Source organism: Notamacropus eugenii, chromosome 6 (genome assembly GCF_028372415.1).
Source record: "Notamacropus eugenii isolate mMacEug1 chromosome 6, mMacEug1.pri_v2, whole genome shotgun sequence".
In the NCBI taxonomy this organism is placed as follows: domain Eukaryota; kingdom Metazoa; phylum Chordata; class Mammalia; order Diprotodontia; family Macropodidae; genus Notamacropus; species Notamacropus eugenii.
Window position 1 is genome coordinate 302,863,246 of NC_092877.1, and position 144,179 is coordinate 303,007,424.

Here is a 144,179-nt window from a genome sequence, read left to right on the forward strand (position 1 = left end):
AGACCTACAGCAGCGGTATATCCTTTCTTCCAGGTATTTCAAGAGATGAGGAGGCCACATCTGAGAAATGATCATTTTGTCATGTCACTGCTGCACCATCTGGTGGCCAAAAGTGAAATTATCTCATCTGCACCACATTTTAACAAAAATGAATAATACTCAAGGGCTGCCAAAAACTGTTCTAAGCACAGGTTTGACCAGAAGGAAAACTGAACCAAAGCAACTAAGCATCTCTTGTTCTAAACCTATCCAATAAAGACAGGATTAAAACTTATCATCTGCAGTCATTAGACCATAGGCTCACCTTCCAGCAACACAGAAAGGAAGGGGAAAAAAGGAGGAAGAACAGAAATAAACATTTATTAAGGAGTAACTATGTTCCAGGCACTGTGGTAAGCACTTTACAAATATTCTCTCTTTCTCAACTCTCAGAACAACCTTGAGAAGTATTATCCGTATTTTACAGCTGAGGAAACCAAAGCAAACAGAAGAGAAGAGACTTGAGTAGGTTCATCAAGTTAGTGAGTGAGGCTGGATTTGAACTTAGGTCTTCCTGATTCCAGGGCCAAACTCTCTATCCATTGTACCACCTATCTGCCTCAATGAAGAGCATAGTCCATCCATGCTGGTCCTTCTTCTGTGACTTTTGCCCATGCCCTCTAATAAATCCCCCCAAAGAAGTCTACCCACCATGTTGAGAACCTTCCTCTAGCTCTCCTGCATAATTCACCTGCTTGTGTCCACCATGGGCCTCTCCATTTCCCTTTGGGGGACTGTCAGATTCAATTTGACCGTGGTAGTCCATGACTCACAGCCACACAACATTATCAGGAGAATAGCAGCATTTGAAATGGTGGGCCTTTGTTTCAGAGAGAAGATTGAAGTCACTGAAAGAACTGCTCTTTCCCAAAGGAGTCTTGCTGCCTTCTTCCTGTTCAATTCTGGACACACACACTCCCCCTGACCTGGATTCTAAAGCATGTTGAGCCTAATAACCAATCAAGAGATAGAAAGAAAATAAACCTAAAATATGGACACACTTCAGTAATGTGTAAACTCTACAGGTGACTATGCTGTTGAGTTCTCTCCTGTTATCCAAAAGGTGATAGGAGTTTTCTTGGGATGGTAAAATTGGAAGAAGTAAAGAGTGGAGTGAGAGCAAGGCCTTTCATGAGACTCGGTAAGCAGATGCCAGAGAGAGGTGTATGTGCCTCTCGTGAGGCAGCATTTTCTAGTAGAAAGAGCATTATTGGATTTAGAATCATAAAATGAGGGTTATAGTCCTACCTCTGCCACTTACTATATTTTTTTACTTTAAGCAGGTCCCTTCATCTATCAGAGTTTCAATTTCCTCATCTGTATAAAGAGGGGATTGGACTACTTGGATTATAAAACACTTCCAGAACTAAATCTATGATCCTGTGCTCCTCTTCTGGAAATTGAGAATTAACTGAAAAAAGGATGGCAGTAGCAACAGGCAAACCTAACTGAGGAAAAATGGATAGAAGAAGGAATGCCACTTGAGTACAGGAGTAGCAGCAAAGGAGGCCACAGCAAACAGACCACCTTTCTAATGACTTCATACAAAAATAATCTAGATAATCTGGAGCTGATTTACTTGTGACAGAAACTGGCCCCCTGGATGGAAAGGTCCACCTGTAAGTGGGCCAAATGCCCCTGCTTTAACATACGCATTTTAGAGACATCCTAAAATACACCTTGTATGATATACTCCTTTTTTATTTTACATCCAATTTCCCACAGGAAATTGGAGGTGGTGAAAATGAAATCCATACTACAGAGAAAAGCAATCTACGGAGAAATATCTACAGCTAAAAACAATTCAGACAATATTAGTTTTCTTTCTAGTGTTCAAAAGAACATATGACATCCTACATGTTCAGGACACTAATGGAGCTTTTGTTTTTGTTATGAGAATAAATATTTTATAATTAATTATAATCTTACAGATGGGGTGATGGGACTTGCACCCCTAAAAGAAAAAGACCATGTCTTTGAAAGCAACCCAGTCCCCGAATTTCCCATACATTTCAACAGTCCTGATCACTGGCACCTCTGCCCAAAGACAACTGGCCCAGCCTGGCCCACCTAGATCACCTAATTAGTGTGACATGCCTGGCCCACCCCAGACCACTTACCACTCCTTAATCCCATCCAGATTCTTTCACTGTCCTTTTTGTATATAAGCATCAGTCTTAGCCCCATTAAGGCGCAGGTTCACTAGAAACCTTGCCCACTACTTTTGGTGTTACAATAAACCTTGCCATTTTTGACTGGAAGAAGGTTTGAGCACATGAATTCATTCCAGGCCCACTGCTGCCCTGAACCCTGACATTTCAGGGTTCTAAGCAACCCCAAACTACATCATTACCATAAACCTAAAGAAAGAGCTAAGAGATACTATCATAAAGTCTTTATCCTTCTTGACCTTTCTATAGGCACCTGACTTGTGGACCACGCCTTCCCTTTGGGGTAAGCTCTCTGCCCTTAAATTTTGCAACACTGCATTGTCATGGTTCTCCTACCTGTCTGCTAATTTCTTTGTTTTTATTCCTGGCTCCTCCCATCCCTTAAAAGTATGTGCTCTCCCAAGGTCCTCTCATTGACCTTCCTCCAAGCTCTCTGGCTTAGGAATCTCACTGTTCCCAAGGTTTTAATCATTACCTTCAACCAGATGATTTTCAAATCTGTTTCTACTCTGAACTTCTTAGTTCCAACTGTTTGCCAGATATGTCTTCATCTGAATATCCAACTAACCCTCAAGTTCAACATGTCTAAAATTGAACTGCTTTCCTTCAAGACCTGTCCCTCCTCCTAACTTTTCTATTGATGGTGCTAGCATCCTGATAGGATGTAAGCTCCTTGAGAACAAATAAGGAACTGAAGCAAACCTGCTCAGCTAGAAAGTGCCTGAGGCAAGATTTGAAGACTGGAAGATTTCCCTAAGAGCATAATTCCTCCCACCTTGGTGAGGCTGACCAGAGGTCAGTAAATCCAGAGGTCAGGCTAGAAGATAAAAAGGGTTAATTGGCATCAACTGATACGATTGCCAGGTGACTGACAGTTCCTCAAAACAAAAAGAGATACATATAATAGGGTTTTACACAGTCTTAGGGCAACATTAGAGGCTACAAAAGGAACCTATGAGGTGAGGCTGCTCAGCCACTTCCCTTATTTGGGAAGTTGAATAATAGGATCCGGATGTCATGTAATTTGTAAAGACAATGTCTTACTCTTGGGGTTGTGACTTGTTAACCTTGATGTCTCCAGAGTTGCCCAAGATCAGTTTTATTCTGGTGGTGATGTTTCTTTGTACCTTGGTTGGGTAGAAGGTCTGTAGTTGATTCCATCAGAATATTTAGGTGGAAGAGGTACTCTTTAAGATAGGAGAGTTTTCTTCAAGACAAAATCTATGGATGTATCCTGCTATTGAATAAAATACAGCCATGCGGCATTGCATTTTTTTTAACCACTAACGTTATTTTTAATGGGGTGAAGATGTTTCCTCCAAACTCACAGCACATATTTTATGTTTCCTCCATAGAATCACTCCCCCAATGGACAAGTGGTAAAAGGACATAAACAGTTTTCAATCACATAAGTTGTTTCATTAATAATGAAACAAATGGAAATCAGAACATCTCCAAAATTTCCCCTCACATCCAGGAAACTAGCAAAGGTGACAAAACATGGAAATAATCAGTGCAAGATAGGCTAAGGGAAGATAGGGCACTAACATGCTCTTGATGGAGCTATGAAATGGCCCAATTATTCCAGAAAGCAATTTGGATGCTAAAAATGTGACTAAAATGTCTACACCCTTCCAACAGCTAGATTAGTTCCATTGAAATCCAAATATTCATAACAGCATTTTCAACAGTCACAAAAAGCTAGAAACAAAGCAGATTCCCATCAAATGGGGAATGGGCTGGACAAACTGTGGTCCATGGACATAATGGAACATTACCATGCTATAAGAAACAATGAATATGATGAATACTAGGAAGACATATGAACTGATGCCAGATGAAATAAGTCAAACCAGAAAAGCAATATGTGTGATTACAACAGCCTAAATGGAAAGATGAGTAGCGGCAACAATCAACCCTGAATGCTGCAAAATTATAATTATAATGACTAAACTTGGCCCCAAAGAAGCCCAAGACACTTTTTTTTGGAAGACACATGAGATCATGATTGTAGAAAACAACATATAATGTCAGACTTCTCCATGTGATGGTTAGTTCTGAACTTTTTTTCTTTTCAAATTTTTTTTTTTATTATAAGGACTGACTCTCTTGGAAGAGGGGAAAGGAAAGGATATAATGAGAAGTATAGGTGATATAAAAACAAAAATATCAATAATAATTTTTTTAATTACTCTGAGGCACTCTATCAAATCCCTTGCTGAAGTCCTGATAAAGTATAGTCATACTATTCCCCACAGCAAACCTGTCAAAAAAGGGAATAACTGAGTCTAACACGATCTGTTCTTGATGGAACCAGACTGCCTCTTGAGAATTACCCTTCCTTTTCTAGACGTTCACTAGTCATCTGTTCTAGAATTTTCCTAGGAATTGAAATCAGTGTGCTGACCTGTAGTTTTGTGCTCTCCCTTTTATGAAAAATTGGGTAATTTGACCTTTGGAGGTGTCTCTTCAGGTCTCCATGGTCTTTCAAATACAACTAACTCAGTAATCCATTTCCCAGTTATTTCAGTACCTAAGAGTACAATTTATTTGGGCCAGGTCACTTGAGTTCATTAAAAGCAGTAAGATATTCTTGTGTGTTCTCCTGATTTATTCTGGGGATCAATCAATCAGTAGCTTGTTATTAGGTGCTACTATGTGCTAAACCCTATAGATAACACAGGCAAAAGACAGTCCCTTCTCTCAAGGAGCTCACAGTCTAACAGGGAGACAACATACATACAACTACATAAAAATAAGATATATACAGGATAAAGTAGAGTAGGGGTGGGGAACCTGTGGCATGTGCCTCTCTAGGTCCTCAAGTGCAGCCCATTGACAAATCCAAACTTCACAGAACAAATTCTCTTAATAAAAGGATTTGTTCTGTAAACCTTGGACTCAAAAGGCCCCACCCAAGGATCTAGAAGGCCACATGTGGTCTCAAGGCCCCAGGTTCCCCACCCCAGAAGAAAGGACAATCTCAGTGGGAATACACTACTTTCAAGGGGGATAGAAAAAGATCACTCCACCCAGAGGCAGCATGGGACAGAGCTCAGCTCTGTAACAAAATCAGTTGTCAAGAACAAGATTGAAGTGATGATAAGTGAAAGAAAACATTGACCTCTATAAAGAATTACTAGATGCCCAAAAATCTATCTTGGAAGAAATGAGTCCGGAAATAATAACTTCAAGCTGAGATGAAAAGGAAAAAATGGATTTCCCATAAGGATTACATTGTGCAAGCATATTTAAAAAACCTCCTTTTTGGGTTTCTTTAGTAATATGAAGAAATAGCATTTTCCTCTAACACCCTTTCCTGGGAAAAGGACCCAGAATAGGTGGGTGATTCTCAGGACAAACGAACAAAAAGACTTTTCTTAGGGTAATAGATTAAAGTGGTAACAAACCTTTCAACAAAGAATAACTCCAATCCACTTTACCCTTGAAATGCTTTGGTTATTGACCCAAGTAGGTGCAGTCTCCTAAAGTAATTGGCAGGCTACCCTTTTCCATCGAGAAAGGATTAAGGAAACCATGGAAGGGAGGTGTTCCCTTAGTTTAACTCCAGAAGTGGTCCAGGAAGAATGGGACAGTGATTTAGCTAACCAATTGGTTAATTAAATAATGATTAACTAATCAGTTCTAGATAGTTAACTCTGGTCATATTTTAAGGTATCTTTTCCTTATTCACGATTCCCATAAATGCTACCTGAAATCTTCTAGAGGTAGAATCATGTTATAGGGCATGGTGGGCATGATGGACTATGTCAGTTTGAACATCTTTCTCTCCAAACTATTAAGGTCTTGCAAATGGATTAGCATAAAATTAATGATGTTTCTGGCAGACTTGAGCCTAAATTGCAGAGTACAGTATCAGTATTAATATTTTGTTCTTTAACAACACAAATACTAGAATAAACAAAGCAAGAATTCAAAAAAAACTATTGAGGAAAGATATGGAAGAAGAATAAATAGCTAAGAAGAGAAAGTGACAAAACTCACCTGAGAAATAGAATCCCTGAAAACCAGAAGAGATCAAAAAGAAATTAGAGACTCCATGAAACAGCAAACAATATTAGAAACAAAAAATTCAAAAAATGGAAAGAGAGAAAGGAAAGAGGTTCTAAAACAGAACCTTAGCAAAAAAATAAAAGAAGGGTGGAGATGGAGACAGAAGAAAGAAAGAGGAAGGGGGAAGAGAGAGAGAGAAACCAGAGGCAGAACAGGAGCGTATACTGTCAAAGGGGGTAATGATATAAGAATAAAGTAGTATACTGTGTCATATCCCACAGACAAGTCAAGAAGGATAAGGACCTGCCAAAAAGATATAATAATAGCTAGCGTTTATGTAGTACCTTACATATGTTATATCATTTGATCGTTACAACAGCCTTGTAAGGCGCTACAGGAACACCACAGAGATACTGTGGGTTCGGTTTCAGACGAATATCACAATAAAGTGAGTTGCATGAATTTTTTTGTTTCCCAGTGGCATATAAAAGATTGTTTACACTACACCGCAAGTGTAAAATAGTATTAAGTCTAAAAAATTATGTGTGCAAAAGTATTATGTCTAAAAATTGTACATACCTTAATTTAAAAATCCTTTATTGCTAAAAAGAAAAGTAACCATCATCTGAGCCTTCAGCAAGTCAGGATCTTTTTGCTGATGGAGTGTCATGCCTCCATGGTGATGGCTGCTGACTAGTCAGGGTGGTGGTTGCTGAAGGATGGGGTGACTGTGGCAATTCTTAAAATAAGACAACAATGAGATTTGCCACATCGATTGACTCTTCCTTTCACTTGAATACTCAGAGGTCATTGTAGGGCTATTCACTGGCCTGATTTCAATGTTGTTATGTCTCAGAGAATAAGGAGGCCCAAAGAGAGGGAGAGAGACAAGGTCAGGTTGGTCACCTGAAATCTCAGCAGTCAGAGCACACACATTTATTAAGTTTGCTATTTTATATGAGCATGGTTTGAAGCATCCCAAAACAATTACAAAAGTAACATGAAAGATTACTCATCACAGATCACAAAGTCTGAAATATTGCAAGAATTGCAAGAATCATAGAAAAGAGAAGGGAAAAGAAAATGTATGACATGGAGACACAATGTGAGCATGTGCTCTTGGAAAAATGGCACCAATAGGCTTGGTCAACACAAGGTTACCACCAACCTCCAATTTGTAAAAACACAATATCTGTGAAATGCAATGCAGCAAAGTGCAATAAAATGAGGTGTTCCTGTATATATTTTTCCCATTTTACAGATGAGGGAACTGAAACAGATAATGGATAAGTGACTTGCCTAGGGTCACACAGCTAGTGAGTGTCTAAGGTGATATCTGAGCTCAGATCTTTCTAATTCCAAACCCAGCACTGTCCACCCAGATATCTAACTTCTTGAGTTTGGTGATAAAAAGCCCATTAATGGCCTTATAAAGAATTGTTACAGCAAACTGTTGAGAAGAGAAACCAGATTTGAAAGGATGAGGTGAGTGATGTGGTGATGGGACCTGGACCCCTAAAAGAAAAAGGTCATGTCTTTGAAAGCAGCCCAGTCCCTGAACTTTCCCACACAGCCCAGATTGAATGGCATGTCACCTGAAATGTCGAGTCCATCTCAGCCCACCTAGACACTCAATAGTCTGCTCTTTCACTGTGCCTCTCTGACCACTTAATTCCATTCATTGTCTGTGTCTGACCCACCCCAGGCTACTTACTGCTCCTTAATCCCATCCAGATCTTCTCACTGATCCTTTTCCCCTTTTTTACATATAAGTATCAGTTCCATCAAATTCTCAGATTCTCTAAGAATCTTGCCTGATCCTATTGGCATTTCAATAAACTGCTCCTAGACTGAAAGAAGGCTTGAGTGGCTGAACTCTTTCTAGGCAGACCCCTCCACCCTGTATTCTTATATTTGGGGGTTCCCAGCACTCCAAAGCCCATCCTGAGTAGGTGTAGATGAAGAGGGAAGAAGAAGGAAGCAGCAGCAGCAGCAGAAGAGTGCTTTACACTCTTCCAAAGGAAGAGTCCTTACATATGAAAGACATTACTTTTTTAAATTCCCACTACTCAAGAATTTGGCCATAATACCCCTGGGAAGATCGAGGAGACAGTTGTGGGACAATGAGCAAATGACTCCTTCCCTCCCCCCATTCCCTTCTTTATATGCCTAGATGAATTTTAAAATGTAGGATAAGAAAGGGTGAGAGAATGCCTGGTCACACTGGCTTTCTGGCCACTGAGAGACATCAGAATAACTGCTATCTATGGAAAGCAGAGAAAACAGCGGTGGTTGCACCTACTGCTCCCAGATGTTTGAGTCATTCTTCTTCCTCCAGGGTACACATGCTGAGTCAGCACTGTGAACTATCAAAGGTCCTAGGAAGTACTGCTCATAATGGATATTTGGTGGAGAGGAATCAAGTGATGGGAACTGAGGGACCAGAGAGAGAGTGATCCAGCATGGGGGGAGGGCCACTGAGATAGTGCAAGAAAGAAGTAAATAATATATGAGAATAACATTTAAGTATGAGGAGCACAGAAAAGAGAAGGGGAAAGAAAATGATGAGTGAATATTATGAAGACATGTTCTTAAAAGTTTCAGTGAAAAGAGAACTGAAAAACAAAGGAAACTTAAAATCCTTAACTCAAAAGGAGAATATGGAGAAAGGAGGACAAAAATTAAAAATTACAATAATCATTAGCAATATATTCTCAAGTTTCAGTATCAATAGAGATGGGAGAGAGGTGAACCTGAAAAAGCCCAGATTTGGTACCTGCTAGATCTCTGAACCTGGCAAGGCTGATTTCTCAGAACTTCATTAATTTCCTTAACTACAGCATAAGGATAATAGAAGCAGGTATGTGGTATAGTGGATAGAGTACTGGACTTGTAGTCAGGAAGACCTATTTTCAAATCCAACCTTAGACAATTACTGGCTGTGTGTTCCTAGGCAAATCACTTGACCTCTTTGTGCCTTAGCTTCTTCATCTATAAAATAGTGTTAATAATAGTAACTACTCCTCCCTGCCCTATGATGGTTGTGAGGATAAAAACTAAATTACATTTATAAAGCACTTTGTAAATCCTGAAGTGCTATATGAACACTAGCTGTTATCATTATTTTACAAGAATTGTTATAAGAAAGTGTTTGTTCTTAAAGCTCTATAGAAATGTGAGTTAATTTAATGATGTTGATGATATATAAGAATATAATAATAATAATACATAATTGGCACATCAGGAGAAAATAAGACCCCCCCTTTAGTGTACAAATTAAATCTGAAAAGAGAAAATAAAACGATCTACAATCCCAATGTTCTCTTCCATTCATAATATTTTACAATCTATAATTAAAGTAACAGCCTTATAAGGTGCTATTATTATACCCATTTTATAGATGAGGAAGTTGAATCTGAGAAAGGATAAGTTTGTATGTGGTCATTGGCATGCTTGCCTCCATCATTAGAAAGTGAGGTCCTTGAGGGCAGAGACTTCTTCGGCTTTCTTTGTAACCCTATCCCCACCACCACCACCACCCTGCTTAGCATGCTGGCTTGGCACTGGGAGGTTGATAAATGCTTGCTGATTTACAGACTAGCTGAACACTCCAGATTTCATCAAGGAGAACAAGGATAACTAATCTTTGCCCTGAAATGCACTGGGGATCATTTGCATATGTCCAAGACTTACTTCCCAGTCTATCCCAAGAGAATTTTGAGTCTATTAAGAGTTTCCTTGACCTGGGCTGCTAAAGTAGGAGTTAACAGATATAGATACGGATTTATTTGCATATATGTACATTGCACAGAGATAGATAGTAGATAGATATGCACAGAGATGTGAGCCCTGAGGTCACATACAGGTGTGAGCTCTAAGATTCTTACCAGCTCTAAATACAGAATCTTATCTATCTAGTTTAGGCAGTTAGACTGTCCGGTCACCAAGTAACATTAGAAAATTAGGCTACAATTCATAAAGCGTAGAGTCAGAAATACCTGAGTTCAAATCTAGCCTCAGACACTTAATAGTTGAGTGACACTGGAAAAGTTAATCTTGGTTTCAGTTTCCTCATCTGTAAAACAGTGATCTGTATCAGTAAGCACCCCAACATACACAGGTTCTTAGATCTGCATTCATAAAAGGAAAAGCAACTTTTGAGGTGTTAACAATCACTTTAATCAAGCACATGTATCATTTCTTTAACCAAGCACATATATCATTCATCTAATTCAGTGGAGTTAGCACCCTGAACTTCAAAGAAAATGCAGAGAAATCAAAAGATCAACAGATATGGTTTCCTCTGCCTGAATTCAACAATTGGACACCAACTGTCTGACCACTGTTACCAGACAGGGAAGCACAATATCTGGGTTTTCAAAGCCAGGGGGCTCCTTAACAGCTTTCCAGAGTCCTCATCTGGCCAAACAAACATTTCCAGTCAATAAGCCCCAAAGTAATCAACAGACAAGGCTTCGTCTGCCTGATTATAATTCAACAGACAGGTACAGCTGCCCGACCAGTTGCCAGAGAGGGAAGCACGACATCTGGATTCTCAAAGCTGGGGGTCTCTTAGCAGCTTCCCAGAGTTCTCATCTGGCACTCAAACGTTCTTACCAAAAACTAAGCCCTAAAGTAAAACCTCAACTCAGAATATTTATACCATTTTTAGAGTCACAGGGCATCACAACCCTTGAGAACCAGTGCCTCATTAACAAAAGGCTTGGTCCTTCCCACAAATCTTCCCTAATCAAACTCCCCTTAATGGTCAGGCCCATTAATGGGTGGAGAAGATCTTTAATCACATGAAATAATTAACAATACAAATATATATACTATTTCTAGTTAAGGAGAAACTCTTCTTTCTGTACTTTACTCCTTGTAAAGACCCTTGAGTGATAAAGGCAAGCTTCAATCAGAGGCACTTGATTATACTAAAACAAAAACAGCAAAAGATCCTGTTTTGATTGCCTTTACAGGATCATAATAGTATCCTACCTCCCAAGGTACTTTGCACTTTGCAAACACTGAACAGCCCCATATAAGTGCTATTATTATTTATGTATATTAAGTATGTATATTCTATGCATTCAATGCATTCAATATGTGATATATTTATATTACATGTTATTATATGTATATATATGTGTATGCATGTACATGTACATATTAGTTTATGTGTATTATATGTAACTGGGCCTGTGATTTCATCCAGTCAGGAGCTCCAGATGAGGAATTTCTTGCTCTAATAATGTAGGTCAACATTTTCTCTGCAACTTAACAGTCCTAGAGAGTTGCCTGGACTGGATTTGAATCCAGGTCTTGTTAGTTAATACAGAAGGCTTCAAAATACTAAAGCAGATGAAACCTTAATGAGAAGGTGAGGGCAAGGAATAAAGATAAAATATAAACTGGGAAGACAGAAAGAGAAGAATCTTTAGATTTAATGTTTCAATTACTTTAAGCTATTCCCCTCATCTACCTATGGAGTTTATGCAAATTTTCCTTGGGTTATACTTAGAGGAAATCTTTTGATTGAAAATTGGTATTCTTTTCATACATAAAGGAGGAAACCACCTACTTAGATGCAGGGTATAAAAATGTTAAGCTAGAATACACAGCAGGATATGCCTTATTGGGCATGAATGTGCCAATGAATGCTTTGTCCTTGTCAAATCTTTACTGTAATTATACATCTCCTTAGTGATTTCAATGGAAATGAAGCTCTGAGGGGTTCTTAAAGAAAAGATGTAGAAACCACAGAGCAAATCTCTTTGACTCAGACTGGTAAAAGCTAGGTAACTTGGGACTCCCCTCAGCTTGATTCCTGGAGGAAAAAAAAGAAAAGTAACTAAAATAAATCTCCTCCTTTCAGAGACCTAAAAACCTTTGAAAGCACAGAGGGATAAATTTACATCTTCTACCTTCTTTTCTTGTAACAACCTAGCTTTGAGGTTCAATAAAAATGAACCACTCTCCTGCCTGGGGAAAATGTGGCTTACAGCTATGAGCAAGAAGATAGTTTGACCTAGGTAACCTTCCACACCCTCTCCCCAAAAAAAGAACCATAACGTGCCATACAGTGCTGTAATGTGAAAGCCGCACTGTGAGTGCCCAGAACTCACAGGACATCCTATTACAGTATTTACAGTACAGTTACTGAGGAAACTGGTGGAGTAGTGTGAACGGAGGGCTGGGCTTAGAGTCAAGAACACCGGAGCTTCAGACACTTACTAGCTGTGTCACTTCACCTGTTTGTCTCAGTTTCCTTCACTGTAAAATGGGCATAATACCTGCAACTTACCCAAGCCTTTAGGAGCATTTGTCTCCCTCCCAATTTCTACAGAATGTTATGATCTATGGAAGAAAGTATAACATATTGGAAGAAGAGGAAGACCTGTGACTATCTATTTGTTACCATGGCAAATCATTTCATGCCTCAGTTTCCTAGAGTATAAAATGAAGGGCTTGATCTAGATGTGGGGTTCTTAACCTGCATTCAATGAACTTTAAAAAAATATTTATAAAACTCCATTTCAACATAATTTTTTTTTTTATTTCTTTCCTATGTCTTTTGTTTTATGCATTTAAAAACATTCTGAGACATGGTCCATTGGCTTCACCAGACTCTGTCGAAAGGGACTATGATACAAAGAGGTTAAGGACTCCAAAAAGACATGGTTGCTAAGCTTCTTTCCAGCTCTGTGAGTCAGTAAAACTCTGTGGCTTTATTCAGGTAGAGGTAAGCCCTATGTGGAAGAATCTGTTTTGCCTTTGTTTTTGCAACCCCATTTGCGTAGGACAATGCCTGGCACACACTAGGCATTTCATAAATGCTAGCTGATTGATTGATATGTACTTTCTTTTCCTTTAGGTCTAAAAAGTTGCATAGAGAATTCAACCAACTTGACTTTCTCAGCTGAAAAAAAATAAGATTAGAAAATGTAGCGGAAAAGAAGAAGGAAAGTACCTTATCTTCAACTAGGTTAATGGCAGAGCAACTACCCAAGCTCACCAATGCCATCGGAAGCTTAGAGATGAAAGATGCACAGTTTACCCACCATGTAATTGCCCAGTAAAGTCCAGTCTTCTCTGTTTGTTCCTTTTATCTAAGGGTACAAAAATACCCGTTGGAAAATTTCTGTCAAGAAATTATAGGAAAATGGAATAGGATTATGAGAAATGTCATTATCTCTGTTTTTAGCCAAGAAGGGAGGAAAAATACACACATACAAATGAAATGAGTATTCATAACTACCATCACACATGCATTTCCCAGTTGTGTTATCAAGGAATTTAGAATAAAAATGAAATAGCATTTTAATATTCCACATTTCTGTTTCAGTTGGAAAGGCCCATTTGGCATGTTGAAGCATGGGGACTTTGTTTATCCTCTGTATATATTTATCATTTTTCCATTTACATTTGTGCCTTTTATTTATTACGTGCATTTGTTTTCCTTATGAAAACCATAAAGTATATTTTCCCTCAAAAAGCAAGAATATCCTTACATGTAAGGATCTCTCCTGAGATTCTCAGCTCCCTTTTACATGTTAGGAAGAAATATAGTTTTCGAGAAAAGCTGATTATTAGATTTGTTTATTTGCTGAAAAAATAATCCACTTTCCAGCTTTAAAATGAATTAGAGTGTGAAGAAAGTTACTTGGAAAAATCTGACTGTCAAGTCTAGGTATAAGTAACATATCTCTGCTACAGTTTACTTCTACAAGAGATGTGATCTATGAGATGATGGTAGGTTAACTGAAAATTCTCAAAGAAAAAATTTTCCAGTCCTGAACCAATTTTTATATAACCATTTTCAAATATAAGAGGACTGATGAGAATACCATCAGTTTTTTGCCTCATGATAGTAAAAATAATATCAGTGGTACAGTGGATAGAATTGGCAAACCCTGCTTTGCCACAATTTCCCCATCTGTAAAATGGAGGAAATCTTCCTGATTTCCTTAATCATGGCCTTAGACACTTGCCAGCTGTGTGACCCTAGGAAAATCACTTAATCTGTTTGCCCCAGTTAACTCATCTGTAAAATGAGCTGGAGGAAATGGCAAACCACTCCATTTCTGCCAAGAAAACCCCAAATGGGGTCACAAAGAGTCAGACTTAATTCTATTTGCCTCAGTTTCTTCATCTGTAAAATGAGTTGTAGGAGGAAATGGCAAACCACTATAGTATCTTTGCCAGTGGGGTCACAGAGTTAGACACAACTAAAATGACTGAACAACAAAATAGACTGAAGAAGTGTAGGGCTGACCCCCATGCTAGCAGTTTATAGATTTACAAGAAGAATATAATCTACAACTTAGATAAATGGAGCTATATTTCACAATATGCCAGCTATTAGGAGGCACACTGTGGTATACTGGAAAAAACTCTGGCCCCTTGCTTAGTCAGGTAACCTAGATTCAGTCCTGTATCTGCTAGTAATTTTGTGTGCTTGGGCTAACTGATCCACTTTCTTGGTCTCTGTTTCACCATCTGTTTAAAAAAAAAAAATGCATTGACCTAGATGATCTCTCAGGTCCTTTCAACACCAAAAAGCATTTATCTGGCAAATAGTAGGTGCTCTGTGTAGTTTGGAGGTCAGATATGTGTTATCCAATCCAAAGACCTTAACAGACATGGAAAATGAAACCCAGCAAGATCCTCCAGAACCACCCAGAACAAAAGAAGTCCCTCTTTCCCAGCAAAGACTGGAAAACTCTTTCAGGAAATCATGTCTCACCATCCCCCTCTTCCACTACCATTAAAAAAAAAACAAAAACTTGCCTAGCCAAATTTACAGGAAGGGGCAAAGCATGTATCTAATTATTTGACAGTAAAAGTCAAAACAAGAGAGCCTCTCCCTCCCCCCACCCTCCACTCCTACCCCTGCACTGAAGGTTTTACTCTAAGGCCTCATCTGAGCATGAATATGCATGGCTATGGGTCCTCAAGGCTATGCAGTGGGACATGGGTTCTATCTACCTGGAAAGGTGTTGAGTATGGTTCTGTGGCAGACTGTGTACCTGTTTTCTGAGGGCCAAGTTAATTAAGCGCCAAGGCTTATCCCTGCAAAAGCATTCACTAGGTGATGAACTGTCTAGCCATAGTAACAAACAGTTAACATCTACTAAGGCCTGAAGAAGCTGTACTGAATATTCTGAGGTACCGAAATATGAAGTCGTCAAGAAGCACTGATTAAGCCCCTAAGTCCTGAAGATATTGTGAAAAATAACACTTGCTCTCAAGGAACTCACAGTTTAATGGGGAAGGGGCTGACTAGTCGCTAGTTCAAACTCTGTTCTTTGATTATAGAAGTCAAAATGTGGAAAACACTGAAGTGATTTGGCTGGGATCGACCCTGATGGAATCATCAATGTGAGTGAATGATAGAGAGTGTGGACTAGACCTTAGGTTTCCTAACAGCATTGAGTCAGTATTCTTGAGCGAAATGCTACTCTTATTATATGCAGTAACATACCTATGAAATTCAAGATCCTTCACTGACCACCATTCGTACTTTAAGAGGTAAGACTTTCAACAGTCAAAAGATTAGCATTAAATTGACAGATGTATATATAAAGACCACTAATGACATTGCTAATGAGGGCCACCCACCCACACCCACACACACACACACGCACACACAGAGTAATACACCAATGGATCAGTGATCCCATCTAATTGGGTTATTTCCTCCAACAATGCAGATCAATCCAATTATTCTCATCCATATCCTTCAACAAGTGTTCCATAGAGGGTCACTCAGTGTGGAAGGGGCCCTTCTGGTGTGCTTTAGACACCGCCTGGATACCACTGGAGTTTGATGGCGATTATCCCTCATTCACCCTATATGACTTGCCCAATTTTTTCCCTTCCCCTCATACATTTCTCTGATTGCATCCTTTATACAGCTCCTCCTGTGTAATTCCATATTGTAACATTACATAGCTTGAGCATACCCACTATGCCCTTTGTGTGACTCTCAATCTCATCATTATATAATCCATTTATTATTTTTATTGATAGGGAATGCTTGCCCATCCTCTTACTCATTCAGTTATAGCTAATGTGAGGGGATTTGATCCACAATACCTAAACTTATCATTGGAAATTTAACGTGGAAGTGTCTTCCCTACAGGGCTATCCTGTACACACTGTACAGGATAGCCCTGTACACACTGGCAGATAAGACAGAGAGTGGGAAGCAGCCTATCTAACAGACGTCAAGAACAACTGCAGGACACAAATCACTTCAAAGCTACTTCCCTCACAAAACCTTTTCCCAGACCTGCTGAGAAACTAAAAACAGAAAAGGAATAAAACTAAGTTGTATCTTCCTTTACTTCCTCAGATCATTCCCAGGTCAAGGTACCCAAGCAGAATGAAGTCTCTAGATAGAAGACAAGTAGCCAGAAAGAGAAGTAAATGATTTCAACAGTTTGGAGAATAAACAGATCCAGTCATTAGAACCAAGTAATTGATTAATCAGACTCCAATTTCTGTAAGCATTCTAACTGGTAATAAAATTAATTCACAGTTTTCCTCACCTATAACAAGTAAATAGGTATTCAGGTATATTTCAGTAAAATGAAACTTACTTTTCAGAAATGACTGTTTAAGAAATTGGGACATGATTAAATTGCAATACCTATGGATGAAAGAAGTGGCTGCCACAGGCAAGAGATTCCCTGTTAGATACTGTAAATGAGGGCTTCCCAACTTCTTCTGAATTTCAGATCATGCTTGTAAATTTTGAAATTTGATACAGAAAATTTGGAGGAGTGCACTATATCCAACAATGAAAAGTAGTATAATATTGAAAAGGTTATGTGAGAGGAAGGAGAATACCAGGATAGGCTGAGGAGTTTCAAATTAGGAACCAAAGATCAACCATGCACAGTTTAAGATAGTGGGAGAAGGAACATGGATAGGGGAGGGACAAAAGATACTATGGAATTCATCCAAATGGGAGAGATGGCCCAGGAAAACTAACTATGACACAGCTGTCATGTCTGAATTTTGATTTCTAAAGACTCTTACAATTCTAACAAATGAGACCTAGGACTCAAGCTAAGCATTGAAGGAAAGATCAGATTTGGAGAGATGGAAAGGATGAGAAAGAACATTTCAGACAGAGGATAACATGAACAAAGAGACAGGTATGGACATAGCATTTTTAGGGACAGCTTTGAGTTACTCAAGGTGGGAACAAAGTGAAGATTCAGCACTGCGCTGGGTACTATGGGGGATACAAAAATATGGTGAACCTAGCCCTGAAGCAGTTTTTTAAGTCTAGTTAAGGAGAATTAGAGTATTAAGAATCAAATACTAACACGTATTGTGCTGACAGTGTCATTATGGGACACATATATTATATCCCTAAGTATAATGGAGATGTTACCTTAAAGTTTTGTTTCAATTCAGTTTTGTTATTTGTAATTTTTAGGTCAGTAGTTGGTATGGTGGTAGCCCTTATTCATTAAACTTGACATAAGGAGGAGATATCAGGACTTTATTCTGTTAAATTCATATTAGTAGCGTATATTAGTAGTGGATTTTCCACCACAGTGCACAGTCATATGGTTACAATATTTTCCTCCACTAAATGGAGAGCTTGATCGTTTAGGTAAGTTATCCTTTGTGATATTTCCTCTTTTATTCCCTAAAAAAAATACAGACAAACGTCAAACTGCCCAGCGTACCATTCAGTTCCCTCATTCAGAATGCTGAGCTGCTGGGCCGCTTCTCATCCACATGGATTTTAAGTAACTACAGTAGAAAAGGATTGGAGAGAGAGGAATTTCCCAGTGAGTCAGCTCAAAGAAAGGAACAGATTAACATTACCTTAAGCTTCAGACCCACATATTCATGAAAGGTATAAATTAATGCAAATAGCGGGTTTCCAAATAATGCCGGCTGATGTTTTTAAAAGAATTGTGACTAAATGTCAATAAAGCAGAAAAAGAGGTCCAAAAGGTAGTGATATGTTCAAGAAGAGAAGTCAAAAGAAAATATATTCTTTTCTAAGTTCTAATTTCTGCTTCCACTTGCCAATCCATCCATAAGATTCCAATGCCACTCCTTCAAAAATGTCGGCTCAACATGGACAGTAAGCTAATGAACATGTCCCCTAAGGGTACGATTTTTTTTATTTTTAAAAATCTGGGCCAAGAACTAAACTAGTCTCTAAATGTCTGTACCTTGTTTTAGAAAAGCATAACATACAAAGGCAGGAAAAAAAACAGTTGGTCAAAAATTGAGAACTCCATCTCTGCATAGTAAAGTAAGACTGAGTTGATTATAAGATTATAAATTTAGAACTAAAAGGGACCTTACAGGCCTATCCCTCTCCTTTTGTAGATGAGAAATCTGAGGTTCAGAGAAGTGCCCACACAGAAAGGATCCGACTCCAAGTTTTCTCTAGTGCAAGTTCAGCGCTTGGTGATGCTGATTATGCCTCATCAACTTCAAGTACCCTCACCATATACCGTAAGTTTTAAAAGGAGAAAATTGGAATGTCTTCAACTCTAGCATCAATGGGCCATTGGTTTGGTTTGCTACAGCAATATATACATCTCTGGACTCATACATGTCGAACCTAGTATTTACTAGAAGTTATAGCAGAACTGTGATTTGCATCTTGAAGTCTATTAAAGACATAAGGACAACACCAAAAGGACAGAATGCTTGCTCGCTCCTACATATATACATGTACTCATGCATACACAAACACAAATGAGAGCTTATTATGATGATCTTACCACATGAGGATTGCTAATACTACTTTATAAATCTGGTTTTAGTCTATTTCCAGAGATGCATAATTTAATTAGTATGGGAATTTCCTTCATGGAAGCAAACAGAACCCATCTCTAAGTAGACAGCATTTGCCATTGTACACATACAAAATACTGTCATGTGTGACCAATCTTTTGGTAATGAGACTCTCCATACATAGGTGGTCCTTAGACCACAGACACACAGTTGTCATCCTTAGAGTCATATACCTGAAACCTTTCCAGTTGGATAGGAACTGCTGTCATGTCTTGAAAGAACAGCTTTCAGGGATCCAGGGTTACCTCTATGTCATGATGAAACTTATGAGAAGGACTTAGCTGACTTCAGATATTTCAAAGACAATCACTTGGAAGAGGGATTAGACATGATTCTACAAGGAACAGTGGGAGTGGCCATGGGAAGAAGAAAGTTTAGGCTGTATGTAAGGAAAACCTTGCCTGCATTGAGCACGTGAGCCTTCCCAAAATACACAGGGCTGCCTTGGGGAGGAGGAGGTTTCCTCTCCCTTGAGGTTTCTGAACACAGCTTGAATGTTCATTTGTTGGGAATGTCACCAAGAGGGCTCTTGTTCAAGTGCAGGATGGGCTGGGTGAGGTCTCTTCCAACTCTGACACTCTGGGACTTTTATCGAGGCTTAACCTTCATATGTTTTTTAAAGCTTCCCATACAAAGAAAAGGAAGAACAAAGAAATTTTCCAATCAATAAACACTTACAATTTTAAGCAGATGTAAGCCAAGCTCTTTGGCATCATTCCTGAATAAAGAGGTTGTATTTTGAGAGAAAAAATAATTTTTGTCTTTGGCCACGAAGCTTTTACAGTCAATCTTGTACTTGTGGAAATCCTGTGAAAATCCAGGAGGTGTGGTTTTCTGATGAAGTAAACTTTTGGGGATATTTATGTCAGGTAATGACATCTTAAAATAGTTTTGGGAAGGAACAGTAAATTATGTTAGGTTTCAAGGTTAGAAACAATAGAGAAAAGTGTGGCAGCATCATTAAGTTGGTCACCAACTATTCAATCTGTTATTTCAATCATGAAGGCATGAAAATAAAGACCAGACAAGCTTATTAAAAAATTAAGGTTATTCAAATAACAAAGAATAAAAATGCAGTAGGTAAATATTAACTTACATTAAATCCCCAGTAATGGAAATTACGCTAAAGTAAAACGAGACTATTTCACAGCAAGATTTATTAATACATCCAAAAGAAAGAAAGAAAAATCATTTTGTCACACTATATACAGATAATACATACAGTGTTTTATACACATATTACATCAGTTTTTACACAAGAAAAATATACATAAAAATGTAAACTTTTGTATACAAAAACCCTTAAACAAATTAAACAAGGACCAGATAACAAAAGGAGACCAATCCATTATTATTTCATCAAATTTTTTTTTTAAATGGTCATACAGTACATTCATTGAGATATATATGGAAAATGTGAGCCAAGTCTTCCTGTTTAAAGGGAAAATACAAACCAGAAGCCTACCTGCTCCTAAAATGTGGTCCTCCAGCACACCTGCTTTAAAAGCCATCGGTGTAAATTTTGATCAGAACTGGGGGCTCTGGCCAAAAACCATTTCTCTCCTCATCTTGCTCCCACACACTGTTTAAAAGCGGTCTCTGCAGAAACAAATGGCATCAGGCTTTTGTGCATACTAACTAAGCTTTCAGCCAATACTAAGACAGAGGAGATTTGAAGTTTGTATGTTCCCTTTAAGCAACTATTGTTTTTCTTTTTTGTGAGCATTTTCAACATATGGCATGTTCGCAAACTTTGTGTGCCAAGGTGAGAGGGGACAATGAAGAAAAAGAATTGGGGGAAAGGACTGCTAGTCCTTGCTACCGTGCAGCTACTTTGAAAAAGAAAAGAAAGAAAATGAAAGTGTGCAAGCTGTCGCCGTTCACTGTTCCGTATGTGCTGTCTCCTCCTGGCTTCCCCACTGCAACTGGTTCACATTCTACCACATTCTAGCAGCTACACAACTACCACATGGCTTTCTGTTGTAAGGCTGCTTCTTCTACCTGGCTGTGGCTAGGCTAACTTTCCAAATGACAGAAACACAAACCTCTCTAGGACAGTCTTAAGGTGTATTCTTAGTTCAAGTCCACTGTTTTCAGTAACATCTTGAAATGTACGATTGTCCATCTACCTTGTTTCTCTATTATGTCTCAAGGAGGTAATCTGTTCTGCCATTCAATCACAAAATCAAATGGCAATTAAGAGTTTTCTTAATGTACTTGCAATCAGCATGATAAATCACTGAAAAACACTTGAGGCTGTGGGTCTAACAAAGAGTTAGGCCTATGTCCAGTATGAACAGTCTCAAAATTCCTTTAACAGAATTCTTAGTGAAGGTATTTTTAATTAAATAAATGAAAGGCTAGCTTTAGACAGCTTCATGAGAAATCCACACTCTCTAAGGTGTATTTTGAGCAAGGCTAGGTAACAATGAGGTGATATTTTCTCCCTGCAGCAGGAGGAGAATATTTAACTCTCCTCAGTCAAATCAATTTTAGTTATCATTATATATTAATGAAATAAACAGGCAACCAATGGTGGACCACTATTGATCTAGGGGATAGTAGACAAAGGGTACTAAAGGAAAGGTTAGGGTGTCTTTGTAATTGAAATGACCAGACTGGTTGTAGCACATCTCTGTTTCAGAGACAGGAAAAACCACACAAGTTCTTCAAGTGCACCTCCAGCTCTCTCTCACTCCCTTTGAACAGATGACAACTTTTAGGACCACTTCCCTTGCAATTTAATTTAAAACAACAATAATAAGGAAACAAATAAAAATAATAAATAAATAATTTCCCAATGACTTTAGATGATTTAAAATTTTTAAATGTTTTTTTAAATAATTTTTAATAATGTTACATTTTTGACAATTTGTTACATACACCTGCCACTGCAGGGACAATATTCCAGTAGGGGCAGCATTTTGCTAAATGTAAAAGATTGCCATCCAAAACTCATACATATACATGTGTATATACAGTATATCCACACTACTTATATACATATATTAATATACATATGCATGAGTATATATCAGGAGAACAATTATTTATTGTCTCTGAATATCTATATATTCACTCACATAATATATACGAAAGACATACTGTGTGAGTATATATGCTAGTATATGTACACATGCTCCAACATGTATATATATACACTTTGTTTCGTGTGTGCATAAGAGTTTAGAAGGCACAATTATAAATGGATGTAAGTTTTCTATAAAACTGCAGCAAAGTTAAAACTCAATGTCACTATTGTGAGAATATCAAAGGCCATATTGCCAAGAATTTATTATAAAAGAATGAGATTTCACTAGAAGAGATGAGAATTTAAAGAACAGTTATAACATGAACTAAAGTATAGGTTGGCCACAGATTTTAGGAGGCTTCCATGTGGTTGAGTAGGCTTTTAACTGTCACTGAAAAAGAAAGTGAAAATGGCAAGCTAACTACAACGTAAACTAAAATTTTCAAATGCCAGATTAACAGGAGAACAAAGGAGGGAATAAACACGTTTTTTCTACAGACACTAGTGTAGCTTATAAAAAGCTTTAACTGTTATAATTTTTACTCTCTCAGCAACGACTTTATAAAATTTTCTAGATAAAATTCCTAAATTGGTGGGGCATTTTTTCAGACAGAACTTAAACCCACCTTTCCAAATCTGTGCAGTGTATAGTACTGAGATCAAAGTTTTCTAGGAAACCTCTAAAACAAAGGCCTTTTAAAGAACAAACAACAATGCTATCAAGTGAAAGACAGGGTGGTTAATCCAAACGCTCTGGGCTAGAATGGTAGGGATTAAAGTGAGAGGAGCATTGAAGTTTGGCTTTTAAATGAAGAAAGTGAACAACAGTTGGTGGTGATGGTAATGAGGATCAGGGGAAATGGACAACAGAAATAATTTTTATATGGCATCAATTGATTATAAACAGAAACAAGATTATAATCCAGGAGACTTCTTTTCTAGGGAGTTATAGTGATGTGCCCTAGATAGTCATTTTGTCTGGTTTGCAGTTTCATCTAGAACCCCACTGCTGACGTATGAATCTTGTTAACAAAGGCTATTAATCTATTATACACACACTTTGGGGGAAATATATGTATATAGCTCTATCTATATACACACATATACATACGTGTATATATAGATTTAGATTATACAAATGTATAAATAAACATAATACTTTTTAATCTTTCCACTGACAAGGGCAAGTTTACATTCAGCAAAGTGCTACCACATCTGATATACACATCTCTGTACAAATATACATTAAAAGGGTCTTTTTCCCTCCATTGATGAATGGCGAATTTATTTTGGTAAATCCCATTACAGACAACAGAAGGGAGAATGGCACCAGTACAAACTCTCCTCTTTCATTTGCATGCTTATGTACAAGAAATATGTAGGAAACAAATTTTTTAAAAATCCATGGAGAGAGTGAACTTGGGAGATGCTGGAAAAGTACAACTGTAAAAAGAACCACATACAGAGCTTTCCTAGGTTTTGACTGCATTTAAGTAAATGTGGCTTCAAAATCAAATAATAAATATCTGTGTATTATGAGAAGCTGTTTTAAAAGATTTTTAAAATACATGATTTCCATTATTAAAAATACGAATGAAAAATTCATTAACTTCTATGGTTTTAGTTACTTCAGACTGCTGGTTATTGCAGTGAAGTATAACAGAACAATGACTTTAAAAACCAAAATAAACAGGAATGTCTCTTCTGAAGTTAACTCTTGGTTAAAGGTCTAAGAGAAAGCATCATCATCCCCATGGACAAAATATGGGAAATAAAATTGTCCTAAATTCAAAATGGATATAGCCCAGTTGAGATAAAAATATGTTTAAAATAATTTAAACTCTCCCTAGCTTTGAAACATAGTGAAATGATCCCATCAACTCCTCAGTAAAACAAAGCAGTCACCTATGAAAATGGCATTCTTTAAAAAAAAATGCCTACCACGATATTTGTCAGATCAAAATAAGGATGATGGGCAACATTTTAAAGTCAGAGTATAAAGGAATTTACTATTAACTTAAAAATTTACAACGGATATCTGGTCCCACTACCCCACAATAAAATACAGATAACACCTCATTTTCTCTCTCATTTTAAAACCAAAGGGAAAAAAAAAGAGGGGACAGAAGAGTGTCTTAGAGCCTGGTGTTTCTCATGCCATTTTCAAAAAATGGAGCACAATGCAAGTCAATCAAAAGGTTTAAAATAAAACGTACATGATATCAGAGCTAGCCTTCAACACAACATAATAAAGAATTTGGTGTATTTGTACAATAGTGACATGAGAAAATAAGTCCAATCCCCTCAACTAAACAAATCATATTTCTACAATACATTCCATTACCTTGTGTTGCTACTTTTCTCTATTTTACCCTGCACACACATTCATCACTCACACACACACACACACACACACACACACACACACACACTCCCCCAATGCATATTTTTGCATGTGTGTAAAACACGAATACATACATGCACACAAGTAATTTAATTCTATTTTTAAGTCACAGTGGGAATTCCTTAGTGAGGAGGGGTAAAAAGTTCCTGAATAAGACACTGAGAACATCTAGATTTGACTTTTTCTCTCTTTTTGATTTCCCAACTTACAGAATGAACTGTAAATTAAAGAATAAATCCATAGGAAAAAAAAGAGGTCTTACAAACTTAGTTCACAATTCCAGCTACAGTAGTTGGAGTTTTTATTTGATCTATGTATTTCTATTTACCCTGTAACTAAGCTTCTAGCCGTCTTAAGTGTAAACCACGATCATTTACTAAAGAATGAAATACTCAAGAATTCTATGAGCAGTAATAAATGGGCTAAAAGATGTTCTACATTTTGAGGCTGCAGGATACCATTTTATTTTATATATCTGCAAGGTAGCAAAGAATAGCTATACACCTTGACACGGCAGAGATCCAGTGTAAAAAGGTGCTTCACTAGTTTGTTTTTCACCAAAAAAAAAGCTTGTATATAATTTTATAGCTATTAAAACACATAGGAAACATAATTCATTACACTCAATACAGCTTTAGTATAAAACTTATAATTTATGAGGTGATGTTAATAGCATAAATTAATATACCTTTTTCTCTTAAAATCTACAATAAGTATTCTGAAAGCTCATTGGGGAAGGGGACTTTTAAATAAAACTTTTAAAGCTGAGCGTGATGGAAAAATATTCTGTATGCTGAAATTGAGATGAGAGCCCCAAGGAGAAAGAAAGAGTCCCTAGGCAAGACACTGTGGACTACAAAACTCAATGTGTTTTCTCTTTCTTGCGCTCTCTTTGATGATATTCTACCTTTATTTTCTTTTAAAACTATTTAGTTTTTTTGTTTTTTATTAAATTGCCCTTATTTCCACAAGGAATCCCTGAGACATACTCAAACTGCACAGTGAAAATAATCATCACTGTTCAGAGGAACTGGTTCAACCCATCCACGCAGGTGAAGATACTACCAACAAGTATCCAACTTCCCATCATTGCAGCATTGATCCATTGGAACCAACTGTACCTTAATGCTGAAGACTGGAGTCATTTCAGGGCAAATCAGTCTACTCCCAAAGTAAAAGCAATGGTGTGGCATTTAGCTGCATTGAAGCCTTCTGCACTGCATGTTGAAAATTTTCCATGGGGAACTCTGGGTGCATATAGAGCTTACTTCAGTGGTCCCCAGCTTTAAAAAAAAGAAAGTGAAAGATGTTTCTATTACTCAGACCAGAATAAGGTATAACTCATACACTATGTGTATGTGTTTCATTATTGAGAAGTGGGCAGAGGCAAGTAGGCAGAAGAGAAAGAAAAGAACTGTGCTGTCTTAAATAGATTATATATAGATTTCTAAGTTTTTCTCATATAGATTTTTCTGTAGACTAAACTCTAGAAGATCAAAAAAATGTGTTAGACAAACTAGCCAAAATCCCCCAGTGATAGGAGATGACAGATAAAAAGGAAATGCATGTCATGTTATCCCTCCAAACTGCCATATAGAATACATTTCCTTCTACCAAATACAAGACACATCACACCTTATCATTAACACCAAGGTACTGAGAGATCCAAAGCAGGTGATACCACAAAAAGTAAAAGCAGTGAGGAAAGCCAACAACCAAAAACAGTGAAAATGTTTGCTGTTTAGAAAAAAGCTCCCTGAAGTTGATTCATATTCAGCATTTACTGACATAGCAACTGGCAATAAGGAGAGGAAGCCATGTTGCCATGTGTTTCTGGTCTTTTTTTCCTAAGTACATGTTTAGAGGAAAAACAACAGAGCTACATGAACAAACTCAACTCCTTTCTAATATGCCAGTAAAAATCATCCACTGAGAGCTATTCTTTCTAAAATAATTATTTTTAACATAGATTTTCTCTTGGCCATGTTTTAAATCATGGGTTTGAATTTTATAAAATGTTACCCTATTAAGAAGAAATGGTTAAATGGTTCTACTTCTATGTAGACTGACAGAGAGAAGGATAATTGCTTCCAAAATGAAATAAAATATCTATGCTATTTCTGAGCAGTCATTTATACACAGTGTGTGTGTGTGTATGTGTACATATGTGCATATGTACACATACACACACACACACATACACCTATACCTACATACATATGAATGAAAACATTTAATGTGATAACTTTTTCTTCCGGTCAGGAAAAAATTACTCCAAAAAGAATATCCTGTCAGTCAGACATTCATTATAAATGTTTGCTATAGGAAAGCCTTTCCACTTAATCACAACTACTTTTAAATTTTGAGGTGATTACGAAAGACTCTATCTGCATCATTCTGACTATCCTAAAACCCCAACCTTTGGTGTAGTCTGAGGGGTTATGGAGAAGAGGCAGACACACACGAAACTTGTTGAATGTGACTAGAATTTCTTTTAAGGTATCATTAGAAATGTTCCTCAAAACCCTAGGGTTCTGTAAGCCACATTTAGAAAAGGACTGCATTTAAGGCCTTAAAATATAACAGATTCCAAACTTTTGGCATACTTCATTCACAAAGGAACAGGCAAGAGCTAGAGAGGAACAGGAGGAAGAAAACAGATTACAGACATTAAAAGTTAAAAGAAAAAAACAATTTAAGGGGATTGCAAAATTATTGAACAATTAGTGTTGTAAATTTTCCTACCTGTCCTTTTTTGCAAGCATTTTACACACATTTTACTCAAAATTGGTAGAAACAGCTATTGTTTTATTCCTGCCATCACTAATACTCCCTCTTAAATGCTGTTCAAGATCTCAGAAAGGATGAGAGGGAAGTTTCTAATAATAAAATATCTATGATTCCAAAATTACTAGGACTATAACTTCTTATACACATATGCCCAAAGTTTACATAGTTCCAATTTATACAGTTGGTTGGTCCAAGTCATTAGTAAGAAAAATTCTTTGATATAAGCAATTATTCAAGAGGGAAACTGAACTGAAGGGACACCAATATGCAGCAAATATTTAATTTTCTTACCTTTTAATGAATAAAACTTCCCTCTATGGAATAATGTAATCACAGGCTGAAAATGAGCTCAAGTTTAGTGTCATTAAAGAAAACAATACTGATCATTCTGAATTTCTAGTTTGAAACTCACTGAGCTTTTAAGTATGTAGTCAACTACATAAACATTTCTTCAGAAGAAAAAAATTCCCTACAGAATTATTGGGTGAAGAAAAAAGCTGTCAGCTTTCTTTACACTTAAACTACAAGCTATACCATCACCAAAAACAAAACAAAATAAAACAAACAAAACGCACACACAATACTTCTTACTTGATCTCCATATCTACTACCTTTTTTTCCAATAAATTATCATTTTCTCATGGAGGGGCATTTTATACATATGCCACATTGCTTGCCAACATGAAATTGCTCAGAAAAGTTATTTACAAGCAATTTTCCCACATGTGGTAGGCTACTCAACAAAATAATCCTTCACTATATAACCTACAGAACAAATATCAGAAAATCCTTCCATTGCATAGTCTGTTACTTGGTGGGTTAAGTGTAACTGCCATTCATTATTGTGAACAACTGTATACTAGCTACATAACCTACCCAGATGTGCAAAATGCTAAGCCAGTTCCACAGAGGAAATGAAATAGTATTTTAACTCAAATAATAATAATAACTTGTGTAGGGGCAATAAAGGAGAGAAAATATAGCTTTTCTTCAGAAGCTAAATTAGATTTGTAATCTAATACACAAGCAGAAGACAGCATACATTGAAATGGTGATTCTGACTCCTACAGCATAGGATACATCCATTACCTGCAACAACTCTGTAAACGAAATCGGTATTAACTGTACCTAACTGGCCTTTACCAATGGTCCCAAACCACTGCAGAAACAAAGTGACTCTTCTTGTGTCATGGTATGACTTCACTATGCATTGTGCACCTCGGTCTAAAATACCAGCAATTTTCCACCCAAAGAGGGCCGTATTCCTAATCTAAGATTTGCTTTTGATGCCAGTATTACCTCTAAATAGAAGTGGCTAATTTTTAGATTTTCAGAATGAAATAAAAAACCTTTCTCCATTGTTTTCATATAAATAAATATATCTACCAAGAGATTAAAATTGCTACACTGACTCTTTGGCAAGAGAGTAATTGTTCTAACCTCTTGGTATTATAGAAATGTACTTCTCTTTTCAACCAAGGGAACGATCCAGGCAAACGGCAAGAGCAAATCAGATCAAAAGCTATGAACTCTTTCAGCTGGATGAGATGAGAGGAAAAGGAGTCCTTGCACTCTCTGCAGCCCTGCTCCAGTGCTTTCCAAAGGTGCTCCTCCCTCTGGCCTCAGCATGGGGACTACACGAATACTAATTTACTCAAAGTTTTTGGTGTGAAGCTGTAACTGGCAACATTCCTGATCACTGCATGCCCCCTTACTAGAAAGCAGAAAAGGATTTTTCAATGCACACAAAACAGAAAACTAAAAACAACACAATGTGCAACTTACTACCAGTGTTGTTAACTGAAGAGTTTTAAGCAGCCAATGACAGGACACAGAGTCAGGATAGATACAATTCCAATCTATAATTACAACGATTATGAACTTCCCTTTGCTCAAAAAGGAGAGGCGATGAGGAAGATATGTAATTTTGCAATAAGCTTTAATTAGCACACAATGGGAACTAAGTTAAATCTATGGGAATGGTTGACAATTATTCAATGATACTTAAATTTGTACTAAAAATTGGAAAAGAGTCTAAAAAAGTAAATGACACTTTCTGAGCCAAGTTTAACTACCCATAATCATCCCAATATATACATTAAGAAGAGCTCACTAACTTAAGATTTACTGATGAAAAGCTGTCAACTTATCTGTCTTCCTCACCATTGCAAAATAAATTTATGGTGAGAAATCTTGCTTCATAACATAATTTATAATTTAGAAATTCCTCAATCTGAAGAAAAGACAAAGCTATTCGAAAGATAAATCTCCCAACCAACTTTTCATGATTAAAAAAATTAGATACATTACAAACATTTTTTTTTGGCCCATAAAAGTAAAAGAGTTTAATAAATACTTGTTTTAAAAGTAGGGCATATAAGGATTAAAGACAGTCATGACATTTCCCCTCCATAAGCTCAGGCACATGGTTTCAGCACAGTACATGCTGATCACTGCCATTCCTTTAAAAAGCAAAGAAAAGAAGCCTTCAAAAGAAGGGAGTGGCTAAAACTAGCATGGCATAAAGAGATACATACATGAAGTAGGAAAATATATCCAAAACTTCACTCATTTGGAAGGAATTAAATTCAAATATTCCCTGACTCAAAGGAACCTATTGTCCCACCTCACTAAAAGTTATGTTCTACCTGGCTGGTTTTTTTTAAATATATAAATTAGACTAGATTCAGTAATAAACAGCCAATAGCCTATCTCATGGGATGGTGAAACCTCTCTGCAAAAAAGTAGGAGATTGCTTTTTAAATCTTTCATCACACATCTAAAAGACACAAAAGCAGGCAATAGGGAACCTTTTGCATGTAATTTTATAGTCACTAAATTACTAAATCACCCAGTAATTTAATCCTACTAATCATGAATAAATCTATAATTTTGAAAAATTTCCAAAAACCAATTTTGAACTTGTTTTGCAAAGAGAACACCATACAGGTCCAATTCTACTTACACTAACAAATCCAAATTTACTTGCACCTAAGTATTTAAATTATTTTAATAAAATTAGGAGGTAGGAGAATTTAAGAATAATTTCTAATTTCCAGGTTTGTTTTAACAAAAACTATCAGTGTACCCTTCAGGCATTACAATTATTTCATAATTGGAACATTGATTTCATAAGTGTCTCCAACATTTTACAACTCCTACTGAAAAGACCTACTAAGAAAATGGAAAAATTCTAAAGCAATAGATGGCTTAAGGAATTCATAGATTTCCAATTTTTGAAATCCATTCGACTTATCCTGCTTTACACACCAAAATAACTTGTTCAATTACTTCTGGCAAATAGATTTCATGAAAAGGATTTAAGAACAAATACTAGCCTGATAAATGCTGCCATGAGGCCATGGAAACCTTACAACAATTCTGGTCAGTTTTTCCTGAGACCGTTAAGTCTCTCATTCCATTTAGCAATCAAATTTTTCCTTTGCCTTTTTTTCCCCCTTGGGCTGCTAATCTTCAGAAGAAAAGGCTGCTGATTACAAAAGTGCAACTCATATGACCAGGTCACTTCCCTCACTAATCAATAAATTCAAGTTAACACACAGTAGGAAAGAATGATAGATTTCAGTAAGGTTGGGAATTGGGGAAAAGGAGGAAAGGAAGCAAAACAACCTTTTTTCCTTATTAGAAAAATATGGGACTCTTGCTTCCTGCCTATACATTCATACACACAAGCAAACATAGACAAACATACACAGAGGAGGTCAAAAGACATTTTCTTCTTCTTAAGCACTGTCCTACTTAAGAATGGAACGAACTCTAGCCTCAATGCATTATTTGAGCAGACTAGGGTTAATTCAGAGGCCTAATCCACCTCTCCACACCGTTAACTATTTTCTTAAATGGGGACTCAGTAAATTAGCAATCTATCCAGAAACGCCTCTTATAAAATCTGGCAATGGGATGGAAAGTATTGATCTGAACCCTAGGAAGTAGTAAAGGGCACTGGTTATCTGAGGTATCTTCTCATTTCTCAGTCTCACTGCTAAAAATCAATGGCATCCAGTCACTGTGCTGAACCGCTAAGGAAAACGTGAGGGTAACGTGAACCTGTCAAGAGGAAAGGAGCACCGGTGGACAGAGCACACGTCAACACTGAAGCAAGGTTCACTTCAGGGGAACCTGTCCAACTGTGAAGCCAGGCTTCCCACTGGCCCCGACCTTGTTTTTTAAAATGCTGAAGAGGAAGCAGGAAGGGATGCCTAAAGAGGAAACTAAAGACAGAAAACACACGGTCCCCACCTGCCTGCAAACACACAGACACGCCGCTCAGTTAGGGGCAGTGAAGGGAGAAGATGAATTATTGGTACTTGTAGCAGTGGCACCTGTTACTGTGAAGCCTGTTGGAGGGGCTATCGAGCTGTGGCTGGGCTGCAGGTCCTTTGGAATGCCACTGTGAGAACTCAGCTGGTGGCCAAAGGCCGCACTGAACTGAGGGAGCTGCTGCTTAGGAGAGGTGGAGGCCATCAAGTCAGCAGAAGAAGGCCCCATGCCACTGAAGCTGGTCTGTGGCAACCCCGGAAGCACACTAGAGCTGTTTGGGGTCACAGTGGCGAAGGCAGGCTGTGTGGTCTCTGAGTTCGAGGTGGTAGGCGGTGTGGACAGGGAAGTGGAAAGGAGATGTCCATCTGCGCCGAGAAGGTTGCTAAACGGAGAAGGATCACCAAGATTGACAGGGAGATTGCCCCAGTGAGTTCGGGGGTTCACCACTCCACCAAGGGGCACCTCAAGTTGGGTTGGGAGCAAGTGCTGTGCCATGATGGGCATTTCTGCTGAGAAGGTAGCTGCCATGTTATCACCAGAGAAGGTTGTGGCATGGGGAGAGGTGATATGATCACTGTAGGGAGACGGCACATGCTCGCTGTCATAATGGCTTCCGTGGGGCGAGGAGTGTGAATGATCACTGCTATATTGCTGTCGTGAGGTGATTAGGTCATCTGCCTTGCTCAGCAGCTGGGCAGGATGTGGCCTCTGGGAGGCATGGCTGCCATCATGAAGTCCATGAAACTGTCCTGGGAAGGCTCTCTCCCCAAGCGCACTCTGGCTTATCAGAGTAGCAGAAGTAAGGCCAACATTGGCTGGGGCAGAGAATTGCCCCTGGATCTGCCCTGCCAGGGGCGTAGGTGGGTTAGACAAGGTAGCAGAACGGAGCAAGTTCTCATCCAGCTCTAGACTAGAGAAATTATCGTGCACTATACGCCCATTCAACAGCTCCCCTAGGTCTGTGTTCACTTCTCGGCTCAAGGACTGCATTCCTGAAGCTTCAGTACCTGTGGAGAACACCCCTATGCCTCTCTCTGAAAGCTCCTGAACGGGCACACCGTCTGACTGGGTAAGTACTCCAATGGTACTCAGGCACTCAAGGGAAGTGACAGCCTGCAACGCCCGCTCGAGCTCCTCTGCCTCTTCTGTTGTAGGAAGGAGGTCTCCATTCTTACCTAAGGAAACAAAAGTCACGGAAAGGATCAACCTCGTCACCTGACATCAATGCAATACATTTAAAGAACTGAAACAAAATAGTTTGAAGAATTGGACTGGAAAGAGAAAAAAAAATATATATATATATATATATATGCGCTAGGTTGTGGAACACAACTCAAATTTCACACTGTCACAGCAACCGAATCACCAACATAATTTTATACATAAGAATCTATGTCTCCAACTCATAAAACTAAGCAAACAAATTACTCAATATCGGGTCAAAACTCTTAACTGTTTACTTATTCATTGGCTTTGCACAGACCTAGATTAATATTAACATAAAACACAGCAAATGTATCATATAAATTGAGCTTTGAGACAAAAAATTCAGAAGAGGAGGTCCATCTTAGCTCTTCTATGCTGAGGATCCTCTACCTTGGAGTGGTAGCTGTGGAAAAACTAGAACAAAGATTTATATTTCATGTAAAGACTTGAGTTTTTGGCTCATTTCATAGATTATCTTTTTTAATTCTTTTCTTTACTTTCCAATTCTCCCCACTACTCTTCCATGTACTCCCAAAGCTTTCATAAAATTGAAGTCCATGAAACTATTTTGCTCTGCTTTCTGATGACATTACAAGGAATCTGACTGATCACAAGAGGAAAAAAACTCCAACCCAGGCTGACAGAAACATTCAAAAGGGCATGAAAACAATAATCAAAAAGTTAAATTTTGAAATGTCCAGGAATGTTCCTAAAGTAAACCAAATTTTAGTGGGATTAGCAAATGTAATTTTTGAAATGTCTACTCAGCTGAGGTTGTAAAGTAAAGTAAGGACAGGTGTTCATTTCTTTGAAGATCTATAATAAAACTTTTTTTTTAACATTTAAAATGACTAATTTCAAGTGACTCAGGGGTAGCTAACAAGAAATGAATCTACCAAAACAACACTATAATCATGCAAACAACACATACCACAACTTTTAAAGAGGGAGAAAGCAGCTTTTTAGCATTTTGTAACCTCTACCTAAAATAAGACACTATTAGTAGACAGAAATGTCTCAATGACATCTCAAAAAGAAAAATCTGCTTTCTTCCTTTTCAACCCATTTTTTAAACTTGCTTCCTGAAAAATAAATGATCAAAACAAGGAATTAAGAATACCTTCAAAAAAATCAAAATCTTGTAAGTCATCAGGTAGCCGTGGCAGGACATCTGAAAAGTCCTCCTGATTTAATTCCAAGTCATGTGGAATGTCAGTGATCTCATTGGCAATGTCATCAGGCAGCTCGTCAGTACTCAGCTCCGGTGTGGAAGGGCTCCTGGGAGAAGAAAGGAAACTGCATCTTTAATTAGTTTCCCTCAACTTCTCATTCATTCTTAGAAAGTTTTCTATATTTACCACAGAATAATGTATGAACAAGTTTCATATTTCCCTATATGAACAGAAAACATACATGAAAGTAGATAATTCCTATAAGACTGGCTTGACAGAAACTCCCTAAAACTGTTCTAAAATAAGCAGTTCCACAAAATAAGATTCTACTCGATGCTTACGAGCACTTGGTATATAATACAGATAAAAGGTAACCTTTCCCAGGCATTAATAACATATATTAAAAATGACATTAAATATGTCCATTTGAAAACTTTTACTGGCTATCATTTCAATGATCATTATTAAGTATGCATAATACAAGGATAACAAAAAGTCAAAAAATTTGGCCAAGAGGACTTCTTAGGTATAGAATAGGTATTATAGAATTCTGACTCCCCCATTTAAATAGTATTTTGTAAAAGAATAGAAAAAAAGGAAAAATAAAAACTTCTCTTTCTCCTTTAGTCACTGAAAAAATGCATCTCAAAGAGCAGTTTGTGAATTCAGCAATCATGCTGACTCTGATATCTTTTTCATTTCTTCTACCCAAATTTATAATGTATAAGATTAAATAATTTACTTATTCAGTGCCACACCAATCAAAATACCAAAGAATTACTTAATAGAGCAAGAAAAAAATAACAAAATTCATCTGGAAGAACAAAAGGTTAATACTATCTAGTGAATCCACGGAAAAAAAAGTGAAGCAAGGAAGCCTAGCAGGATCAAATCAAATTGTAAAACAACTTGGCCCTGGATAAGAAACACTGTGATCAGTGAGATAGATTAGGTACTAAATGAACGCAGGAGCCCAGCGTTTGATCCCAGATACTAGGGTAAGAACATTTGATAAAAACTGCTGGGAAAACTTGAAAGCAGCCTAGCAGAAACTAGGTATAGAACAACATTCATAGCATATACCAAGATAAGGTCAAAATGGGTACACAATTTATACATAAAAGGTAATAATATAAGCAATTTAGGGGAGCATGGAAGAAATTACCTATCAGATCTACGGATAGGGGAAGAGTTCAAGACCAAACAAGGGATAGAGAGGTTCATGGAAGGTAAAAAGGATAATTTTGATTATACAAAATTAAAAAGTTTTTGCACAAATAAAACCAATGCAGCCAAAATTAAAAGAAAAACAGGGATGGGGGGGTGGAGGATTTGAAGCAAGTTTCTCTGATAAAGGTCCCAGTTCTCAAATACACAGAGAACTGAGCCCAACTTATAAAAAGAACTACTCCCCAATGTATAAATGGTCAAAGAATATGAAGAGGTAGTTTTCAAAGAAAGAAATCAAAAGCTATCAATATGAAAAAATGCTCTAAATTACTAATAATTAAAACAATTCTGACTGCCTAAGATGCCAGAAAAGAAAAATGACAAATACTGGAGGAAATGTGGGAAAACAGGTACACTAATGCACTGCTGGAGTTGTGAACTATTTTTACTATTATAAAAAGCCAAATTAACTACAAAAGACCTATGAATAAAGATGCTATCTGCATCCAGAGAAAGAACTGACAAACAGGTGTATAAAACAATTTGAAATTATGCCCAAAGGGCTATCAAACTACAAACCCTTTGATCCAGAGATGCTACTACTATATCTATACCCCAAGGAGACCAAAGGAAAAGGAAAAGGAACCACTTATAAAAAATATTTAGAGCAGCTGCATTTGTGGTGATAAAGAATTGGAAACTAAAGGGATGGCCATCAACTGTGGAATGGTTGAACAAGTTATGGTACATGAATGTGATGGAATATTACTGTACTGTAAGAAATGATGAAGGGGATGATTTCAGTAAAATCCGGGAAGACTTGTATGAACTGATGCAAAGTGAAGAGAGCAGAACCAGGAGAACCATCTATACAGTAACAGCAATATCACAAAGAAAATCAACTGTGAAAGAATTTAGCAACTCTGATTGATACAAGGATCCACCACAACTTTGTAACATGCTATCCACCTCCAGAAAGAGAATCAATGGACTCAGGGTACAGACTGAAGCATATTTTTTCCTTCTTTGTTTTTCTAACCCCACCCCCCCAATATGGTTAATGTGGAAGTATTTTGCATGACTACATATTATCCTGAATATCATATATTTCTTGCCTTTTTAATGGAGGGGGAAGAGGTTAGAGAGAATTTGGAACTAAAAAATTAAATTAAAAGAATGCGTATGATTCTTTATTTTATACTTAGTTTATGAAAATAACAGCTTATTCCCAAGTGCTTTTTATATATAATCTCATCTGCTCCTGACAACAACACCGTGAAATAAGCAGGAAAAGAACTGTACTTCTCATTTTACATGGAAGAACAGGTCCACTGAACTTTAATGACTTAGTCAGAGTCATATAATTAAGAAAAGGAAGAGCCAGGACTTAACTCCAAGGTTCCTGGGTTCAAAGGCAATGCTCTCTTCGTTGATCTGCCACATTGCTCCCCAAAACACAGCTGGGAAAACAGAAGAATTAGACACTGCTCCCCAATTTTCCATTTTTGTACCTGTTCTCTTTACCTGTTCTCCTATTCTTTTTCCTTAATTGAAAGTTTTGCTTTAGATGTAATATAACTAGCTGTTATATAGATATAATTAGGTATTATAACTAGATGTCAGTAATTGAGATTTTTCTCACGTTTAAAAAAAATTTATTCTTAACTTAGGAGATAAAGCAAGCATTTTTGTAACAGTAGAATAGAAAGAAAAAAGATGATTGCACATGAAACTATAAATCTATTATTTACAATCTGATTTTCCTTTTAAATATATGTTAAAGTTATCACATAACTTTCTTCTTTTCTTCATTCCATTCCCCCACCCCTGCCTTAGAGATGGCTTACCATTACACTTAAATATGTGTATATGAATATGTGTGTATGTGTACATATGTATATATGTGTGTGCAAAATTATTCTGTACATACTTCTATTTGTCAGTTTTTTCTCAAGATGCAGATAGCATCCTTATTCATATGTCCTTTGTAGTTAATTTGGGTATTTATAATAGTCAAAATGATGTAGCCATTCCAAGTTGTTCTTAAAACAATATTGCTGTTACTGTACACAACATTCTCTTGGCTCTGCTCATTTTGCTCTTCATTATTTCATGCAAATCTGCTCATTTTGCTCTTCATTATTTCATGCAAATCTGTCCTTTTGTTCTAAGATCATCAAGCTTATCACTTCTTATATCACAATAGTATTCCATCACAATCATACACCACAGTTCATTCAGTCATTCCCCAATTGACAGACATCCCTGCAATTTCCAGTTCTTTGCTGCTACAAAGAGAAGTACTATAATATTTTGGAACATATAGGTTCTTCTTTTTCCCTGATCATCTTTGGAAAGAGACCTAATAGCGGCACTGCAGGATCAAAGAGTACAGGAAGTTTAATAACTCTTTGGGCATAATTCCAGATTGTTCTCCACAATGGATTGGATCAGTTCACAATTACACCAATAATGAATTAGTGTCCAATTTTTCCACATCCCCTAGAACATTTGTTTCTTACCCCTTCAATTATTTTAACCAATTTGATAGGTGTGAGATATTTCAAAGTTGTTTAAATTTGTATTTCTCTAATTAATAATGATTAAAGCATTTTATGTTACTATAAATCATTTTTATTTCTTCATCAGAAAATTGTCTGTTCATATCCTTTGACCGTTTATCAATTGGGGAATGACTCATAATCTTACAGATTTGACAAAGCTCTTTATATAAGATATGAGACTTTTATCTTAGAAACTGTCTATAAAATTGTTTTCCCCAATTTTCTGCTTTTGGCTACATTTGTTTTATTTGTACAAAACCTTTTAATTTAATGTAATCAAAAAAAAGTTCTTGCAAGAACTTAAAAAGGACTTCAAAAATAAAAAAAAAAAGAGATTGAGGAAAATAAAAGCAATCCAAGAAAATCATGAAAATTATGAAAAGAAAGTAATTGAGATTTAAGTATCTGCAAAAGGAAAAAAGTAATCAGCTTTTCTCTGCCAGAATGGATTGCTCCAAAGGTACAGATATTAGAAAGATTTGGATGGCTATGTTCTAGACCTAACTTCCTCCATCTCATCTAACCATCCTCATCTCATTCTAAACACTCTAACAATGTAGGTAACTGACCGCATCTGAGAGATTTCCACTGGCAGTGAGACGCTGGTGGGCATGCTGAGGTTTCCTTGGGGCACTGCAGGAGGAATGGGCTTCTGCGGCCGACGTGGTCCACGCCTTCTTTTCTTCTTATGTTTTTTGGTAAGTGCAGGTGGCTTTGTTTTTTTCCTGGGTTTCCTCTGCTGCTGGTGCTGAACTTTACGGGAGCTATCTCCTCTCAAAAAATTATCCTTTTGTAAAGAGTACGATATGGAAACAATAAATACCATGGTTTCCGTTGGGCTGTTTACTTTTTTTTAATGTAATTCACTATAAAAAAACAAACCCCAAAACTTAAACATCCTCCCTAAGAAACACTTATCTGGTTATACTTGTTGATTTCAGTAATGATTTCAATAGAATTCATTATTAATAATTTATATAAAAGATAATGATATGAGGGGAACAAAGGAATCACAACATCTAAATTTTCTACCTCCAGGAGCACCAAGCCTAGGGCTCTAGAACGCAGAACTAAATTAGTCTACAAATGGATTTCTCCAAATCAATTAAAAACCTGAGTTCATTTATTCTAACCTTCATAAACACTTTGGAGCTCAAAAACCAAATTAGTTGTATCTACCTAATAAATACAAGGTCAGAATAAAAAATATATTAGTGTGGCTGTTCTAGAAAATCCTTTGAGCCACATGCCTAACACCTAAAGTCAAGTTCAAGAAATATGTCACTATGGAAGATGTTTATAGAGAGAGAAAAGAACTTTATTCAAGAAGTTCAAAAGTACAGGGCACATATTAGCACTCAAAGTGAAATCCCATAACCAATGTTATAGGAAAACAAACAAAGTTTATATTTTCATTTTAGCCTAAAAAGCCAGAAATTCATGTCACTATAGGTAGTCAGATGCATATGTACAAAAAACGTATGTGAGGCAAAGTAACTGCAACAAATTATGAAAATTCAACATCTAGAAGAAATAAAGAGATGAATGTTAACAGACTGACAGGTTTCTTGAGACCAGAAAGAGTGTCTCTCATCATCAACTTGATTTCTTTTGGATGTTTTATGTTAAATCGAACTATGTAGGGGTGAAGAAATACTTTTGGCAAGATGGATGCAGAAGTAGCTCTGAACCAGGAGGAGTTAGGAGTCTCATCTTTTCAATTATTCAACTATGCAACCTTGGGCACATCTCAATCTTTCTGGGTTTCTATTTCCTCATCTAGAAAAATGGTGGGGAATTGTAGAACAAAAAGATGCCAAGACCTCTTCTAGCAGTAAAATGTCAACCTCCTCCTCCTCCTCTTCAATTTTATCAATGATAAGCAGGGAGTACTAGCAAAATAAGCCCCCAGGTGACCTCCCTACTTCCAATTCTGAGCATTTCTAAAATACACTCTGCCAAGCCATACTTTCTTCTCCCTTACATAGGACTAACTGTGCTTTGGATCTCCCACTTTGACTTTCAATAAACTGGTGCTCTTTCAGACTATTTTTGTCAAAATGTATTGGCAGCTATTTCCCCAAAGTGAATATTGGAATTGTAAGGAAGAAGGAAGGACTGAAAAAAAGAGCTTATGGTGGAAGAGTTCAAACAGCACCCAGAAAACCACATATCACAAGCCTATCAGAACACGGCCTCCTCAGTCAATTACATTTTCTGTCACTTTTTTTCCTCCCCACAGGAAGATTTCATATCCTGATAGAGCTTTTTTGGTCCCTTTTTTTAGGGGTACATGAAACTTGAAGCTGATCCTCCTTGCTTGGCACATGCCTGAAGGCCCAAGAGTCAAAGAATTTTGCTCTCTGGAGAATCCCAGAAACAGTTGCCCATGCATGGAAAGGATAACCTGAGTAGTTTTACTATTGCATAAAAATTAACAGCAAGTTAAATTAACTTTTAAAGATTCTGTAGCTCCCTTTGGACAGAAACATAAAGGATGTTGTTTAATCTACTTAAGAGAACGGCCTTTAAACCCGTTTCAGAAGCACTCATTTCCACAGAAATTGTTTTGTACAAATTATCCTTATCAATACAAAGCAGGTTCTGAAATACTGCACTTTTATTTGGAAACATTTTGCTAGCCTAGTTGGTGTTAACTATATTTATTCAAAAACATTTAACAGGTATTTATGAAATGTTTACTATATGCAGACAATGTCAGTATCAAATCCCAGACTGTTAAAGCTGAAAGGAATATTAAAGAACCTCATCTAGCCTAAAGCCATTTAAATAACACATGATGAAAATGAGAGCTAAGACTGAGGCTGCTGGTGACACCTGACAGATACTGGGCCTGGATTCAGGAGGGTCTGAATTCAAATCCAGCATCAAACACTTACTGGCTGCGTGACCCTGGACAACTCATTTAATTTGTTTGGCTCAGTTTCCTCAATGGTAAAGTCAGGATAATAACAGCACCTGCCACACAGGGTTTTTGAGAGGATTCAATGAGATAATACTTGTAAAGTACTTGGCATAGTGCCTGGCACTGAATAGGCATTATGACATAAATGCTAGCTATTACTATGAGCCTGGTCTTCTCTTAGTTGAAGGAACTCTATATCTTTAAAACATTACAATGCTATTTCTTGAAATAATTTCTTAATTTGTATACTTCACTAAATCATATTGACTTCCTTTCTTCTACTCCTCCCTACCCTCAATTGCTCTCCAGCAGGGTTTACTGTATCGGTATGGGCCAACACAATAATTAAGTTCACTTTTCAGAATTCCACAAAAGTAAATGGGGAAGAAACTATAATACAAAAAATTCTGGCAGGTACTAGATTTGACACTGCAATGGTTCAAGTTAAGGAAACATGTATATATCTTTTAGGGATATTAGAGGAAAGGGGAGGGGCAGGGAGCAGAGTTATTGGTAAATAGGGAAGGGAATGCTCAGTTTTTTCATCTGTAAAATGAGGGAGTTGGACATGATAATCTCTAAGTTCTCTTTCAGCTATAAATTGGGTGATCCTATCACCCAAAAGGAACTTTATTTCTCCTGGGTTTTTTTTTTTTTTGAGGGGTCTGAATCTCATTCATTAGTGTGGTAAACTCTCTTTAGCAATGCAGATATGCAACTTTCTGGAACTTAGAGACCTGCCTAAGTAAGATAAGGCACTAAAGTGATTTGCCCTTGGTCATAGAGACAAGGTACGTCAGAAGCAACAGTGAAACCCAGGTTGAGCTGGTTTATATAAAAATAAAATCTGAACTTACCATTTTTTTGGCATGTTCTTCACAGAGAGGTGTCTGGTGTGTAATGTCAAAAACTGGCACACAACACTGCTGTCCATCTGCAAATTTAGCTGTGCAACTTGAAAAGAGCTGCTGAGAGCGGTTCAAGAGGATATCTATATTTTTCAACGTCAGGGACAACACACAACAAGCAATGATGGAAAATTCCATTTAATTTTTCTAACAATAATAATTGTGTACAATATATAAAATGCCTTTTAAATAAATATATAGTATATAAGTAAAATATAAAAGAAAATGCACCTCTTTTCATCAGAGTGGGGGAGGTTACTAGTCTGAAATGATGAATATATTACAGATGTGGCTAAAACATAATGTTTGGTTTTGATGTATTTTTTAAAATCCTGTTACAAAGAGAAGATATCTTGGTAAAGGAAAGGAATATATTCAGAAATGAATGTGAAATTTTAAAAGAGATCAATAAAATTTCTTTTTAAAAGGAAACATTTTTGAAGTACCTCACAATGCTTGTGAAATATAACTTTCTGAATTTTATCATTAAGACAAAAACTAAGACAGCAGCCCAACTACTAATGTGGGAGAAAATGGCAAAGCTTAATGGTCAACCATTTAGTAGGATATGTTTCTGGAGATAGTCCATTTTGCTCATTTTGTTCCAAGAAGAGCTTCCTTTCACAATACACTTTTTAATCAATTTTCTCATTTTAGAAAAACATGGCCATTATGTACATTTCCTTAGAAATTCACTAGTTCATAAAAAAGCCTATGACAATAAGAAAAAGCTTTATTCCTAAAAGGAAAATATTTTCACAAGCAATCTAACTCAGGGGTGAAATTTTATATACAAATAACAGATCCAAATCATTGAAGGCCAATCATAATAGAACTGAATTTTATATTTCACATTTCCAAAGAAAAACTCAAATTTAAAGATCTAAGATGGAATTTTTATGCCAAAATATTGCTTTAAATTCTAATTATTCAGCAATTGTCTCCCCAGAACTAAGTTAATATTCTACACCAAGACTTTAAGTACTTCCCAAAACAACATGGGCACAAAAGAAGTTGAAAAACAAAACTACCATAGTGAAACAGACAATACTAAATTTGGAAAGTCAGTATCCTTCTCAGGATGAAACTTATACCCAAAGTAGTATCTTTCCATTTTTCACATATGAACTACCAATTTTTTTTCTTACTTTAAGGTAAATGCCAAAGAAACTGTAAAAGAAAGGAGAACTCAAAATTACAAGTAAGAAAAAAAAGGAGGCAAGAAATCACGAATTTTTTTTTAATTTGTTTCCGCCACCAAAAGAAACAAAATAGAAAGCTTGTTAATAAAGAATACAAGACTCCTGTAACAGCCAGAAGTGGAAGTACCCAAATCTAAATGTCCTTCAGTTAACCCCCAATGGAAGATATCTTACTTCCCAGACAATGATATGAGACTTTTGCCTTTCATTCATTCCAGACTACCTCTATACTCACTAAGTCTAACAATTGCTTACACAATTTAATCTTACAGCAAAAGGCACATTATAGTATTATACAGCAGTTCAACAGGATGTGAAGCAGATGTTGAAATGCAATCTATAGATTTCCTTCTGTGAGTAGAATTATCATCTCTTTAAAGTTACTTATATCACTAATACTTATAGAAATGCAAATTAAAGTAGTTTTGAGATTCCATCTCACATCCATTAGAATGTCAAAAGTGAAAAAAAAGGAAAATGGCAAATGTTGAAGGGGCTATGGGAAAATAGGTATATAAATACACTATTAGTAGAGCTGCGAATTTGTATAGCAATTCTGGAAAGCATTTTGTAACTATGGCCCAAAAGTTATTAAACGATTTATATCCTTCTGACCCAGTGAAACTACTACTGGGTCTAAACTCCAAAGAGATCAAAGAAAGAGGAAAAGGGTATAGATATTTGATATCTATATAGGTATTCTCATCAATTGGCAAATGGCTGAAACAGTTACAGTACATGAACTCAATGGAATTCTACTGTGCCATAAAATGTGAGGAAAAGGATGGGTTCATAAAAACTGGAAAGACTTATATGAACTGATGCAGACGTCAACAACAAGACTGTAAAGACAAATAACCATGCAAGATTTAAGAACTTGAATCATTGAAATGACCAACTATGATTCCAGATGACTAGGATGAAGTATGGGAAGCATCACTTGACAGACAAAGTGATGGATTCAGGAAACAGAATGAGACACATTTATAGATGTGGACAATATGGAATTTTTTTTTTGCTTCACTATGCATAATCGTTAACAGGGTTTTTGTCTTTTCTTTTCAATTGTGGGGTTGGGGGAGTTTCATAGGAAGAGAAAACAAATGCTTCTTGTACTGCTACCAATGAATTTGTTTATTCTAAAATGACTATTTAATAGAGTACTGCAGTAATTTCCCAAAAAGTAGGAAAGATCATTCAATTCTTATGGCTATCACAAGAAAATAAGAAGAATGGATAATGTTTATGCTAATCCCATTGCAGTTTTACAAACTATAATTTCAAACATTAAATAAACCCGATCTCAAGTTCACTGTCACTGACTAAAGAGCAAAAAAATGCAGTACAAATAGGTTGCTGCTTTCAGCACACACTGAATTCTAGTAAGAGGATACGTTGAAAACAATGTCTGGTGAATGGAAGGGCTTTATTAGTGCATGGTTCCCCCTTCACCATTCCACTACATGGTGCTGGTTCCACCTCCCTCAATTGAGCCTGATTTGTGCTGGGGGAGGAAAAAGAGAAAAAGAGATTTCATGAAAAAATACATTAAGCATCTCCAGGTAGAGCATTTCAATATAATGTTACTGTAAGAGGTAAATTATACAACATAATTAATACAGATATTGCTATTACATGTAATTCACTAATGTTTGTTATATCAGGTTATCAGTTATAAGCTGCCATTTAGATTTTGTGCCAAAATATGTAAATGATTTCACCTGAATTATTTGTTAAAGGTATTTATCAATAAATAAGAATTAGATGAAGTAAGAATATCTTACCATCAATCAACTTATAATCACACACCTTATATAAATGGATTCATAAGCAGTAGTAAGACAGTGTACAGAGTGCTAGACAAAGTCAGGAAAACCTTCTTTCCAGTGCTGCCTCTGACATTTGCTAACCGTGTGGCTATGAACAAGCTACTTACCCTCAAGTTTTAGACAGCTCTACAAGACTAGATAGTCTGCAATACGAAATACAATCTTCTATTCTAGCTCTAATAATCTATGATTTGAAGACAGGGCTCAGTGTAAAGCAATATCTTTGCGTGCATATTTTCTTATTAACTTAAGGAAGCTGGTTGTCTATAATCACCACAAGATCAAGGCAATTTGTCACATGTATAAAGTGCCAGCAAAGTGATGACTTTTTAACAAAAATTACCTGGTAATAAAATAGCATTGGCAAAGTCAGCTGACCAAATGAAGTGAAGTGCTATACTGGGGTTTACCTTTTACCTGTTTATTATGAGCTAAGATTCCATGCATATTAAAACAACAACAACTATTACTGAAGTTAGCTTTGTCTAAACTTCCATATGGTAGAAGTGGCTTCTGCCTAATATATCTCCTAAATTTAATGTTTATGGGCAAAAGAACTTCCCACTGACACCAAACTGCTCCGACCTCACAGTATAAACTGCACTGGCAAAGTCCATAGAAACACAATATACTAGAACCTAAGTATGTAAATTGCCATAGATTTAGTTCATGCTGGAAGAGTGACAAATGCAGTCTTAACCCCATGGTTCTACCATGAGCAATGAGCATTTCCAACCTAGGCTGAGCTAACCATATTTTGGGTTTCACTGAATACAAATGTGATGTTGGTTTACCTAGGTCTGGATGGTGCATCCCCTCCACGGGCCTTCAGAGCTTGGAGAAGCAAAGAACACAGCTGTCTTTGTTCGGTCCTGGCCCATCACTGTCATGAGTACTGAACAATGATGCATGCCAAGAATGACAGTACTCTCAGAAGACATATTAAGTGAATGCACAATCAAAAATTAAGATACCTAGTTTGCATATAGTGAAAGAGCTGACAGGAAAACCAAAATAGATCCCTTAATGAATGTTTATAGAGCCAGAAGCACAAGCAAAAACTACATGATTGAGATTTTATTAAAAGAATAAAAATATAGGATTATCTACTTGTAGCCATAAACTACATTAAGGAAATAAGTGTTCTAGTTTTAGAACTCCAATTTCTGGCTCAAAAGGGGGAAAAGCTAAGCATTCAAATGAGTATATTAAAAGCATACAGTGGCCTACAAATAAGGAGGCAAGGGAAATACATGATCAAATAGCTCTTTCATAGGCATATATATACCACAAAACTCTACAAAACAAAGCAATTTATATAAAGTGGTTTCAAAGTTTTCTGTATTTGTTGTTATATTTAAATGAGCATTTTATTTATATTCTTTAAAATGATGTCCTTATAACTAGACTACAAAAGCTACTAAGTAGAATAATTTTATTATGAATCAAAAAAACCTGTGTTTTTGATGAATTTTCAAAGAATTTGCTTTTTATAAAAAATTTTACCTTAAGAGAGTTCTGTAGAGACTAAACAAAGTTACCTAGCTATAAGACAATAAATTTGCAACAGACATTAATATATCTGCATATCACCAAGGCTAAAAATGATTTTTTTAGTATTTTGGATTTTTTAATTGGATAACTAATCACAAATGATCAAACTGTTAATAAGCAGTAAATATGTAGCAAAATGACTGTGAAACTTCAAATTTTATGTGGTTTTTTTTTTTTTTGCTTGTTTAAGGGAAAAACTACCTTAAAATGTACATCTGATTAAAGAATTTATTCCAGGAAAAATAAAATTATGCATTAACTTACTGGCATAACTGATTACATAGAAATGTGATAAGGGTTATTTTGGTTCCTGTGTAGAACACTGTTTCAGCCACAAAGATAAAGGGCTGTGCACCACTCTTTTTATTAGGGTGCTCATCTTCCCCTGGGTCTCAGTCACAGTAACAAAAACACATAACTAAAACAAAGCTGAAGATTACAATACTCCTTTACGGCATCTTTGCTCTAACCTGGTTCGAGTGCATGCAGCTTTTCGGAGTTCTTGTATCAATTGCCCAGCACATTCTGGTTCTCTACTGGCCGCCTGCAGCAAGGCTTTCCGAAATGTATGCCGGCATTTCTTTTGACGAGATTCTGCCCGCTCCAGGCGGCAGAGGTGCTTATATTTCTGCTGAAAGTAAGTGCAAAGTTGGGTCACCCTGGAGCTCCTGCTATCTGTATCATCATCATCTGACCTAGAAAGATAAGAAAGTTGAAAGGAAAAAAGCAACTTTATTAAGCTTTCAACTCATTTTACAGGAATAAAATTAGGGAAATAGAGAAACAAATTTTATAACTTATACAATGTACATTAACACCCATCTGTCAAAGTAAGGCTTAAAAGAACTCCACTAAATAGGAACAAACCCAGTTTTTCATAAAAGAACCAGACAGTGAAGACACTTTAATATGCCTTCTGAATTTTAAGACGCTTAACCTTAGCACATCATAATTAGAGACTGAACCAATACATCATAGCATCTTCGACATATTTAATTGTCAAGGGACTTCTAGAAAAGGAAGAAATCCATATCTTTACCTTTACTTACTGTAAATGTCTCAGTAAAAGACATGCCTTTAAATCAAGCAACAGTTATAAGGAAGCACTCAGCATAATTTCATAAAAGGTCATGACAGAAACATTGCTTGAATTTTAGCAATAGAACATCAAAGAGTCGACATTTTCCAGATGTCTGACAATTTTTTTGGTGCTATGCCCAACTCCTCCTCTCCTCAATATAAAAGTAGCATCAATCAATGAGCTGGTTTTTATTGCTCTAATTCTGACAAACAGTCTTTAGGGATTATCAATTGACCTCTGCTCCAGTGAAAGAGATAGCAAGACTGTAGGAACAACTTCAGTTTCTAAGTCTTACTAGATTTATGGGAAGACATGGTCCATAGGCTAAGAAGGCATAGGAGGGTGGTTTGCTCTGCATCATTGAAGGGAACTGTCTAGACTGGTAAGATTACAGATTAGCCCCACTTTCCTCCATACTACAGAACTACTGATATCACTTTAGCTCCACAAAAAAAGATCCCAAGATCCCAGAATCTAGCACTGGAAAGATTTTCTTTGAGACATGTGATATTAACTACAGGGAGGATTCTGAAGACTCATATAGTCCTGTGTAGTTATAATTCAGTTTTCTCTTCCTATCTAGAACTAAAAGCAGCATATTTTCTTTCTTTTGTGATACCACAGTACCCAGAATTGTTCAACAAACAGTATAATAATAATTTTTTGATTCAAGTAGGATGGCAAAGCTTTCAAATGTTTCTCTTTCATAGTCATTTAGCATAGATAGGCAAATCAAAGAAGCCATTTCATTCTTTCATTCATTAAATATGTACTGAATACCTATTTTTCTATTTGTGATAGGTACCAATAAAGAAGTATAAAACAAGGTTCTTTCCCTCAAGTAACTTACAATTTAGTTGAGGAGAAGCCAGGCATTTTTGAATGTATGCATATATGTGTATACCTATATACATTTTTAAAACACATATTTATATATGTGTATGTATGTGCATACAGGCACATACATATACAAAAAACACATACCATAATGTTCAGGAGCAAGAGTGATGCAGCTAATAAGTGCAGTCTGAAGTGATCTTAATAGTTTCCTGAAGAATGGGTAATAAGGAATGAAGTGGAGGAGAAGGGCATTATTAGAGAAGGTACAGCACAGTACAGCAGAAGACTACAGGACAGGTGATCAGTGGTCAGTTCCACTTCTGCCACTGATTAAACTGGTGACCTGGATGAGTCACCAATTTTCTGGTCTTTAGCTTCTTCTCCTACAAAATGACACACCTGGACAAAGGTCCCTTCTAGCTCGAGATGCTATGAGCAGTACTGGTTCAAAGGACAGAAAGAAGAATAACCTGCTAGGAACAGAGTTGGTGCTGAGTGATAATAGAAAATGTGCCTAAGAAAAAGAAGACTAAAGGCAAACTGTGGTAGGTCTAAGTACGAGGGCTAAAAGTTGTCTTAAGGCAGTGGAAAGTCAGTGAAGTTTTTTCAACAAGAGAACAATAAGATTAAAGCGATCTATCAGGAAAATTAGTATGGCAGCACTAGAGAGGGAAGAGACCAGAGCAAGACACCAATTAGGAGGTTACTGTAGTAAATCTAGATATAACATTATGAGAGCTTGGATTTGGTGCCAACAGGGAGAATAGAGAGGAAGAAATACACGTGAGAAATAATAGAAAGGGGAAATGGTCAGAGTTTAATGGCTGACTAGATATGGAAGATGAAGAAGCAAAGAAGGTTATGGCCTTGAACCAGGACAAATCAGAGAATGGTGATACGAGCTCACGGCTAAGGAAGTTGGAAGGAAAAACTGGCTTTCCAAGAGGGAGATGAAGACATTGTTTTTAAGATGATGATGGAAAAATAAGAGGTTGGAATATGAGTAAAAGGTCAAGGCCAGAAATGGTCGTTTAGGAGACATCAGCAGAGATGACAAGATACAAGAATAGATATTTTTAAATGGCAGGCTAGAAAAATCAAGTACAGTAAAGGGATACAGTTTACTGAGCTGAGAGAGGATTACGAGCATAGCTCTGGAGGATTTATTAAGTAGGGAGGAGTAGGTTATCTGAAAAGCAAAGGGAAAAAAATTGGCTAGAGAGGGTGTTTACAGAGTTGACTAAAGAGTAGAGATACAGATGCTACACAAACTATGTAAGACACATATTAATGAAAATTATCCCTGTTGTGATTTAGAAACTCCAGGGTAAGAAACATTATGAAATGCAAAACATCACTACTTAATATTGATAAATTAGAAAAAATAAAAGTGATTAGTATTGCAAAGTGATGATGAACCAACCAAAGCAAAATGCTTTCCTTGTTTCTAAGTACATAACTCGCTGTTAGGTAAACCTCAGTTTACATTCGATCCCCTTGACAAATCACACCACACTGCTACACTGCCCCACCAACAAATAAACCTCACATATGTTATCCACTAGACTTAGCCATTTAATATCTCTGGGTTATCCCTAGAAGGTGGCAGACCAGAGAAAGCTCATGGAATGCTTTCCCTCCATATTTGCATACAGGTGAAATCAAGTTAAAGTTCACAACAAAAGCAAAACTAATGTTATCAGGAGGACTGCCTTGAGTTATATATGCTGGTAGTATAGGAGAGGGATGTGACAAACCAGAAATATTTGCCTAGGGACTGGGAAAAAGGGAAAAGACAGAGTTTTGAAGGGGTCCCAAAGTGATTAGCTACCTATAACTAAGAGCCCAGGGTTTTTCCAATTCTGCCACAAGTTTTTTCGGTGAAGGGGTAACCAAGTCACCAGTAATGTAAAACTGTAGAGAGTTGATTGGCGCATGGAAAGATTTGCAACTGACCTAGGATCCCTCAGATGGTGGTGGTTCCTAGTTGGACTCAGCTCAGATCCTTGGCATTTGGAGATCTTGCCATAGGAACCCAGAATCTAGCATTTGAAAGCTCTTCATAGCTCACTGGTCCAAATCCCCCATTTTACAGCTAAGGAAACAGGCCAGGAGGAAGCCTGGAGGTGATTTACTCAAGGATATCAGGTAGTGAATAGCTTGGGTATGACCCAAGTCTGCCACAGTACAGCAAAGAATAATGAAAAGAACCCAGATTTGGGGTTTGGAGGGACAATGCCAGTTCAGATCCCAGCTTCCACTTACTGATCTCGAGCAAGTTGCTTTCCCTCTCTGAATTTCAGTGCCCTTACCTGTGAAAATGAGGGGAAGCAACAGGGGGAGGGAAGGGAGACAAGAAGACGCCTTGAGGTCCCTTCCAGCTCTAGAGCTATTATCAGTATGTAAACCATAAGTACTACATAGAGATGTTTTCTCCACAAAAGTACTGACTCTTAGGCTTTCCAGTGGTGCTGAGGCAGCCTTGGGATCCGCAAGGCTCTGTCAGTGAAACACAAGCTGTGACAAGTTCTACTCAACTGGAAAAGCTCTGAGTAGGATCTCAGGGGCAGATCTTGTTAACTGATCATCCTCCATAAGTAAAAAGAGGTTCACAAGGAAAGCCAGGATATCTATCCTTAAGGAGGATTTATAGAAACAAAGACAGAATTTCATAAGAAAAGAAAGCACAAATGGGCTGTATTTTACATGAATTGAGGAAGTATCCACATGGATCCATCAAAGCAGCAAAATAAGTATGGATATATGCGACATCTTGCAATTCTACTTCAGAAGAAGCTTTTTATAACAGATTTCTTTTTACCTTTTCAATTCAAAATGAAATATGCTATCCCTACACAGTAAGGTTGCATACTCCCAAAACTGAGATTAAAAAAAAAGTTGATAAAATGCTAACTGCCCACTGTGTGCTTCTACATCCTGATACACCCTTCAAATGAATAAACAAATAACCAAAAAAATTGGCTTAGGAAAAATCCCTTAGAAAACATAATATCTGATGAAAACAGCAAGTATAAATTTCTATAGTGGCTGAAGATCTATTGTAATATTAAATTTCTTTAGGTAACACCATACAGACAAAAATAATGTTCCCATACAAAACACTACAAAGGAGAAAAAAAATAAGACTTCACCAAGTATAGATTTATCACAAGAAATCCCTTAGATTTTAGGACTACTTCATACTTTCCTATTCTCACCAAGACGGATCATACTGTAGGAAGATCACAAGCACATTCTCCTGAGAAATCTTTTACAAATCATATTTTTTCAGTGTTAACATCCCATATACTCAGAGAGTCAAATTTCACTTTTACATATTGACTAATTCAGCTAAGAAATTAACTATAAGGGAATCAGCTGTCTACCTCAAACTCAATGTATTCTTACTAACTGAACTGGGAATATAGTATTGTTTACATACAATACTACAGCCAGTTTTTTTAGGCCATTGACCCTATTTCAATTTAACCATCTAAAGAAAACAAGATGACTTTTAAAACTATTCATCTAAATCTTCACTCAGTTTCTCTTATCTCAAAAATGCCTTAAAGACAGGACTTATATTGCCTGAAACACAATAAAAGATATTAAGTATACTGATCTAAGTAAAAATATTCATGAGGAGGTGGGTATGTTTCATTAGAGCAGATGCCACTAAAATAATTACAGCATAGTGTGTGGAAACTATGGGATCAAGAAAGAATTTACGGAATGTACTTTTTATACTCCCAACCTAAAAATTCTAGTTATCAAGAAGAGCTTTGCTTTCATGTAAACACCTGTTTATATAAATTCTTTAACTAGGAATAGGACAAAGAAAGTAGAAAGACATGGAGGAGAAAGATGGAGATCTCTTTTATAACTCTAGCTAGGAGAGTTCTTAAGCAAAACGGGATAAGGAAAATCCAAAAATAAAGGACAATTTCAATTATAGAAACTTAAAATTTTTTACATGAACATAATCAATGCAAATAGGATAATATGGGAAACTGTCAAATTGGGGTGGGGAATCTTTGCATCAAATATTTCTGCTTAAGAGATGACATCTTAGATATATAGGGAATTAACACAAATACATATTAGGAAGAATCAGTTTCCAAGAGGGCACTCTAGTAGAATATTGGTGGGATGAAGAATTGGTCCAATCATTCTGGAAAATAATTTAGAATTATGTGAATTTTTTAAAAAAAACTAAAATGTTCATACTCTTTGACTCAGAGATCACATTGATAGTCAACTGTCAAAAAAAAAAAACCCAGAAAGAAAAGTTCCATACATACCTACTATTGAACTACCAGTTCACAAGAACAGCTTTTTGTTAATGTCCTAAAAAAATCCATGATAGCACTTTTGGGGGCAGCCAAGGACTAGAAACAAAGTAGGTGCTCATTGATTGAGAAATGGCCTAAGTATGGCATATGAATATAACATAATCCTACACAGGTGTAAGAAGTGATAAAGACAATGAAGAAAGAAAATTATGCAAAGATTTAAGTGAACTAATGAAAAGTGAAGTAAAACAGAACCAGAAAATATTATGATAGTATAAATGGAAAGAACTGGGGAGGGGAGGAAAGAAATTGCCAAAAAATTATAACGATTTCTGAAACTTAGAAGAGATATCAGAGGGCAGATACTCCCATTCCTGGCAGAGATGGGGGACACTGAAGATGTAGAGTACCACAGATAATTCCAGATTTCATTTCCTGGCTATCTCTACACCATGACATGATCTCCACATCCTCCACACCTGAACCTTGAAACCAAGGAACCACACAGTGCTCTGCTAAGCCACCTTTGACTCTATCTTGCTAGGATCCTGTGTTCCAACATACTTTCAGGACATCTCCATACCTGCCATTATTGTACACACAGAACTTACCCTCTTTTAGTACTATTGTCGTCCATTAAAATATAAGTTTTTTTAGGGCAATGATTATTTTGGTTGCTTGCTTGCCTTTACATACTCAGTTCCTAGGATAGAGACTAGCATATAAGCTTCTAATAAATGTTTTATCTATCTATCTAATATGTTAGTTACACTGAAATGTGTATACCTCTTTTTTATTCGGTTATAAGAAATGGTGAGGCGAGGTACAGTGCCTTGGGATGTGTAGGTGATATAAAAAATGTAGATAAAATATATTGTGAAAAAGCAACAATAAAAAAGGAAAAATTGTTTTTTGGTGGATCTGTAATCTAATCAACGTCAACATTTCTATTAGCACAGGTATAAAACACTAGCCTTGGAATCAGGAAGACTAAGTTTCAAAGTCTGCCTCAGATGTTTACTAGTTGTGTGACCCCAGAGAAAGTCATTTAAGCTCTCTTAGCCTCCGTTATCTAATTTACAAAATGGGAATAATAATAGCACCTACTTCACAAAGTAGTTGAGGTCAAATAAGGTGATATATATATATGTGGATATACATACACACACATTCAAAATATACAATATGTATATGTATGTGCATGTAAAATTATTTAAACAGATCACTTTACCCTTTTAAGTTAGCACCCTATGTAATTTTGTGGAAATAGTTATATAAAATGAAAATCTCCTGTCCTAATGGCATGGCACATTTGGGAGAGCAGATGCATATTTTACATATTCTTCTATCCTTCTAAGCTTGGTAAGCTCTAAGTAAGTGTCTCATCTACATCTCATCTTTGATTTTTAAACTTGATGTGATTTTACCGTGTCTCAGTTACCTGACCTGGTTACACTTATGCTCTAAATTTTTTTTCTAAGGTTACTCTTTATTAGTGACAGAGCCACTACAAAAACCTAGGTCACTTAACTCATACTTTTTTCACTACACCATGGTGACTTGTGGGGAAATTTATTAGCTAGTAGTATGAAATGCACAAGCCTAGAATCAAGCAAATATGACAATTTTTCATCATAAACAAAATTAGAAAAGATGCTGAGTGAGTGAGATTGAATGATTATAATGCAAAGGAATTTAAGTGTCATTTGAGAATTTATCACTTACAGGTTTGTAAAAAATGGTGATTAACTAAAGTGTACAAAGTTTCAAATGTATATATTGATGGCCATTTACATTTCTACTTTGGATCAAGATACAAAAAGAATGAGAAGTAAATGTAAAAATGAAATAAAAAATGTTGGCAAAGAATGCAAATTTTTTAGAAATAATCAATTTAGGTCAGAGAAAAACTATAAAAGACACATGATGGACAAATAACCTAACTTTAATTATTTTTAGCACTATTCACTCAGACCTATATTATTTCCATAAGCTGATTTCCTGAGGAACTCAATTATTGCATACCTTTGCCCAGTACCTACCACTACTTAATAATAAGTTCTTTTAATATAAAAAAAAGGCTTCAATATGCATAACATTTGTTTTTCCTACCTTCTCTGAAAGAAGCAAATGAAATATTTTTAGACATAAGAAAGATATAAAAGCAGATGAAGTTAAATTATTTTAACTACAAGAATAATTAATTTCTGCCATATTTTTTATTTGGTAATCTAAAACTTCTTTCTAAAATTTATACCATAAGTATTGGCTTTTATGCAATCAAATCCTTTATCATTCCATTTTCTCCTATGCCCTGTTCTTTGTTCTTAATAAGACTTCCATTCTCTTCATCTTTTAGTCCATGCCTGACTAGACTTTGATGTTTTCCCTATACTTATGAAAGAATTCAACTACACTATCTTCTACTCTAGAATCCCTTGCCCCCATATCTTATCACCAATCATACCTTTCCAAATCCCAACTCTGTAGTACTTTTTATCATCCACTTTCTTTGCTCCTATTCATACTTTCCTGGACAGAGCTAGAGGAAATAATGAAATCATGAAGATTGATTTCCACACTACAGACTTATGTTATCAAATCTGAATTGGGTCCTCACTGAAGCATGGCAACAACTCCACTCTTCCCTAACAGAATGGACAAATTGCACTTTCCACAACTTTGGTTCCAAACGTTCTTATAACTCCCAGTTTAGCTCTCTTGCAGTAGTACTCTATTTCATCACTAGCAGCCCCATCCAGGAAACTCTTGCCTTCTTCTCAAATCTTCCCTCTACCCCTCCCACCTCTCCTTTATATTTTGTCTTCCCCTATTAGAAAGTAAGCTCTTTGTTGTGAACAGATCCAACCATTCTGGAGAGCAATTCTGAACTAAGCCCTAAGGGCTATAAAAATGTGCATACCTGAAATAGCAAAACTATACTAGTGGGGGACTTCAACCTCCCCCTCTCTGAACTTGATAAACCTAACTTCAAAATAAATAAGAAGGAAGTTTAGGATGTGAATAAAATTCTAGAAAAGGTAGATATGATAGATTTCTGGAGAAAACTGAATGGGGATAGAAAGGAATATACCTTTTTCTCAGCAGTACATGGCACATACACAAAAACTGACCATGTTCTAGGGCATAAAAACCTCACAATTCAGTGCATAAAGGCAGAGATTGTCAATGCATCCTTTTCAGAACAAGATGAAATAAAAATTATATGTAATAAAGAGCCATGGAAAAGTAGACGAAAACTTATTTGGAAATTAAATAATCTAATCCTAAAGCATAAGTGGTTCAAACAGCAAATCACAGAAACAATCAATAATTTCACTCAAGAGAATGACAATGAGAAATGAAAGAGAATGAGATAAACTACCAAAACTTATGGGATGCAGTGAAAGCAGTTCTTAGGGGAAATTTTATATCTCTGAATGCTTACATGAATAAAATAGAGAAAGAAGAGATCAATGAATTGGGTATGAAACTGAAAAAGTTAGGAAAAAAACAAACTAAAAATCCCCAATTAATACCAAATTAGAAATACTGAAAACCAAAGGAGAGATGAATAAAATTGAAATAAAAATATCTATGAACTAATAAATAAAACTAAGAGCTGGTTTTATGAAAAAAACAATAAAATTGATAAATCTTTGGTCAATTTGATTTAAAAAAGAAGAAAATCAAATTACCAGTATCAAAAAAGGAAAAGGGTGAACTCACCTCTAATGAAGAGGAAATTAAAACATTAATTAAAAATTACTTTGCCCAACTGCATGCCCAATTTGACAATCTCAGTGAAATGGATGAATATTTACAAAAATATAAACTGCTTAGATAAGAGAAGAGGAAAAAGAAGTTGAACAAGCCATCAATGAATTCCCTAGGAAAAAATCTCCAGGGACAGATGGATTTACAAGTGAATTCTAACAAACATTTAAAGAACAGTTAATTCCAATACTACATAGACTATTTGGGAAAATTGGCAAAGAAGGGGCGGAGCCAAGATGGCGGAGTAGAAAGACGCACATACACATAGCTCTGAACCCACAACCCATAGAATGGCTACAGGGAAGTAACTCACGGCGAATTCCGCACCCAGAGGCCACGGAACATTGGAGCGAGGGAGATTTCTGTTCCAGAGAGACCTGCAAACCTCTCGCGGGGGGGTCCTTCGCGCTGCGGACTGGGCGCCAGGACTGGGCGCCGGGACTGGGAGCTGAGTGCAGCCCTGCCGCGGCCGCGGCACCAAGAGGAAAAGATCCGAGCAGGCTTCACAGACAGGATCTCCAGCGGCCACGCGGGTCCCTCCACCCACAGAGGGATCTGCAAACCTCTCGCAAAAGGTCTGTCGCGCTGCAGACACAAAGCCCAGCCCAGACCTGCTGCGGCCACGGCTGCGGCACCGAGAGAAACAGATCCGAGCAGGCTTCAGGGACGGGATCTCCAGCGGCCGCACAAGTCCCTCCACCCACAGGTGACAGGGGTGGGTGAGAGAGTCTCTTTGGCGGGTCGAGAGGGGAGTGGGGTGCCCCCATAATTCAGGCCCCCCCCCCCGGGAGGTAGAAGCTGAGAGGCGGCTGCAGACAGGGGCTCCCCAAGCGGGCGGGAGCCTGAATCCATTGCGGAAGGTCTGTGCATAAACCCCCTGAGGGAACTGAGCTTGAGAGGTGGCCCTGCCCCGACCTCAGCACCAGAACATAATCTCATACTGAATAGCAGCCCTGCCCCCGCCAAAAGCCCTGAGGCGGGAAGCAGCATTTGAATCTCAGACCACAAACACGGGCTGGGAGGATCAGGAGGTGAGGTGGGTGTGAGGAAAATATTCAGAGGTCAAGTCACTGGCTGGGAAAATGCCCAGAAAAGGGAAAAGAAATAAGACTATAGAAGGTTACTTTCTTGGCGAACAGGCATTTCCTCCCTTCCTTTCTGATGAGGAAGAACAATGCTTACCATCAGGCAAAGACACAGAAATCAAGGCTTCTGTGTCCCAGCCCACCCAATGGGCTCAGGCCATGGAAGAGCTCAAAAAGAATTTTGAAAATCAAGTTAGAGAGGTGGAGGAAAAGCTGGGAAGAGAAATGAGAGACATGAAGTCAAAGCATGAACAGCAGATCAGCTCCCTGCTAAGGGAGACCCAAAAAAATGTTGAAGAAATTAACACCTTGAAAACTAGCCTAACTCAATTGGCAAAAGAGGTTCAAAAAGCCAATGAGGAGAAGAATGCTTTCAAAAGCAGAATTAGCCAAATGGAAAAGGAGATTCAAAAGCTCACTGAAGAAAATAGTTCTTTCAAAACTAGAATGGCACAGATGGAGGCTAATGACTTTATGCAAAACCAAGAAATCACAGAACAAAGAGAGAAGAATGGAAAAATGGAAGATAATGTGAAATATCTCATTGGAAAAACAACAGACCTGGAAAATAGATCCAGGAGAGACAATTTAAAAATTATGGGACTACCTGAAAGCCATGATCAAAAGAAGAGCCTAGACATCATCTTTCATGAAATTATCAAGGAAAACTGCCCTGAGATTCTAGAACCAGAGGGCAAAATAAATATTCAAGGAATCCACAGAACACCGCCTGAAAGAGATCCAAAAAGAGAAACTCCTAGGAACATTGTGGCCAAATTCCAGAGTTCCCAGGTCAAGGAGAAAATACTGCAGGCAGCTAGAAAGAAACAATTCAAGTATTGTGGAAATACAATCAGGATAACCCAAGATCTAGCAGCCTCTACATTAAGGGATCGAAGGGCATGGAACAGTATATTCCAGAAGTCAAAGGAACTAGGACTAAAACCAAGAATCACCTACCCAGCAAAACTGACTATAATACTTCAGGGGAAAAAATGGTCTTTCAATGAAATAGAGGATTTTCAAGTATTCTTGATGAAAAGACCAGAGCTGAAAAGAAAATTTGACTTTCAAACACAAGAATGAAGAGAACCATGAAAAGGTGAACAGCAAAGTGAAGTCATAAGGGACTTACTAAAGCTGAACTGTTTACATTCCTACATGGAAAGACAATATTTGTAACTCTTGAAACATTTCAGTATCTGGGTACTGGGTGGGATTACACATGCACACACGCTCACATACATAGAGACAGAGTGCACAGAGTGAATTGAATAGGATGGGATCATATCTTTAAAACAAAATGAAATCAAGCAGTGAGAGAGAAATATATTGGGAAGAGAAAGGGAGAAATTGAATGGGGCAAATTATCTCTCATAAAAGAGGCAATCAAAAGACTCATTAGTGGAGGGATAAAGAGGGGAGGTGAGAGAAAAACATGAAGTCTACTCTCATCACATTCCACTAAAGAAAAGAATAAAGTGCACACTCATTTTGGTAGGAAAACCTATCTCACAATACAGGAAAGTGGGGGATAAGGGGACAAGCAGGGTGGGGGGGATGACAGAAGGGAGGGCATGAGGAGGAGAGTGCAATTCGAGGTCGACACTCATGGGGAGGGATAGGATCAAAAGAGAATAGAAGTAATGGGGGACAGGATAGGATGGAGGGAAATATAGTTAGTCCTATACAACACAACTATTATGAAAGTCATTTGCAAAACTACACAGATATGGCCTATATTGAATTGCTTGCCTCCCAAAGGGAAGGGGTGGGGAGGGAGGGAGGAAGAGAAGTTGGAACTCAAAGTGTTAGGATCAACTGTCGAGTAATGTTCTTGCCACTAGGAAATAAGAAAAACAGGTAAAGGGGTATAGAAAGCTATCTGGCCCTACAGGACAAAAGAGAAGATGGAGACAAGGGCAGTGAGGGATGATAGAAGAGAGAGCAAATTGGTCATAGGGGCAATTAGAATGCTTGGTGTTTGGGGGGGGAGGGGAGAAAAGGGGAGAAAATTTGTAACCCAAAATTTTGTGAAAATGAATGTTAAAAGTTAAATAAATAAATTTAATAATAAAAAAAAAAAAAGAAAATTGGCAAAGAAGGAATCCTACACCACATTCTTTTTATGATACAAATATGGTGCTGATATCTAAACCAGGAAAAGCCAACTCAGAGAAAGAAAATTGTAGACGAATTTCCCTAATGAACATAGATGCAAAAATTTTAAATAAGATATTAGCCAAAAGATTACAGCAACTTATCAACAGAATAATACATTTTGATCAGGTAGGATTGATACCAGGAATGCAGAGCTGGTTCAACATCAGTAAAACTATCAGCATTACTGATCATATCAACCAGAAAACTAACAGAAACCATATGATTATCTCAATAGATACAGAAAAAGTTTTTGACAAAATACAACACTCATTCCTATTGAAAACATTGAAGGGCATAGGAATAAACGGAGCCTTCCTCAAAATAATAAGCAGTATCTACCTAAAACCATCAGTAAACATTACATGTAATGGAGATAAGTTAGACTCATTTCAAATAAGATCAGAGGTGAAATAGGGATGTCCATTATCACCACTATTATTCAATATGGTACTAGAAATGTTAGCTGTAGCAATAAGAGAAGAAAAAGAAACTGAAGGAATTAGAATAGGCAAAGAAGAAACTAAGTTATCACTCTGTGCAGATGATATGATGATACTTAGAGAATCTCAGAGAATCATGTAAAAAACTACTTGAAATAATAAACAACTTTGGCAAAGTTGCAGGTTACAAAATAAACCCACACAAATCTTCTGCATTTCTGTATATTACTAACAAAGCCCAACAGCAAGAGACAGAAAAAGAAATTCCATTTAAAGCTAAGGTAGACACTATAAAATATTTGGGAGTCTACCTTCCAAAACAAACCCAGGAACTATATGAACACAATTACAAAACACTTGTTGCACAAATAAAGTCAGATCTAATTAAGTGGAAAAACATCAATTGTTCATGGGTAGACTGAGTCAATATAATAAAAATGACAATTCTTCCTAAATTAATTTACTTATTCACCACCATACCAATCAAACTATCAGATAATTATTTTCTAGAGCTAAAAAAAAAAATATCAAAATTCATCTGGAAGAACAAAATGTCCAGAATATCAAGGGAACTAATGGAAAGAAATGCTAGGAAAGGTGGCCTAGTCTGACCAGATCTCAAATTGTATTATAAAGCAGCAATTATCAAAATCATTTGGCACTGGCTAAGAAACAGAGGGGTAGACCAGTAGAATAGGTTAGGTACTCAAGACACAGTAGTCAATGAATATAGCAATCTACTGTTTGATAAACCCAAGGACCCCAGTTTCTGGAATAAGAATTCACTGTTAGACAAAAATTGCTAGGAAAACTGGATAACAGTGTGGCAGAAACTGGGCATAGACCAATGCCTGATACCATACACAAGAATAAAGTCCAAATGGGTACATGATCTACGTATAAAGATTGATACTATAAACAAACTAGTGGTGCAAGGAATGGTATATTTATCAGATTTATGGAGAATGGAGAAATTTTTGACTAAACAAGAGATAGAAAACATCATGAAGTGCAAAGTGCATAATTTTAATTACATTAAATTGGAAAGTTTTTGCACAAACAAACCCAATGCAACTAAGATTAAGAGGGAAGCAGAAAACTGGGAAAGAATTTTTGCAACTAGTATCTGTGATAAAGATCTCATTTCTAAAATACATAGAGAACTGAGTCAAATGTACAAGAATACAACTCATTCCCCAACTGATAAATGGTCAAAGGACATGAAGAGGGAGTTTTCAGAGGAAGAAATTAAAGGTATCTATAGTCTTATGAAAAAATGCTCTAAATCACTACTGACTGGAGAGATGCAAATCAAAACAACTCTGAGATGCCACATCACACCTATCAGATTGGCTAACATGACAAAACAGAAAGATGATAAATGCTGGAGATGTAGGAGATTTGGAATACTACTAATTCATTGTTGGTGAAGCTGTGAGCTGATCCAACCATTCTGCAGAGCAATTTGAACTATGTCCAAAGGGCTACAAAAAATGTGCATACCCTTTCACTGAGCAATACTGCTTCTAGGACTATATCCCCAAGAGATCATAAAAATGGGAAAGGTCCCACATGTACATAAATATTTATAGCAGCTCTCCTTGTGGTGGCCAAAAACTGGAAACCAAGGGGATGCCCATCAATTGGGGAATGGCTGAATAAATTGTGGTATATGAATGTAATGGAATACTATTGTGCTGTAAGAAATGATGAACAGGAAGACTTCAAAGAGGCCTGAAAAGATTTATATGAACTGATGCTGAGCGAAAGGAGCAGAACCAGGAGAACTTTGTACACAGCAACAACCACAGTGTGCAAGGAATTTTTCTGGTAGACTTAGCCCTTCGCAGCAATGCAAGGACCTAAAAAATTCCCAATGGACTCAAGACAAAATGCTGTCCACATCCAGAGAAAGACCTTGTAGTCTGAGTGCAGATAGGAGGACACTATTTGCTCTCTTTTTTTGTTGTTGTTCTTTTGTTTTGTTTCTTCTTTCTCCCGGTTCTTCCCATCGGTCCTAATTCTTCTTCACAACATGACTAAAGTGAAAATGTGTAATATGAATATATACGTACAGTCTTTATCAGACTGCATGCCCTCTTGGTGAGAGGTGTGGGGAAGGAGGGGCAGAAAATTTAAAACTCAAAAACTTATGGAAGTGAATGTTGAAAACTAAAAATTAATTAATATAAACAAATGAGAAAAAAAGAAAGAAAGCTCCTTGAGAGCTACAGTCCCTTTTTTAGAGTTTTTTAAATAATATTTTCCCAATTACATGTAAAGACAATTTTTAACATTCACTGTTTAAAAATTTTGAGCTCCAAATTTTCTCCCTCCCTTCCTCAATTCCCCCTTCCCTGAGACAGTAAACAATTTGATATGGGTTATACATGTGCAGTTAGGCAAAACACATTTCCATATTAGGCATGTGAAAGATACAGAACAAAAGAACATGAAACAAAGAAAATTTTAAAAATAATATGTTTTGATCTTATAATCTCATTTTCTTATATTTATATCCCCATTCCTCAAGAGTTTCCTCTTCCATCTGCAACTTATATCATGCAGGTATCTTTCCTCGTTATATTCTCCTTTACTCTAGACTTCATAAAAAGGTTCCTTTCCTTGCCAAGACCAAACCCTTTCACTTTACACTCATTTCCTCCTCTCATCTCCTCCCCAATTCTCTACCTGATAGCTCCCAGTACTATCACTACCCTTTTTCTTATGTTCAGGCTCTCCCTGTCTGCAGGCTCCTTTCCAGCTCAGAAACCTAGAAACACAGCCATGTCTTCTCATCTGCCATCTCTGTTCTTCTCAGCGAAAACACCAAAGAAAGTCACCTACACTTAGACGTCTCACCTCCCTCTCTTCACATTTTCTTCTAAGCCCTCATTATTCAAATTGTTCTCTCTAAAGTTGCCAATGAGTTCTTCGCTGTTTTTTTTTTACTAAATTATTTACTTTAGTTCTGAACTTAAACACTAATGAAAATGGGCATTTATTTCCACATACATAGTAGAAAGCAAGAAGAGATCGTATATCAAACTGTATATCAAATTGATTATTTTAAAATTCTATAATAAATTCAACCTGCAGTTTTCAAAGTTTTTCTATGTGGCTAATTCCTTCTGAACTTCTATCTCTTCTGTTCTTTGCATTAAAAAAAAGATGCCACAATGAGCCCCTTTTCTCATTCTCTAAATTTTTTTATTTTGCTACTCTATCCTTGATCCTCAACTTGCTTCCTTTCTCCACCAACGGAAAAAAGAAAACCTTTGTAACTAATATGTCTAGTTAGTAAAACAAATTCTCACATTAGCCATATTCAAAAAATAGGTGTCTTATTCTATATTTTGAGACTCTATCATCTGTTTATCAAGAGATGGGTAGCATACTTCATCACCGGTCCTCTGAACTTGTGCTATTTCAAGAAAGAACTTTTGTTACTTCTTTGGTTAGTGGTCTTAAATCTTAAAAGTTGCTTGTCTTTACAATGTTCTTACTATTGTATAAATTGTTCTGGTTTTGCTCATTTCACTATATCAGTTCATAAAAGTATGCAAAGGTTTCTCCGAACCTATCTATTTTAATAATCACTAAATTCATATGCCATTTATTTAGTCACTTGTTTGGCCATTTCCCAAATAAGGGGTACCTCTTAGTTTCCAGATCTTTGCCACTATAGATTTCCTATACATATTTTCATAAATACAGGTCCTTTTCCTCTTTCTTTGAATTATTTAGGTTATGGACCTAGTAGTAGCATTGCTGAATCAAAGGGCATGCAGTTTAGTGACTTTGGGTATGCTCCAAAGTGCTTTCCAGACAGACCAATTCACATCTCCAACAGTTTACTGGTGTGCTTTCTTTACTGCAGCCTCATCAACAACTGTCACTTTCTTTTTTTTGGTCAACTTTGACAATCTGATGGCAAGGTGAAATCTCAAAGTTGATACAATTTTCATTTCTCTAATTATTTGTCATTTGGAGCATTTTTTTTTACAGAGTTGTTGATACCTTGGATTTCTTCACTGGAAAATGGCTTGTACTTATCCTTTGATATACTGAGGAATGAATCTCATTCCTTCAAATCTGAATCAGTTTCTTACATATCCCTCTTGGATATGAGACCTGAATCAGAGAGAGTCGCAGCAAAAATTTTCCCCACAGTTACCTGTTTCCCTTCTAATTTTAACTGTACTGACTTTGCTTGCACAAAATACTTTACTCTCATGTCATCAAATTGTCCATTTTATCTCCTGTGATCCTCTCTTCCTTTATCCATATGAAAGGTAGCTTCTCTGTCATTCCTCTAATTTGTTCACAATTTCTTACTTTATGTATAAGTTATGCACTCATTTAGAATCTATCTTAATAGCTCGCATTTATTTACATAGCACTTTAAGTCCTGTATATTTATATGACACTCTAGGCACTTTATATAGCAAAGCACTTTACATGGCATCTCATTCAATACCCACAACAACTCTGTGAGGTAGGTATCCATTTTACAGAAGAGGAAACTAAGGCTGAGTGAGGCTAAGTGACTTGCCTTGGATCACAAAGCCAATAAGAATCTGAGGCAAGATTTTCCTGACTCAGGTCCATCACCCTATTTAATGCACCACCTAGCTGGTTGGTACCTTGTTCTATGGTGTGAGATGTTTGATCTATGACTAATTTCCAGTTTTCACAGCAGTTTTTGTTTGTTATTTTGTGAGTTCTTACTCCAATAGTTTGGTCTCTGGCTTTCCTATTATGCTTCTGTATTTTGTATGTTTACTCTTTTCTAATGACCAACCTCTTGATTTTTTAACCAGTACCAAGTTATTTTGATGATTATTGCTTCACAGGACAACTTGAGATTTGGTGCTATCAGACCCTCTTCCCAAGGTTCTTTTAATCTAATGACATTTTCTCAATCCTCTTCCTCTATGACCATCCTGTAGCATCTGTCACCGTAGATACACCTCTTCTCCTGGAGAGTCAAGTCAACGAGAATTTATTAAGCACCTACTATGTGCCAGGCCATGCACTAAGTACTGAGGCTATAAAATAGAAAGACAAAAGCAGTACCTGCCCCCAGAGAGTTCACAATCTAAAGAGGGAGACAACAGACAACACTTATGCATAAACAAGCTATATACAGGGTAACCTGGGGATAATCTCAGAAAAAAAAAACCCTAGCAATAAGGGAGATATCTCATGACTACTCCTTCCATTTTCCTCCTCTCTGTCTAATTGGTCCTTCTCTGTCTCCTCTGCTGGCTCCTCATCTATGTCATTAACCAGGGGTCATAGGATCAGAGATTTAGAACTGGAAGTGCCCTCAAGAGGCCATTTAGTCCAATACCCTCATTTTTCAGACAAGGAAACTAAGTCCTGGGGATGTTAAATGACTTGCGCTAAGTCACATGCCCAGTCCTCCAAACTTTCCAACCATCCCCCATCCCAACCCTGACCCCCACCCCCCAGTCTCTGGTATGGGTCCCCTTCTCTTCTCACTCTATACTAACTCCCTTAGTGGGATCACTAATTCCATTACCTTCAATTTTCATTTCTAGGCATATGATTCCCAGATGTCTAAATCTTGTCTTAGTTACTCTCCTGGAATACAGCCTCAAATCACCAACTGCCTTCTGTAGATCATGAACTCCATGTTGCATAGTCATCTCAAACTCAACATATCCAAAACAGAACTCACTCTTGTGTACCAGTGTCTCCTCTCTCTGAACTACTGTATTACTTGTCAAGAGTGCTACCACTCTCCCAGACACTGAGACTCATGACAACCTTGATATGTCATCTCCCCAGCTGCTACTGCCTAGGCCCGGAGATTATCTCCCATCTGCTCTGTATACATAGCTCATGTGTGACCTAGTTTTTCACATGTTTTCACCCCCTTTGGAATGTGAGCTTCTTGAGGGCAAAGAATTTTTTTTAAACCTTTCTTTGTATCCCGAGCACTTGGCCCAGTTCCTGACACATAATAAATTATTAGTAAGTGCTTTCTGGGGTTGGATCAATGTATGTGTTGTATTTAAAGCCCTTTTACAACCATAAATTACCATATAAAGGTGAGCTGCTTTTCTATTAAAACTTGGTAATATTTCTAAGGGAAGCCTGTCTTTACAGCCTGGCTGCCCATGCTTAGGGCCCCGTATCTCATCTCCTACACCAACAGCATGTCTGTTGTCCAACACAAAATTTTCCCATGAAAAAAACCATAAAAAGAGAAATCAAAGATAGAATCAGAGTTTATTGGAAAGAACACCAAACTAGAGGGCTAAAGACCTTTGTGTCTAGGTTGACACCACTACTTCTGTTTTCTCATTTGTAAAACAGGGATAAAACTATTTTCACAGCTGAGTGTGGTGAGGATCAAATGAACTAATGTCAATGAAATCACAAATTACTCTCAGAATGAAAGAGATACTGTTATTAAAAAGTCCATCTCTAGTTTACCTGCTAGAGATCTTACCTGAACTGCCCTGGGCTCTTGGCACTTTAGATTCAATGAATCCAAAAGTGAATTTGAAAGTCAAAGTGATACAGCAGCTAAAGTACTGTCAAGTCAGAAGACTTGTACTCAAATACCACCTGTAACAATTCAAAGATCTGTGGCTGTGGACAAGTCATTTAATCTCTCTGACCTCTGTTTCCTCACCTGTAAAAATGAGAGCACTGAATGAGATGATCTCTAAGGTCCCTTACAGTCCGAGATTTAGGATCCTACAGATTTAGATTTATGATCAATAGTGTCCATCCAAAACTTGCTCTTTCTTCCAACTTCCCCATTTATATCAGTGATACTATCACACTTATGGTTACTTTTACTACCTTCTCTCATCCACAACCCGCCTTGATACTTCAATCCAGTCAATCACCAAGACCTAGTGGACCAATTTCTACATTTATCTCTATTACTTTCTTTGCATTTTCTCTGTAACTACCTTAATGCAAGACCTCATTACTTCTCATCTTGACAGTTACAAAGTCCTACTAAAAATCTCTCTGCTTAACCATTCTAAGTATATATTTCATCCAGATTAATCAGGCAGCTAGGTGGTACAATGGATAGAGCACTGGGTGTAGAGTCAGGAAGACCAAGTCTCCAGTGCTTGCTAGTTGTTATGTCCTTAAGCAAGTCACTTAACTTCAGCCTCCCTCAGCTTTCTGCTCTGTAAAATGGAGATGACAATAGCACCTATCTCCCAGGGCTGTTATAAGGATCAAATGAGATAATATTCATAATGCATTTAGTATAGGGTCTGGCACCTAGTAAGCGCTATATAAATGCTAGCCAGGCCTAGAGTGAGGAAAACCTGAAATCAAAGCCAGCCTCAGACATTTAATAGCTGTGTTACTCTGGACAAGTCACTTAATCTCTGTTTGCCTCAGTTTTCTCATCTATAAAATGGGAATAATAACAGCACCTCCCTCCAGGGTTGTTGTGAGGATCAAATGAGATTATAATTGTAAAAGCCACTTCGCACAGCACCTGGCATACAGTAAGCACTCTATAAATGCTAACAATTGTTGTTATTGGTATTGACATCAGATTTACCATCTGTACGAACAGACAGCTAGAGGAACATAGAAAACTTCCCAGTTCATTTCTTTACCATCCTTTCACATCTAATCCCACAAGGAAGCAGTGAGAAAAGAGAATGCTCACCAGCCTACCTAAGGAATTGTTGGAATCTTCAGAGACTGATATTATTAGAACTCTTTTTTCCTTCTGAACATTCACTTGCTCTGTGTGGACAAGTTAGGTAAAACTTTTTAGAATTTCAATTAGAACTTAATCTCAGTAAAAATGAGTATCTCAGAGAGAACTCTTACAAAAATAAAGACTAATTCTTTTACCTTAGTTAAATGTCTTATAAACATGTGCTACTGTTCACAACAATGGCAGGGAAAGAAACCAATTATGGTCTATATCATTATTACTACTGGTAAAACATTTCAAAGCACATTCTCTGCTGATGGATCAATAAGCATCACCTCTGCACAAGGAGGGCAATATAACCCATAAAATGTGACCACTCAATAATTCTTGATTTTTAATGCACAATTCCTCTTGATCCATTAATTCTTTTTTCTTAAATTAAGTTTATGGACACCAAGCTAAGAATTATTGCAATAAAGATCCATTTTCCCCATCATAGAGGTATTCTCAGCTTTGCGGGGTAAATTATTCTTGTTTGTAAATCTCTATCTTTTGCCTTCTGGAATACTGTATTCCAATATCTCCTTTCATTTTAAGTAGAAGTTATCAGGATCTTATGTGATCCTGAAAGTTCCCTGAAACTTTAACTATTTATTACTGGATGCCTGAAGGATATTTTCTTTTATGTAGAAGCTCTGGATTTTGGCTTTAACATTCCTGGGAATTATCTTTTTGGAGTGCTTTTCAGGAGATGGATTCTTTCTATTTTTATTTTGCCCTCTGGTTCTAATAGATTCGAATAGTTTTCATTTACAATTACTTGACATGCGATGTCCAGGCTTTTAAAAGACGTAGTTTTCAGGGAGTCTCATCTTTCTAATTTGAACTAACGAGAACCTGACTGTAATATGAAATGTCTTTAAAAAAAAAATAGATTGGGTCAGGTTGTGAAGGTCCAAAGAAAGAATTTTATTATGATGGCAATTAGGAGTCAGTGAGCCAGGGGAGGGACATGATCTGACCTATGTTTCACTTTGATAGCTGTGTAGAAGAGGGAATGGAGAAAGGAAAAGAGATGAACTATTATTACAATAGTCCTGGTGAGAGGTAATGAAAAGTCTGAAATTAGGATAATGGTCAAATGAAAAGAAGTGGGATATGTTGCAGGAACAGACTTTCTGAAAAGACTTAGTAACTAAATGAATATAAGCACGTGGTTGGTTAGGAAGAGAGAAGAATTAAAGGTAACTCCCCAGATTTTCAACTTAGGAGAACTGAAAGATGGTGGGATTCTAAACAGAAATAGGAAAGATGAGAAGAGGAGTGGATTTAGGGGAAAAAATAATGACTTCTGCTTTGGACATAATGTACCAGAGATGCATATGAGTCATTCAGATGGAGATGTCTAGCTATTAAGAGAAGACTGGTAACCTTGAAGAGAAGCGTTTCAATTTGGTGGTGAGGGGAAGATGACTGCAAGGAGTTAGAAAGTGAGTAAGGAATTTGAGGCAAGAAGCCTAGATCGTATTTTCTAGGAGTTTAGTTATGAAAGAGAAGGAAAATATATAACTGTAATTTGAGGGATTGGCATGGTCAAGTGAGGTTGGTTAGAAGAATATTTTTTTTTTTATTATTTTTTTAATGTTTAACAATCACTGCCATACAATTGCGATTTTATCCCTCCCCACCCACCCCCCTTTACCTCCCTCCCTCCCCACAACTGCATACAATTCTGTATAGATTCTACATATACTTTCCTATTGAGTATATTTTCACTATAGTCATGCTATGTAGTCAGACTAAGATAAATGAAAGAATCCGTATAACAAATCAGAACATGACACACAAACAGGTACACATACACAAACATGATCTGCTACATTATGTGAGTGACTTCCATATTTCTCTCTCTGAGTGTGGAAGGCATTTTGCCTTGAGGTCCACCATTGGGGTTTTTTTTTTTTTTCAGAAGTTCTTGTGTTATTACAAAAATCTAAGTCTACCAGAAAAAACTCTCACACACTGTGGTTGTTGCTGTGCATAAAGTTCTCCTGGTTCTGCTCCTTTCACTCAGCATCAGGTCATATAAGTCCTTCCAGGCCTCTCTGAAGTCTTCTTGTTCATCATTTCTTATGGCACAATAGTACTCCATTACATTCATATACCATAATTTATTCAGCCATTCCCCAATTGATGGACATCCCCCTGATAGAAGAATATTTTTTAAAGTATGGAAAAGGTGTTGTTATGTTTGTACATAGTAGAGAAGGCAGTGAATAGAGACTGAAAAAGTTAAGAGAAATTGTATGATCAAAGGGAAATAGAAGAAGGGCACAAATACAGAGCATTTCAAAAGTCTTTGTGAACTTTTAACTTACTAAAACTTAAAAACTGCACAAAGCTTTTTGGGACATCATGAATGAAGGCTGAATTAGCAAGGAGAACCTCTTCCTCCACTAGAGCAAAGGAGAAGAAAATGTAGATGCTGAAGAGACTGAAAATGTGAAAATGTGAAAAGGGAGCTCATGAAGGAAAAATGAGTCAACAGCTTGCTAAAGAAAACCCAAAAAAAGGCTGAAGAAAATAACACCGTTAAAATTAGACTAACTCAAATGGCAAAAGAGGTCCAAAAAGCCAGTGAGGAGAAAAATGCCTTAAAAAGGAGAATGAGTCAAATGGAAAAAGAGGTCCAAAAGTTCATTGAAAAAAATAATTCTTTACAAATTAGAATGGAGCAAATGGAAGCTAATGATTTTATGAGAAAACAAGAAATTATAAATGAAAAGCAAAAGAATGAAAAATAGAAGACAATGTGAAGTATATCACTGGAAAAACAATTGACCTGGAAAATGGATCCAAGAGAGATAATTTAAAAATTATTGGACTACCTGAAAACCATGACCAAAAGAAAAAGAGCTTACACATCATCTTTCAAGAAATTATCAAGGAAAATTGCCCTGATAGTCTAGAATCAGAGGGTAAAATAGAAATGGAATCTACTGATCACCTCCTAAAAGAGATTCCAAAAGGAAAACTTCTAGGAATATTGTAGCCAAATTCCAGAGTTCTCAGGTCAAGGAGAAAATATTACAAGCAGCCAGAAAGAAACAATTAAAGTATTGTGGAAACACAATCAGGAAAACAAAGAACTTAGCAGCTTCTACACTAAGGGATCAAAGGGCTTAGAATATGATACTCCAGAGGTCAAAGGAGATAGGATTGAGACAAAGAGTCACCTGTCCAGAAAAACTGAATATAATACTTCAGGAGAAAAAATGGAATTTCAATGAAATAGAGGACTTCCAAGCATTCTTTCTGAAAAGACCAGAGCTGAATAGAAAATCTGACTTTGAAATACAAGAATCAAGAGAAGCATGAAAAGGTAAACAGGAAAGAGAAACCATAAGGGACTTATTAAAGTTGAACTGCTTACATTCCCATATGGAAAGATTATACTTGTAACTCATGAGATCTTTCTCAGTATTAGGATAGTTGGAGGGAATATGTATATATATATATATATATATATATATATGTGTGTGTGTGTGTGTGTGTGTGCGCGCATGTGTGTGTATACACAGAGGCAGAGAGAGAGTGAGAGAAGGTGCGCACAGAGTGAGCTGAATATGATAGAATAATATCTAAAAAAGAAAATTAAGGGTTGAGAGGAATGTACTAGGAGAAACACAAAGGGAGAAGTAGAATGCAGTAAATGCTCTCTCACAAAAGAGGCAAGAAAAAGCTTTTACAATGGAGGGGAAGAAAAGGAAGGTGAGAGGGAATAAGTGAATCTTCCTTTCATTGGATTTGGCTTCAGAAGGGAATAACATACACACTCAGTTGGGTATGGAAGTTTATCTTACCTTACAGGAAAGGAGGTGGGGAAGGGGATAAGAGAGGTGGGATAATAGAAGGGACAGCAGATTGGGGGAAGGGGTAATCAGAAGCAAACACTGCGGTAGAGGGACAGGTCAAAGGAGAGAACTGAATAAATAGAGGGCAAGACAAGATAGAAGAAAATATAGTTAGTCTTCCACAACATGACTGTTATGGAGGTGTTTTGCACTGACCACACATGTATAACCTTTATCGAATTGCTTGCCTTCTCAATAACGGTGGGTAGGGAGTGGGGAAGGGAGAAAATGTGAAACTCAAAGCTTTAAAAATGAACGTTAGAGGTTGTTTTTACCTGCAACTAAGAAATAAGACATATAAGCAATGGGGTATAGAAATCTATCTTACCTTACAGGAAAACAGAAGGGAAAGGGATAGGGAGGAAGATGTGATAGAAAGGAGGGATGTGAAAGAAGAGAGGGCAAATTGGAGGAAAGAGCAATCAGAATACATGCTGTCCTAGTGTGGGTGTAGGAGGGAGATGGGGAGAAAATATGGAATTCAAAATTTTGTGGAAGTGAATGTTGAAAACTGAAAATAAATTTGTATGAAAAAGAAAAAAGTTGAGATGCATAGGTAATCTCTTTCAAATGGTTTCTAACTAGCACAGACTGGTTACAATGGTAGGCAACTGCTATTTTTTTTCTAATAAGTTCTATTTCATGGGTTGGAATGTTAGCTACTTATGTGGATTGGTGGCATGCTGACATTGACACAATATCATATAGAATACTATACTGCCTCTAGCCATTTTAATTCATACCCACCGTGAGGTATTTTTTTTAATAACCTACTATAAAGTGATATGTATTTTCATTTTCATTTAATTGTCTAGTTCACAAACTAGATTTATAAGTTCCATCAGGGCAAAAACTACATTGTAATTTTTGCATTTTAGGATAATGTTTTGTATATGTTATGTATAATTTATGCAAATGTCATCTTCTTCAATATTATGTATACTCCTCAACTACTTTCATTTTAGTCTTTTTATCTCCAGTACCTAGCATAGTGAGTGCCTAGTGTATGTGAGTACCCAGCTTAGTGGTTGTCTGGATAAGGTAGGGTAAAGGTGCAAATCATAATGCTGAGTAGGCTGATGAACTGGGAGGCCAAAGTGAGTTAGAGGGAACCAAAGTCCCCAAGTATGATGGCAGAGGTTGAGGTAGAGAAGGAGACCATGAGCCAGTTATTGAACTCCATTAGAAAGGAGGGAGAGTGACCTAATGGCAGATAGATAGCAACCAGTATCTGCATAAGCAGATTTATCTGAGTAACATGAACCTAAAAGGAGAGGTTGCTAAAAAATGGTTGGGAGGGATGGGAGAGGTTGGTCTAGAAGTGTCTGTGAGGAATAAGAAATATGCCTACTTCTCACACCCGATGAGTCGGGGAGGATGAGAGAAGGTACATCCAGTACTAGAAAGAGAGGTCTGGGATGCACTATCTTCTCGCAAGGGGTCAGGCTTCCTTTTGTGCAAGAAGGAGCATGTTAGAAAAGGACGATGTTAAGGGAAGTTTGTTAACAATATAATGGGGTAGGGAACAATGGAAAGGGAAAGCAAAATAGGATAGTGACATGATAGCAAAGGAAGGGAGTTTTCATTTAGCTTCTGATGAATCGCAGAGATTCAGAGGATGAAATAAAGAGACAGGGATTCAAGATATTTTAAAGGAAACATTAATGATGGGACTTGTAGACAAAAAAACAAACCAACCCCAAACCAAAAATGATACTGAAGTTTTCAATATAGGTAACTAAAAGATGGTAGTACCAGTGAGAAAAACAAAAAAAGATCAGAAGGAGGTGATTTAGAAAGATAAGGTGATAAGCTAAGAAATGTTAAGTTTTAAGAAACAATAAGACTCCTAGGTGAGATGTGATAAAGCACTTAAAGACATGAGACTGATGCTCAGATCTGAAGAGCAGGTAGCAAAGTACAGTTATCCTTTCAATATCACAACTTTCCCCATCACAATTTTGATATATCATGGATCAACATAAGAAAGTAAATGGGAATTTTGAGGAGTTTTTTGGAAACCACAGACAACACAGAAAAAGTTTAGAAACTCAGAAATGCACAAAACATACATACAGTATTATATAACAACAACCTAAATTTTACCATAAAGTGCTGTAAACATCCCATAAAAGAAAAGAAAAAAAAATCAGACCTTCTCTGGAACAAAGGGAGGACCAAAAAATTTTACATAGATTTTCCAGATTGTGGGGGTACTGTGTCCCTAATTCCCACAATGTAAAAGGAATCACTGTAGGTGTCCACTCACGGGGAGTGGCTAAAACAATTGTGGCATATGAATGTAACAGAACATCACTACACTGAAAGAAACAACAACTATATGAAGAATTCAGAGAAGTATAGAAAGATATAAATTGACAGGTTAAAGTAAACAAAACCAGGAAAACAATGTACACAATAACTACAAATGCAAATGGAAAGAAAAACAAAATAAAACTTAATTTTCTGTAATTATAATAACTAAGCTCAGTCACAGAGAAAAACTGAAAAAATATGTAATCCTCTTTTTGCTACAGAAGTAGGGGACTGTCAGGTATGGTGGATGTGTTGTTTGGTCTTGCTGAACTTTTCTTATGTAATTTATTTACTTTTAGTTTTCAACATTCACTTCCATAAGATTTTGAGTTTCAAATTTTCTCTCCCTCTTTTTCCTCTCCCTCCCCAAAATAGTGTGCAATCCGATACATACTCTGTTTACACATACATTTCATACATATTTTTCACATTGACATGATGTAAAGGAGAATTAGAACTAACAGGAGGAACCACGAAGAAGAAGAAACTAAACAAAGCAACAAAAGAAAAGGAGACCAAATAGTCTGCTTCCATCTGCATTCAGACTCCAAAGTTCTTTCTCTGGATGTGGAGAGCATTTTCCATTGCGAGTATTTTGGAGCTGTCTCAAGCCCTTGCATTGCTGAGAAGAGTTAAGTGTGTATCAAAGTCATGAACGTTTTTTTCTTTCTTTTAAAGTCTTTTTTTACAAAGCACAGCTCACTGATGGGGAGGGAGTGGATGAAGGTGATGTGAAAACAAAAGATGTCGAAAAAGAATAAGACTTGACAATTAGCAAAAAAAAAAAAAAAGTGATGGTGAACTGAGACTATCATATAGCTTCAATTAAAGGAAAGACCATAAAGAAAGAGGAGATGATTGCCAAGTAAAATCTAATTGCCTTAGGGAAGCTTACAGTTAATGAATGGAGAGTAAATAAAACAAAGGACTGACCAGAGAAGAGGAAAAGGATAGAAGATGATGCTACATGGAAGAAAAGATAGGAGATAATTAATTTGGACAAAATATTAAAAAATCAAGAAAACTGAGAACCATCCTGGGGTGGAGCTGAACAAATCATGATATATGAATATAATATTATTACATTAAAAAATGAATGAAAAATTTGAAAAAACATAGGAGGACCTATATCAAATGATAAAAAACGAAGAAAGCAGAGCCAAGGGCACCATATAATGACAACAACAACAAAATCGCACTAAAAGGCTGCCAGACTCAGACCCGTTCTGACTCAGGAGAACAGACGGTGAAACACAACTTCCTTGTCTCAGCATAGAGGTCGGCAGGTATGGCTATGCTGTATGGATCTGTTCTGTTGGTCAGTCGTGCTTAATTGTTTTTCTTTGGGAGGGGAGATATCCTGACATAAATGTGATGTAAAAAACAAAAGACATAGCAAATAAAACATTTTTCTATAAAAGAACTGATAAAAGGTTGTCTCTCCTAAAATAACTGAGCTGAGCAAACTGAAGCAAACAAATATAATGAATGTTACTGCACTATCACAGATGCTAAATATGAAGGGTTCAGAGACACTCAAGCAGACAAGTAAGAAATGACAGAGTAGAAAAAGCAAAGTGAACAAATAATAATATACAGAATGATTACAATATTAATAAAAGGCACAAAATTCTAGCCAAATATAATGGTCAAAGTTAAGGGCATATCTTAAAAACTGAGAAATTATTTTTAGGGAACATATTTTGACGGCAGATTTGTTTAGGTTTTTGTTGGAAAATGACTACTATGTCAAAACAAATTACAGCAATACTTTTTTAAAGGTAAACGAGGGAAGAAAGGGCTTGTGCTCTTTTTTTTTTTTTTAAGCAAGAGCTCTGAATTTGTTCTGTATCCAGTGGAGAATCCTTGAAGTTTTTTTTTAAAGAAACAGAATGTTATGAAGAAAACGGTGTTTTATGTACTTATGAAATAATTGTTGGATGAACAAATAGGTGTGAATCAATTAGCCAACAAGCATTTATCAAACGTTTTCTGTGCCAAGCATTATACTTGGTGCTAAGGATAAAATAATTAAAAGAATAATAGCTCATGCCCTCAAGGAATGTACATTTTGGAGAGGCAGAAGTCAGCAAACGAGAACATGTGATCTTCACCATCTTCCCAAAAAAGCAGAGAAATGGAACTGGGCTTTTCTAGTCATCATGGTGCCTGTCCCAATACAGCTCAATAGTTAAATGCATCCAATATTTCCAGGGTATACAACCAAGACAACCACTATGACACTAAAGCATCCCTCCAATATTAAACAAAAAGCAAGACTGTCTCTCAAAATTTTACGGGGCAAGAAAAGTAGCAATCCTACATAATGAAAGGACACTGCCTTTCCAAGCTCCTGCTTGGAAGTCACAACTAGAAAAGAAAGGTCAAAATACATCTCAATTTTTTTTAGTAAGGCTGAAAAAAAAAAACACTATTGAAACGATCTTGTACAATATTAAGTACAGTAACTCAACAAATACTAATTAAATAATGATGGGTCTAAACTTGCCAAAGATAAGGAAAATGCAAATATATTGGTCTTTCTGTTTCCTAGGGACAGAAAAAAAAAATGACAGAGACTATTGATGACACACGGGAAATAATACTGAACTGAGAGTTTGGAAACCAAGGCTGAAGTTCCTGCTCTTCCACTAAACAACTGAATTGCTTTTCATGTGTATAGCCCCTCCGGATTTCAATTTTCTCATCCATAAAAGAAGGGGTTGGGTTTGATCATCTTTGAAGTCTTTTTGGATGGAAGGACCTAAAACATTTCCAAAGGACTCACGATGCAAAATACCATCCACATCCAGAGAAAGAACTTGGGAGTTGGAATACAGAATGAAGTGACTATTTTCTCCTTTGTTATGTTTTGTTGTTTTTCCCATAGTTTCTCCCATTCATTTTAATTTTTCTATACAACATGACTCATGGGAAAATATGTTTAATAGAATGTATATGTAGAGCCCATATAAGATTGCATGCCAGCTTGGGGAGGGAAGTAAGTGGGAGGGGGAGAAAATTTGGAACTTATGGAAGTGATTGTTAAAAACTGAAAACAAATAAATAAATTTGGAAATAAAATTAAAAAATAAAGTCTCTTTCAGCACTAGCATTCTATAAAGCCAATGTCTGCTCCAACTGAGTTGTAGGGGAGAGATAAAGAAATGAGTTTACCAGGAAGTAATTTCTGGCAGATGAAGTTAATTTCTTAGGAGATATATATTTTACTATAGTTTCCCCTACCATAAGATCAAATCCAATGTGATGATCAAAGAAATTTAATGCCAATATAAAAAACTGGTGCATCACATCATTAATTTATTTTTAAGAAGAAAAAGACTTACTCTTGTCTCTCATATCTGAGGGTTTCTCGGATGGACCATGCAACCTGGTATGGTGAGGCTTGCTCTGATTCTTCCAATTCTTCTCCACTATCTTCAGACCAGTCCAGCCCTGGGGCAAATGAGGAGAGAGACAGAAAAGTAAAAATTCAAAGAAATAATTTATCTTTGAATTTAGGAAATAAAAACTGTCCCAAATGTCTAAGTCAATAATAGCAAGCACTACTAAAATGTAAATAAATTCCACCTAATATGCCTGGGTTCAGTTCTAAGATACTACTAAAATAACTGATTAATATTCATTCAATATTTAAGAAAACATCATTAAATACAGTAATATCTCTTCCAATAAGAAAAAATATTTTCTACTCTTTGTGGGAGATATTTATCATCAGCAGGGAGAAAAACAAGGAGACACAGGATATGCTCTAGGATAAAAGAAAAGGAGATTTACAATAAGAATGTTTGTTATTAAAGTCTGTTATTCAAGCATTTGTAGTTCACTGGTTCAGATATTCCCTTTACAGGGCCAATCACAGCCTCTCTACGACTCAATAGTCAGTCTGAAAGAGTTGCTATAGTCAAAACAGCCATCACCGTTTGGCCAAACTGGTAATAAGCCTGTCAGAACTTAGCTAGGCCAGGCTAGTCTTTGGAGAACAAAATGCATAGCACATCAACCTGCAGTATGAAAATACCATTAAATGCTAACTAAAACAATATGAAATGTGCCACAAAACAGAAACAAAAATCTGGGAGTCTCAGGGAGAGGGGGCCTATGGGTTGAAGAAAAGGTAGACAGATACAATCTGTGCTCAGAAAAAGCAAAGAAGGAAGTCTGCTGGGCTCCAAGTGCTCATGAAACTTATAATAAATAAACACATGCTTGTCTTTTCTCAGCATTCGGAAAAATGGGTGAGAGGACAGGACCCTGAGTGCTTGAAGTGAAGGAGAGTCACCACTTATAGGGATGCAAAAATGTAGATGAAAGACAAATTTTGCCAATTTCTTGATCTGGTCAGAAGCAACCCAGTTTATCTTCAACTGTTCAAATACAGTTAAAGCTATGCATGGAGTTATTTTTGTAATGTACAACTATTTAAGAATAATCCCACCACAATGGATTTACGGAAAGTGATATTTTTTTTTTACCCAGCCTACTTTGTTATTAACGGAGCTTCAATCCAAGAGTACTTACTAATCAAGCTAAGTCTTTCTTAACTTCTGAGTCTTTTAAGCTTAATGAGCCTTTACTTATGCTCTAAGATAAAAAGAGCTACTACATCAATGAAAGATAAATTATCTTTAAAAAAAAATTTGAAAATATAGCACACAACCTTAACCCCCTACAACAAGACTAAATTATAAATCTGAATACAACTAGTTTAAGAAGAGTAAACAAAACAAGGTAAAATCCACCGATAGTCAAATTTGGCCATCTATTCACTTTCTAATTCATAATAACACAGCTCTTTCAAATTGGTTTCAAAAAGACTTCCAAAGATTTTAAAGAATACAGATACAGATCCGGTTTCTGGACTTCAATCAATTCCTTTAGCTTAGATTTTTAGCTCAATTTTTAGCTCAATTTTCTAGGATCCAAATTTTGAGAAGGGGAATAATGGAGAAAAATACCTGACACCTAATGTTACTTTAAGGAATGCTTAATTATTCTGACTAAATAGACTAAATTTGCTTAAAACTAATTTCACTACGATCACTATAAATTTATATTATTTCTGCAAAATATTCTTTTATATTTTAAAAACTGGGTTTTGCATATCCACTTTTTTCTTTTAAAATATCTTAATTTCTAAAATCATTTTTATTTTTTGAGGGAAGGGAATAAGCATTTAAATAATTATGTATCATGCAATGTATAAAATGCTTTACACATATTATTTCATTGGAAATATCTCACAACAACCCTCAGAGGTAGGTACTGTTATAATCTCCATGTTATAGTTGAAGAAACTGAGGCAAACAGAGGTTAAGTAGCTTGCCCAAGGTCACATAGCTGAATTTAAACTCAGGGCTTCTTGACTCTAGGCCCAGCACTCAATCCACCGTACCAACTAGCTACTGACACAAAGTCAGTCACAGCCTTAACAACATGGAAATACATTACTCAGTCTTTCAGGCAGATATGAAAGATAGTGGCTTTGGCAATCAGTATTATATTTGTATGTTTATTCTTCTTTTTTTTGTATGTTTATTCTTGAAGACATTGACTTTAGCCAAAGGACTATCATCAAATTTAATTAACAAGTATCTACTAAGTGTCAGGCACTGTGTTGGCACTGGAACACAAGAACTAAACCAGACCCTGACAATACCTGGGAGGTCAGGGTGGAGCGGGGAGATCAGGAAAAGCCTCTTTTAGGAGATGGCCATTAAGTTAAATGTTAAAGAGAGTTAGGGATTCCAAAATACTGAGATTAGGAGGAAGAACATTCCAGGCCTAGAGGGCAGCCCTTTCAAAGGCAAGGAAGTAGAAGACAAAATATTATGCCTATCATGTGTATCATGTCAGAATATCTTGTTATCAGCATAGCAAGCGTGTCAGTTTGACTAGAATATAGCGCATGAGCAGGAATAATGGGAAATAGGTGTAGCAAGACAGATTGTTAGTCATATGAAGAATCAAAAGAGGACTTTGTATTTGATTCTAGAAGCAGTAAGGAACTACTGCAATTTTTTTTTTTGGTTTTATTTTTTAAATTTATTTTGAGCTTAAATATAAAGACAAAATAGAGAGAACACTTCCATGTACACAGCACAACATGAAAAGAGGATTCAATTTACTTTAAAAAAAACCAACTACATAAATAAATACAACACATCATTTCCTTTTTTATTATTATTATTTTATTGGTTTTCAGTGTTCTACAATCACTCCCATATAACTTAGATCTTTTTTCCCTCCCTCCCCCTCCTTCCCCTCTCTCCCCCCCTCCAGCCCTGAGACAGCATACAATTTTATATAGGTTCTACACACACATTCCTATTAAATACATTTTCACCTTAGTCATGCTGCATAGAAGAATTAAAATGAATGGAGAAATCATAAAACAAACCAAAACATAATACAAAAGAAAATGATCTGCTTCACTCTGTGATTGAATTCCGTAGTTCTTTCTCTGGATATGGAAGGCAATTTGCCTTAAGAGACTATTGGGAATTATGTAAGTCCTTGCATTGCAATGAAGTACTAAGTCTACCAGAAAAACTCCTCGTACACTGTGGTTATTGCTGCGTACAAAGCTCTCCTGGTTCTGCTCCTTTCACTCAGCATCAGTTCATATAAATCTTTCCAGGCTTCTCTGAAGTCTTCCTGTTCATCATTTCTTATAGCACAATAGTACTCCATTACATTCATATACCACAATTTATTCAGCCATTCCCCAGTTGATGGACATCCCCTTGATTTCCAGTTTTTGGCCACCACAAGGAGAGCTGCTATAAATATTTTTGTACATGTGGGACCCTTCCCCATTTTTATGATCTCTTGGGGATACAGTCCCAGAAGCGATACTGCTGTGTCAAAGGGTATGCACATTTTTGTAGCCCTTTGGGTATAGTTCCAAATTGCTGTCCAGAATGGTTGGATGAGCTCACAGCTCCACCAACAATAAATTAATGTTCCAGCTCTCCCACATCTTCTCCAACATTTATCATTTTCCTGTTTTGTCATGTTAGCCAATCTGATAGGTGTGATGTGGGACCTCAGAGCTGTTTTGATTTGCATTTCTCTAATCAATAGTGATGTGGAGCATTTTTTCATATGAATATGGATAGTTTTAATTTCTTCCTCTGAAAACTGCCTGTTCATATCCTTTGACCATTTATCAATTGGGGATACTGCAACTTTTGAAGCAGAAAAGTGTCAGACAGACTTGTATTTTAAGAACATCAGTAACATCTATCAGATTGGCTAACATGACAAAACAGGAAAATGATAAATGCTGGAGATGTGGGAAAATTGGAACACATTCATTGTTGGTAGAGTTGTGATCTGTTCCAACCATTCTGGAAAATGTGCATACCCTTTGACCCAGCAATATCACTTCTAGGACTATATCCCAAAGAGATCACTAAAATGGGAAAAGGACCGACATGTGCAAAAATATTTGTAGCAGGTTTTTGGTGGCTAAGAACTGGAAATCAAGGGGATGCCCATCAACTGGGGAACGTCTGAACAAGTTATAGGTATATGAATGTAATGGAATACTACTGTGATGTAAGAAATGATGAGCAGGAAGACTTCAGAAAAACCTGGACAGACATATGAACTGATGTTGAGTGAAGTGAGCAGAACCAGGAGAACATTATCACACAGTAACAGCCACAGTGTGCAATGACTGACTGTGACAGACTTAGCTCTTCTCAGCAAAGCAGGGACCTAAAACAACTCCAAAAGACTCAAGAGAAGAAAACGTCATCCACATCCAGAAAAAAAACTGTAGTCTGAATGCAGATCAAAGCATCCTATTTGTTCTCTTTGTTTTGTTTTTTCTCTCCCATGGTTCCTCCCATTCATTCTAATTCTCTCTACAACAGGACTAAGGTGAAAATATGTTTAATAAGAATGTATATGTAGAGCCTATATCAGACTGCACACTGTCTTGGGGAGGCAAGAGGGGCAGGAAGTGGAGAAAATCTAAAACTTATGGAAATGTTGAAAACTAAAAATAAATCAATTAATTTAAAAAAAGAACATCAATTTGGCAACTATGTGTGGGATGGATTTTTAAAAGGGGAGAAAACAGAGGCTACCACAATGATCTTATCAAAATGTTATGAAGACCTAAAGTAGGGGAGGCCAAGGGAGCGTAGGGGACAGAAGCAAGAAATGTTATGGAGATACCAAACAACGGCAACTGGAAGATGGTGGTGCCCTTGGCAGAAATATGGTAGTTATCCTTAAATTGGGTTCATCATAAAAAATGTGAAAGGATAGTCATTCTCTCAAAGATTATTATAAGTGGGTTTATACATGCCAAGAACAATTAAGAAAAAAATCAACTGAAAAATTTATTGAGATTTAAGATTTAATAATACCTTGCCACAACATAAAGAAATTTTTAAATCTACACTTGAAATTACTGGAAAATGTAAGGTCACCTTAAAAGGCACATTACAGAAAATTCTAATTTATCAAAAATGATAGTTGGGTTAAAAATGAAATGATCACAAGAGCAACAATTTCATTCTATAAATCCCAAGTGTAGTATGCTGTCCTTCATATGCAATGATGATGTCTCAGATCTATCATTAGCAGCAAAATTGAAATGGGTTTATAACTAAGCCATCCAGACCCACTCACCTGGTGACTCGGGAATTGATGCCACATACCTATGAAATGCCTAGGATGAGGAATGCTGCCTGCCATCACAGGAATGGCTGTCCTAGCATGAAACTATCTGCGCCTTAAGATCAAAACTTTTCTTGACCTTGGCCTCATTCACACTAGCTCTAATGCAACCAACGAAGCTAACCAGTAACAGATTATGGGTGGGCAAAGTCCCCTGATTTGGTATTCCAGCTTCTACAAGTTTTCCTTTTACTCTTGGCAAAACAAATATGATTTAGATGATTATATTTGATAATGGATTACACAGACCTTTTCCCAAAAATAAACCTTACTTTTAAATATTTATTTGAGCCCTAAACATTTGGATTTCAGTTAAAGAAGACAAAATAATTTTTTCCTGTTTCCTTAATATTTGTATTAATTCAGAGGTGCTATATTCTCATAGCTTAAGTCAGTTATTTTTCCCCTTTAAAATTCAATGATAATAGAGAAAGAGATTTTTTTTTAAAGTTAAAGATTATCAGCTGCCATAGACGCAAGAAATGTTGTGGAGGCATCAAACTGTGATAATAGGAAGATAGTGGTGTCCTTGACAGAAACAGTGTTCATCATAAAGAATGTGAAAGGATAGTTGTTCTCTCAAAGATTATTTTAAATGGGTTTAAATTTTAAGATTAAATTTTCCAAAGCCCTATGACAAAAAAAGTTATTTAACTTTTTCCTTAGATTTTTAGTTCATACACTTGCTGAATTTCTGTTTCTATTTATGAAACTACAAATATATTTCCCATTTTAATAACTTAGCCTTTATAGACTAGTGTACTGTTGGTAGAAATGTGATTTGGTTTAGCCATTCTGGAAAGCAATTTGGAACTATGCCCCCCAAATTATTAAACTGTAAATACTCTTGAAGCCTACATCCCAATGAGATCAAAGAAAAAGGAAAAGGACGTATATGTTCAAAAATATTCATACCAGCTTTTCATATTAGCCAAAATTTGGAGACTAGAGTGTGTTGGAGAATGGACAAAGAAATTATGCCATATGAATGGAATGAAAAATGTCTGTGCCACAATAAATGATGAAATGAACAATTTCAAAGAAAGGTGAGAAGACCGCTATGACCTAATGCAGAAGGAAGGGAGCAAAGCTACAAAAAGCAACTCATACAAAGATAACAAAGAAAAAACTCTTTTGAACAACTTTAGAACCCTGGTCAGTGCAATAACAAACCACAAATCAGAAGCTTAATGATAAAACACACCACTCCTGACAGAGAGGATGAATTTAAAATGCACAGACATATATTTTATGTAGGCTAATGTAGGAATCTGCCTTGCAGATGAATATTTGCAGCTGTCTCCAACGCCTGGAATTCTCCCCCATCTTCATCTTCTGACTTCCTTCAAGAACCAGATAAAATCCTACTTTCTATAATAAGCCTTTTCCAATTCTGCTTAATACTAGTGCCTTCCCCTTGCTGATGACCTCCCATTTATTTTGAACATGCCTTGTTTGCATGGTTATTTTTGTATGTTGTCTCCCCCATTAGATGGTAAGAGCCCAGGTTTTGGTGTCAGAAGTTCCGAGTTCATATCTAGCCTTTGAAACTTAATTGCTGTGCAGTCCTGCAAATCACTTACCCTGTCTCTCGGTTTCTTCATCTGTAAAAGGGGGATAATAATAGCCCCTACCTCCCAGAGTGGTTATGATGATAGAATGGGGCAATATTTGTAAATGCTTGCAAACCACAAAGCACTATGTCAATAGCAATTATGAGGCAGCTAGTGGTGCTGTGGATGGAGCAAATCATTTAACCTCCACTTTCCTCAGTTTCCTCATATGTAAAATGAAGGCAATAATGGAGTACCTATACCTCTTAGGGTTGTTTCAAAAGACAATACTTGTAAAGTGCTTTTCAAACCTTAAAACATATATAACTGCTAGCTATTATTATTTTTTGGCCTTTTTTTGTAGCCCCAGACTTCATAAATGTTGAAATGACTTATTTTTCATTTTGTTGTTATTCTAGTTCAAATGGGAAGAGGGTGGCAATGGGAGGAAGAGATTATAAGTGAACGTAAAAATACATTTTTAAAAATTTAGTTGTCATGTAATCCTTTATAATCAGCTAATCTATACAATATTCTAACAGAATAATTTGCTTTATAAAGAAATGTATACACAAAGATGAAACCGCAACAACTCCAGAGCTCAGAAGCTCAGACATACAGGTTCCCAACTCTTAGATTTGTCTCTAGTTCACTAGGCCACATCACTGCCTCAAACACTTAATACTAAAGGGCTTTAAATGGAGATGTGAGATATACTGCTCTATCAAAACGTTTTACCTCCCCTGGTAAGCTTGCCTCACACAACAACACACACTCTGTTTCTGTCATCCCCAGAAAAGATCATCAGCTTACCCAGATGGGGGAACAGATCTGTGTCCAGCTGCTGTCTCCGCGTGCACAGCTTCACCAGTCTCTGCAGCCGACTCATGCGAGCTGAGTGTGGAGAGAAGGCTGTGGCTTTCATGAGAACCCGATCGGGCCTGGGTGGGTCCCCAGCAGGAGCCCTGCTGGGTGACAGGAGAGGCAGAGGTCTCTTCTGGGACCCCTGCCTTGCTTGTGCTATCGTGTGTGTGGTGGGTGCCGCTCCCTGCACTGGTAGGCTGGTGCTCTGAGGCGGAGGGGACCTGCAGACTAAACCCTGCGGCAGCCCTGGAGGCTTTAAGGACATGGATACAGGTGGCAGAGGAGAGCGCTGCTGCTGCTGCTGCTGCTGCTGCTGCTGCTGCTGCCGAGGTGCGGGAGGGGGGCTAAAGTGCTCTTGGCGGACTTTTAGAATCTCGGTCTCTCGCTGGCGTTGCCGATTCTGGGCCAACTTACTCTGCAGCTTCTTCCTCACGGCTGCCCCTTTCTTCAGGTCATCATCTTCCTCATTGAAAGCAAACGGATCTTCCAGCTCAGTCTCCAGGTAGTGGAGAGGGAGCCTGGCCCCTGGGGGGGACAAGGACATTCCATCAAGTCCGTTGGGCATCTTCAAGGCCAGTGTGGGCACCGTCAGACTGAAGGCCATGGTATCCATTTGGTGCCTGGCCTTCACCTCCTCTATTGGATCATTCTTTTTCTTCCTCTCTTTTTTCGGAATAAAGCCAAGTACCTGCAAGTGACTGTTGCAGTACCTTTAAAAAAAATATATACACAATAAGTTCTGAATTTCCTTTGTCTTAATGGGAAAACTACACAGAATTAATATAGTTAAATTAAAGCCCCCCAAATCTACTTTAAAAATGGATGTTACTAGTTAAAAATCCACATTCACTCAATAATCAGGATTCTTACACTTATAAGCTTATCACTTAATGCTAATTAACAGGACTAAGTTGAAATGGTCTTTTAAAAAAAGACCCAAACAACAAAAGTAGATATTCTTTTAATTTTATTCATTGATCTCAGGCATTTCAAGGTGATAGCTACACCTGGGGCCTGAAAAAGATCCGAGGAAAGTACCCTCTTGAGTTTGGACCGGTTTCAGTCCTGCATTGCTATGAGCCCCATGCTTCCTGAGGTAGTCTCCAACTCAAGAGTCCAACAGAGCACAGCTAGCTAAGCCAAGAGCTCACGCTTCTCTCCTACTTATTTATTTTACCTCACTAGGAGAAAAGTAGTTGGGTAAAGCAAATAAGCCTTCAATTCTACATAAATGATTGCACTTCTCAACAATATTTTACAAAGTTCTCTTTAGAGATAGGGATAACAGTAATACAAGTATTCCATAAACATTTTAATGGGATTTAAAGGGGCCATAACCACTATGTCTGATAGGTCTGTAATACATGGATATATGGAAGCAAAATAACCTTTTTAGGGATGTTTGCAATTTGGTATGCTTACATTACTGAGAAAGGTGTGTATATATACATCATCTTTACTTATACTTTTATTGTCAATTATAAACCTGTTTGTTTCAATTAAGGTCTCTTTAGTCTGTTACTGACATTATTGACTTTCAGTAAGATAATGAATTTGGGCAGAAGTGATTATATAAGTAAATCCCAACAGGGACCAGTCTCTCTCTTTTTAGAGAATAATTCTTAATAAAAATAGAAAAAAATAGAGAAGTCTTGCACTAATTAATAGTTGTCTTCCAAAGCAGAACCACAAACAAGAATCTAATTTGAATGTGCTTAGGCTTAAGAACCACTGGCCTACAGCACACCTGACAAGGACCAACTAAAGAAACAAGTGCAAGGGGGATACTTCCATTCAGGAAACTGAAAATTTTAATCTCACTAATTTTAAAAGCGAATTTAAAATCATTTCATTGCTTTTACTTAGGTTTCAAATGAATCTTCTCTCTTCACTTGAACAGGTCCCTTTCGCCAACTTCACATGAACTGTCCTGACTACAAATGACCCTACATTTTGTTTTATATGACTATGGTAGAGTTCGTGTACACATCCCCATCCTTATCATAATTAATTCTTTAAAAAAATAATGCTACTAACAGTTCTGTTAATCTCACATAATTTTCCTACATTGTGTAACTCTAGTGAGTTTCTAAAACAGGGACTTTTAGCCTTTTTTGTGTTATGAATCCCTTTTGGCAGTCCAGTGAAACTATGGACCCCTTTTCAGAATATTGTTTTCAAATTCATAAAAGATACAGGATTACGATAAAAACAATTATATTGAAATAGTCATCAAAATATTTTTTAAAACGTCCATGAATGAGCCCCAGGTAAAGACCTCCAGCTTGAAAATTATTTATAAAAATACTAATTTCCAGTCTATGTGTACAAAGCATGACAATGGATAGAGGCAGTTATGGAAACAGGAAAAACTAGGTTCAAGTCCCCACTCTGACACAATGACTGTTACCCTATGCAAGTCAGTTAATTGTCCAAATTGTTGCAGACGTATATTGATTGGGGGTTCCTCACCCAAAGTTCTATATACTTATGAAATAAAAGTCCAGACACCTCCCCTCCAAAAGTATATACATAAGTTCTGTGGGAATATAAATAGGAAATTATTTATCAATTAAAATACAGTTTGCATATATTGCTAATTACTTATAATTTTTGGTAATCTGTACCAATAAATTTCCATACTGCTTTGAATGTTCAAGAACTGACTTTGTGATATCACTGAAAACTTAATACAAAATTAAAGTACCTTTTAAAAAGAATGCTTGTCAACATAATTATTAAAAGTAAAAACCTTTGGCAAAAATCTCAGCTTTCTGAAAGACAAATGTTTGTATGCTGTCTCATAAGATTACAAGTTCCTTGAGAGCAGTTCCTATTTCTTGTCTTTCTTGGTATCCTCAGCATCTGGAGGCACCATGCCTGGCCGTACCATAGCAGGTACTTAGTAAATGTTGTTGACTTGATAATTCAAAGTAAGAAAAAAACCAACAAAAGATAAAATTTACTCTCTAACCACTGTTCCTTTCATTGAGTATAATACAATGCAATTCAGTCTGTTTCAGCAAGGTAGGAGCGCCTCTTAAGGCAGAACCTGTAATATGTTTGGCTAAATTGTAAGTCAAGTATTAAGAAGTTTCCTAAATACAACACTCACCAAAGTGATACTGTAAATTACTATTTTTAGCAGTCTGATTTAAAAAAAAATGCACTACAAAACAATCTTAAAATACTTATCCTAATTATCCAAGAACTTTATCATAAATACTAATAAATCTTTTTTTTTTAAGTTGCCCATAAAATAGGCAAACAAGTATAGTCTTGTAGCCAAGTATAACACCTGTAAACAGGTTCAGGCATGACACTAAATATCAGGGTCTAGACTTCTTCAGGTTATTTTAAAACATTAACCCTCTCCCATGTTCTCGTCTCACAAATGAGAAGTAACTGATTTAGATTTTTTAGGCTTTGGAAAACAGCAGACTCTAATGATATATAAGTCAATATAGAAAAAGAAAATATGAATATCAGGTTGTAAGTCCTATCCTGTAAAGATATCTAAATTACCATTTAATCACAGCACCTCCTAATGAATTCATAAGGAATTAACTATCTATACCTAGTCTATCTTTGCCTTTAAAAAAATCTTAAGTCACCCGGTAAAATCGCTTCTAGGATTGTATCCTAAAGAGGGATATGAGGAAAGAAGAGGGAAAAGATCCCACATATACAAAAATATTTATAGCAGCTCCTTTTGTGTGGTGACCAAGAACTGGAAATCGAGGGGATGCTCATCAGCTGGGGAATAACTGAGGAAGTTGGGATATATGAATGTAACAAAATACTGTTGTGCAATAAGAAATGATGAACAGGAAGACTTCATTCCCAAAGGAGTCTTGAGGCAAAATGCCACTGACATCCAGAGAGCAAACTCTATGGAATTGGAATGCAGAATGAGGCAGAATATTTTCTCTTGTATTATGTTTTGTTTTGGTTTGTTTTTTCTCATAGTTTCCCCCATTCATTTTAATTCCTCTGTGCAACATCACTAATGCGAAAATGCACTTAATAAAAATGTATGTACAGAAATTATATAGCATTGCATGTCATCTCAGGGAAGGAGTAGGGAAGGAGTGGAGAGGGAGGGAAGGGAAAATCTAAGACCTATAGAAGTGACTGTAGAAAACTCAAAACAAATAAATAAATAAAAACAAACGATGAACAGGAGGACATCAGAGAGGCCTGGAAGGACTTATATGAACTGATGCTGAGTGAAGTGAGCAGAACCAGGAGAACATTGTACACAGTAACAGCCACAGTGTACAAGGACTGATTCTGATAGACTTGGTACTTCATAGCAATGCAAGGACCTAAAATATTCCCAAAGAACTCTTGAGGCAAAATCCATCCACATCCAGAGAAAGAACTTATGGAATCAGAACACAGAATAAAGCAAATTATTTTCTCTTGTGTTATCTTGTGTTTTGGTTTGGTTTTTCCTCATGGTTTCTCCCATTCATTTTAATTCTTCTATGCCAACATGACAAATGCAAAAATGTGTTTAATAATAATGTATGTGTAGAACCCATAAAAGATTACATGCCGTCTCAGGGAGGGAGGGGGAGAAAATTTAAGACTTATGGAAGTGACTGTTAAAAACTGAAAACAAATAAATTAATTAAAAAAAAAATCTTCCCTACTTCAGAACTAAAAAAGTGAAGGAAAAGTCTGTCTAGAATAATTGTAACAATGTGGGGAAATTCTGATTACCTTCTCATTTTAATTTATGCTTTTAACTCTGGTAATAGTACTAAGTCTTTGGTATTGGCCCTTGGGAAAATATCCAAAATTGGCAAATGCGTCAACGCTGAACTAAATTTAAAGGCAAAATTATATAGATATTAAAAAATGCTACTTAAGGCAATGAGTTAATTTATGTTCATCCATCATTCTCAAATAAAAAATAATGAGAAATTGAAATTTTCAGGCTACTTATTAATCTATAAAATCAAATTCTGATGTGCACATTAGCTACAAAGTATGGGTCTTTTTTTCATCTAAGATTAAACTTTTATTTCTTCCCTCACTAAGCAGCTGTCTATAATTTCAGGTATTATAATTTAAAGCCTGAAGTGCTGATTAGTAATTCTAAGGGAGTATTCCCAAATCACTACATTATACCACACTTATTTTGGTACGACCTCATTTTGTACAAATTATTTATTTCTCACATTAAGTGTAAATTACAGGTCTGGTTGCTCACCAGAACAATTTTTACACTCCATTCATGCAGACAGTTACTTGAACACATAGAGGTGAAGGTTGAGTGTCAGTTCCCCCCTACCCTCAATGAGAATATAATATATGAGAAAAATGCTAAGTTAAAATTGTGATTTTAAGTTATCTATATAAAAATAGTATAACCATTTTTTAAGGAATAACTAGAATTATTGGAAAAATATGCAGTAGTTGCCCTACTGTATAACTCTCTACATGAATGAATGAAGTAATCAATAGTATGGACACTGCTCTTTGGCAGAGGAAACCACGAAGGGAGAAGTGGCCTATAAAAAAAAAAAAGTATAAATTCTCTTAAGAATATACAAGATACATGACCAGCAGAAGATCATCTCTTTCAATGCACATGCATATTTTATTTTAAAACATATTTCCATGACAATGTTTTCTTAGAAAGAATTTGCTTGGGCACCATGTTTCAGTTTTTATCTTAGATCCACCTTAGATGTAAAAACAGTTTTCTGTTCTATGAGCACACTACGTACTGCACTTTTTAATACCAAACTTAATGTCACAAAAAGTCTTTAAAAAATCATTTGAAAGAACATAAAATCTGGATAATATCTTTAATGAGACAGATTAAGACATAATTTAATGACATTTCTGGTCTTTCTTTTTTTTAAAGAAATGCATGCCTATAACCCTATCATCTTACAGCCAAGAATGTCAAAATCCTTGAAAAATGTTTCATTTATTAATATTACCTGCACCTAAATGTTTTCCTTTCTTTTCATTTAAATAACTAATAAAAAGTCAGAGCCTACTTTGTAAGACATTAATAAACTGTATAAATAGTAGCACAGACTTCTAAGTAGCAAACTTTGTGAAAAAATGTTTAATAGCAATTCTGGATTGCCTACGAAATTAAGGGGGAAAAACAACTCAAACATACTTTATGAGAATGTTCCTTTTAAAAATAATTTCCTTCTCCCTGCAAATCTTGACATTCACATATTTAAATGGGGGAAGAAGAGGTAGTGGGGATGGTAATTTTCCCAGTTCTTTTACAGAAGTTCTCTTACACATCCCTAAACACCAAAGGAATAAAAACACAACCTTAGCCAAAAAAATAACCAACACAAAAGATCCACATCCCAGTCTATCCTCGTTACGCTCATGCTCTCATGGACTCTTACCTGCGATCCTCAGACTTGGGGATGGGGTTGGTGCAGCGCTGGCTGTTGTACTTGGCCACATATTCACATTGCTTGAAGGGGGCAGTCTTGTCCTCCAGAACGTGCCGGATACAGAAGGCGTAGCCGTTGAGCCGCCGCTGCTTGCACAGTTTGGGGCTATACGAGCACAAGGGCTTATTGTCAACCTCAGAGAAGTGTATGTGTTTCCCTTCATACATCACGTGACTCTATTCCTTGTGAACATCAGCTAAAAGACAGCCCAAAAAAGGAATCAATATACAATAAAAATCTGCCCAAATGTATGTTTAAGTTTAAATTTTACATTTCAATGAAGGCTTCTGGCCATGAAGTCATACCTGATTTTAAATCTTCTGTACCATATCAATGTTAAGAAAGAGCCCCAAGGACACCACTATCCTGGAATGCTGCAGAATCAAGATGAAGCAGATTGTCTAAGAAAATATAAAAAGATCTAGCTGACAACTTGAAATAAACAGAACTACATCATTTAATTAAAAAGGTGATTTCTTCAATGTAATCCAACATCTTAACCAACAGTTTAATTTCCACTAAGAAACCAAAAGGCATATTACAAAACTTAGCAATTATTTCAACACCAAATTTAATAATTTGAATTCAAGTTAAACCTTGCAAATACCAGAAAACAGAAGAACTTTTCCATAAATGAAGGATATTATCACTGGTTACCAGTATCACATCTTGTACCCTGTTCAGATCCTAAACTCCCTTTATATGAAAAAAGAATTAGCCCCAACACTAAAAACATTCAAAAGAAACTCAATATTGGGTTATTTTGTAAAACCAATAGCAGGCTTTTTAAACTTTTAAAAAATATTTTTCTATGGCAAGTTCAAATAGCTAAATCATTACAATAACAAAATATAATGCTTTATGATTTATACAACACTTTTCTCACAATAGTCCTGCAAGGCAGGCAGATAAAACAGTGCCATATACTCATCTGATTTGACACTTACAGCCAACTAAGGTAGACAGTTATGGGAATAGTTATACTATTCCCATTTTTCAGGTGGGAAAATTAAGGTACAAAGTGATTAAGTGATTTATTCAAGGTAACACTCCTCATAATTGGCAGCATCAGGTCATCTGCCTCCAGATAAAGGGCTCTTTCCCCTATACCACAATCTTTCTCAATAGCAAAATCTCCTTTGTTTTATATTCCCATTGAGATTGTGGAATCCTAGAGGACAAAAATCTATGTTCCTATTCTTCAGGTAACTCCATATTATTTAACACAGTGGGTCCTTTATAAATGTTACTACTAATAATAGTGTTATAGGAGTACTTACGTAATTTTTTCCTCCCTTCTTTTCCAGAGAACTTTCCAATAGCTACCTCTACATCTACTATATGTCCACAGCTATTAGTGATATTTTATAATAACTAGATAATGAATAAATCATAGACTGTTAGAGCTGAAATAGATATTAAAGATAATCAAGCAAACATTCATTTTACATTTGAAGATACTGAAGCTGAGGTAAGTGACTTGCTTACAGACACTAGGTCAGTCAACAGCATAATTTAATTTCAAGGAATGAAATACTCCCTCTTTGTTAGGATGCTGTAGTAGAGAGAACTGGATCATATTCTTTACTATGTTAGTAACAAACTATTTGACCTTGTACAATTTATCTTGTGATACACCTCAATATTTTAAAATGTAAAATAATAATAAAATAAAATAATAATAAAATAAAATAAAATAAAAAAAAAAAAGAAATACTCCCTCTTATGAAACTGGATAGGAAATGCTTAGAACCACTGAACAATAATACAAGGATAACTTTGCCAGGGGCTGACCATAAAAAAAGAAGTAAATTTCATAATCATTGCCCTCAACAGTTTACAATCTAGTGAGAAAGACAAGACTTAGAAAAATGAAGAAAAGGGGGAAAAGTGGCACAGCTCATAGAAGGGAGTAGAACAGAGCTATTAGCGATAGTTTGTTAATGTCTTCCAACCAAAATATGTTCGCCAGAAGAGAAAGTCATCAAAATATTCCTGATTGCTGTTTGTGATGTGTTTTGTGAGTACAGAGTAATAAAATAATTTCTCATGCACAAAAATTATGAGTCTGAAGCTTCTCTTAAGGAATTTTGAAAATTGCAAAAACTTGGAAAATTCTTGTATAGCTGTGGAATATCTGAAATGTTTCAGTAATTCATCATACCTCCACATGTGGTACCCCTGTAATTCGCATTTAGCACTTAGCATCAAAGAATCAGAATTTTACATAAATCCTTAGTTCTAACAACATCCTACAATGTTTACTGCCTGCATACCTAATTTTCTCCCAACTCTACCAGCACAGAAATCAATTCAGCTCTCAGGATTTCTTCATGTGCTACCATGAAGATGAGAAGAGTAGATAGAAGTTACTTATCTTCCATAATCACATAAATAGTTCAGCATATAATTTCTGCCCTTAATATTCTTCAAAACAACAACTCTCTACATTTGCTTTCTTTAATAAACACCTTTTCTTCCCCTTTAAGATTCTAGACAACAGACCTTGGGGTAGGTCTTTTTTGCTGTATCCTCTAAATTTCTGGTGCTGTTCTCTACCAGAAATCTGTTTCACATGTTGTATTCTCATGTGCTACTTTACAATTGCCTAACTGTTCTTACAAGTGCTACCTTTTGATTCTTCAGATCTTTCTTTGGCAGGGTCCTTTCTTTACATATATGACTTCAGCTCCCTGCTATAGTCAGTCTTACTCCATGCATTTTAGAAAAAAAGAATGGTAAACAAGAAAAGTCCTTAATCCTTAATACTTAACTACCTTCTAAATGCATGTTTTTAAAATTCCAAATTATTTCATCTACAAAGCTGGAAACAAACAGCAATAATGTCTTTGGGAGTTTATATAATATCAGTATTCAACTTTTTTAAATTATGGAAAAAGGAGATGGGAGGAAGGCTCCAAGACAAAAGTAGAGCTTGAAAAACAATCCTCAATCATTTGCCCCTGATATAACCATTTATCAAGACCTGAGGTCCCAGAATCCCCCCAAAATATTTCATATAGAAATAATCTCCAGTCTTTACTACATGACATAAAGAGAGGAGAAATGAATACATACTACAAAAAAAGGAGTCTGTAAAATCTACTCAGGTGCTTTAAAGATTCCACCATATAGAAATTATATTTAAATTTCCCAATGTTACCTCAGCATAAAAGTCACTTCTATCCTATGAAGAGAAATGGCTATAACTAAATTCTAGTTATTAACATATGTTGCTATAGATTAAAATCTGAAATACAAGGATGTGGGAAAACTCTGTCTTTAGTTATGAAGCAGTATTACCTAAATCTAAATCACTCCTGCTTACAGAATCTAGATTTGCTCATGTCCTTAAAAAAGAGGAAAGTGAGTGATTAAACTCAGGTAATTAGGCACAAGCAAATCATTATTTAATATTAATAAAACCAAAAACAACTATTATGGAGAACAGATAACATGCAAGTAAATCTTTTCAAAATAAAGTAATACTTTCAATGTCTGTAGGTGCGTTAGACATTGGAATGGGAATATAATAATGATACAGGTAATGATCTATGGCAAATATAAATGAATTTAAAAGACCTTGAAACTAGGTGCTACATTTTTTAAACAGAAAACAATTCACTTCCATAGCTATCTCCTTAGTGAAAGTTACAGTGGAATAAGACATCATCAGGAGTAAAGGAAGAGAGAAGAGGGGAAGATAAGCTTTTAACAAAAGCTGTCTGACAGCACTTTTAGGCTTCCAAAAGCGAGCGTAAAACAATTTGACAAAAATATGGAGATTATACTCTTTGGGACTGCCAATGTGTCACCTCAGTGTGGAATCACTGATATGTCACTTCTGTTCTTTTGACTCTCATGTTTCAGAAGTATGGTCGTTTCACTGCCACAGCATTTTTCTTTTCCATTTGTAATTTTATATCCTACTACCTTTCAAAATTTGAGAGCAACAATATGCATGACACCTTTCCTAAAATGTATACGAATCCAAGTTCTCAGAATGATAGTATGACAACAAAAACAACAACAATAGTATTTATATAGCACTTTGTTCCAGGCACAGTGCTAAGCATTTAACAATTATTATCTCATTTGATCCTTACAACAATTCTGGAAGGTAGGTATTGTTAGATCTCCATTTTACAGTTGAGAAAACTGAGGCAAAAAGAGGTGAAGTGACTTGACCAGAGTTATCCAAGCTAGTCTAAGGTAAAAGCTGAACTCAAGTCCTCCTGATTCCAGACTCAGTGCTCTGTGCACTGGGGCACCACCTGGATGCCTGACATGCAAGTGAAAAGAATCTTACTGAAGGGATAACTAAGGTTAAGATTATATTAGCTAACATGATTTTTTAAGGTATTTCCAATGTTTGCTACTTTTACATGTCATTTTAATCCTTAAATCAAGAAAGATACTATTAACCAGCATTTTAAAATACATTAACTTTTAACAGTTAATAACAAAGAGATGGATCTGAAAACTGGTAAGCCTATCTGGCTTAAAAACAGAATTCATTCATTTGTTCTGAATTAACTTGTGAAATAAAGTCTAAATTCTCTATTCTAAAGGCTATCAATCTAGTATGATTCAGACAGCAGAAAAGATCTATTGTGTGGAGCAGGGGAGGAAAAGAATCTTATACATATTGCCCCAAACCATGAGCACTTAAATATTACTCACGTTATTTAAACTGGGATAAAAGAATTCAAGTAGCAATAATGCTTAAACACCTTAAAATAAAACAAAATTATATATTAAATTATTCAAATGATCTATTACATTAGTTCTCTCCTATTTATCATATTGCCCTAATTTTAGATTCTATAAGCCTAAAGAGTAGTTTGCAAGTAAACAGTTTTCTGGATGCGTCAGGACAGTATAGTTCCTTACTGCTATCGGTCATATATCCTCTCTATATCTATGCTTTAGGGTCCTACCTCCTTTAATACTAATTCCCAGTTAGTGGTTCCACTCAGGAAGGGTCATTTGGGACTTTGTGATTACCAACCTAGTAAATCCAATAGGAAGAACTACCTTCTCTGTTAAGCCCCTGACACACAGGCTAAATTATATCACAAATATAACAAAGTGTTCTATGTTACAATGGTATTTTACATGAACTACACGCTGCAAGATGGTCAGTAATAAGAACAGCATTTTGGTGATCTGCTAACAATAAATTCTCTACAGTGAATAACTCTGTATAACAAACACTATCTCAGTTCTTAATCAATGTTAACTCCCTCTCTCCTATAAAAGTATCTATGTTAGAAAAAAAGAAGTTAAGAACTAGGTTAAGGTTGAGCTCTTTAAAGCTCTTTTGTTCTACTAACAATGCCCATTTCTCACATCTCAACCATCATTTGTCCACCTAAATCTCCAAACCACCGATCAAAATAAAAACATACCCCCCCCCAAAAAAAAACTATTCCTAGAGCTTTAAGGAAGAAGGGACTGAGTAAAAGTATGAACATAAAATGTCCCTCTTTCCCCATCTGTGTCCAGAACACTCTATTCACTACATGGAGGTTGGGCATCTGTTTCTTCTCCAGCTTCTAAAAATCTCAAATATTACATCCATTTAAAAATTGTACTGCAACAAAAATATTTTGATTGTTCGTGGAATTTGCTATAATGGAATTTTATCTAGAATGATAAATTTTTGAAGCTGGAAGGAACGAACCTCTGATACCATCTGGTCCAAGCCCCCCTCATGTTAGAGATAGGAAAACTGAGGCCAAGAGAAAGTAGGTTTCTTGTCCAAGGTCACATAACAAGCTAACAGAGTGACTCTTTGCAGTCAACCAAACTGTCTCTGAGGCTCCTTTGTTGCCTATACATAACATTGAGTTGATTCACGAAGACCCAATCTCCCTAGACCAGTTATTTCATTCTCCCAATGAAAAACCCAAAGATCAGGAACATGAGGAGTCTTGCCAAAAGTTAAAAAGCTAGTCAGTAGCAGAACTGAAGGGCTACAAGTCTCATCAACCTTCTTTAACAATGATACACTGTCTTTTCTGGACTTAAGAAGTTCAATAACTGCCAAATAACATCAAATTATCTAAAGAAAACATTCAAAATATAAATCAGAAATAGCAATTAATAACTTTGGGGATAAAAATCTCTGTATCTGTCATCTCTGCAGATGACTCATAGGTACATATCCAGCCCCAATCCCTCCCCTGAGCTCCCACATTACCAATTACCTATTAGATATTTCCAACTGGATGTCCCAGAAACATCTCAGATTCACTGTTTTCACAAACCTTTCATGTCCAATCCCTGCCCTCTTCCAAATCTCCTCTCTGTCACAGGCATGGCCATCCTCCTAGCCTCTCCAGTTCACAAACTCTGAATCATTCTCCCTTCTCACTGTCCCTCCCTTCACAGATCCAATCAATCCCCAAACCCTTCTCCCTTCATATCCATCCTCTCCCCTCCTCAGATCAGGGCCACATCTCTTCTCTCCCCCTCCATGACTGCAATAGCCTCCTACTTGCTCTCCCCATCTCAAGTCTCTTCCTCTTCCAATCCATCCTCCACTCTGCTGCCAAATTTTTCTTAAGAGCAAATCTGACTTTGTGACTCTCCTACTTAACAAACTCCAGTAGCTCCATTACCTCAAGGATCAAATATAAACTCTGTTTAGCTTGCAAAGCCCTATATAAGCTAGCCTCAACCTATCTTTTCAGCCTTACTGGATATTACTACTGCTTTCACAAGGAGTCCAGCCAAACTGAACTCTCTCTTCCTTCCTCACACACAATACTTCATTTCTTGTCTGTCTACCTTCAGGTCCCATATGTCTGGAATGAACTACCTCCTTAACTTTCCCTCTTGGCATTCAGTATTCCTTTCTTCCCTTAAGATGAAGCTCAAACATAGTCTTCTATTGGAAGACTTTCCTAAGCCTCTCCAAATTGTTCCTGCCCTACCTCTCACACTACCCTGCGCTTGACTACTTTGTATTTATTTACTTCATATTTAGGCTGTATGTCTACTTCTACGTCTACTTGTCTGTCCCATTAGAATATAATTCTTTCCAGGAGGGACTGTTTTACTCATTTTACTTATAACTCCAGTGCCTAGAATAGTGGCTACCACATAACATTAATAAATACTTGTTGGTTAACTGAATGCTACAGCCAGAGTCTGTAGTATCTGGCTTAGCTGTGCAACTACAGACACGTCACTGAATTCCTCGGAATCTGAATTTCCTTATCTGCAAAATGGGAATAATAATACCTGAGGTACACCTCATAGAGTTGTTGTGAGGTTCAAATGACAATGTACATAATGTCTTTTGCAAACTTGGATGAGATTTATGTCAATTATCATAACTAAGGGTAATGATAAAGTAGATGACAACATACCATGGTAAAATAAAATAAGAGAACCATATGATCATAGATCTAAAACTGGAAGAGATTTTAAAAGTCATAGAGTCCAATCCCTTCACTTTAAAGATGAAGACACTGAAGTCCAGAGAGTTAAGTGACTTGCCCAAGGTCATACAGGCAGGAAGTTAGCAGAGCTGGTAATCAAATTCAGGTCCTGTGACTTTTCTGTGACTGATATGAATAATAATTTTTCCAGAAACAAAACTGTGCCTGGAAAAATGTTTCAGGTTATTACATTAAAATCATCTAAGTTTTTAATCTAGCAAGAGGGACAATAATCACCTTTCAATTATCCCCAAATGAACTAATCTGGTGCCTACTCCTCTTTATCACCTACTGGGTTATGAGTTAAAAAGTATGGAAAAGGTCATGACTGGGAAAAGAGCTGGTGGTTAAATATGACTCTCTTATTTCATTCATAATGTAAGTGACTTTTCTAAAATTATATATACCTGTTTCATTCCATGAGCAGAGATTTGAAAAGACTGTCTCAGCTAAAAATACAAAAAAAATGATTTCAAAGTTTTTACCTAAAGGCATGGAATTCAAAATTTTAAACTCTGCCTTACAAAAAAAATTAGTTACATACATAAGTGAAAAAGGGAAAAATACAAAAATTTTCAGTAATTGTCCTTGTCTTTAAATGGCACAATTGATAATTTAAAGCTTTTATGATAGAACAAAACATTCTACTCTTAAGAATTGAACAGATGATCTCTAATCTTCTAGCTTTGACAATCTATGATCTTCTGTGACCTACTCATTAAACTAAAATACCAAAGGTGAAAACGAATGTAACTTTACTAATGTAAAGTCACTCCAATACTTATTCCTCCTGTGAGTCTTGTGCTTTCATTAGTTTCAAGTACAAATTGCTTTCTTTTCCAAGTGAAACCTACCATTTCTCTTAGAAGAAAAGTAACCTATCATGAACAAATTATATGAATTGGGCTAAGGTGGAAAAAAGGAAAAAAAGCTTTGAAATACAATGTATGTGTGCACCTATTATATACACACTTTAAAATACCGGTAACTTTCCCAAAAACAATGTGAAATTCCATATATCTGTTGTTGTTATTCAGTCATGTCTGACTCTTCATGACTCCATTTGAGGTTTTCTTGTCAAAGATACTGGGGTGATTTGCCATTTCCTTCTCCAGTTCATTTTACAGATGAGGAAACTGAGGCAAACAGAGTGAAGTGACTTGTGCAGTGTTACACAGCCAGTAAGTGTCTGAGGCCAAATTAGAACTCAGGTCTTCCTGACTCCCAGCTCAGTTTTCTATCCACTGCTATCCTGCGCCACCTACCTGCCCATACATCTATAAATTAATTAATTGGAAAAGAAAGCATATACTTTTAAAATCTTAAAGTATCATGTTAAAAAAAAAACTAACCTCTCCAATAGTTAACTAAAAAAAACTCCTCTCTTTTCTTTTTGGAATGACACCAAATAATTTTAGCATCTACAGTTTTGAAACCATGAATTTGGAGGCTGCAAGGATATGACCCAAATCAAAATGTAAACAAACTACTTTTGGTACCTGTTTAACTCCTTTTAGAGGCTGAGTGGTAGTGGGAAAGCACTGGACCTGGAGTCAGGAGAACCTGAGTTCAAATCTGTAGAAAACAGGATTATAAATTTAGATCTGGAAGAGACTTGAAAGGGATCAGAGATTGAGAGCAAAACTGAATCTTAGAGGCAATCGAATTCGATCACCTCATTTTACAGATAAGGAAACTGAGGTCAAGAGTTTTTAAGCGATATGCCCAAGGCCACACTAAAAGAAAGAGCTACAAAATCTAGATTCATACCCAGGCCCTCCAACCCCACATCCATTTTTTTTTTAATTACACCATACTACCTTCTTGCCTCTTGACACTCATTGGCAGTTTGACCAAATCAGCCTCATTTTTCTTATCTGCAAAATTTGAGTATCTTATGTAAGATAACGTATATAGAGCATTTTGCAAAACTTAAAATGCTAATGTCAGTTATTTTTATTTCAAGGCAAAACTGGAATTGCTGAATGACACCACCCTTTGTGTACATTTATGTCACAAGATACTGTAACCGTTTAGTACACAAAAAACCCTGGAGTCTATTTAAAGAAGTTAAATAGGCATCAGATGCATTTGCTACAGTAATTTATATCAAGTCCAGGCAATCTTTGCACTCAAGATCTTCAGGAGTATGCTAAAAAAAAGGTTTGGTGTCACTCAGGTTGATGTTTTACCTTTGTTTGTAAGAAAGAATGAACTTAATAAAAAAGCCACCTAAAGAGTCTCACTTAGAAGAGGGATACAAGTAAGCAATGGGGGGGAAAAATCATAGTTTATCTACTGTTTTCCAAGTGTCGGATTTTCACTACTTGACAGTATTCTGGAGGTCAAATTGTCAGGAAGTGAAATAGTCTGCCAGCAAAATCCCAGCATGAAGCATTGGTACAGGACAAGGGGAGTGTATGTGGAGACATACTGCCCTAAATTTACAAAAATAGCAACAAGAACCAATTGGGGGTGTGTGGGGGCAACAATGGAGAAGGAACTTGGCAAAAACATAAACACTTTAACACTAAGTAACAAAATCAAAGGTAACTAGCACCAGGAAAGCACAGCCTAAAAAGTAGGGAACCTGGGTTTCAAATTAAAACAATGTATTTGTCTTCTATAGCTCTTTCCAGGATCACAGGCCCCAAATGTAGCTAAAAAATCATTTAAACATATTATGAAAAATAAGCAAGATCACATTCACCAAACACAATGTATCCTTTAGGTTCCCTTCTTCTGACCCTATACAGACAGTACCATCTATTACATCTGACTGTCAAACAAAAAGTTTCTTTAAAATTCCCATTTTCCTATTCTGATGTCACGGCTAAGGTAAATTTTCACAATGATTCATGAGTTGTTATACCTATGAATTAATCTATCAAGAATCCTTTTTAAGCGCATTCGGTGCACCTTTCTCCTCCTCCTCGTCCCTCCCTCAGCTATTTCTAACCCTTCAGAGTGTCTGAACGGTGCATCTCCTTAACTTGTACCAGACGCGGACTACATAGGAACGAGAACCCCTGGGTGTGGGGGCTGGATCCAGAAATCCCTGCCCACTAGCAGTGACAGCCTCCTCACTGCTCCCTAATCACATCCCTAAACCCCAGAACTACCCAGACCGGTGCCCTGCCTTCCCCTCAACACCACTACCCCCCAAGAAATCACCAGGGCTTGGGACAGGGGGATTTCGGTGTGGAAGGAGCCCTCCCGAGTCCCAGGTTGGGGAGAGGTCCTGGGTTCCCTCCCTTCTAGCCCCCCCCCACACCCCCCAAAGCAAGCCCATGGCGGCTGAATGGGCAAACTTTTCCCTAAGGAAGGAGGAGGTCAGCCCTCTGGGGATCGGGGGGTTCTGTGGGGGAGGTGGGGACAGGTCTGGGTCGGGGGTCCCGGTCTGGGTAGGGCTCTCCGGGGAGTGGGGTGGGGCAAGGCTGGGGTGGGGGACGCCCGGGAGGGATTACCCTTAGAAGCCTGGAGCCGGCCAGAGTTTCTAAAAACCCCACCCCGCGCGCTCCCTACCCGCACCCCAGCCGAAGATTGGGGGCTCGGGCGCAAATTCCGGGGTACCCCGCGGGGAGACCAGCCCCCAACGCAGGCCTGAAAGGAAACTTTCGGGGCCGCAGCTGCACCTGCCTCCCCACGCCCGCCCCACCCACCCACCCACGGCGGCCACCCCGGGTCACGGCTCCGAGCAGGAGGGGGCAATGATGGCCGGGGGTGGGGGCTGAGGATGGGCCGCTTGCCCCGCTCTACCGCCCCTGTCAGGCCCCGCCGCCCCACGGGGGCCGCTCCCGGGCCGGAGCGTGGGGTCTGGCCCTGGGCTGGGGCTCCCCGGTGCCAGCCCCAGGCCAGGGTGGGTCCGCTCCCCTTTGGGGAGTGGAGTATTAGGGAGCGTCCTGGAGGTTCAACTGGGGATCCCGGGGCGCCAGGGGGCCCACGGTTACTGGGGTCCCGCCGGCCTGAGGCCTAAGCGGCGCCTCCCCCTCCCCTCCCCCACGCACTTTCATCCCCACCCCCACTCCCAAGGCCCGGCTCCCCAGCCCGCCAGCCCTCGCTCCCCTCCCGGGGCGGAGGTCTGCGTATGGTGAGCGGGGGGTCCCGAGACCCCCCCCCAGCCCTTGGGCGGCCGCCGCCCCGGCCCCCAGCCCCCTTACCCCGGCTTTCCCGGCCCCGGGCCTGCAGCGGCCCGGCGCCTCCCCGGCCTCACGTGAGCACGTCCGGCGCCCGCCCTGCCTCCCCGGCCCGGCCCGGCGCCCTACGGGAGCCCGGGGATGGGGGCCGGGCCTGGGGCCGCCTCCGCTTACCTTGGAGCTGCTTTTTTTCCCCTCCTCTTCCCCCCTTTCCCCTCGGCTGGGGCTGACAGACGAGAGGCGCGGAGAGAGGCGCTGGCCGAGGGCGAGGAGCCGCCGCCGCCGCCGCCGCCGCCGCTCCCCCCCGGGCTCCCCGAGAGCCTCTCCCGCTCAGGCCGGGGCGCCGAGCATCATCTTTTTATTGGGGAAACTCCGGAGCGCTCCCGGGGTCGGTGATTATTGAGGGGAAATCCCTGAATCTAGGCTCCAGCCAAGAAGGCAGGGCTGCTGGGCTGCACCACAAGAGGAGCCAGCAGCCTCCTACAGCACCACTACCGGCACTGAGAGGACATAACACCAGACAGCCGCTCCTCGGCCCTGCGAAACGACAACTTTCCTACCATCTTGGAGCTGCAGAGAGGGGGGCAGGGGCGCCGAGGGCACCGCGCCGCTGCCCAGGTACAGGACGGGGGCGGCGGCCCGCGACCCCCCGAGCCCGAGGACGAGTGCCCGGCGGGGCGGGGGCGGCGGCCCCTGCACGGCCCGGCCTGGCGTGCCCGGCGAGGGCGAAAGCTTCCCGCTCTCCTGCTGGAATCACTTTTTTTTTTTCCAAGAAACAGGTGTTTCTGTCCTTTCCTCCCTCCCCCCTTTCTATCCTGATTCCCCCTTCCACCTGAATCTCGGAGGGGGGGGTGTGTTTAATTTTTTTTTTAAGGTAATAATGATTTTTTTTCTCCCCACTCCTTTACAGGTCCAGCTTCAAGGGCTGGTGGCTAGTTCTTATTCCTGCTTCCACTAGCCACTTCAACATCCCTTCCTTCCTCCTCATCCTCATCCTCTCCTCCTTTTTATCCCCTCCCCTCATCCCTTCTCCTCCGCATCCCTCCTCTCCTTTTTGATCATTCCTTCTCCTCATCCTCATCCTCATCCTCCCTTTTCTTCCTTTCCGTTCCTCCATCCTCATCCTCATCCTCCTTCTCTCTCCTCAGCATTAGGCTTATCCTCCCCCTTCATCTTCATCCTCTTCCTCCCTCCGTACCCTCAGAACTGAGATTCCTGTAAGACCAGGGTAAAGAAAAGGATGCTCCCGGCTCCTTTTTTCTGCAGGCAGTGTAAACAGAACTTTGGACTGGCCAGGAGGAAATAGGGCGCAGTGGTTCCTTGGTTTTTTATTTGTTTTCTTTTGTTTGCCTTCTCCCCCCCCCCCCCCCCCCCCCCCCGCCCCATCCCCAGTCTTCAGTGCAAGGAGATGTAGTCTTAGGAACTCTCCCTCATCTAAGGAAGTGTGATCTATTACCTTTCTGGAAGAGTGTTCTCAGTCTGGTGTTTGCTCCTCCCGTGAAGGAAGGGGAGACTTGGATACTGAGAGTTTCAAGGTAGCACTTGGGATTTTTTGGTATCGTGTTTGGTTGTTTTTTTTAATGTTTCAGAGCCCTGTCCACTGGAAAATATTTGTTTGGATTCCAATTGCTTGGACTCTTTTTCCTACTAGTAACTATGAATACCTATGTCACAGAAGGGAGAGAGCCTTACAAATTACTTTTGGGGGTTGTATAAATGCTGTCTTTTATAAAAGCATTTTTTCTGTTGCAAATAGAGGTGGTTAATTCATTTTAATTTTTTAAAAAGCATAGCTGCCCTGATTAAGTTGGACCAAAAGTACACCATGCTAAAAAAGTATATAGAAGTAAAAGACCAAGAGTTTGCTTGCAAGCTGTAGTTTTCTGGCAGAATTCTTCTGGGGAGGTGAGTGACTGGGCATGGACCTTTCTGGTTTTATAGAAGAGGAATGTACACTTAGAAAACTACAATCTCTTTGTAGCTTATGGAGATTAATGTTAATTAAAACACATATTAAAGTTACTTGATACAGTTTGGCTAATGTGCAGGAAATTTAAAAGTGAAATTGATTTGTAGTAGTAGTAGTAGTGGTGGTTTTGAGATGACATGTATCAGGTATTTTTGGATGACCTCACTCATAATGTTTCTCTTCCAACCGTATAAAAATTTGTTTATATACAACCTTAAGCTGAACTCTAAAAAAATATATAAATTAATATAGACATGTCAGATTTTACATATACATATTTATAGTTATATATTATGTAGTATATAAACACTTCATCATCTAAGGTTGGGCTTTTCAATAATATCGCTTTTTTTGGTGAGAATAGAATAAAATACGGATTGCTTCTCCCCTTTATAATTAGAAAACTCATAGATGTGACTTTGTATTCTGTGTGTTCCTAAGGTATAATAATCTGGAGCACAGAGCTTGGCAGTAGTGAGTATTTAATAAACAAATGGCTATTTGACTAAAATAAACTGAAGGACCTCTACTTTAAAAAAAAAAAAGCATAAGCATATCAGTTTAAAAAAACATTCTAATAAGATAAACAAGGGAACAAGGGATTTAGGCTTAAAGACTTCATTTCTTCCCATCCCACCTTTTATAGAGTTCCACTTTAATTGAAAAAGTATTATATTTTCCTCTACTAGGTTGTACACCCCTTGGGAAAGTATGGACTGCATGTATTCACCTTTATAGCCCCTTAGCACCAAGTGCTCTCCAGTGCATATAGTATGCATTTAATAAATGCTTGAATGAATTCTTAAAGAGAAATCGCTGAAAGGTAATAGGGCATGTAGTGGTTTGTATATGACTACATTTTACTGATTCATCATCAGGAAGGACACATTCTTTGAGTTTGTCTAGTAGTGGTGATGGACTTTTTCATTAAACTGTTCACCCATTTATTTCAGTTCCCTTTGTAGTCACAAAGATCCAAATTTGCAAGATTTATGTCTGAGGCAGCAGTTCTCAGAGCATGGTCCAGGGAACCAGAACCCTTTCAGAAGGTTCGTGAGACCAAAACTATTTTCATAATAAGAAGACATTAAATTCCTAATATGGTAACTATCAATTAATGTATGTAATCCACATAAACAAAGGTTCTTTGTGGGGTCCTCAGTCATTGTTAATAGGGTAAAGGGATCCTGAGACCAAAAAGTATGAGAACCATTGGACTAAGGAAAAGATGCAATTTCTGTTCATGGGGTAGATATTTTTTCTTTTTATAAACCTTTATAAGGACCTCTCCCCTGATTGTGACTGCATTAGCACCAGGCTGCAGCCAACTTAACTAAATACCTAAGACCAAAAGGGCTGAAAGGAATGCCAATGAATTTGAAATATCAGAAAAACCAAAATAAGTGCTGTCCCAACCACCTCATTTGTAGGTCAGTCTTTGCCCCTTTTCCTTCAGCTGAGCACTATGGGACACCATAGGATCTGACATAGCTTGAGAAACAGTAGGCTACTTGTGCAGAGTAGGGCTCCAGCAAGCTTGCCATGGATTTTCAGTACCTCTGTTGATTCTCTTTAGTCCAGGAACTGTTCTTGATTGCCCTTTATGTAGGCAGTCAATGCTACGAGGAGTTCTATTCTGTTCCTGCAGCCCAGCGGAGAATATCAAGGCTTTATGCCATAAAATACCAAGCTTCCCCAAATTATAGTAGAATGCTAACACAACTGTGTTCCCCAAATGGGATCTGGGCAGTCAGTAATTGAACCCCAGTGAGGGCAGGACAGGTTCAGAAGGAGCATGACACCTCTGTGAAACCTGATGCTTGGCCTCTTTGTGGCAACTTTCTGATCCTGGAGAGAGATTCAAAATTTTAACCAATTCTAATTCAATTTCTGCAATAATCAGTTTATGTTATGGAGCATGAAAATAGATTGTCTTTGATTGAACATATGCAATTACAGAAGTTCTTTAGGATTGTAAAGTAATATAATGATGTTTGATATCTACCCTCGTTTTGAAAGGCTCTCTATGCCAAACATAGAACTTTATGTCTAATTCTGGAGGTAATAGGGAGTCACTGAAATTTATTGAGGGTGACGACATGGTCATACATACACTTTAGGAAAATCATTTTTGCAGATGAGTGGAAAATGGAATGGAATAGAAATAAGATAACATATGTAAAGCAGTTTGTAAACTCTGACACACCGTATAAATACTAGGTATTATAAATTTGGTTGTTCAGCTGACTGTGGAAAAAATGTAATTAACTGTAATTAATCTTCTGTGTTTTTTGTGTCCTATATCCTAATAAGGTACTAAAACAAAAATTTAATGCAGGTTTCTTATACAACATATTCATAAACTCCAAGACCCAGACTGATGTTCTCTCTACCAATTTTTAAAGACATAAATATACTGATATGTGATACAAAATTTTTAGAAATAACTGAGCAAGCTGATGAAATTTTAAATTTTAATTGTGGTATACAGCAAAGATAATTACAATCTCCTTTCAAATTTCTAGTCATTCATTCATTCCATAAGGACTTATTAAACATTTTTGTGTTGATTCTATATTCATCTATATCGGTACTGAAAAAAAGCAAAAAATAACATCGACTTCTGAAGACCTTGGATAACTGAGACAAAAGCTGTAACATTATAGGATTTAGAGCTCAAAAGTAGTCAACTTGAAATCAAACAATAGCTCGTAATGTCTCACATTTATATCACTTTAAGGTTTGAAAAGTACTTGACATCTAATTCAGCCTGTTCATTTCACTGAGGAGACTGAGGCCCAGAGAGGTGCAGTCTTGCCCTAAGCCACATAGAGCTGACAAGGCCAGATCTTCTGCCTCCAAATTCATTTCTCTTTCCACGATATCAGAGCTGCCTCTCATGTGCATACATAAAACAACAACAGAACAATTCAAAGTTCAGAAAAATGTCATCGTCATGGACTAGGAGGCTTCATGGAAGACAAGGTAAATCATGGTTAGGACCATGTGGTGTAGGAAGCGAACTAACAGAGAGGAACAGTTGTAAAGGCATGAAGCTGGCAAGGAGCCCCATGTCTGTGGGAAATGCTAAGAGCGAGGCTAACCGAGCTGAACAAATGATGAAAGTAAGACTGGATGGTTAAGGGACTTAACTTTTCAGCATTAAAAAGGTGGTATTCGCAATATTCTACTTCCTTCTGTCTATGTCATTCTCTTCCTACCTTACCTTTTCTTGAAAAATAAAACTTTAAAAATCCTCTATGTTTAGATTCATATAAACCATGAAAATGACTGTACAAAAAAACTTAGGGAGGTGAAAGTTAGAACAATCAAAATAAAGTGATTTCCTAACTTCCACATGCTTAAGGCATGACAACATTATTGTTAAAGTCTTTGCCTTTCCAGTTCTTGCCTTTTAATTATCTAGCTTCATATTGCACTAGCACCATCTTTTTCATTTTATATATTTGATGGGTTTCCTTATCATAACATACTTCATGGTCTCATGATTTCATTACAGTGGGAGCTCCCTCTGTTGATACAGATCTTGACCCCTTCATGCTTTAGCAAACTCAACATCAAAGCACCTTATAAAAATTGAATCAGTAAATGTATAAATTGTTTAATGTTGTTTCATTTAATCCTTTAGAAAATTACTTCTAGGTAGATCAAGAGATGCTAGTTTTTCTACTCTCAAAGTTCAGATAGGAAATCTGTAATAAAAACCATATATCAAGGATGTTACAAGTATAGAAAGTCCTGAATTTACAAATGGGTTATCTTCTTAAAGTTTGTTAATGAATTATTTGTCAATCAATAGTCAATAGGGGATACAAAGGAAGGAAAAATACAGTCCCTGCCCTTGAGGAGCTCAAAAATCTGAGGGAGGAAACAACATACAAACAACTATACACAAAAAAGCTATATAAAGGATAAATGAGATAATTAACAGGGAAGTAAGAGCAATTGGAAAGGCTTCCCATAGAATCTGATACGACTTAAGGTGGGACTTGAAGGAACCCCAGGAGGCACAGATGAGGAAGGAGACCATTCTAGGCTTAGAGGACTACTAGCCAAAATGGCCTGAGAGAAGAGACCGAGTGTCTCCTGTGAGGAACAGCAAGGCCAGTGTCACTGGACTGAACAGTACCTGTTGAGCTATAAAGTATAAGAAGACCGGAAAGGGGTTGGGGTGGAGGTAGGACATGCTATGAAGCACTTTTTATGCCAAACAAGATTTTATACTTGATCCTACAAGTGGCAGGGAGCCACTGAAGTTTATTGAGGTGGGGAGTAGAGGATGAATTGAAATGAAAAGAGATTTGTGGCAAGCAGACCAACCAGGAGGCTATTCTAGTAGTCCAGGTATGAAAAGATGGGGGACTGGTGGCAGTATCAGAGATGGAAGAAGGAAGCATGAAGGTAAAATTGATAGGCCTTGCCAATAGATTGGAAATGGCAAGTGAGAGAGTGAACAGTGAAGGATAACACCTGGATTGTGAGCCTGGGGGGACTAGAAGGATGGTGGGATCCTTAACAGTAATAGGAAAGTGTGGAAAATAAGAGAACCTGAGGGAAACTTGGAATACATTTTCCTATAGAAACAATTATAAATATTGGTTAGATTCCTAGGTTATCAATAGAAGTCTCTTCAAGCACAATATGCCTGAAATTAACTTACATTTCCCCTTCCAGTTGAGTTGCTTACTGAGTCATCTGCTGTTCTAGGGTCTATTCTCTTCATCCAGAATCTTTCAGCTACATTATGAGTAAACAAAGCCTTTGTTTTAGGTAGAAACACTGCCAACAAACGTTTCCAAAATAGAAATGTTTAAGGTGAAACAAACATTTATCTTTCATTTTTATAAACATTTCCATAATCTGAATGCTGCTCATCCCAACTGCCCCTTCTCTATAAGTCTTTCTACTGGACTAGTAAATTTTAACATCCATCTGTGCCCTTAGAAAGTTCCACATTAAAACAACAAAATAAACCACATTCAGTTCAACAAATATTTGTTAAGTACCTACTGTGTGCAAAGGAATTGGAGAGGAAAAAGTGAATGACATAGTTCTTATTCTTGAGGAACTTAGATGGGGAAAAGGTAGAGAGGAGAACTAAGTCATATGTAAATAAAAATAGTGGGAAGAAAAAAGGTCCATTACCATAAGAATTCGTAACAAGTAGGCATCACTTATGAGCTGACAAGGACCATCAAGCAAGGTTGCATAGAGGTGACTATGTATGAGCTATGCCTTGCAGAATGAGTAGAATTTCACAGAGCCGTAACTGGCACAGGATAAACTGGACTTTGACATTTTTAGACATGGGGTGAGGGAAGGGCACAACTTCCTCTCTATGGCAAACCATTAGTTGTATTTCCATTCAGACTCAGGAGGATACCATAAGCTATCCTGCAAGAATGCCACCCCTAGAGCACCTTCTTGGGGTCATACTATTTCATAATTTCTCATCCCTTCTCTGACTAATTGTTCCCAGGCGAAAATACTCCTAGTTATATCTCTAGGATTTCAACTGTAAGAGATGACATGGTGGATGTTACCATGATCAAAGGATATATAGCTAAAAAGAATCCTCTAGTTCAATGCTGTCATTGACAGATGAGGAAACTGAATCTCAGGGAGATTGTGACTTTCAAGCACAGGGAAAAAGAAGGGACATGGAGGGGGAATGGTAACTAAACTGGTTTAGCTAAAACATAGGACCAAAGGAAGAACAGTGTGAGGTAAGGTCAGGCAGAGGGTCTGAATTGCCAGGCTAATGACTCTTAAGTCTTGGGCAACTTCATCTACTCTCAAGTTATTCCCAAACCTGTATTTGTTATTGTCCAGTTTTTTCATTGATATCTGACTCTTCATGACCCCATTTGGAGTTTTCTTGGCAAAGGTACTGGAGTGGTTTGTCATTTCCTTCTCCAGCTCATTTTATAGATGAGGAAACTGAGGCAGAGAGGGTAAAGTGACTTGCCCAGAGTCACAAGGCTAGTGAGAGTCTGAAACCAGATTTGAACTCCAGAAAATGAGTCCAGGATTGATACTATCCACTGCACCACCTAGCTGCCCCCAAACCTATATGTCCAACTATACAATTCCCCCTAAACTGAATATTCTTACCCATGTGTCCCATCTGCATCTGTCCATAAGTCCAAACTCCAAGTCATTATCTTTTCCCCCTAAGCTTGTCATCTTCCCTATGGTCCTATTTCTGGTAAAATATTGGTGCTGTTACCCACGTTTCTAACTTTGGAATCATCCTTGACTTCTCTTTTCTTCAAAACAATTGCTACGTTTTGACCAATCTACCTCTGCAACATTTGTCATAGCTATTGATTTCACTTCTCTCACAGGGCTACTACCCAAGCTGAGGTTCTCCTCACCTATCACTTAAACTATTGTAATAGAACCAGCTGACCTCCCTTCTTAAATTTCTTCACCCCCTTGTCAGTTTTCCACAGAGCTGCCAAAATAATCTTTCCAAGCCACAGGTCTGACTAGGTGACCTTCCCTATGTATCCCCCTTCCACCACCCCACCACTCCCCAAATACCTTGCAGTGGCTTGCCTAGGGTAAAAATACTCCACCTGTTCTCCAAAGCCCTCACCTTTCCAGTCTGATTTCAATCAAGCGTTTAGGTCTTACTATGTGCCAGCCACTGACATGCTGGTGCTATAAAGACAGATATGAATACTTCATATTATTTTCCTCCATACCCTCTCTGTTCTGTCCAAACTGAATCTGTTTCTATATTTTTGCACACATTTTCTGCTATGCCTAGAATATACTATACAGTCTCTTTACCTTGGTTTCTCATAATCTTCATCTTCAAGATTTGACTCAAGTTCTTCCTAAGAGAAGCCTTTTGTGATTTCTCTAGTTGTTGATAGTGTCCATCAAATTACCTTTTACAAGTTGCCTTCCCTCAGTAGAAAGTATTCTCTTTGGGGAGATAGGAGTATGTTTTGTCTTTGTATCTCTAGCACAATACCTTGAACACATCAGGGGCTCAAAAAATACTTATGGATTTGAATTATTCGGTTGGCATGGAGGAATGACAACTCATTTTGTTTATAAACGGGATAATAGGCAATATGAAACAGTGAACATACTTTTGAAAATTTAGGGGTCATTCCTGCAACAAAGACTTACCGGCATATACACTTTTCCAGTGTTTCCAAAAGTATACCCTTCATGTTCTCATTTTATTTTAACACAAAGATTAAAACAATCTGAGTCGAAGCTTTTCTAACAATAGGTTATATAAGATAGCTGACATTTATATAGTACTCTAAGTTTTCCAAAACACTTTTCATGTATCATCTCATTGAATTCTCACAATCCTTAGAGATAGGAACTACTCTTGCTAGCTTTAGTATGACATTCAAACTAAGATGCTCAAGAATGCTGTCAATTATTATGAAAGCTAAAAATCATTAAAATTAGAAGGCAGATCATTGAATAGCAAATTCAAAAATAAGGGAGTGATGGAAATTATCAGATAATCCTATTTCAATAGAAGAGAAAAGGTCCTGTGAAGTTAATCACTGGTAACAAGTAAAATACTGTTTCAAATAAAAAATGATGGGATTGTGAAAATTGCTCCTGAAGAAGGCAACTGAATGGGTAGAGACTCAAGACAGGGATTCCACATAGAATGCTGTTGCAATAATCCAGACATTGATAAGGTCCTGAAGTAAGGTGATGGCTGTGTGACAGGAGGGAAAGGGATCTACAAGAGCCGATGTCAAGGAAAATTACAGATTTAGCAACTGTAATAGTTGCTAAAAGATAAAAAGGGTGACCCAGAGAGAGGAATCAAGGATGACACCAAAGTTATGAACTTGGGTAACTAGAAAGATGATAATGCCTTTGACAGTAATGGGGAAATTCAGATGAGCAGTGGCTTTATGGAAAAAGATGAATTCTGTTTTGGACAGATTGAAGTTGAGACGGATGCCCAGTAACCAGTTGGTGATGTGGGATTTAACCAGCTCAAAAGAGAGTCTAAGGCTAGATAACTAGATCTGGGAATCATTCATATAGAGATCATGATTGGATCCATGTTAGCTAAGGATATCACTAAGTAACTGAGTATTGAGAGAACTAAGGACACAAGGACACCTATAATTAGTGTATATGTACAGTTATAGTATGATATGGATGAAGATCAAGAAAAGAGACTGAGAGGAGCCAGGAGGAGAACCAAAAGAGAACAGTCATATAAAACCCATAGAGAGGGATTGAGAAATACATTATCAGGATATTTTGATATTTTCTAAACTATTATTATCATAAGAAAATCTATCTTGATTAAAGCTGATAGTAGCCATGAGTAAAAAAGATTTTATTTTCGGATAATTTTAATTTTGTAAAGATTAGATCATTACTATTACTGTCTAGCACAGGTTCAAAGTCTAAGGGCCATTCAGGGGCCCGTTCAGGAGTTAGTTCCTCTGCATGCTCCTTCCACCCTTCCCTATAGACAACCATATTAATGCTGGACTTAGGTCAGGTGAGATCCTCTAGCCTGGGTTTACAGGCAGGTGCCACCATGCCCTAAAGAAATAGTGACATTCCATAAAATTTCCCCAGCAATGACAGATTCATACAATACAAAATGCTATTTTGTACTATGAATCTGCACATGAAATATCATGTGTAGTTCTGATCACCACACCTCAAAAGCAGTATGACAGTACTAGAGAAGGCCTGGTGAATGGTGAAGGAAAAGATCAAATGAATGGAGGCATTGCCCATGAGGACAGATGGAAGTCATTAGAAAGAATCCAGGATGGTAAATTGAGTAAATGATTAAAACTTTGAACATGAGAAGAATATGAATCAGGCGAATAGACATTCTCCAAACCCTATAATGTCCCTTTGAATTTCACAGGGGTGAAAGGAAGTATGACTGTTTGTCTGTTACCTTGGAATTAACACTATCTGAAATTGTCTCAAAGGTTAACTTAACTCAAGATAATAATAATAATAATAGCTAACGTGTATTTATCGTTTTAAGGTGTGCAAAGTGTTTACATTCACTATCTCATTTGATAGTAGAAACTTTGTACTTTTTTCAATTTAATCAATGTTAAATATGTATAAAACATTGTGCTCCTTGCTGTGGGAAATACAAAAGGAGCACAGAATATTATACTTAACTTCAAAGAGTTTATGGTTTTGCTGCAGAGGATATGGTCTACATTGCATGCAGATACTCTAGGCCTTTCATTCCTAGGCTCTTTTCTAGGACCAGGCTCCTCAGACACCAAGCTTTATCAGAATACAAACATGTATTATATGCAGTGTATTTATAGGTTACGCAGTTGGAAATGTACAATAAATTATTGGTGATGCAGTATATGGATATATGTCTGAGATTAATATGCTTAGAGATGATAATTGAACACATGGAAGTCTGGGTAATCACTGAGAGATTGCAGAGACAAAGCAAAGTTCCAGAACAGTACCTTAAGGTATACCTTGAGGAGAAATATGAATAATGGTCTAGCAAAGGAGCTTGAGGAGAGTGCAGACAAGTAGAAGTGTGGCAGGTAGGAATAAAATTATGAAAGCATTGTCACCCAAAACGCATGGAAAGAGTTTCCAAGAAGAGAGACTAGTTAAACATGCTAAATGCTGCAAAGAGGTCAAAAAAGATTAGAACTGAGAAAAGAACATCAGATTTGGTGATTAAGACATTGGAAAGAAGAGTTTCTGTTGATTGATAAGGTCAGAAACTGTATTGTAAGAGCTGAGAAGTGAGGAAATAGAGATAAATGTAGACAGCCTTTTAAACAAAGTTGGCCCTTAAATGGAATATGAGTTAAAAGGTAGTTGAAAGTTTAAGAGGGTGTGGTTAACAGGCAAGATGAATTTAGAGATCTTAAGCAAATTTTACCCCATAGGTATCACTGTGACTTGGTAGAATGAGACTTATTTTGCTCTGAAAGGGGCTAGTTTGTACAATAGGATGGCTAAAACTTGAGATCACAGAATCGGGAACTTCAAATGATCCTGATGATTGGGTAAAGGCTCTGGGAACCCCCTAGAACCCTCATTGAATCTTCCCACTTGATCTGGCATTTGCCTGAGGCTGTAAACCTTTCATTATCACTTTGTCCAATTGCCTCTGGCTGCTTCCCATTCTTGCTCTTTCAAAACACCCTCAACCTAGCCTAGCCCTAGTCTGTTATCTCCTGGTAGTTTTCACCTACTTCTCACCCTTAATCCCATTCTCTTGATCCCTGGAGTCTGACCTCTAATCACCCCAATCACATCCAGATCCTCCTTAGACTCCTCCTCAAGATCCTCTTTAAACCCCTCCTCCCATCACCCCAAACTACTTGACCACCCCTAGATCCCTTCCACAATCTTTCTGTATATAAAACCCACCCTGCCTTGGAGCTCTGATTCATTCTAGCTCAGATTCCATCTGACCTGCCTGCCAATACAAGCCTCACAAATGGTCAGGCTTCTTAAGAGTCAACCCCCATATGGCAGATCTTTAATAAACTTTGTTTTTCTCTTTGGCTAAAAGAAGGCTTGAATCAAATTCATTCTGGCAGGACCCAGTGTGTTGATATTTTGAGGTCCCCAGCACTCCTAACCTCAACATTGATAGATCAGAATACTGCCTGACTCTAAGATAATATTTAGTAAGAATAAATGTAAAATTTTACCCGTGGATTCAAAAAATCAGTTGTATAAATATAAGATGAGGGTTGTATGACTGGATAAATTTGTCATAAAAAAGACCTGGGGATTTTAACGAATCACCAGGTCAATATAAGTCAACAGCATGATACAGCAGCCAAAAGGCTATTGTAATTTTGGACCATATTAGAAGTTGCTTAGTGTAGATTGCTAGGAAGTGACTTTTCCACTGTATTCTGCTCTTATCAGATCACATCTTGAGTATTGTACTCAGTTCTGGGTATCACATTTTAGAATGTTCTCTAGAAGATAGCAACCAAGATGGAGAAATGCCTTGAGATTATGGCAGAGGAAGCTGGGTTGAAAAAACAGAGGACATTTAACCTGGTAAGACTCAAGGGGAATGTGCCAGGAAGATTGTTTAGACTTGTTCTATTTGGGCCTTACAGCACAAAACTAGTAGCAAAGAGTAGAAGTTTCAGTAAAGCAAGTTTAGATTTGCTAGGAAAGACTTCCTAACAATCAGTCATCCAAAAGTAGAAGAGTCTTCTTCAGGAAGTTGTGAGCTCCCCCTCATTGGAACTCTTGCACGAGTTCCAGAGGACCATTTCTCATGTATGTTTTAGAAAGGATTCTTGTTCATGTATGGCTTAGACCAGATAGTTTTGAAATTCCTTACAACTTGGAAATTCTTTGATTTTTCTTGAACTCTAAGAAACCTGACCAGGCTGAGGACAAAAAAAATGTGCCTGGTTATCCTCTTCAAGCCTATAACACACCAGAACAGAGGAGGAATAGGTACCTATCTCTCTCTCTGTCTGTCTGTCTCTCTCTCTCTCTCTCTGATTTTTCTTAAATAAACAAGCATTTATTTTCTTTCTTTCACCTCTTCTGAATTAAGAAAAGAAACTCAAAACCATTGTCACAAATATTCATAAACAAAACAAATTCCCTGCCTGAGTCTGTCAGGAGGTGAGTAGCAAGCCGTATCATCGTTCCTCTGAAATCATGATTGAGCATTACATTGATTAGACTTCTCAAGTAGTATACATATTTCTTGTTCATCACTGCCATTGCCAAACTTTCCCTCTACTACTATCACTTAGCTATTTCTCCACCTCTGGAATTCACTTGATCTATTCATAATAACCTGTCCAAATTCTGGTTGCAACCATTTACCAGCCTTCAAGTCTTCCTTTATCCAAGATATTGAATACCTACCTTAAAGTTTTCCTTTACACCCTTGTCCTTAGGGGCTTCAGTATAGTTGTATCCTGACCTTTTAAGGACATAAGGACACATCTTGAATGTTCATTTCATCTCAAACACACATATGAATGCTCATCTAAGATTTTACCATCATTCAAAACCTTGTTTCTTAGTCTGATGTTCTAACTCTGATCATAATGTCTTATCCTTCCATCTCCTTTTGCCTCCTTTGTCCTAAACTTATTTATCTTTATCCCACCAGTCTGTCTGATTGCCTGGGTGGAAACAAAACTAGCATACATATATGTCATACTGTCAACAGGAAGTTCATCATTGGAATAACCTCACTTTCTTGTAAAATCTTGGAATTTAAACCTTGGTTCTCTGCCTCTCACCACTCTCTGCCTCTCTGATTGGAGAGTGGGGCAATGAACTCCAAATTTCCATTTAAGAAGAGAGTCTAGCTCAGACTTCTCCACCTTCCCCCTTCTACCTCCCTATTGCCACTTGCCTTCTCTGAGGTTCCCTGCCCTCCACCTTTTCCGCTTCTATTTTTGTTTTGTCCTTCACTAAATTGTAAGCTCCTCAAGAGCTGGGATGGTCTTTCTTTTACTTATTAGTACATAGTACACTTTAGTATATTACTACACTCATAGTAGGCACTTAATGTTGGATGATTGATTGATTAATTAGGGCTAGACCTGTGATCTCAGTTTAGGAAACTCCTAGATGGAAAAAAAATATCATCTATCAATGCAGGTCAGCATCTGTAGATTAGAGAATTACCTTGAGCCCAGAGAAGCTAAGTAATTTGGTTAGGGTTCAAGTTAGTAGATATTATTGGCAGAACTTGAATCCACATTTTCCTGACTTGGAAGCTGGTGACTCTTTAAATGTCATGCTCTACTGTGTTTCTTTGTTGTAACAATAATAAATAGGAATTCAGAGGATATGAATGCAATAAACATTTAGGACTTATAATGTGCAAGACTCTGTTAAACACTGAGAATACAAAGATCAAAATGACACAGTGCCTCTCCTTAAGGAATTTATCTTTCTTCTAGGGCAGACACAAAATATACACAGATAAATATCATATAGAAGGTGGGGAATTATGGAGGTAAATGAGAGATCCAGGTAAAATACTCAAGATATATTAACAAAAGAAGAAGCATGACATACTGTATAGAGCACTGGACTTGGAATAAGAGAGACCTCTCTGTTGAATCTTTTCTTAGACTTTTTTTAGATATGTGACCTTGGGGAAAGTTACTTAATCTCTCTGAGTCTCAGTTTCCTTCCCTGTGACATGACACCCACCTCACAGATTGATTGTGATGAACAAGTAAGACAATATTTGTAAAGCACTTTTTACGCTTCCAAGCACTAAGTATATGTGCTCTGATTATATTTGAGGAGGAATTCTTTTTAGCTTGGAGCATCAGGGAAGGTTGTGCAGAAAAGATAGCACTTGAATTGAACGTTGGAAAGAAAGATGAGGAGGAAGTATGTTCCAGGAAGGGGCCTCAACAATTTCCCCAGAGATAGGAGATGAAACATCAAGTTTGGCAAACAGTTGCTAGTTTGGTTCAGGTGGAATGGGTGAAGGGAATAATTTGAAATAAATCTGGAAAACTTAATTGGAGTCTGCTTGTGGAGAGCATTAAATGTCTTGTCAATAAGTTTGAATTTTATATTAGGGGCAGTAGGCAGCCATTGAAGGATTCTTTGTGCAGGGGAGTGACATGATCAGTGTTTAGCTTTAGGAAAATTATTTTTTAAACATTGTGGAAAATGCATTGAAAAATGAAAGAAATTAAAAGACAAGAAGCTCACTTACCAGGTAAGTAGTGATTAGAGTCTCAATTAGAACATGGTAGCAGTGTGGTTGGAGAAAAGAAACTGAACATGAGAGGTGTTGAATTAGAATTGACAGGACTTGACAACTGATTGGGTGTGGGAGCAGAGGCAGAGGAAAGAATCAAAGATAACTCAAGTTATCAATGTCTATAAGGATGATGATAGAATATGATCAAAAGAAAAGAAAATAGGGGAAAGTGAGTTCAGTTTTAGACATTGAGATTGAGATGTTAGAGGAACATTCAGGTGCAGATATCCAGAAAGCAATTAGAAACAGACACAAAGTTTTGTAGATTAGTTGAAGGTGGAGATAAAGTAGTGATAATTGACCCAACCTAAAGTAACATCTTTGTGAAAGAATTAAAAGGAAGATGAGCCTATGTGTGAAACAGCAGGACCAGTCTTAGAGAGTTAAAGAGAACCCTGTGATTGTAAAGAACCCAGTGAAGGAAGGGATATCAAGAAGAAGGTGATCAATACTATTAAATACTGCAGAGAGGTCAAAAAGAATTACCTCTAGAGTGGTGATAATGTAGTCATTAGTGACTTTAGAGCTGTTTGATCAGAATGATGGGGATCAGGTTGCAGGTAGTTGAAGACTAGCAGGTAAATGAAGTGAGAGGATTGTCTTCTCTTCCTAGAAATGTGGTGATGAAATACAAGAAAGGACAATGGTAGTGAGATTAAGGTGTGCTTTTAGTAGAGAAACAAAGAAGGGATATTTGATGGAGCAATATTAGGAAATACTGGAGGAAATGGGAGCTGAAGTTAACCTCCTTAAGAAGGATTCTTCTTTTGCTGAAACAAAAGGGAAGAAAAAGGATGGGGATTTTGAGAGAACTAGAGGTAGGAAGTTAAAGGGATTGACATGGGATGGCTTTGTTCTCAGTCAAATAGGAAAAGTCATCTGATGGTGAGTGGGGAAAGTTCTAAAAAACAGAAGATGTATAGCTTAATATTGCAGAAAAAGGATTGGAGATAGAGTAGAGGACCCAAGTTTGAATCATTGTTCTGCTCATCCCTTACCAGTGCAGTCTTGGGAAAGTCCCTTAACCCTCTGGGCTTGTTCTTCTATAAACTGAGGGGATAGTATTAAACCCAAACTCAAAATCTTTGATATTTAGAGCTCAAAGGGATCTTAGATTATGAAATCTAACCACTTCATTTTACAAATGATCTCTAAATTCCCTTCCACCTCTTAAATCCCATGAGCCTATGAACTGCTGGGAGTGTGATACAGTCAATAAGAAGTGAATTAAAGAATTGTTGTACAGCTTTGAGGGCCCATTTGAAATCATATAGCATATATTTGTAGATAACACAGACAGCATATTTTCTGTGAAAATATATTGAGATTTTTGTACCCTACTGAAGAATTTTTTATAAGTGTAATCTCTTTGTGACTACTATTGCTTAATTAAGAGATAGCTTTTAATTAGATTTAAATGAAAGCTGCTCTGAGAAAATGAACATAAATTTTCTGTTTATGATCCTCTCCAAAGAAGACCAGGCTGATTAGAAGCATATCTGCAAAATTCTGATTATTGCAATAACCCTTGAGTATAATATTCCAATTAAGACATTCAGGAGTAGCAGTTAAATACTGCACTCTTGATTTTGTATGTTTCTGTTGTGAGTCATGTTGCTAAAGATAACTCAGATATGGGTGTGTGTTGATCTATTTTTAATGGTCAGAATGTAGTTTAATATTAGAAACCTATAGATCTGAAAGTTCATGAAGGCAGAGGAAGGAGCAGTTTTAACAGGTCATGGAATACAAAACAATTGCCTGGAGTAACAAGGCTTGCATGGTGTCTGTTGTGCAATGGAAAGCCTGGATCATATTTGATTATGATGCCTTCAAGTATTTCCTTTTCCTAATATGTTGGACATGATGAACTAGAGTACTTGTTAGTCCTGGCAACCTTGGTAGCTGTTACTTAACAAGCATTATTCCCTGAACTTTGCTGACATTATGAATGACATTAGAATATAAGTACCCAAAAGCTGCTGTGGTCACACCAGTTTTGATCAAATCATAGAGAAAAAAAGAGATTGCCACATGGAAAGAACTAAACGAAATGATATGCACAAGATATTTTAGTCTTCCCAGAGTATTCTCAATGACTAATCTGACTAAGTGTATTGTAGGAGCTAGTGATGCTTGCCTCCGAGCCATTTCCTGTACAAGACACTACATCCCTGCACTTTCACTGGCCATCCCCATCTCAATAATTGTTTTCCTCTTCGCCTCTGTCTCCTGCCTCCTTTCAAGTGTCAGCTGAAATCCTGCCTTCTGCAAGAAACCTTTCCTTGTCCTCCTTAACGTCAGTGTCTCCTCACTAAGATTATCCCCAGTTTATCTTTTGTATATCATTTGTATATAGTTGTTTAAATTTGGATGTCATCTCACTCATCAGAATGGAAGCTCCTTGTGGGCAGGGACTGGCTTTTTAATCTATCTTATTTTATTTTTCAACCTTTTTTTGGAGCCTCAGTTCTTAGCACAATCCCTGCCCCATGGTAAGTATTTATTTAATACATGCTTCTTGATGACTCGATTTTTTAAAAATACATAAATTGATTTTTTAAAATTTAAAAGCCTTGAGCAACTAAGTGATTTTGCAATTCTACAGAAGTTATTGTTTCAAACGGGAATGAATTGACCATCCTATTTTGCCAGCAACATTGTGGTGTGTTACACAGATGCTTCCTGTTGCCCTGTTGAAAATGATTAACCTCAGAGGAGATCCGTTAAGCCTCCCTATAGTTAGGTAAGGAATACTGTTTTCCTCTATAAATGTAAAAAATATTTCAGAAGTGCGAAACCTGCAGCCTCCAGGCCACATGTCACTCTCCAGACCCTCAAGTGTGGCCCTTTGATTGAATCCAGACTTCACAGAACAAATCCCCTTCATTAAATTTGCTCTGTGAAGTTTGGATTCAGTGGAATCTTTGAAGGCTTTTGTGGCTTCAAGTTGCAGGTTCCCCACCCCTGTAAGTAACAGTATCTAGTGTCTGAGTAAAAAAATTCTTTAGTATTTTAATATACTGGGCAACTTAGTGAAAACTTCTTTCCTTAGAGAAATACATATAGATACAAGGATATAGTTCTTTTAGAAAATTCATGCAACTGTGTTACAAAGGCTAATATTATCTTTCATTTGTTAAGGTTTGAAGGGGAGTTTCTGTGTTCTGTACATCTAACACAGATGGACTGGTATTATTAAAGTTCTTGGAAATTTGTCTTTTTCCTTGCATCCAGGAAAATTTGAAAAAAAATTCTTGGAGCTATAAAGTTTTACATACAATTTATCATATTTCAAAGGAAAGCAATTTGGTTTTTAAAAGATGCAACCCCCAAAAAGTTACTCTTCCCCAGTATAAATCAAAATATTCAAATGCCGTTATCAAGTTGAGAACACTAGTACATAACAATTACTTTCATTAACATATAATGTATACATCAAAATGTCAAGCTTTAATAAGTAAATCCTATAAAGGATGTCAAATCTTACCAAAATATGACATCCTGAAGATCAGTGAAAGTACTTAGGTTGAAGTCTTAGATGATTATTACCAACATTTAGTTCTAAATTTTATCTAAGCACAATTTAATAGCATTTTCTTGACAATGGAAAATAATGAGACTTTAATAAGTGATTTACCCATCATTTAAATTATTGTTATTTAGTCATTTCAGTCATGGCCAATTCTTGGTCACCTTATCTGGGGTTTTCTTGGCAAAGACACTGGAGAAGTTTTCCATTTCCTTCTACAGATCATATTATAGATGAGGGAACTTAGGCAAATGAGATAAAGTGACTTACTCAGGATTACACAGGTAGTAAGTATCTGAGGTCAAATTTGAACTTGGGTTTTCCTGGCTCCAGGTCCAGCATTCTATCCACTATCCACCACCTATCTCATTGAAATTAATTCTGTTCTAAAAACAACTATGAATTTAAGAGTCATGGAATTCTGTCATTTTTTTAAAATAAGGTTTATTTATATATTTTGTTTTTATATCACATAGATTTCCCTTTATATACCTTTTCCTCCCTCCCTTATCATAAACCCATCACTTATAATAAAGGATTTTTTAAAGAAAAAGGCAGGGGGAGGAGGAACTAGCAATACCAATCAATATCATTTAAAAATCTAATGTTCTGTGCAGTGTTCCACAACCATGGACTCTCCCACCTCTGCAAAAGAGCAGGAAGAGGCGTCTTCTCCAATCTCTTCTTTGAGGTTAAATTTATTCTTTATGATTTCACAACATTAATCTCCATTTGCTCTGTGGTGGTTATTTGTTCCATTTACATGATGTCCTTGTGTATGTTGTTTTCCTCAGTCTAACTCAAATTGCATCAGTTCATGTAAGTCTTTACACACTTCTCTGTATCCATTGAATTTATTATTTCATTGACATTGATGTGCTATAATTTGTTTAACCATTCTCCAATCAATGGGACTTTACTTTGTATTCAGTTTTTTCTGCTTTAAAAAGTGCTACTATAAACATTTTGATGTGTGTAGAGCCTTTCTTTTTGTCTTTGATCTCTCTGGGGCCTATACCCAAGTGGTCTCAGAGTCAATGTGTTTGGCCGTTTTAGTCACCTTATTTTCATGATCCCAAATTGCTTTCCATAATGGTGTACTAATTTACAGCTCCACCAACAATGTATTAGTAGGTCTGTCTTCCAATACCACCTCCCTCTTGAACTATTCTTGTCTTTTGTTATCTTGGCCAATTAGTTGAGTACGAGGTAAAACCTCAGGGCTGTTTTAATATGCATTTCTCTTATGCTTAATGATTTGGAGCATCCTTTCTTATGTGGGGTAGGGGTATTTTTGTGTTTTTGTTTGTTTGTATATTTGGAGGCAGTCAAGGTTAACTGACTTGACCAGGGTTATATGACTAGTAAGTTTGCGAGGTCATATTTGAACTCAGGTCTTCCTGACTCCAGGGCCAGTACTCTATCCACTCTGCCACCTAGTTGCCCCTTTTATGATTGTTAATTGTTTGCATTTCTTGTTTTGAGAACTTTTTGTTCATATCTTTTAAATCTTTCATAATCTTTCATATCTTCCCCATGTTTAGGGGAATGACTTTTGATCTTAAATATTTCTGTTGAATTTCTTTGTATACACACACACACACACACACACGTGCACATGTGCACATATGATAACAAACTCTTACTAGAGATATTTGATAGAAAGATTTCCCCCCAGTTGAGTACTTCCTATCTTACCAAGGCATTAATTTTGTTTGTGCAAAAGCTTTTTGATTTCATATAATCAGAATTTTCTATCTTATCTTTTGTAATTACTATATCCTTTCTTCAGTTAAGAATTTATTTCTTACCCATAGCTCTGAAAAGCATATAATTTACTTCTAATTTCTTAAATGCCAAGATTGCTGATATTCAGGTTGCATATCCATTTTTAGTTTATTGTGAAATATGGCATAAGGAGTTGACCTAAGCCTAATTTCTGCTAAATTGACTTCCAGTTTTCCCAGCAGTTTTTATCAAATAAAGGGGAATTTTTTCTAGGGAATTTGTGTTTTTTAGTTTAGATATTTTTTTGCTATCTTTTTGCTAGTTTGATTAGCATATCATTAAATCTGTAAATTAACTTTGTTAGTCTTTTTAATTTTTATCATATTGGGAAGACCCAATCATGAGTACTGAATATTTTCCAGCTATTTAAACTATCCTTTTTTTTAAGCTCTAGGTTATCATTGCATCTTTGAAGATATTAAGTGTGCTTTGGTAAACTGGCTCTCAAATTTTTTTGCAAATTTGCAGTTATTTTGAAGGGGATTTTTCTTTCTATTACCTTTTGGATATTATTGTTATTATATAGATATGATATTGATTTTTGTGGGCTTATTTTGTTGTCTGCAACTTTGCTAAAGCTATTGTCTTAATTTGTTTTTGTTGTTGTTGCTACTGATTCGCTAGGGTTTTCTAAGGAAAGCATCAGGTTAACAATGAATGGCATGCTTGAAGGGATTTGCCACAGCAAGGTAAATGGAGAGAACAACTACCACAAAACAATTTTAAAAACATAAAAGAATAAGCATGGCCTAGAGGAGGAGTTAAGAGAAGACATCTCCTTTACGGAGGTGAGAGGTCCTTGGATGAGAAACATATATGTGTTTTTTTTTTCCACATATTAATTGATTTTGCTCATTTCTTTTTCTTTTTTCTTTAAGACATTCTGTTATATGGGGTGGCTCTCTGGGAAAGGGGGAAGAAAGGGAAACAGTGGAAAATCCCAATAATATAAAAACAAAAGATATCAATAAAATTTGTTTTTAAGAACTAATTTGCCCCAAATCCTATAAACTGGATCTATTCTAAAAAAGTGTTAATCCAAGAGACTTGGAAGGCCAACTTAATTCTATTTGAGTATATGATATACAGTGACTATATGAATTACACGTAAAATTGTCCAATATATTTTGTGATGTTAGAATTGCCAATTCAAGTAACTCAAACCTGGGTAGTATCTTCTTAAGACAATTACATAATGCCATTGCCACTTTTCCTTTGTAAACCATAGCTGTCAGTTTTTTGGACATGACATATTTGTCCAATATACATATTATCAGTTTCAGTATACAGACAAAACTACCACCACAGTAGGTGTATTCATTTTGTTTTGTTTTGTTTTCCAGTAGTGATGAGTTAGTGTTGCTCAATTCCCCACCCCAGTCACCCCATTTCTATCTTTCCCTTAATTGATTTTGTGTCCAAAGTACCAATTACTTTCAGTTACAATAAACATGACAAACTAGTTATAATTTTACAAAATACATTATTATTCTTCCTATGAAAAGAATTGAATCTCAATGCTCCTGAGTTACAACTGTTTGTTTAAAATGCTTCCTGAGAATGACAGGGCCCAAGTCAAATGAAACCAATTGGACACTCTGTGACAACCTTCTCTCTCTTAGATACAAATGAATGTGGTCCCTCTAATATTCTCGGAAGGTATCAGGGTAATAAGCTCTGTGGATAAAACAAAAATTAATAAGATAGGATGTAGAAGTATCATAATGATGACACTTTTGACAACTTAACAACAAAGCTAATGTCATTAAGGTATTCAAATGTTTCTATGTAATTAAACTTCTCATCAGCTATCAGGAAGATAGTTTCTATAACCAAATGAGTTTGATACACTTGTAACTTTTGAATAGCTAGACAGAAAAATTTTGGTCAAGTACTCTACATTTCTTTTATTTTCTATTTTCTAATGCTGAAGATTGGCTTCTGCTAATCCACTGACTTTTCTTAAGCATCCAAATCCTAGATTGAAAACCTGGGGAAAAAAATAGCACCATCCAGTAAGTATTGAAGAAGATGACTAAATATAGTAATTTTATTAATAAGCCAGATCATTTCCCATTCATGGATTACAACTGAAAAAAAACACTATGTTCTCAATAAAAGAGAGATCAGACTTAATATTCCCTTAAACATAATAAATGGAACCAGGACATTATCAAACAAGGTATGTTACATTAAGTTCCACAATATTGCTGCTGTTGAAAACTGTCTCTTTAAAACAATGACTTAGGGATCAGTAATGTTTCTTGATGAACAATGAAATAATGTTTCTTGATGAATAATTAAAAAAATTATTATGATGAAAGGAAATTTGTTAACAAAAGAATGCCATTCCAGAGGGTGTAATGAAGTGGAAGGAAACTTCTAAGTAGTATCCCTAGGAGGGAAAGGAGTATGACAAGGAGTGGATGAGGGTGAGAGAATGGTGAAGCAAACAGTGGTTCTGGCTTAGTTAGACTCAGATTCTATATCCTTGGGATTAGGAGAAGTAGGAATTAGTTAGCCACAGGGAAGGGATATGTATGATATGTTATGACTGAGACTTCTGTCTTTATGAATACTTTGAATGGCAGGAGTTGATAGTAGTTTTACAAGCACTGAAAAAAAATTGATATGCTGACTCATGTTAGCAGTACTTCTTGTAGATGGCATTCTTACAGCAAAAGATTTGGTATCTGAGATTTGGGTCTTCAAAGCAGGGGCCTAGTGTTAGAGGTTCTACTTCTTCATGTCAGATACCTGAAATCTGGGTTGTGAAGGTGAAGGCATGGAGTGTGAATGAACATGGGACCCAAGCATAACTCAGTGCTAATTGAAAGTCAATACAATTGCCAAACCTATTCTCATGGCTTTTACATGGGTTTGTAAGAACTAGCTTTTATCCCATGGAACAGAGAATATTGTTGATCCCATAATATGTAATCCTTACTAAGTACAATCACATAAAATTAAGATGTAGTAAATAAAATTAATAGAAATAACAAACATATGATTTTTCCCCCACAAAGAAGTGACTGGTCAACATTTTTTTTTTTCCAGTAAGAAAATGGTATCTGAGAGTACAATTATCAATGAACAGAAAGGGCCATTCCTATCATGCATCAAACATGTGAGATAAGAATGTAATTACCTAATGTCATGTTAATCAACCAATAAACACTAATTAAACACCTACTGTGTTCCAGTCTCTGTGTTAAGTGACAAAAAGAGGCAAAGACTGTGCCTGTCCCCAAAGAGCTTACAATCTAATGGAGGATTTAATATAATGGATCAATATATAGACAGTATACTTTGTGTATATATGACAGCTGTTTTGGAGAGCAAGATATTTTACTAATGTCCCCATGAACAAAACATTTTGGATCTGTGGAATCTCAAACACTATCACCTTTTTTTTTTTTTTTAATTAATGAGCATAAAGAAAAGAGCTTAAGAAAAACAATTCCAAGGAAGAAATTAAGAGCTTTCTTTGGACTTTCAACATCATATCCTTTTCTGTATAATAACTGCTATCCTTCAGAATAAGTTTTCACCTACGTACTCTATCACAATTTGTGCTGCATCAAAAACTGTATAAACTCTACTTTTTGGAATCATGGCTCCCAAAGGAAATGGAATATGTTCTCTCAGGACAGCAGGGTCCTACTTAGAAAATTACCTCTCCTAGCATATTAATTGATGTCCTGGTGCCCTGAAAAAACTCCCATCCCCAGAGTAAGCAGGTTGCTTGCCCTACTCAACACAGACTCAGGCAAAATAATTGGAATTAGTAGCATGAAGTTATTAACATTTAAGGACATGTTACTGCACAGGGTATAAAATTTAGGCACAGTCTCTACCCAATGGACTGAACTATAGAAATACTAAGTAGTCATAGCAGTATAGTGGTTGAAGCAGTAGAGTCCCTAATGCTCTCTTTCATGTCTCGATCATAAAGATTTCTGGTCCCTTTTAGATGGTCTTCTATTCCTCCCCCTCCCCCATTGATGTACTTTTCTGGCACATGTTATTAATTTACACCATAAAGAATAAATGAAGGAAGTAATCTTTCTAAAAAATATATTTTTATGGAAAAATAAAATATGGATGTCCAAGACACAGGTATATCATTTAAATAACTGAATGTATATCTTCTGGCAACATATCAATCCCTATACTAAGCATACCAGTTCCTAAACTTTCTCCTTAAGGAAGTTCTGGTGCCAACATCCACTTTTTTTATAAAAAAATTTCCACATGTCCAGTTCATAAATGGTCAAAGGATATGAACAGGCAATTCTCAGAGGAAGAAATTAAAGATATTTATAACTATATGAAAAAATGCTCTAAATCACTTTTGATTAGAGAGATGCAAATCAAAACAACTCTGAGGTACCACATCACACTAATTAGATTGGCAAATCTGACAGAACAGGAAAATGATAAATGTTGGAGAGGATGTGGGAGAGTTGGAACACTAATTCATTGTTGGTGGAGCTGTGAGCTCATTCAGCCATTCTGGAAATGTGCATACCCTTTGACCCAGCAATATCACTTCTAGGACTGTATCCCCAAGAGATCATAAAAATGGGAAAGGGAGCCACATGTAAAAAAATATTTATAGCAGCACTCTTTGTAGTGGCCAAAAACTGGAAATCAAGGGGATGCCCATTAATTGGGGAATGGCTGAATAAATTATGGTATATGAATGTAATGGAATACTATTCTGCCATAAAAAATGATGAACAAGAAGACTTCAGAGAGGCCTGGAAAGACTTACATGATCTGATGCTGAGTGAAAGGAGCAGAACCAGGAGAACTTTGTGCACAGCAACGACCACAGTGTGCGAGAGTTTTTTCTGGTAGACTTGGATCTTCATAGCCATGCAAGGACGTTAAAAAAAAAAATTCCCAATGATCTTCTAAAGCAAAATGCCTTCCACATTCAGAGAAAGAACTATGGGATTCAGTCACAGAATGTAGTAGATCACTGTGTGTGTGTGTTATATGTTTTGGTTTGTTATATGATTTCTCCCATTTATTTTAATCCTTCTGCACAGCATGACTACAATGAAAATGTATTCAATAGGAACATATGTATAGATCCTATATAGAATTGTATGCCATCTTGGGGAGGGGGTGGGGTGGGAGAGTAGGTAGGGGAGAAAAAAAATCTAAGTTTTGTGGCAGTAATTGTAGAGCATTAAAAATAAATTAAATGAATATATTGAAAAAACTTTTCCACATGTAAATGTATACTATGCCAAGCTGCTGCGAAGAATTGTATTTGTGCAATGGGAAGAGACTGGTAGGCATTTTTAAAATTCAATGTACAATTTTTTTTGAAATCTGAAGAAAATGCATAGTGAATTAGAATATAATTCTTTAGCATTCACACAAGCCCAAGAGTTATATGCAGGACATAGAATAAACAGAACTGAGGCAGACCAGTGCATGAAAAATGTATTTCTTGAGAACTAACAATTGTAGATAGAGGGAACAGGAACAATGAGGAAAGCACAGGGGAAAATGAAAGATTAATATGGTGAAAGACAGTGGTCACAAACAGTTAATACAAGAGGAATTAAGTCTTAAACACAATGAACTAATGAAACATGCACATCTTCCTCTTCTGCCTGTTTCTCTCCATAATGACTTGCTAAGGTTTGTTTTTCCCTCCATCTGTGCCCCTTGGATCTTGTAAATATAAAATATAAGCAACACGTTGTAAAGGGGTGTGACTGTTTGGGAGCCAGTTAACACTGGATTTGGAGTCAGAAGACCTGGATAGTTTGTCTTTTGTCTTTTGTCTTTTACCTTTTATCTTTTATCTTTTGTCTTTTGTCTTTACCTCTCAACTTGTAACCTGGAAAAAGTCACTCAGTCTTTTTGATCTTTAGTATCGTCATCTATGAACTTAAAGCACTGGCCTAGATCTTCAAGGTTTCTTCTACTTCTACCAAGTGTATATGATTCTGCCACATACACTGTCAAACAAAAAAAAAGTGAACATTGTAGTTTTATTTCTGTGCCTGACATAGATTAAGAGTTTTATTCTAGTGTTAGTTAACATTGCTTAAGCATTCTTAACTATGGGTACAGTATCCTGTGTAGGTGGCCTTGGTTTCAGAAAGGTCTGGGTTTGAGTTGTTCTTTTGACACATATTGGCTGCGTAACCCTGGGCTAATGACTTAACCTATAAATGTCTCAGGTAACTCCTTAATATTGTTAGTTGCAGAACAGTGACTGGCCCAATCTGATTGAGATGATTTCTTCACAGGAAGGACCTGATATATACATATATAAGTGTATGTATGTATGTATATATATATATACACACACATATACACACACACATATACATATATACGCACATAAGTGGATGTATATATACATATATATACACACACGTGTGTGTATATATGTGTATATACATTTATGTGTGTGTATACGTGTGTGTGTATATATGTGTGTATGAAATTTAAGGTCTAACCTCTTTCTCAAAAAAAAAATCCAATATATAATCCAAGCCCTTTCCCCTGAGGCATTTCCATCTTAAAAAGAAACGAATAATGAAGAAGAATGTAGATATCCCCAAGAGAAATTTTTATTTCACTTCTAGCACAGTCACTTGCACATAAATTGAATGAAATTTCACTTGACGAGGATGAACAGATCTGCATCAGTAGAAAACATCCACACTGAATTATCATGGGTTCATCCAAGTACTCTCACTGCATCTTCCTCTGGGATCTGAAACCAAAGAAATGAAGTTTTGTCTTTCCCAAATACAACAGTGATGTCCCATGGCAGCAAAGGAGGCTCCTTTCTCAGAGCAAGACAGGCAAGGAAGTTTACCTAAGCCCAGAGTGGGGAAACTCTTGATGACTTGAAAATATGTACAATCCCAAAATAATCTCAATTCAATCTCAAATTTGTATTAGTTTATTCTTCTTGTCATTATTTTTCATTTTCTTTTTTTCTAAAAAGATATTTACTTGATTCATAATATGTTGTCTGATAAAGAGAATGTTTTCATTGTTGCTGAAGCACATAATAGCAGATTTCTGCCCTGCTGAAAAGCGTGTTATAAGCATGAAGACAGAAAATCAAGGATGATGGTTTAACTGCAGCTCACAGCCAGGCACTATGCTATGCACTTTTCACCAGTACTATCTCACTTGATCTTTATATCTACCTAGTAAGGTGGGTGCTATTGTAATTCTAACTTTATATTTCAGGAAACTGAGGCAAATAGAGGTTAAGTGACTTGCCTGATATCACACAGCTAGTAGATATCTGAGAACAATTTTTAACTCAGGTTTTCCTAATGCCAGCCCCAGTCCTTTATCCACTGTACAATCAGCTGCCTCTGAAGGGAACATAATAGAATTGAAAGGACTCTGAAATGTTAAGTATGAAGTTCTAAGCTCTAGTCCCATATCTGTTACCATTGCCTTGATCCGAACACCTCACCACAAGGCCCAGGTTAGTAAAAGAGAGAAAGAAAAGTCTCACATGTACAAAAATATTTGAAAACTGAAAACAAAGTAGACACTCATTAATCAGCAAATGGTTAAATAATTTCATACATGAATGAAATATTACTCTGCCATAAGTAACAATAAATATGAAAAATTCAGAGAAGCATGAGAGATTTGTGAATGGGTACAGGGAAGGATGCAGAACTAGGAACAAATAAACACGGTAACTACAACAATGTAAGTTATTGAATAAACAACCTAAAATTCAAAGCTGAATTATTATAATGACCATGGTTGTCCTCTCTAAAATATGAGAACTATCCCCTTTTCCATTCCTTGAAGAGATGAAGAATTATGGATATAAAGCAATTCTTAAATTATCATTCATTTGATGTCCTGATTAGTTTTACTGAACAGCTTTTTTCTCCCTCATTTTTGTTCTGTAACAAATGATGGCTTAATGAACAGGAGAAGCAAACGTTCCAGAATGAAGGTTATATATAGATTAATGATGATTAATTTTTTTTAAATGGAGAATTCAGAAAAACATCAAAAGATTTATATGAACTGATACAAAATATGTATAACCATGGAAACTATGTATGACTAAAACAGTATAAATGGAAAGAAAAATAAAATTGAGAGAAATGATTATTTCTCTCTTAATAACCAATTCTTAATATTAGGGAGATTCAGGATCTTTTCCTTTTCTATTCCCTCATTCTCAACTAGGTCAGGTTGTGTTTCATCTTTTGTTTCCAATGAAGACCATGACATCAGAGAAATGATGACATGACTTGTACTTGACCGTGTTATGAGTGAAGGAGGGCTGTACAAGGTCACCAGCCTCACTTTTTCCTCCTGAGCCATCTGGATCCAGTGACCAGACTGGACCATCATCAGGATGACTGGAGACAGCCCAGGATGTAATGAGAGACCTTGGTCTTTTAGGCGAAGGCCTTTTCAAGTACTCACTTAAAGTGAGGTAATGCCCATTCAGTGAATGGTCCTATACAACCCAGTCAATGAATAGCCATGATGAAAAGTAAAGAGTAGAATTAAAGGTTGCTATTAATGACAGAACTGTGAATAGAAATGTGGGGGCAGGCAGAGCCACCTCTAGCTCTCTTAATTCCTGTGTTGCCACTTGTTTCCCTCAAGAGGCCATTAATGAAACAGCATCAGGGAAAATGCTCATTAACACTCAGTGGGAGGAGTGGAAGGGAGAGTTGGGTGTAGAAATAAGAATTTCTATTTATTTCACTGAGTTTTCACTGAGACTATAGATTTATTAAGGACTCCCTAGAGGCAATAAACAGGTGGACATTTTATAAATATTTATCTAACTTCGATCTTTCTGTTTAGTCTTTCATAACAATTAAAGACATTATTTATTATAAACCTACTTGAATTGTGTGGCTTACTCTCTTATTCTACTGAAATACAACAGAGAGGAAGAGGTGGCGTGTTTCTGGTAATTACTCAAGGCAAGATTTTGATTAGATAAATCAATAGTGACCCTTTGAATAAGACTGTAAAAGTATATAAGATTAATACATAATTATAACATAAATACATAATTATAATATAAAATATACGATTAATGTATAATGTTACATATGATATATAATTATAATATTATATAGGATTAATAACTTTCATCCATAAAAGGCTGAGAGGAGTTAGGAGAGAATGGGAAGAGCCGTTTGAAACCTTGGAAAGCTTAGAAAACCTCAAAGGCTCATCTGAGTATGCTCAGTTCCTGAGGAATAGGGTTGATAATGAGATAGAATTTTAACATTCTCCTCTATCTTGTTCAGACTCTCCCTCCACAACCAGAGAAGATTAGTTCTGATTAAAGAGTAAAAAGAATTTATTTTGGGTGAATTACCGTCCATTGGGTTCTATTCGGACTTGGATGGGTGTGGGTAAGGGGTAAGGGTGGAGATCATTTGTCTAGATTGCCCAAGGCTCAGGTAGTCTGGGATTAAGTAATCAAAGTCTTGACCCCTAGCCCTTCATTAGAATAGATCCACCTGTCATTATAATATTCTTCTTATTAATTGTAAACCAATCAGGGTTGAGTGCTATTGGGAACATCTACTTTTTCAAGGGCATTAAGCAACCGGCTGCCATTATCCATCTTTGGTTCTTATGAGAAGGCTGAATGATCAATCCTTTTATTAATTATTCAGTAGCCATAATTAATAAAATGATTAATTATCCAGACATTATGTCTCTTGGAAGTTTTATAAACTGAATTCTGTGTAATGATAATGACCAAACTTGGCCACACAGAAGAGTTGAGAAAATGCATTTTCATCCCTCCGTTGCAGATGTATGGGGGCCTGGTTGTGAAATATTCACACACATACACATACACTTCTGGGTGGCACAATGGATAGAGCACCAGGCCAGGAATCAGGAAGACTAGCCATGTGACCCATAGCAAATCACTTAACCACTTAATGGTCTATTTTCCTTAGTGTCATCATCTGTAAAATGGGGATGATATATACCTGCATTCCAAGATTGGTGTGAGGATCAAATGGGATCATAATTGGAAAGTCCTTAGCATAGTGTAGTGCTATAGAAATGTTAGCTATCATCATCATCATCGTTACCATCAAACATGGCTTATACATTGGATAGTTTTGCTTAACTCTTTTTTAAAAAAACATTATTACAAGAGGCCTGTTGGGTGATGGGCAAGGTAGATATTTCATAAACAAAAGTGATGTAAAAATAAACGCATCCATGAAAAGACATTAATGCCTTCATTTAAAAAGCTCTAACTGTTCCTCCTATTTAGTGTTTACTCATTGAACATATCCAACTCATTTAACAAACATTCATTCAATGTCATCTATATATCTTTAGGCACCAGGGACAGAAAAATAAAAGCAGATGTTCTACTTGGGAGCATAATGAAGACAATGATAAGTAAACACAAAGGTCTGCTGCTCAGATGGAGCTGGGATAGTAAAGGCATAATAGACCTGATGAGAAAAGATTTGGAATAGCTTGTATAGAGAATATGATATACATGAATTAAAGGATTGTCTTACAGCAGTGAAGACTCAAGATTAGATGAATTTGTAGTGGACTCATTCAGCATAATTGTATGAATCCTGCCAACACACAAGTAGGAGCGGAGAGCTCAGGGTTTGGGTTTTTAAAGAAATGATTGGGAATAGGACAAGGTGGTAAGGAAATCAAAAGTAAAAGACAAGGCATATCTGGTTTACCATAAGGTCAAATTTTTTAAAGGTGGGAAAGAAGCCAGAGCAGAATTGATATCCTGGGGAAAAAAAAGAGAGGGATGAAATGGCTGAAATTAATGGTGAGAATTAGGATTTAGGAGAAGAGGAAGGAGATTTTATGATCCGAGAGAGAAATGCAGAGTCTTGATCATGAAGATGATCATGGAGAATATGAGGTCAAGGGTGTGACCATATCAATACAAGAATAAGGTCAAATGAAGCTGCACATTATCAGAGATGAAGTTCGAAAGGATAAAATGGAAAGGAAGGCAGAGAAATTGGAAGAGGCAGAAGAACTAGAGACTTGGGCAGCATAGGGCTACAGTGGATAAAGATGAGAAACCAATGAGTTAGCAGGAGTCAAGGGTTTTCTACGTAGCTAACAACTCTGAGTCACAGGGTTTAGGAGGGCAAGGTAGGCATTTTCTGGTCATAAAAAAGGGAAGAACTCTTTCACTGGGCACCCACTCACTACAAGTTCTCTGATGACAGTCTGTTACTTTGCTCATTGTCATTTACCAGGGAAAAAGAAAAGCTGAGTGCATAACTGGTGATTTGGTCCAGAGCAACCTCACTGAACATTCCCCCCAACATGGAGCATGTACTGAACTCAGGTGCTGAACTCCCCTTTTTTGGTGATCTTGAGCCCCCTCATGTATACTCAAGTATCTTAGGCACAGAAGTGAAGTTGAACTTGTCAAGGAGAAAAACTAGCCACATGAAGTTGCAGAAAAGGTTTGAGATACAGAGCTGGGAAGATGATAAAGTTTATAATGGATGGCCATGCAGGAAGGTGACTTGCAAACATTTAAAAACATAATTTTTCCCATAAACTAGGAAGCAACATATCTGCCAAGAGAGGGAAAGTATAGGGTACTTGAAGAGAAAGGAAAAGATTTGAAACATCTGCTGTGTAGGGCATGATAGAGAACCAACCAAGACCTACTCAAAGCATTGCAGTATTTCTGTAAAGTACTAGTTAAACTTAGATAATAAGAATTTGTTGTAGATTCATCATCCCAGTTGTGGTGTTTCCTTTGGCAGCATTCATCAACACGGGAGTAAGAGTAGGAAAAGGAGATAAGTCATGGTGAACCTGAATGGAAATTTGGCAGATATAACAGGCAAGAGGTTAAGAGTAAGGGACAATATATAGTTGAAGTTGTTATCTCTAATGTCTAGATGGTGAAAAGAGGAGAGTAGGTCCAGAGTATGGATGATAGCCTAGGTATACAGTGATGGATAGGAATCTGAGGTGATGGTAAAAATCCAAGAATGAGTTTAGGAGTAAGGCGGCAGAAAAGATTCAAGGAAAGCAGATTACGGTTGAAGAAGAGGGAATTTTAGGTCGTAACTCTTAACAGTCATCTTTCCACTGACCCACAATAGAGAGGAGGGCACCATGGAAATAGGAAACAGAAGACGGCAGTGATTGATAAGGCCCAGTGCTGAGGGAGTTGGGAAGGAGGAGGAAGGAGTAGGAAAGTAGCAGCTGGTGTGGTCTTGCTACAGATCCTGGGTGTCTTGAGTGGTTTGGGTCCCCCTGATAGAAGGTGTTTATCTTAAGTGGTGCAATCTGCTTTACTCTAACCTGATAGAAAGGTGCCTAGGAAAAGGAGGGCTGATAGACCCAAGATTCTTGTGGGGAGGCAATGTAGCAGCCTAAAAGCCAGATGAAGGAGAGGATGAGTGAAGAAGGAACTATACAAGGAGGAAAGCACTCCCTTCTTCCATATTGCCTCCTTGGGATGCTGGCAGCTGGTCAAGGTTCTCACAGCTGTGTGATAGTTATGTTTCTCCTTGCTGGGCCCTTTATTTATCACCCCATACCTTCTCTCAATGAAAAACAGTTTGAAAAACATTTCTGCTGTTTCTTTAGATAAATCAGTATATAGAGACATCTTTTATGATTACATTTTTAAAATAGTATTTGGGATTATGTTTTCATTATAATGGAATTAGCATCAGTAGGGCTTGCTTGTAGGTTCTGAAAGCATGGTAAAATTTGAAATAATCTCAAATGATATCCTTTCAGTCAGATATTGTGCTTTAAAATGCAAACCAATATTAGTCTCTAATTTCCTCACAAAACAACTAATGATCAGGTGTTCAGATATGTTTTCTAATGGCTCCTAATATCCTGATATTTACAAAAATATGTAATAATTTGGTTACTGAAATTTTCTAGTTATTTTTGTCTGTTTTACAATTGCAGCACCAATGCAATATTCAGTGTCTAGAGCAGCCATGAATATCCCAGCACAGTTCTGAATCACAAAATACAATCAATTCTCCACATGGAAGACAGAACCATAATGTTTATTCAGACACCAGAAAGCTGAATCCCATACACCAGGCAGCCAAATCTGTCATAGTTAACAAAAATGTACACACAATGACAATGCAGAGAACAACAATATCTCCAAGCCTTCCACTTGCTGGCTTCCCACAAACCAGCTCCATTAAACAAATCACAAGCAGGCTCCCTTAAACAAAATCACAAACAAGCTCTCTCACTCACTAGCCTGTTGCCTGCGTCCTTCCTAGCTCTGACTGCTCTCTGAATAACTTCCTCTCAGCTCTGCTCTAGCTCCACCTCTTCCTGTTCCACCCACTCAGCAAGCTCCTCCCACCACAGGCTCCATGGGACTTAGACTTCCATGTGACCTATTAATGAATGGGAAAGATCTTCCCATTTAAATTACCATTACAATAATTAATTCTGATCTTATTCTCTTCCTATGCCTGTCTATTTTTGCTGGGCTCCTTATGAAAATAAAACTTTATTTTTATGACAGCTACTTCAGGGGAAAGAGAAATATGACTCCCTGAGTAAATGATGAATCTGAGAGTGACAAATAAAAAGATAAACATCTGTTCATTCTGTAGATAGGTACAGGCTGGCATTTGGTGGTACAATACAAATTTTCTCTAAGGAATAGAACTGTACATTGATCACAGGCCCATATATATTTATTTTAAAAGTTTTTTGTGTTTATTTTGTTTTTTTTAATCATAATCATTTCCCAGCATATCCCATTCCCCATGAACTCTCTTCTTGCAAAAAGGGAAAATGGTAAGCAAATCAATCAACCAATCAAATAATTATTGCAACATTTCATACCCTTAGCTCCCTATTTGTTCAATTTGTTCTTTTTAAAATTAAATTTTATTTTACTTTCAAACCACCTTTCCCTTTCACCAAACCTCCTTCCTACCCACTCTACCCCTACCCCCTATTGAGAAAGCAAGAAAAATAAAACCCTTTACAAACATATAGTCAAGCAAAACAAATTTCCACCTTGGTCATGTCAAAAAAAAAGTTTTAACCTGTTCTCTGAGTCTGTCACTTCTCTATCAGAACCTGGAAGCTGTGTCTCATTGTGAGTCCTCTAGAATTATATCTTTACAATATTGTTATTATTATACAAGTTCTTCTGGTTCTGCCTATCTCATTCTGCATTAGTTCATACATGTTTTCCCAGATTTCTCTAAAATAGTTCCCTTCCTCATTTCTCCCAGAATAATTGTGTCCCATCACATTCATATGCATAACTGGCTTAGCTATTCTCCAAGTGATAGATGCTTCAGTGGTTTCCAAGTCTCGGTTATCAGAGAGAGAGAGAGAGAGAAAGAGAGAGATTCTATAGATATTTTTCTACCTATTGGAACTTCACCTCTTTCTTTGATGATCAACTTGCCAATCTGATGGATGAGGTAGAACCTCAGGGTTATTTAAATTTGCATTTCTCTAATTACTGATTTAGTGATTTTTTTCCTTATGGCTATTGATAGCTTGGAATTCTTCCCCTGAAAACTGTTTCTTCATATCCTCTGACCATTTGTCAATTAGGGTTGGATCTTACTCTTATAAATTTTAGTCCATTTCCCATAAGTCGTAGAAATAAGACTTTTATCAGAAAAAACTTGCTGCAAATATTTTTCCCCCATTTACCTGCTTTGCTTCTAATTTTGGATGTATTGGTGTTTTGCTTGGGCAAAAATTTTAAAATTTTATATGTCCATTTTGCCTTTTGTTGAACATCTCTATCTTTTGTTTGGTCATGAACTCTTCTTCTATCCATAGATGTGAGAAGTAGTATCTTACTTGCTCCTCTGATTTGTTTATGATGTAACTTTTTACGTCTAAGTGTATACTCATTTGGAGCTTATTTTGGTAGACTATGTAAGATGTTATTCTACAATTAATTTCTGCCAGATTTCTTTCCAGGTTTCTCAACACTTTTTATCAAATAATGAGTTCTTGCCTCAATGGCTGGGATCTTTGGGATTTTTCTAGAACTAGGCTACTCTGCTCATTTACTTCTTTATATTATATACCCAATCTGTTCCACCAATCATCCTTTCCTTGTCTTAACCAGTACCAAGTTGTTTGGATAATTAATTACTGCTTAGCAGCTTATTTTGAAAACTGGTGTTACTGGGCCCCATTCCTTCCCACTGATTTTCATTAGCTCCTTTGATCTTCATTACCTTTTGTTCCTCCTGATTAGTTTTATTTTTTCTTATTATATATAAAGCAATCCTTTGGTAGTTTGATTGGCAGAAGACTAAATAAGTAAGGTAATTTGGGTTATGTTGTCAGTATAGTATGTCTAACCAAGAGCAATTAATATTTTTCTAATTCTTCAAATTTGTCTTTGTGCAAAGAACGTTTTATGATCATGTCCATATAATTCTTATGTGTATCTAGTTAAGTAGGATACCAAGTATAAGACTTTCTATAGTTGTTTTAGATGGCATTTCTCTCTTTCTGCTAGATTTTGTTGATAGTATATGAAAATGCTGATACTTTATATAGGTTTATTTTTACCTTATATTCAATTTTACTAAAGGTTGTTAATTATTTTAATTAAATTTTAGTCATATGGCTAGATTTCTTCAAGTAAACCATCACATTCCCTGGAAAATGCACTAATTTTTCCCCCCCTTTTCCTAAGCATGTAACCTTAATTTCTTCTCTCTTTTTTTGTGTGTAGAATTGCCATAGGTAACATTGCTATCACTATAATAATGGTGACAATGGACATCCTTACTTTGTTCATGACCCTAACAGGAAAGACTGCTACTTTATCTCCATTGTAGATAATCCTGGGTCTTGGTTTTAAATAAATACTGCTTATAATATTAAGGAAAGATCAGTTTCTTCCTATAATTCCTAATAAAAATAACCAGGAATAGGCATTGTTTCTTAAAGCTTTTTCTGAATCTATTGATATGGATTGACATAACTTTTTCTTCATCTAATTTTTATTGGTCCTATTATTAATATGATTCGATGTGTTTATAGTTTTCCTAATATTGAACTAGCCCTGAATTCCTGTCATAAATATAGTCTAGCCATAGCATATAATCTTTATGATATGTTGCTATAACATTCTTGCTAATATTTTATTTAAATTTTCTTATTTGTAAATCTATCATCCTTTGCCTTCTGGAATATTGTACTCTAACTCTGCTTCTTCGTAGTGGTGGCTGTTAGATTTTGTGTGATCTTGACTTTAATACTTTAGATATTTAAATATTTTGGTTTTTGAATTCTTTCTTTCTGACAGCTTTCAGTATTTTTCTTTGATTTGGTAATTCCAGATTTTGGCTGTAATATTCCTAAAGGTTTTTACTTTAAAGTTTCTTTCAGGAAGTGACTGATGGATTCTTTCAATTTCTATTTTGTCTTCTGGTTCCAAGATATCCAGGCAGTTTTCTTCTATGAATTTTTGAAATATGGTGTCTAGAATCTTTTTCTCTTTTTTTGGTCATAGTTCTTAGGAAGTCCAATAATTTAAAAATTATCTTTCTTCAATCTGCTTTCCAGGTCAATTGCTTTTACTGTGAGATATCTTACATTTTTTTCTGTTTTTTTCCTGTCTATTGACTTTTAAAATTATTTCTTGCTGTGTTATGGAGTCACTTGCTTCTGTTTGGTCCATTATAATTTTTAGGTAATATCTTTTTTGCTTGGGTAAGGATTTATGCCTCTTGTTCCAGGCTGTTAATTCTCTTTCCAAATTTTTCTTTCATTGCTCTCAACTTTTCCCCAGTTTCTCATCTAATGCTTTTGTTTGTTGTTTTTATTATTTCTAAAGCTTTAAAAAAAAAAAATAAAACAGTCTTGCTTCATCTCTTCTAGTTATTCTGGTTGCACTTGTGTCCGAGCTTTTGTCCTTTGAGGCTCTGTTTGTAGATATGCTGAAGTCCTCCCTTGTGTTCAGGTTTGTGTTTTCAGTGTTTCTGTCCCCATAGCTCTTTATGGTGGTTTTTTGCTTTTCTATTTTTGTTTGCTCATTCTTCTAGCCTACTTCCTGACTTAGGATTTTGTGTTAGGGCCAGGTTCTACACACTTCTTGGGGAATACCTTGGTTGACATTTTGTCTTCTAGGTTCTTGCTGCTCTCTTACAAGGTAAGGAACGTTCTTCTATTCCAGGATCTAAAGGACAGCTCAGGCTCGAGGACCTCAAATCTTTCAGTGCCACCAGTTATCTGATCTAGGGCAAAGTTTGATTCCCATTCCCCTATTCTGAGCTGTGCAAGTTTCTTACCTGGGTTTGGGTCTTGCCACGGTTGGAAGCTTTAGTAAACTGCTGCTGGTTTCAATCATTATCAATCAGCTGGAAGCTCTGCAGATTCAGAGTGATAGAACTATAGACTCCCCTTTGCTCTGGGATTCCTGCCCTTGGTTATTTTTCTGCCATCAGACAGGGCGGGAGACTGAAGCTGAAACTCTCCACTCCTTTTTGAGTCAGAGCCACACAGCTATGACTTGCTTCTGAAATTGTTCCCTGCTCAGTACAGGTGACTATGACCTGTGTACCACTCCTTATGCTGGGCACAAACCCCTTCCTCAGTCCACTAATGATGCATTACTTGAACTGAATAAGTGCCAGAGTTGCCAGGTAGCAACTGTTTGTATATGAGATCTCTTCTTACCCTTGGCTACAGGCCCTGTCCTCTTTCAGTCTCTGTGAACTGGAATGCTCAAGCTGCACAGTTCTGGCCAAACCCTATCCCTAGTGTCCATAACCTCTCTGTTCTGATATGTTGACCTGGGCTGTGATTTTTTTTTTCTTGAATTTCACCATCAGGACTTGGTCTGGTGCACTTCCTAGATCTTTGTGGAGGAGGTGTGGGGGAGAGCTAAGCTGTTCGTCCTGTTACTTCACCATCTTGGCTCTGGTCCCAGAGATGGAACTTCATCTATTTCATCATCTGTTCTCAGGAACCAAGATTGATCATTGTGATTAATCTGAATTTGGCTACTTTTAAATTAATTTCCTTTATATTATTGTACTCTTTTATGTATACTGATCTGCTGGTTCTGCTTTCTTCACTCTACATTTAAGTTCATGCATTTCATATGTTTCCCTGAGTTCCAAATCCTTGTCATGTAGAATGACAATACATTCAGAACTGGTATAAGACTCTCTGATCAACTATATCAGAGAAAATGACACTCAGATTTTTCAATTTGTTGCATTGCCTTAGAAGTCCAAACCATAAAGCAAAATACCTAAGCAAATCTGGGAACTCTTTTATGTCTCACAAATTTGAGTGCAACGTGGGTGGACATCAACTAGAGAAGCCTGGCTAACCACCTTTCGTATAATTGTCCCCATTAGTATTTTAATTGTCTCACCTGAGCCATTCTATCTGCTTCTTTCCTCCAAGAGCTCGTTGAAAAGCTGTCTCTGCTTTAAAGCCATCTCTGAAACTTTCAGATGGGTGTCACAGCTTCCTTCTCTGAATGAGCACTTCCCTTTGTATCTATCATTCCTTCTAGCTAGCATGTGTTATGCCTCATCTCCCCAATTAGACTGGAAGTTGCTTTAGGGCAAAGATCATGTCTTAAGTAAATTTTGCATCTCCTGAGCACCATAGCACTGTGCTCTCCTGAGCAAGGGCTTAATCAGTGTTCAATAGAATTGCATATTATGGGCAGTTAATTCATAACCCTGGAATATTGAGTGCTAGACTCAGAGCCCCAGAGACATTGAGTCAATCCTAGATCTTTACTATCTAGTATTTACTATCTTTGTAAAGTCAGGCAAGTCATTTGCCCCTGAATCTCAGTTTCAGCCTCCATAAAATGATGCTGCTGTCTGCTCTACTTCCCTCATAGGACTGATGTGAGAAAAGTGTTTTATAAATCTTACAGTGCCATAGAAATGTGAGATTATTACTTACTCACTCAAGTCCTATTCATATTCCTCAGCATGATGAAACAATAACTCTAGGGTCCTAAAGAACAAACAGCAGATTCTATCAAGTAGGGAAAGGCTTCAGATGTGTACAGGCTGAGGCATGCCAGATTGTAACAGATCTCTTTTCTGAGCACCATCCTAACCCAGTTCCGAGACCTCTTGCCAGGTTGAGGAATGGATTTTTTTGGCCACAGAATTACTCAGACCCTTTACAGAGTTGTAGAGGGCTGTGATCTGCTTGGGGAAATATCCACACTGATAAAACCACAAGTCCTTTACCTATGTTAGTGAATGAAAGAAATCTCAAGAACCTATCTAGAAAACTGGTAAGATGTTAATTATCACCATTAGAATTTTAACAATGACATTTGAGGCATTCTGTAAGCTTTTCTTTTCCTATGCGTACTTGTTGCAGGCCTATATTATTGTCTATTTTAATGCCAACTTGATTATTTTTGAAATGTGCCAGCACTATCAAAGAGCTCCAGAAATATGAACTAAGTGACAAAATTATCCATTTGAGAAAGCAACATAATTTGAGGGTATAGACTGTCTTGAGGGGGCACACTCTAGATGCTATAAATTTGAAATGCCAATTGCAAGTAAATTAGTCTTTAGTGATTCCTGACATGATTTGTAAACGCTTATATTTATTGTAAATATTAAAATATTTTGGAAATAACCTCTCTCACATGTACTTAAAAGTCACAAGAAACTCCATGTTCTTAATTCAGGATTGGTAGTCCGAATTGAGGTAGACTTTTGACTTTGACCACCCTTGTGAACTTGGGTAAGGTAGGTCAGTTAGACTAGTTAGGCAGTAAAATGCTGAATTCATAGTACTATATTTCTTACGCATGGTACCTGGTAACATAAGGGTTTTATTTTATCTACTTTGTAAAGAAATGTTAAGGGATTCTCAACTGATAAATAGTTAAAGGATATGAACTGGCAGTTTTCAGATAAAGAAATTAAAGTTATCTATAGTCATACAGAAAAAATGTTCTAAATCACTATTGATCAGAAAAATGCCCATTAAAACAACTCTAAGGTACCACATCACACCTATCAGACTGGCTAACATGACAAAACAGGAAAATGATAACTATTGGAGATGTGGGAAAATTGGAACACTAATGCATTGTTGGTGCAGTTGTGAACTGATCCAACCATTCTGGGGAGCAATTTGAAACTGTGCCCAAAGGGTTATAAAACCATGCATACCCTTGGATTCAGCAACATCACTTCTAGGTCTGTATCCCAAAAAGATCATAAAAATGGGAAAAGGAACCATATAAACAAAAA

General features: G+C 37.0%; 1 protein-coding gene and 1 long non-coding RNA gene across 6 annotated transcripts; both read right to left on the bottom strand.

The window, feature by feature from the left end:
- Window positions 1–25,640: 25,640 nt before the first annotated feature.
- On the bottom strand, window positions 25,641–104,126 carry INO80D (INO80 complex subunit D). Of its 5 annotated transcripts, none has more exons than XM_072617360.1 (13): window positions 103,024–103,108; window positions 100,213–100,288; window positions 91,568–91,663; window positions 91,212–91,458; window positions 84,769–85,529; window positions 77,032–77,140; window positions 46,572–46,796; window positions 44,113–44,222; window positions 41,466–41,599; window positions 38,252–38,469; window positions 33,897–34,054; window positions 31,633–32,745; window positions 25,641–25,782 (listed from the first exon to the last, which is right to left on the bottom strand). In XM_072617360.1, the coding sequence occupies exons 4-13, from the start codon at window positions 91,427–91,429 to the stop codon at window positions 25,769–25,771; spliced, it is 3,060 nt and encodes a 1,019-aa protein (XP_072473461.1). In that variant the 5' UTR covers window positions 91,430–91,458; window positions 91,568–91,663; window positions 100,213–100,288; window positions 103,024–103,108; the 3' UTR covers window positions 25,641–25,768. The 5 variants fall into 5 exon arrangements, with proteins under 5 accessions (XP_072473461.1, XP_072473458.1, XP_072473460.1 ...); XM_072617357.1 differs by lacking the exon at window positions 103,024–103,108 and adding an exon at window positions 104,048–104,126 and having other exon boundaries at window positions 25,665–25,782; window positions 31,550–32,745; XM_072617359.1 differs by having other exon boundaries at window positions 25,665–25,782; window positions 31,550–32,745; window positions 91,568–91,636; window positions 103,024–103,133.
- A 26,372-nt stretch (window positions 104,127–130,498) lies between these two features.
- Window positions 130,499–141,558, bottom strand: LOC140511532 (uncharacterized). The gene is made up of 2 exons (XR_011969577.1): window positions 141,216–141,558; window positions 130,499–130,660 (listed from the first exon to the last, which is right to left on the bottom strand). It is a non-coding gene; the product is annotated as an uncharacterized lncRNA (long non-coding RNA).
- Window positions 141,559–144,179: the final 2,621 nt, after the last annotated feature.

Bases quoted from the DNA above. Each gene is read 5' to 3' on its own strand.
- INO80D (XM_072617357.1), bottom strand. From the start codon at position 91,429: ATGTATGAAGGGAAACACATACACTTCTCTGAGGTTGACAATAAGCCC. The intron at 41,600-44,112 runs GTATCCTCTTAC...TGAAAAATATAG, and splicing joins CACCAGACATTGTTTTCAAC to ATATCCTCTTGAACCGCTCT. The intron at 32,746-33,896 runs GTATTCTTAATT...TTGTTTCCTTAG, and splicing joins AGATTTTGATTTTTTTGAAG to GTAAGAATGGAGACCTCCTT.